Raw genomic sequence first — 138264 nt, forward strand, 5'->3', positions numbered from 1 at the left:
AGCGTGAGCAGTGACGACACCCTTGTTGTTGAAGCCGCTGAGCGGCTCCTAGGGTTGTCCCCGCACCGAGCAGGCCGGCGCCGCACGGAGCGCTTGAGTGCTGAGCGGACGGTCCGTGACGGCAACCCCGCCAACCCTCAGTCACCCCTGGCCAGGTGACCATCGCTGGAGTGTCTGGGTGTGTCCAGAGGCACCTGAACCCGCTGCAGGATGTCGGGGTCGGTGGCCCTTGGCCAGGCCCTCGCAGTCAAGGGGCAGAGAACAGACCCTGGCAACAAAGGGGGTGGTCGGGCAGCTCTTCGGGGGTTGCCAGCGGAAACAAAGGGGGAGCATCATGGGGATGGACAGCTCCGAGGCCCACGGCGAGCGCTCGGGCACTCAGGCAGACGGTGCCGAGTGCTGGCCGCTGTTTGTGGGAGAGGCTGCCCTGACACAGCCCGGGGGGCCTCAGGGCCCACCTCCAGACAGGGCCCCCCCCCTGCTGGTGTCCCACGGCCCGAGGGGGTCCCCCTGGGCCACCCACTGGGGCGGCGCCAGGCCCAAGCTCCCCGCTGGTCCTGGCCCTTTCTGGGTCCCTTCTCTGGCCTGGCTTTGCAGACAGCGCTGACTCGCCCTCCCGGCCGCCTTGTTGAGCCTCTGCGACAGCTGCTGGAGCCTCACTGTCGCGGGACTCAAGCAAATCTTAGGGGCTGGCAGCTGGGACTGGCTCTCCGGACACCCGGGGCCGGGCCTGGGACAGGCAGCCGGGACGGAGGCCGGAACCCGAAACACACAAGCCACAGCACCTCCGACCTGCGGGCATACACACCGGGGACACGGAGCTCACCCTGAGAGGCCACGCAGGAGGCCAGAATGCAAAAGCCCACCAGGAAGCCCACCTGGAGGCAGGCCCCTGCATCGGCCTCTCACACCCCATTCTTCAAATCCCAGGGAGTCCCACATGCGCCTCCAGCGCGAAGCTTTGGGACCCGCGTGGCAAGGCGAGGGAGGGTGACAGCCTCCCCGGCCTGGACGTGCCACCGCCTTTCCCAGGGGAGCACGCAGTGGAGCCTGGCAGAGGCAAGGGCCTCTCCCGGCTGGCCCCCTCTTGGCCCGGGAGCACCCCATCCCGGGCCCACGCCTTCCAGCTCACGCCTCCCCGTGGCCCGAGACCCCACAACCGCACAAATTTCACAGGCCAAAGTCGACTCTCATGATTTATTAATTTTGAGGGACCGAGACGACCGGCAGGGCCTGGCGGCCACAGGCCTGCTCTACCGCCTCCCGCGGGCGGCTGTGCGCGTGGGCCCAGCTAGAGGAAACCCCGTCTCTGCCACCAGAAACAAGCCACCGCGCCCGCCGACTGCACGGCTCGGCCGGGCGCGCTTCCTGGCCCTCCAGGTTCTTTGACGCAGTCACGGCGCCAGCTCTAAGAGAGCAAGGACCCGTTTTGGCCCCGAGGGGCTGGGATCAGGCCAGCCGTGCGGCCAGGAAAGCCGGGGCCGACTTTCCCGCCTCACGACAGGAGGTGCTGTCGGGCGTCTGTTTCCAACAGGCCGGGACGGCGGCGCGTGGGGCCGCACACCCTGAATTAGGCTCTTACAAAACACGCGATGGAGTCTTCCTCTAGGCACAAGAACGTCTGTAAAAAAATAAAATTATGATTTAAAAGGCCTTTATTTCACTGGGAGGAGGAATAAAAGCTAAACACTCGCAGACGTCGACCGCGTTGGGCGAATTTCACTCGGTCATTTGCCCTTTACATTTTGCTGATGCAAAAAGAAATGGTCAGTGATTTTTTAAAAAAATAATCTTCGGAACCTGGGCGTTCCTGATGACTCCGTGGGCACCTGGACCCTTGTGTCAGGAGAATGGAGACCGTGTTTTAGAAAATATATCACCCCTGGCCCAAGTTCTTTCAGTGAAAACTATAATGTATAAAGCAGTTAATTATATACATAAATAACATAAAAATAATTATCATAAATAAAAAGTCAAAGTCTCCCACTGGGAACGCAGGCGCGGGGGCGGGAGTGCAGGGCTGGGCTGTGGCGTGGGGGGGGGCCGGCCCGAGGCAGGGAGGCGGGCATCGCCGGGCCCCAGCCTGGAGTCTGCAGGGGAAGTGCTGGGGGGGCTGCCTTGGGCCTCAGGTGACAGTGATCGCTGAGGCCTCGTTCACCGCAGTGGACTCACCGGCAGCCTTTCTTCGAGGTGCTTCCCAGACCAAGGTCTGGGCTAACGGGGGCTGAGGACACAATAAGGCAAGTGTTGCGTTTTGGACAGTGTGGAGGGGCCAGGAGGGCACAGAGCCACTTCCCTCCTTACACCCCGCTCTGTCTCCCAGCCAAGTAGGGGGGCGAGCCTGGAGGCCAGGGCACCCACACCTCTACCACCCCCGCCCCGATCCTGCCACCCCACCCGCAGGACACTGCAGCATCTTCGTATTTCAGAAAAACCTGCAGCATCCTGGCATGGCAGGGGCCAAGCTCACGCGGCATCTTTATAGAAAACTGGTCTCGAGACACAACCACCTTTGGAAGCAGAGTTTAAACAGAAGCAAGCATGGGTTTCTGGCCTGCTGTCCAGCTCGGGGGACGCCGGCCGAGCCCCACACAATAAATACATCTGGATGGCAGACGACCCTGAGCACGCTCGGCCGGCGCCCCCGCGAGGCCCCGCCTCTGGGAGGCCGCGGCCGGGCCCTACAGTGCAAACGACTTCAGCAAGTTCGAGGGGAACACAGACGCGGCACGACACGCGACATCTGCTTGAAATCAGGCAGCAAGGAAAACCCGAGACTGGAGACCGACTCACAGGCTGTTGTGCAGAGGCCTCTGCCTGCGCCGCGGCCCCCGGGACCCCGGCCTGCCATGACCCCGAGGCCGGAGGAGCGGCGTCTGCTCAGGGTCACCTTCTCAGTCCAGAGCCGGTAACACTTTGGACTCCACACAAATGTCAGGGAAGAGAACATGGAACTTTAGCTTCTCTGCAAATCCGCAGGGGGGATAAAAAGGAAAAAAAAAAAAAAAAAACAGAAACGCAGCCAGGAGCCAGGAGCCCCGCCTCGCTGCAGCCTGGGGCCCAGAGGCGGCCGCGACCTCACGTGACCACCGGGTTCTCCCGGGGAAAAATAAAACGGGCCACGAGTGTTTCTAAAAACCTATCACTGCCTCTGCGGCTCCTGCTTCTCTTTCTGCTTCACGTCCCCAAACCCCACGTCTACCTAAGCCCCCGAGGGGAGGTGGGCGCCACGGTCCAGGAGGCAGGCAAGCGTGGGGCCGCTCAAGGTCGCAGCTGGCGGCCAGGCCCGGCCTCTCGGGTCCAGCCGACAGGCGGACGCGTCTGGGCGATTTGGAGACAATCCTGCCCAGGCCGAGTGAGGCTGATGTCGCCCTGGACGGTCTCTCCCCCTTTGTTTGGTATCCAGCGGACCAACCTAACAACCACAGACAAAATGGCTCTCCCGCAGGGTGTCTGAGGTCGTGCGGGGCGCTCAGTAGCTGTACATCTGCTGCTGCTGCTGCTCGGCTGGCACCTGGGGCTGCGCGGGCGGGGGCGGGGGCGCCTGCGGCGGCGGGGGCTGCAGCACGTCCGTCTGGGGCACCGCCCGCCACGTGAGCGGCGCCGGCTCGCCGCTGAGCTGGTTCCCCAGGGGCGTGATGGAGTTGACCAGCGTGGTCAGGTTGATGAAGTGGGCCACGGACTGCGGGTTGGAGGCTTCGGGTTGGGGGTGCAGCTGGATGTCGTTTTGGCGGTTGTGCAGCATGGCGGAGCCGCTGACGGTGTCAAAGGTCACGGTCAGGATCGAGTTGTCCAGCTGCAGTTGGCGTTCCGGGGTGGTGAGGTGCCCAACGGCCACCGGCTGCAGGTTGGTAAACTGAGTCCCGGCCGCAGTGGTGATGGGGGTCACGGTGATGTTGGTCAGGCCGACCGAGCTGGAGGGAGTGGTCACGCTCGGGTCGCCCAGAGTCACCACCACCTGGAGGAGACACAGGCGCGTGAGACAGGCATTTCCGCAGAGCCAGGAGCGCGAGGCCCTCCCCGCCCTGTGCCGGTGCCCAGCCCCGGCCCGGGAAGGGTGTGCAGGTGGAAGGCCCGACCAGGAGCACCGTCGGGGAGGTGCTAGCGACAGAGGCAAGACGCAGAGCCCACCCAGACACCGTGAGCAAGAGCCGAGGAACAAAGGATTTGACTCGGGAAGAAAAAGGAGAAAAGGACTTTTCTCAGGAGAGAGACCGCCTCCCCTCCGCTAGAGGGCTGTGGGCAGGTGAGGCCCGACGGGCTCAGGACGAGCAGCTGCGCCAGCACGGCCTCCAGGCTGCGCTCACGGGTGGGGGGCCAAGGCATAGGGGCGTGGGCTCCCACAGAGTCACACGGGGCCTCAGAGCCTCTGCGTGGAAGGCTGAGCAACCCTACGACTGCATTAAAGGCAGCAGGACTGGCTCCGGAGGGTCCTGCCCACCCCCACCTCTCCGAAGCTCCTTTGCTCTGCAGGGTCTGGCTCACCAGGTGCGCCAGCCACTCCCACATAAAGGACCCCACGGAGGCCATTTACAGTTCCCCCAAACTGCAAGCAACCTGCTCCCCGCGGGGCGTGGCGGTCAGCGATGCCGGTGGCTCCCAGTGCCCGCATCCGGCATGGAGCAGGGCCCAGCCCGCAACGTGGAGCCGCTGGCCCTGGCCGGGCACGGAGCGCACCTGCTGGATGCTCTGCACCGCGGAGTCCGTCTCATCCCCCACGCCGCCCGCGAAGGGGGGCTCCTTCTCCGGGAACTCGCTGAAGGTGGCATCCTCGGGCCCTGGCGCTGCCGCCTCCTCCGGCTTCTGCTTCCGCTTGTGCGGCCTGCGGGTGGCCTTGGCGTGCTTCCCCTCGCCCAGCTCCTCCGGCTCCAGGCCCAGCTCAGGCTGCGGGAGAGCCGCCCAGCACCAGCCAGGTGAACGGCCACATCCCTCCCAAGCCCATGGCCCAAGCCTCCCAGCACCACCCAACAACCCACAACCAGGGCTGGCCCTCGGGCCACTGGCTGCCCGGGAGCCTGACCGGCCTTTGCCGCCCAGCCGCAGCGCCAAGACCGGGCAAGTCTCTGCGGGCCTCAGGACTCTCTTTTTAAAGATTTTACTTATTTATTGTTACATAGAACTGGGGTGCGGGCCAGAGGTGCAGGGGTGAGGGAATTCCCCAGAGACAGAGTGGGGAGCAGAGCAGGCGGATCTATTGAATCCACTGCTGAGGGGAGCAGCGGGGAGTCAGGAGAGGTCAGCTGTGCCCTGTGGGTCCTCCCTGGCCGGGGATCGAGTTCAGGCTGCAGTGGCTGCCGACAGCTTCGCAGAGCTGAGACTCAGCCCCTAGGCCACCAGGGAGGCCCTTCGGGTTTCTTTTTAAGGCAGTTTATACAAGTCCTATTAAAAGCCACATTTTGTGCTGAAGTGTAAACCTCTGAGCAGCCTCTGGGCCTGAGCGGGGAATGGCCACGCCCCAGCATGACTCTCATGCCCCAGCTGAAACGAACTGGCAGCAGCAGCGAGCCCGGATCACAAGGGCTCAGCCGCGAGGCCTGGCCATCACCCGCGGGGACAGCAGCAGCCAGCCGTTCCAGGGGACCCACACTTCTCAGCACGCAGGGCACAGGGCAGGCCCCAAGAGGCTGCTCAGGCCTGCACCACGGCACGCGTCCTCTGCAGCTCCCCAGACCCCCGCCCGCCCGCCCGCCCGCCCGCCCGCACCGGCTGCACTTGCCTGCACGATGCCGATGGAGGAGGCGTCGATGGTGGTGGTCTCAGGGAGGTGGTCCAGGTCGTCGATCCTCACAGCCAGCACCTGCAAGCAGCGAGTGCCTGAGCCCGGGCACGGGCGTCCTGGGCACTGCCTCAGAGGTTTTTTCAGATTCCCTTGGGGTCGCCCGCCCCATCTCCAGTCCCCACGGGGCTCTCCCAGGCAGGGGCAGTACATGGGTGATGGGTGTCCTTGGTGTCCCCACCCCTGCCGCCCGGGCTAGAGACCGCTGCCTCCCCTTCTGCCTCGTGCTGATGTGCTTTCAGCAACGGAAGCCCCAGCAGACCTGTCACCTCACCCAAAGCAGAGCGGGGGGACACCGTGGGGTCCCACAAGAGGCCCCTGAAAACCAGTGAGCCCCCAAACACAGTACCTTTCACCTTGATACAGGTACAGCTGCGATTTGATGATGGGGTGCCCCCACATCCCTCCGCTCCCCGTGCCACGCTGAAGGGTACTCAGCTGATACCCTCACGCGGAACCCCCCACGTGCCTCCTGCATGGCCGGGGGCCGACACTGGGCAGACCAGGGGAGGGGCTGCAGGAAGGAGCTGCGGTGGGCGGGTTAGCCGAGGGCAGTGAGAGGGGTACGGTGAGGGCAGCGAGAGGGGTATGGTGGCCGTGAGGATCCTCCCCCAGGTCTGCAAACACCCTCAGATTTTTGTCCCACTCAGGAAAGCGCAGGGCACACATGCACCGCGCCATGGGTGTGGCTCAAGGAAGACCAGGAGTCACCTGCCACGCACACAGGGCGCAGGCGGGGCTGCCTGGAGGGGAGCAGCAGGCCCAGCCCGGGAGGTCCAGACTCACGGGGAAGCGGATGGCACCACTGAGACCTGCGTGTTGTGGGGCCCCACACTGAGCAGCAGAACCCACAGATGTGTCCGTCACTATCATGACCGCCACCACTGCCACCGCGTGACACCACTGCCACTGGGTCTCGCTGGCCACCGTGGCCAGCCCTACCACGTCACACTCGGGGCAGGAGGGCGCGGGCCGGATGGGCACAGGGCGCTCACCTCGGGGTGCTTGCGCCGCATGTGCCGGCTCATGGAGGCCCTGGTGGACACCTTGGTCCCGCACAGCTGGCAGCTCTGCGCCTCCACTTTGTCGTGGGTCAGCTGCACGTGCTTCTGCAGCATGTACTCGGTCACGTACTTCTTGTCGCACACGGAGCACGTCCACTGCTTGCCCACTTCCGCGCGGAGAGAAGAGAGGCGGGGTCAGGGCAGGCCGGCCAGGAGGGGGCTTCACCCTGGGCGCCCACTCTGCGGCGAGGGCCCCCAGGGCAGCTGCGGGACCACGCCCAGCCCGGGACACCCACGGGGCCTCCTGTGGGGCAGGGGGCGCGGCCTGGCTCAGGAAAAGAAGATTCAAGAACAGAGTCTTGAGAGCGGTGGTGGGCAATGTGCGGGAGGCAGGGCCACGGTGACGGCCCGAGCCCTCCAGGAAGGCGCCTACAGGCCTGGAGAGCTTGCCGGCCGCCGGCCACCGGCCAGGCCCCGCCGCGCTGCGCCCGCTCACCAGTGTGGATGAGCTTGTGCGTCTCCATCGTGTTCCTCTCGCTGAAGGTCTTCCCGCACAGCTCGCACATGAAGTCCTTGATCCCTGCGGAGGGCAGCGGCGTCTCGTGGGGGAGCAGCCACTTCCCAGGGCCGCACACAGGCGGGATGCCCCACCCCACCACAGCCCCAGGAAGCCCCCCAGACCACTCAGCCCTCACGCGGCCCCCAGGATGCCCCAGGACGCTCCAGGACGCTCGGCCCTCACTGCCCTCACAGCCACCGCCCAGGAAGCCCCCAGGTCCTTGCCCTGCCGCCGGCCCAGCCCCAGCGCCGCTCACCCGTGTGCCGCTTATAGTGCTTGAGCATGTTGACCTTCTGGGCGAACCTGCGGTGGCACTCCCTGCACTCATACTCCTTGATGCCCTTGTGCAGCTTCATGTGGTGGCGCAGCGCGTGCTTGGTCTTCATGCCTGCAGGGCCCACGGTCAGACCCGGTCCAGCCTCTCCCAGAGGGCAGGCTGCCCAAGCCGTGGAGAGGGCCCCCTCGTGGCGCCCCGGCGGGGGCTCTCAACCTGCCTTTCCCGCAGTGACCAGGTCACGCTCCGCTAGAGGAGGCGGAACAGGCGAAACCCACCACCTGGGGTGGCTGCCGCTAAGCAACACACGGTCACAAAGCCCTGACACGGCGCAGAAGGCACCAGCCCAGGCCCCGGTTCTGACCCGCCCGCCCCTGCAGTGGCCGGCCCACCCCACCAGGACAACGTCTGCCAGCGACGCTCAAGGCAGCCAGCGCCCCGGTGGGCCCTAGGGCTCTCTGGGGCTCTGTGTTGGCCTCCAACACACTGACCACCGACTTTGGGGAAAATGGCCGGTTTTCAAATACCCGGGTTCCCAAACCTGGCATGAGGCCTGCCCCCTGCCAGCGTAGGGCCTCAGCAAGGCCCCCGGCCCCCAGACCCGTCCTGCTATGGGAAGTGATTCCAGGGCAGGTGCTTCCTGGGCCTGGCGGGGCCTGGAAGCCAGGCGCGCGCACTGCCCCCTGCTGCCCAGGGCACCTCACTGCCCCACAGCCGCGGACGCCCCGCAGGCCAGGGGATCCCAGAGGAGGAGGCCGTGTGCTGGACACGCCCGCAAGTCCTTCACGTGTAAGAGGGCCTGGGACCCCACAGGGCGGGATCCTGTCCCGTTTGGAGAGACAGACGAGGGCGAGAGCTACCTGCCCTCCTAGGAAAAGACCTCTAAGGGGGACTAAAGTCAGTGAAAAGCAGGTGTGGCAGGAGCAGCTGGCACAAGCCTTGGCTCCGCACACGGTGAAGGTGACAGAGAAGGAAGAGGAAACACCGAGGGGGCATGACGAGGCGTCAGAGCCAAGGAGGACGTCACGCAGCCAACGCCGCAGGCTCTGGGCGGAAGAGCGCCCCGCGGCCGACCCCGCCTCTGCGGGCCGCCCCCGCCCGCGCACCTTTCCCGCACTCGGCGCACAGGTACTCCCGGACGTTGTCGTGCACGCGCATGTGCTCCTTCAGCATGTCCTTGCGGGCGAAGGACTTCCCGCACTGCTCGCAGGCGTGGCTCTTCACCCCTACGGTACACGTCCACCGTCACGCGGCCGCCTCCCGCCGGCGCCTCCCCTGGCTCTCCGGCCACGAACGTCCCGAGGCGGGCAGGGAGGGCCGGGCCGGTGGAGGGTGGGCAGGGAGCGGGCTGGGGGAGACGGCGTGAGCCCCGCCCAGGGCCCTGCCCGCCGGCCCCACCTGTGTGGATGAGCTTGTGCCGCTCCAAGTTCCCGATGCTGTTGAAGATGCGCCCGCAGATCTCGCAGGGGTGGATGTACCTGAAAGCGACCCAGGCTCAACCGCGTTCCCCCGAGCCGCCTTGCAGCAGAGGTGGGGGGAGACCAGGACATTCGCCCCTCACAGGCTGACCTGCCTCCCCTCAAACTCCCACCACGAAGCCCAGCCCCAGCAGCCCAGAATCGGGCCTCCTGTGGAGAAGGGTCTTCCCAGGGTGGTGGAGCTGACGAGAGGCCACCGGGTGCTGCCCCGGGTGGCTGTCCTCACGGCAGGAGGACACAGCTCAGACGAGCACGGAGGGAGGGTCTCCTCACCCAGGGAGGGCCGAGAGGTCCCAGCCTCTGAACGGTGGCACAGGCCACCGAGTGCCCACACGGGGCTGGCACCCGGGAACCGCATGTTTGTGGGGACGGGCACGGTGGCAGCAGCCAGGCCAGGGGCTGTGTCACGGGAAGGTGGCCTCCCCGGCCGCCGCAGCACAGCAGACTCACTTCTGCACGTTGGGGTCGGGCAGGTTCTCGCGGTGGATGACCATGTGGGCGTGGTAGGTGGCCTTGAGTGCAAAGCGCCGGTGGCAGATGCTGCAGCCGTGGCCCTTCTCCTTGTGCACCTCCATGATGTGCTTCAGGTACTCCTTGCCCCGGCCGAAAGTGAGCTGCGGCACAGCAGGTGCTGCTGACCGCGCCCAGGCCAGGCCGACTCGCGGGGGGCCGAGAGCACGGACACCCAGCCCCCTGGACTGCCGGCCTCCTGTCCAGACCAGCCCCAGCCCTGGGCCCCTCTGCACCCCTCCACCTCCCGTCTCTCCCACGCCCGGTGGCCCTAATGGTCAGCTGTGCCCGCGGCATGCGGGCCATATGCATAGAGGCCTCGGTCCCTGCCCCTGACAGGCCACTGGACCTTCCGGGTAACGAGGTCACGGGGGCTCCGCTCGGACAGCAGCAGCGAAGGGGAAGAGCTCAGCCATCCGGGAAACCAGCCCCCGCACCAGGCCCCTCCAGGTGTGTGAAGGGCTTCAGGCCTTGGGAGCAGAGGGACGCCCCCGCCTGTGGCCACCACCTGCATGGACAGTCGCTGCCCCGATGGCCACATTTCTGGGGAGTGTGCCGTCACAAGACTGGCTCTGAGAGGAGGGGCTGGGGACAGAGGTGAGGCCCACAGAGACGGCCCTTTGGAAGTGACGTGACACGGGGGCTTCCCGGACCTTTGGGGCAGCGCCGGTACCCCAGCCGGGGCTCCCGGGTCCCGCGCTCGGAGCCTCTATGGGGTCCCGGCCTCCAGGGTTCCTGGCCTCGGGGTCCCCGGCCTCCGAGGATCCCAGCCTCTGCAGGCTCCGGCCTCTGCGGGCTCCCGGCCTCCAGTTACCTGGCACCTCTTGCAGCTGTACTTGTGCGGCTCTGAGTCCGCGCTCTCGTCAGAGTTGTCGTCGTTCTCCTCGGAGGAGATGCCGATCTTGCCAATGAACTCCTCCCGCTGGTGGTCGTCCATCAGCGCGATGTCCTGCGGAGTCACACGCGCCTCCTCACCTGCCCAGCCCAGCAACCACCGACCCGTCCACGCAGCCGGCAGCGGGCTCTGCCCCACGGGGCGTCCGGCTGAGCCTGCGTCCTGGGACAGGCTCCCTCGGGGCACCCTGCACCCCAGCCAGATGCGCCGCAACACCCTGGTCAGGCCTGGGCCTGGGCCGCCTCACTCCCAGCCTGACCGTGGGTGGGGTGGGCTGAGCGACCCCAGGCCGCTGTCCCACCCCGAGGGCCCAAAGCCCCCCTCTTCTCTGCACAAGGCAGAGAGCAGCTGATGGGGGCCGGCCCGGACGCCCCTGTTCACACAGGCAGTGGCCACCGGTGGGGCCGGAGGGCACCCTGTGTGGAGGCGGCTCCCCACCCACTGGCAGTGGCCTCCAAGGGTCTGGCCCAACCCTGGCCACCGCCCAACTCTAGGGGAGCATCAGGACGCGGAAGGGTATGTGGGTCCTGGACAAGCCACTCCCCGCCACCCCCAAGCACAGGCCTCAGGCCTGCTTGCTGCCCTCCCCTCCCCCCACGGGCTCCCAGGACTCCACGTGCAGGAGGGGAGAGAGGGCAGCGCTCTGAGCAGCGCGGCCGAGGAGGACCCCCTGGCCCGCCCGGGAGTGGGCACCACCAGCCCTGACCTTGAAGTGGACGTGGATGTGGTCCCTGAGCACGTCCACGCGGAAGAACTTGCGGCCGCAGATCTCGCAGGTATACTTCTTGTCGCCGTGGGTCAGCAGGTGCTTGTTCATGTTGCTCCGGCAGGAGAACACCTGGACAGACGGACAGCAGGGCTGGTCACCGGCAGGCCCCCAGAGGGACCACTCTGGACACAGCATGCTTCCCCCAAGTTCAAGCCTGACAGCCCAACCCCAGCTGGCAGGCAGCCCCGGGTCTCAGCGGCCTGCAGCTCCCCACCGGCCGCCCGCTCCTCCTGGGCACACGGCCTCGCCGGCACGCGGGGACCGGCTCAGAGAGGCAGGGGAGGGCGTGGGCAGGGGCGCCCAAGGGAACAGGGCCCACTCCCAGGACCCACCCCGGCGGCAAGAGGCCAGCGTGACTCGGGTGGGGCGGGGGCCCGCGGCCTGGGGTGGCCGAGCGTCTCCAGGAGCTCCTCCCCGGCAGCGGGGGCTGCACCGCTCAGGAGTTACCTTGCCGCACACGGGGCAGCCCGAGGGCTCCTTCTTGTAGCGCACCAGGCTCTCGCCACTGCTCTCCAGGTCCTCCCGCTTCACCCGCCGCACTCCTGCAACCCACCGCACGGTCAGCGCCCGCCCTGCTCGTGGGACAGCCGGCGGGATGCCGGGGTGGGAGGGCGCGGCACCGCTGCGGCTGGGGCTGGGCGGCGGCGCTTGGGGGAGGCTCTCGCCCCGGAAGCTTGGAGAGGCGGGCACCGGGCTGCCCACCTCGCAGCGGCAAAACACGCGCCCAGGAGGGGCACCTGCGTGCCGGCTGCGGCCCAGAAAGGCGCTTGGAGCTGGCCATGCGCGGGGCAGACGCTTGCTATTAAAAAGCTACTCACTGACCCTGGCAAACAAGTCAGCCGGACCCAGGGCGCGACGCCGGGTAATAATAATTCCGCACGCTGCTGGCACGCCTGCCCGGGACGGGCCAGCGCTGAGCAGCGGGGAACTTTCAAAAGAGAGCAGGCCCTTCTCCAGGTCTCTCTCCAACGCTGACCTGTCCCGGGACATGCCCGCATACCAGAGGGGGCCGCAGAGCTGGGCCAGGCACGCCCTGGCAAGTCGGCGGGCAGACCCGCGGCGCCACCGGGCACCCGCCCCCCGTCGCGGCGCCCACCACAGCGAGAGTCAGCGGCAGCATCACGTCCGCCGGCCGCGACCGGGCCTCCCCGCTCCTCCCCAGCACCCGGCGCTCCGGCTGCCCCTGCAAGCTTGGGCCCCGCGCACCCCCAGCGCTCCCCCCGCGGGCCTCGCAGGGCGTTGCCAGCGCCCGCCCGCTCACCCTCCAGGTGCCGCCGCTGGTGGTCCAGCATGACGTCCTTGCGGTAGAACATCTTGCTGCAGACCTCGCACGCGAACTTCTTGTCGCCGTGCTTCTTCTTGTGCTTGGACAGGTTGCTGTTGGTGGAGAAGAACCTGAAGCACATCTCACACTGGAAGGTCTTGTCATCTGTCCAGAGGGAGCACACAGCCGCGCTTAGGGAAGACGGTGGCCCAGAGCCAGGGGCCGCGGGGCCTGGCAGGGCCAGCCCAGAAAGCACCCGAGGCCCCTGCGCCGCCCGCCCTTGGGGCATCTGGGCTCAGCGCCCCGGAAACGGCCCTGGCCACCCCCGACGAGGGACTGGCACCGCCTGCCCGGCCACCTGGGAGCCACCTGGGAGCTCTCGGGCCTCACCCCAGAGGGGCCTCGGCCAGTGCTCCCTGCTTTGCTCCCCCACATCCCGCTCCTCTCATGTGCTCCCCTGGCCACTCTGACCCCTCCCACCCCCTTGCACTTGCCAGGACATACCCTGACCTTGATCCGGCACCTCAACAAGCCCCCGAGGGAGCCCTCCCTGCAGATGGGCTGTGCAGCCCCTCATGCCCACCATGCCCACCACGCCCTTCCCTTTCTCTAAGGCAGGCACAACCACCCCAGTGAGGCCCCCCAAACCCCGCCCCACCCCAGCAGCCGCAGCAGGTGCTTCTCCCTCAGGAGTCCTGTCTGGCTCTCCCCCCACCTCCACCCTCTACCCCCCACCTGCACCCCTCCCACCCGCAGTTCACACGCGGCCCCTGCGGGGGAGCTGGGCTGGAGCAGAGCTGTTGGGACCAGTCATCACACCAGGGACAGCCCCCCAACCCCGTTGCCCTGGGGGTCCTCCCTGATAGCTCTGAAACGCAGTGACCATGAGGGGTGTGGGCGCAGGTGACCCTGAAGCAGGGGTGTGGGCGCAGGTGACCCGACCCTGGGGCCTGGGCCGGGGCACAAAGGCTCGCCGCTCAAGGGCAGACAGGCCTGTCCACAGGAGTCACGGCAGCAGGCCCGCGGGGCAGAACCCCACACCGAAGCTTCCGCCCCAGTCCATGGACCTTGGCCTGCGGAGTGCCCACGGAGACGCACCAGGCCTACCCACTCTCCCCGCCCTCCCCCGGGGCGTCCCACAGTGCAGGGGAGTCGGTCCCGCCAGCGCGACCTCAGCTGCCAGGTGGGCCTGTGCCTCTGACTTCGCTACTTTCTGTTTTGTTCGAGTCCCGGAAAGGACCCGTTCTCCTCCAGGATCGGGGGGTGGGTGGGGGTGCTCACCGCACCTTGTGCACCCAACAGGACCTCCCACCTCCAGCGCCACCCTGGACAAGTCCTAGCACGTGTCCAGGCTTCCCCTTGGGGCAGCTGGAGGGAGCAGGGGGCGCAGAGAGGGACACCGAGGCCCTTGGGGGAGACACGTGGGGACATGGCTGCTGGTCCTTACAGAGACGCTGGCAGCCGTCACCTTGACCTTGAGGTGGATTATGGGGCACATTGGGGTTCTGCGTTTCTCCTCCTGTCCCAGTTCTCGGGGACCTGCCTAACCCTCTCGCGGTGGCGCCTTGGTGGGAGGCACCTTAGACTCGTGGAGAGCATCAGGCCTCAGTGGTCCAGCTTTGGGACAAGCCTGTCTGGCTGAGCAACTGCCCATATGGGGAGGGTAAGTTTTGGAATTTTATTGGGAAACTATTTCTGGAAATCCTCTCTCTCCCCCTCTCTCCACCAATCCTATTAAAGGCGATCACACCAGTAGTCGGCTTCCTTTGCTTCTGTGTGCACGGACGGCTGGACCCTTTTGGAGCCTGGGCCACTTTACTGTTTGGGATCCCTGGACTCCCCTCAGTTACATGCTAACAGGCCAGGCAGGCGACATCCCAACAACAGTCAGCTCATCTGTCCAGAGCTCAGGTGACTCTAATCAGTGAAGAGCTGGGTGGAAACCCCAGGTTTGGGGGACACAGGATGGGGGCACAGAACTCAGGTGGCAGCATTCTGGAAGCTTCCAAGGCCACTTCGCATCACGGCCATGGCCACACTGCTGGAAAGCTCACCCCGCCACTCAGCACCACGGGAGCCGGGCCTGAGGACGAGCCTCAGAGCCGAGCAAGGACCACGCAGGACGGTGGCTATGGACGCTGCAGGACACGCGGCACCTGCGCAGGAGCCAGCAGGTACGGGCACAGGGTGCCGGGAGACCTCACAGGCCACCGGGGATGGGACCACCTGGGGTCACCAGGGACAGGGGTCTAGCAAGGCTGAGCTGCCCACCTAGCGAGCGCTATTTCTAGGAGAAGGGGGGCACCCAGGGAATGCAGTGTTGGGCTTCGAGGTAGAACCAGGGCGGTGCCCTTCACCTCGGGCACAGGAGGAGCCGGGGGCTCGGGGGAAGGCAGGAGGCCCTGTGGCTGCCCCAGCCCACGGGGGTTTCTGTTTCAGCTAAAGACATTACAGGTCACTGTCGTATTTGTTACATCTCTAGCCTATTGTCGTATCTTGTATCTATTGTTTACGCCGTCATATTTATCACCCATCACTACCTCCATCTTCTGTCGTCCCCGTGACACCTACTTACTTGCCGTCTCTCACATGCGTCCTCCATCACACGCTGTGTCATCTACTGCCCTGCCGACGCCATCTGGCACCCGTCACATCCCCCTGCCCTGGTGCCCACTGTCTGTGCTCTCCCGGGCACGCCCACGGGCTGCGCACCCAGGACACCGGGCTGAGACGCCCCCAGGCCCGGAGCGACCCCTCACCCAGGCCGGCCCTCTGCGCGCCCAGGCAGAGGAGGGCAGCAGGCGACAGGAAGGGCTGCGGCGCAGCAGGCGACAGGAAGGGCTGCGGCGCCGGCGGGAGTCGGGGAAGGGAAGCTGAGGGCCAGGGCCGCTCCCCTCAAGCCGTCCGCCAGCTCTGCCCTGCCCCTCCGCCGGTCCCGGGCCCAGCCAGCCTGCACTGCCGTCTCGTGAGTGGGAGAATCCGGGGCAGGCTGAAAGTGAGTCTGCTCCCCGAATGCCCCCAGGCACCGCGCCCGCGTCCACCCAGGCCACACGCGGAGGCCGCGGCGGTCCCTCACCTGTCCTGCAGTTGTGGAACTCCAGCGCGCTCTCGATGCGGAAGGTCTTTTCGCAGGTGCCACAGCGGTACCTGTACTCGCCGTCCACCTGGCCAAGGGAGGAGCGTGAGGGGGGACGCCCGGAAGAAGGCCCCGCTCCAGGCGCCAGCCACTTCCACCAGCAGCTCTGTCTCCCTGCAGGCCTGCTAGGCGCAGGGCTCGAGGAGGGCCTCGCTCTTGCCGGCCCACTGTCCCAGGAGGCCCCGCATGGACAGCCTTGCCCGCACTGTCCCCCCCGCCCCCATCCCAGCAGCGCAGGCCAGGCCAGGGCCCCTCACATGCGCCCGGCACCCGGCCACCGGCCCCCTCAAGCTCGTAGGAATCGAGTCTCCGCTTCCCGTGGTGCCCCGCAGTCAACTGTCCCGCGGGCAGCCAGGGCGGGCGCCACCACTCACCTCGTTCCTGCTGTGCTTGTAGGAGACGTGCTGCTTCAGGCTCTCCTTGCGGCTGAACAGCTTCGCGCACTCCTCGCACTTAAACAGCTTGTCTCCTACAGGCCAAGTGACAGAAGCCGGTCACCCCCAGACAGGTCCCAAGAGGGCTGCACCTGCAGCCAGGCGGGACGGGGCGGGGGCCGGGCTCACCGTGCGAGCGCACGTGCCGGCTGAGGTTGCTGCTGTTCTGGAAGACCTTGCTGCAGACGCTGCACTGGTACACCCGCCGGTGCTCCCCCAGCTGCCGGGCCAGCTTCCGCCGCATGCCGTGCCGGCTGGAGAGAAGCAAGCTCCTCTTGAGGGTGAGGGCGCTGCTCGGGTGATGCGGGAACCTGCGGCCGGGCAGAAACTGTTCAGACGCCGCCGCGCTGGGGAAAGCGCAGGACGGCAGTCGGCGTGGGGAGCGCCTTGGGGAACCTTCCCAGCTCCAGGGCAGGAAGGAGGGGCGTGCTTCGGCGGCACCCCCAACTTTTCAGGGGCGTCTAGAAGGGAGGGGCATTCTGAACTACCCTGAGGTTTTCTGTTCTCGCTGTGGCCACTAGGAAGCTCTGTGTCCAACTGCACTGCTCCTCTCCCTGGCCTCGCTCTGCTTTTATTTTCCTTGAATCTGACTTTTTAAATGTCTTCTCTTTAGTAAATGCGTTTCTGGGGGTAAATCACCAAATCCCTCTGGCAGTGGGGCGGCGTGGAAGTAACCAGCAGGCAGCGCTGCTTCTGACATGACGCGTCTGGTTCAGCATTTCCACAGCCCCTGCCCCGGCGCACGGGGGTGACTGTAAGGGATCCCCAGAGAGGGCCAAAAACTCACCTTCAGCTTATTCAACGTCAAAGAAAAACTTACATAAGAAAAACACAGAATCCACCGTGCGGCCCCACTTAGGTGAGGGGCCGAGGACGCAGGCACGTGCCGTGCGCCATCGTGGGGTCCGAGCAGAGGGTGGCCAGGCCTGGGAGGCTGGCCAGTGGTTAACGGGGACAGAGCTGCAGGCTGGGGGTGGGAGGCTCTGGCGGTGGGTGGCACACAGTGAGGGCGTGTTTAAAATCACTGAGCTGTGCGTTTAAAAAACGGTAAAGACGATAAATGCTTGTGATGTGTATTCTATCAGACACACGGGAAATTGCTAGCTATGTCACAGAGGATGCAGGGCTAAAGTTCTGGCTTCCAGAACATTCTGACTGCCTCCTGAGCGTGTCTGTTTCCCACCACAAGAAATAAGCCGCCTGTCGCCCAGGCTCCAGCAGGGGAGCGCGCTGGCTGCCCCCCAGGGTGGCGGGAGCCCCCGGGCCTTACTTCGGCACTGGGCTGGCGTCGCCGGCGCTGCTGGCCAGCTTCCCCAAGACCAGCTCCATGATACGCTCGTCTGGGGCCGCGGCCACAGGCTCGTCCGGCGGGACCTCGGTGGTGATCTCTGCCACTTGCTCTGCGAGGGAGAGGACACAGCGTCACACCGCAGGGACAGCCCCCAGCAGACCCTGGGCCACCCGCATGGAGCGTGGGGCCCGCTGAGGGCAAGAGAAAACCTGCTGGGTCCGGAACCCACACACCTGCCTATAAATACATAAGAAAGCGACCTGCTGCTCTTAGCCCCAAACTGGAGTTATAATTTGTGGCTCCTGGGCCTCTCCTGGTGGCACAGGCAGTTGAGTGCAGCGCTGTGAAGCTGCCCGCAGCCTGCAGCGCCGGTCCAATCCCGGCCGCAGGAGAGGGTCCCACATGGCGCGCAGACCTCTCCTGCTGCCCGCTGCTCCCCTCAGCAGTGCACTTCAGTCCTTCTGCCTGTTCTGCTCCCAGCTCTGTCTCTGGGGAATCTTCTCACCCTCCCGCGCATCTGGCCTGTACCCCGGTTCTAGTATAAATAAATAAATCTTAAAAAAAAAATAATTTGTGGCTCCTTTCAAAGCTGTAACAGGCACAGCCTCACTCCCATCCCCTTCGTGCGGCCGACAGAGCCTCTCAGCTTGCAGGGACCTTCTGGTGTATTAAGTCAGTTCTAGTGAGATTTAAAAATAGTAAGACTTTAAGTGGGGAAGTCATCTTGAGTACATTCCAGAGCAGATGACACCTTCAGACAAGGCAAAACAGCAACCCAGACTGGGACAGTCAGGCCTCAGGTTCTCCAAAAAGCCATTAAAGTGTGACTACAGCCAAGCGGCCCGTCACAAGGTTGATGTACAAAAACCTGTTGCATTTTTATATACAAATAATGTGCACGAAGAAAAAGAAATTAAGAAAATAATTCCATTCACAATCACATCAAAAAGAATTAAATTCCCAGGAATGAACCTAAGGAAGTGACGCCCCCACCTGCAGGCTCCTCCCCGGGACCAGCCCCCATCCCCCACCCACCCTACCTGCAGGCTCCTCCCCCCTCTGGCCCCACCTGCAGGCTCCCCCCAACACGTGCAGGCTCCTCCCCCCTCACCGGCCCCCACCTGCAGGCTCTTTGCCTTCAAAGATGACTAGAGGTTGCTCGGGTTTTGAGACTTTGGGTTTTCTCCCCCTTCGAGGCTTCTTCTTCTGCTCTTTGGTGGCACCTACGCTCTTGGGGGTGGCGGGAGGCTCCGCCCGGGGCACATCTGGCTCCTTCTCAGGGGCTGCATCGTGCTGGCCGGCCGGTGGGAGGTTTTTGGCTTGTTCCAAGTGACCCAGCAAATGCTCTGCAGGAGAGAAGCAAACGCGCCAGGACTGTGAGGCCTGCGGTGTCCACTGCGGCCGCGCTCTGTCTGCGCCGCTGGCTCGCCTGCGCCCCTTTCACAGGCAGGCAAGCTTTATTCTGAAGATGTGACATGACGCACCTTCAAAGAGGGAATTACGCGACAAAAGGCTCCCCACACACAGGTCTGGAAGCAGCAGAACAATGCGTGCACGGGGACCCGCGGGGGGCCCAGAGGCCAAGTCCAAGGCCGCGCCCGCCCGGCGCATCTGCGCCCCCGGCCGGTCCTCCAGCAACTCCCGCAGAAGATGGGCACAGAGCTCACACTTGAGGCCCTGAGCGCCCCAAACACCGGTCGCCTGCACTGGGGCCCCCTCCAGCGGGGTAGGGACCACGCCTGGGCCAGAAGGGCTCTCTCCAGGCTCCAGCGCCGCTGAGGTCCCCACGCAGCAGCTCGCTGGGGGGCTCCTGCCGGCCCTCCTCCCCAGGAAGGTGTCCAGTGCTGGGCATGGCCGGGCCGTGTCCTCTTCTCCGCCACTGGCTGTCCGGGGTCCACCCCTTTCTGCTTTTCTCCATTCCTGTTCTCTTCACGTTCAGTTTTCTGGAAGGTTCCTCCATGTCAATCTAGTGCTCATCAGCCAAACTTAATTCTGCCGCTTGAATTTCCAGCTATTCTAGTCTCTGATTTCTTCTTAAGCTGCAAGCCTGTCTTCTCTCAAGGGGGCAGCGACAGCTCTCACCTGCGCAACCTGAGCAACCGTCGGTTTTGGTTTTGACTTTAGTTTTTTCCTTCTGACTCGAGTGTCCATTTCTCAGGACAGTTTGTTCCTGCCGGCCGCGCTCCCTCTCTCATGCTGGGAGTTTCTTCCCACATCGGCTGCTCCTTGACACAGGCTTCCCTCCGGCCCAAGGGCGCAGGCGCAGGTGGGCCCCCCTACGGGTGGGCAGAGGCTGAGCGGCTGTTTCAAGGGGGGGTCTCCCAGCTCCCCGTGGCAGGGGCTGGTCACTTTCGCCAGGGGATTCGACCCCGTCCACGCTGGGTGGAGGCTGCTCCGGCGGAGGCTGCAAGGGCCCTTCTGTTTCAGGCGCAAGACTTCCCGAGTCTCAAGGGCCCCTGGAGGGCGCCCCTATGTTCTGGAGCAGTCATCCGACAGAGCGGGGCGGCCGGGAAGCCAGGGGTGCGGCCACTTCCACACAGACTCAAGCCCCTCCCCCCCGACCTCCCCCTGCCTCCTGGCTCTCGGGGAGCTGGCTGTGGTTCTCTCTGCGGGTTCAGCTCTCCGGTCTGCTGAGTGGTTACCGTTTCTCCAAACACCTCCCAGCTTCTCAACTCGCCTGTGGCCCTGTGCTTCCCCCTCTTGATTTTTGCCACTTCGGTGCAGCGCCAGCGGGGCACCAGGTGCATGCCCGCGCCCTCCCGCGTCCACCCGCAGTCTGCAGCGCCAGCCGGGCTCCCGCGGGACCGGGGGGCAGGGCAAGGCCAGTCTCGTGGCCACTCCACCCGTCCCAACACCGACCCATGAGTCTGGGGTCCCGCGTGACCCGCCTGGCTTGGCAAAGCATGCGCCAACCCCACGTCATGCACCTCTAGGTCCAAGTCCAAAAGCGGGGGGTGGGGGCTCAGGTTCGAAGTATCGTCTGGGCTGGGAAGTCAGCCGGCCTCCCAGAGCGCACGCTGCCGAGCCTGACCCAGAACCACACCCGGCCCCCTGCACGCACCCCGGAAGTGCGCCCCCTCCCTGGAGGCTGCGGCGTGGTGGCCCCCTTGTCACAGGCGGTCAAGGAGTGGACCAGTCGAGACAGGCTGCAGTCAGGCTTTTCCCCGTGACTGACCAGCAGTGCTGACCCGGCCCAGATCCCACGACCCGCCCAGGACCTCGGGGCGCCCCCGCCCCCGGCAGTTGTGAGGACACCCCAGCCCTTACAGGCCAGACCTGGGGTCCGGCCTTGGCACCCCTGCTCTGGTCGGCACCACCCCCACACCATTGGTTCCCAGAGCACAGAGCAGGCGAGGGGCTGGGCGTGTGGCCGCGGGGTGCCCTGCCAGGGCAGGCGCAGAGCCCCTTACCGTTCAGGAGCTGCAGTTCGACGAAGGTGGCAGAACACACTTTGCACGCCCACTGGCTGGGCTCTGAGTCCACCGGGGCGCTGCTTTCTGGGGTGCCAGCGGCTTCAAAAGATAAGAAAGGAAAGTCGGGTGACCCCGGCGGTCACAGAGCCCCGGCCCCACTGGGGGCACAGGACAGGACCGCAGCCACACCAGCTCATACCTGGATGCATTCAGGGCTCGTGGACTCCCCATGTTATAGGACAGGGAGAGGGGCAGCCCAAACCCCGCAAACCTGCCTATTCTAAATGGGTTCTGCCATCCGCCGCATCAACACAAAACATAGGAGACTTTAATGGGAAGGAACTTTAATAAAACTAGGAAACAAGACAGGAAAGGCAAAGAGTCTAGTTTCTAAATGAAGCACCCAGAGTTACCCATCCCCTCGTGGGTAAGAGTCCATCCATATGGGAATGGCCCAGAGCAAGGCCCCAAAGCCTGCCCCAAGTCTAAAGCGTCTTCCAGTGGGGACCCACAGCAAAGGGTCACAAACAACCGGACAAGCCCGGAAGGAAAAGAGCAAAATCAACATCAAGATAAAAGCTGCCAGGGCCTCCCCGGTGGCGCAGCGGTTGAGCGCTGGGTTGCGAAGCTGCCCGCGGCCTCTGCGGCGCCGGTTCGATCCCCGGCTGCTCCCCGGCCACCGGAGGAGGGTCCCGCATGGCGCGCAGACCTCTCCTGCCGCCCGCTGCTCCCCTCAGCAGTGTCCTTCGGTCCTTCTGCCTGCTCTGCTCCCCGCTCTGGCTCTGGTGCATTCTCTCACCCTCCCGCGCTTCTGACTGTGCCCAGTGCTTGTATAAACAAAACAAACAAACCAACCAGCAAACAAATAAATAAAGCATGCCTCTATAAAAAAAAAAAAAATTAAAAAAAAAAAAAGATAAAAGCTGCCATGGTCACCTCCCCACGGGTCTCACCCACATCTGTGTCACCCCGTCCACGACCAAAAGACAAGCAGTTTCTTCACGTGTCTCTAGGCTCCAGGCGCCTCCTCCAGGTCTCCTGGCTCCATCCTGCTTCCTTCCTTCCTCAGTCTCTTCTGCTGCTTCTCCTCTCCCTGCTCAGCTCCACCCTCGCTTGGGTGGGGCAGGGACCCTCCCCCTTTCCTGGGGACCACCCTGTTACACCCACATCACAGGTGGGAAAACCATGGCAGAGCAGCCCGAGCAGGTCTGTCCTGACACCAGGCACAGAGCGGCGACTTCCTCCAGGAAGCCAACCCAGAGGGGCCACACACATCCCTCATAGACTTCCAGAAAAGGGCACATCCTGCTAGCCAAGCTGGACCCTCAGTCTCTCCTGGCCTCATGGGATGAGGTGGGGTTACAAAAGGGCCCGTTGGGTGCCCAGGAGCACCCGTCCAACCAGCACCGGCAACAGACGGCTCGGCCGCCGCACCTGCACCTGCACCCCCGGGAAGTGCACTTCCTGTCCTCTTCCCTGTGAAGCTGGGGTTCAGCAGCCCTAGAACTGGGGGCTGCTGTACAGGCCAGGCCCTCCCCAAACATACACAGGAGTCTGAGGGCGGGAAGTGCCTGGTGTGCAGGGCAGATGAGAGCCAGCCATGAAGCAGGGTTCATAGGCTCCCCTTAAAAACATTTCCAGGGCACTGGTGGGTCCTCAAGTGGGGGAGATGAGGGTGTCAACAATCCCAGCCTGGCCCAGTCTCTCTGGAGCCCGTCTGATGGCTGCCGATGTGGCCTGGGGTCACCGCCCTCACCCCGCATTCACCCTGGCATTGCTGCAGCAAAACAGAACCACTGGCAGCCAGACCAGCCACACCAGGAAAGCTTCTTTCTGAATCCCAAGCCAGGGATTAGTTTGCAACAGGAAGAAAAAGATCTAGATCACGGCTAATTGTTTGAGCTCTCGTGCGCCCTTATCAGATAACAAGAAATGTAAATGCACTGGAGGTGGCAGGGGCTGAGGCACCGAAGAGCAAGTCCCTCTCCCAGCGCCTCCCCCAGGGCCTCCGCGGCTCCCAGCAGCTCCACACGCACCCTCCACCCAGCCTGCAGGGACAGGGGCGCCCCCCAAGCCCAACCAAAGCTTCTGCACAGGGGCTATGCAGGGGAATCAAGAGAAGAGGCCCTAAGTCCAACGGCCAGAGTCCTTATGAGGGGCGAGCAGGGGCAGGGTGATGCGGAACCCGCCCAGGAGCGAGGAAGGGGGGGTGCCCACACCACCAGAGGCTGGGAGGGGGCCTCTGACCCTCAAGCCCAGAGGGGGCCACCCTGGCCTTGACCCTGGACCCTGCGCAGACACCTGTGGTTTAAACCCTGGTTTGTGGGGCCCTGTTGGGCAGCCTCAGGGACCCAGCCCCCACGCCAGCTGGGCGTGCCTCTGTGGGCGTACAAGGCTCCTTTCAAGTTACACAGGAGCAGGAAGCTTGAAGGCCCTGGGGCAGGGGCACACCTGATGGCCTGGGGGCTGGTAACTGAAAGGTCCATGCAGGAAGCCAGAATGCAGGAGCCAACCAGGAAGCCCACCTGGGGGGCAGGAATCTGGATACCTGCCTGGAGGACTCAGGCAGTGAGCCTCCCCCCTCCCCCTACGAGTCTCCTCTCAGACAAAGAACCTCTACCTGCCCTACAAACTTTTCCCGCCCTAGGAGCCCAACTACCCACCTGACCTCTCCTCGCCCTATAAAACCCTGCTTCCCCCTAACAACGTGCGCGACTCCACGGACCCCGCCTTGGGTGCGTGAGGTCCGCCCGGGGCGCAATAAACTTTCCCTCCCTTGGAGAAATGTAGCCTGGCTCTCCTTGTCTTTACCGCGCCGAAGCTTTCATCTTGGTGCCGCAAACCCGGGAAGGCCGTGTCCCCTGGCGCCGGGGCCGCCTTCTCGTCCCTGGGACCTCTCCTCTCCATTGCAGACGCCTCACACCCACCACCGGCCTTAATCCTTGGGGTAAGTCACTGCCTGACCCTCCTTCCTGGGAGGCCCTCGCCTCTGGCTATCCGGCTCCTCTCCTGACCCCCGTACCGTGGTTGGCTGTTCCGTAAACCGTGGGCCCACGTCAGCCGACTCCCGTACACCTAGACCCTGGATCTGGGGACGCCCTTCCAGACGAGGTGCCCGAATCCTAGGCGCAACCGAGCGGTGGAGACGTCCCCCTCGCTTGTCTGCCTCTCTTCCGAAGGCCAGGATGGAATCGGGGGACGCCGCGATGCGGGGCCTGCGCCCCCGACGGCCAGTTCAGGTTCGTGGGACGCTGCGTCCTGACTCTGTGCTCCCGTTAGTTGGGAAAGGAGCCGACTTAGTCATGGGGTCTGCAAATTCCAAGCCGAGCCCGGCCACCCCACTGGGATGCCTTCTCTTAAACCTCGGTCCGTTGGGACTAAGGCCACAGAACACCCTAAGCGTCTCACCTTTTACTGCAACAGATAACGCCCTAAGCGTCTGGTCTTTCACTGCAACACTACGTGGCCTCAGTATCAATTGGACAATGGCTCCCACTGGCCCAAACATGGCACTTTTGACTTCTCGGTCCTTACAGACCTAAACAATTCTGTCACGGCAATGGAACATGGTCAGAGATCCTTAGGGCCAGGCTGTCTTTCTCTTGGCTCCGCCCCTTCCCTCCCTCCTGAAAACCTGCTGTACTTTCTAAGTCTTCGCCCTCTCCAGACCCTCTTCTGCATTCTCTAATCCTCTAGATTCTCAGTCTTCACCTCCTCCAGCTCCCCAATCCAGCCCCTCCCCCCTTTCTTTTCACCTCCCAGCCGCCACACCCTCTCCCTGCTGACCCTCTTCTCCCTCCCCGCAGGGAAGTGGGTGGGAACTAAAGAAAACGTTAGAGTCCATGTTCCTTATCTCTCCCAACTTGAAAAGCGTCTTGGCTCTTACACAAACTATCCCACTACCTACACCTAAATTTCATGATCTTACCCAAGCCTATGACCTTACATGTCATAATTACATGTTCTCTTCTCTTCCACCCTGACCTCTGACCTGTCCCCTAGCTGGTCTCCAACCGGCAGCGCCTAAACCTATAAACTTTCATAAGCTCTGAAAAATTACCCCGTCTTCCTCAAAGAACCCTCCTGACTTCCAAAGGCTGAAGACAGTCCTCAAACCCCTATCCGGGACCTGCTGACCATGGCCTTTACAGTATTTAACAACCGGGAGGAACGGGACAGGGCAGAGAGGGAACTCCGCAGTCGCCAGAAGGCTGAGCTTGAAGCTCAGGCCCTAGTAGCTGCCTTGAGACCGCCAGGCCCTGCTCCTCCAACGACCGCAGCGCCTGCTGCCCGACAGAGGGCGACAATGGGCCCCATGGGCCCCAACCGACTGACCGCCGCCAAAGCCTGCTTCAAATGTGGCCAAGAAGGCCACTGGTCCAGACAGTGCCCCAACCCCGGCCCTCCAGGACCGTGCCTCATCTGCAACGTCCAGGGTCACTGGAAAAGTGACTGTCCCTGCACGCCTGGCTGTGGTGGGCCAGTCCTTCCAGCCCCTGCAACTCTTGCCACCGGCGGTCTTGGGTTTGGCGGCTGAGGACTGAAGAGGCCCGGACTCATCGACTCCGATAACCTTCGAGGAGCCCAGGGTAACGGTCAAGGTAGCAGGTAAGTCCATCTCCTTTCTGGTTGACACGGGGTCTACCTTCTCTGTCCGCCCCTCCTATTCCGGTCAAGTTTATCCTTCTCAGGTCCTGGTTACGGGAGTTGACGGCCTTCCTTCTCGGCTCAGGACCACTGGTCCGCTCTCTCCTAGTCATGCCTTCTTGCCCCACACCACTCCTGGGTCACGATCTTCTGACCAAACTCAGGGCTACTCTCTCATGGTTCCAACACCCTAGCGCTGCTCTCACCCTCCCACTACTCCAAACATCTCCTCATCCTTCTCAGGACTCCCCGCTGTCTCCTTCCACCGTCAACCCCCTGTTCTGGAATATCTCTATCCTGATTGTCGCCACCCATCGTACCCCAGTCCTCATTCGCCTTAAGGATCCCTCTTCTTTTCCCTCTCACCCCCAGTTTCCAGTTTCCCTCACTCACCGTCAGGGTCTCAAACCCATCAGCCAACGACTCCTGGGAAAGGGACTCCTTACTCCTATCCACTCGCCCTGTAACACTCCCATTCTCCCCGTTAAAAAAAGCCTGATGGTTCTTATCCCTTAGTTCCAGACCTTCGCCTCATTAACGAAGTGGTGGTGCCTATCCTTTCAGTAACTGTGTGCTCGGCATCCCAGGGGCTGATCAGTGGGGCCGTGTTAACAGAACGGAGCCATGGGAGGGGGTGGCCAGTATCAGCATCAGTGGACTCATCCTCCCTAAGGCCCTAAATCCAGTTCTCAGTTTGACCCACCCTTTTCTCTGTCAATGAAAGGGCCAGATCTTGCAGTAAGCAGCACCCTGCACCCTACAGCCTGCTCCACCACCCCCACCCCCAGGGCGCACCAGGAGGCCCACCGAGAGCAGCTCACAGGGCCTCTTCAACAGGCCCTTTCACCCGGGGCCGGTGCGCCATGAGACACCAGTCGGATTTGCTTCTGCAAGGGATGCTCACGCACACCCCCAAACCCAGGAGGGGCTGCTGCTAAGTGGCAAAAACACTGGGCTGGTACAGGTTCAAAGCCCCCTCCTCACTGCCTGCACGGTGGCGGGGGGCCCTCGCATCCCTGTGACGGGCCACGGGGGGAGGTCCCTTCGCCTCCTCACTGGGACGAGAGGGTCCCCGTGCCTCGCTGTGCTCCACTTTCTCTGCCCCAAACTGTTAGGGGGAAAAGGCTGTCCTAAAGCTCATTCCATGCAGGCTTTGTGGACTCCACCCCACCCCAGGCCAAAGCCAAAGACACTGGGAACTCCACATCCCATCTCCACCCAAGGGAAGGTGGCTGGGACCTGAGGCTGGGGTGAAGCAGCCAGGTTGGGCTAAAGGCAGACACGTGGGCTTTGGGGGTTCCCCATTTTGGCTCCCCGCCAGCTCGCCGCGTCAGGCCAGCTCGGAGAGTGCCTTTGGGTTTCCAGGTCGGCGGATCGGGTAGGACGCATGAAAGACTTTATTTCCCTAGTTTCTCCCTGAGTTGTCCATTTTCCTTCTTTCCTTTTCCCTTGTCAATAAACCTTTTATTAACCCTTTTGCGTGTCTGTAGTAGAGTATTCATAAGTCCCTTGTAAGCGCGCGGGTGAGGACCCACAGCCAGGCAACCCGTTCAATATCGGGGCTGCTCTATAACAAAACCAGGACAACCTCAGACCCGAGAGGGCCAGGTAGGCACGGGCAGAGCTGGGAAGCCTCCTGGTGTGTCTGGGCACCCCCGTCCCGTGGGGATGCAGAGCTGCACCCCAGCCTGGCAGCCTCTGGTTCCGCCAGCAGGAGGACAGGACCAGCCGGGGGTCCAGGCCCTGTACCAGCCAGTTGGCCCCCATGCACCCCCCGCCCCTCCCCTGCAGCCTGGCCCTGCCTGGCCTACCGTGGCCCCCAGGGCAGGCCTGCTTCAGCATGGGCTTGTCCATCTTCTTAGCGTAGAAGGCTGCATACCACACGCGCAGCTCGGAGCCCGGCGGGATGTCCCGCGAGGTGGTGAAGTACACGTCGCTGCCGTGCTGGTAGGCCGTCAGGTTCTGCTGCTCGGGCGCCAGCGCCGGCCGCACCAGCATCATCCAGTTGCAGTCGTCCTCGTTGGAGGTGTCGAAGCACACGGGGTGCCCATCCTTCTGGAACACCTGAGGGCAAGCGGGGTGGGTCGGGGGTGAGGGGCAGGCCCTGGGGGCCCTACGACCACCTGCCCTCTCAGCCCCCATCCCAGCGGTCTCCTCTCAGACCCCTTCAGCACCTCAGGCTGTCCCAACCACACCCCTGCCTTCCTCAAGGCCCTGCAGGCTCCGCCCTGGGGTGCCCTCTCTGTGGTGCCCGCTCCTGTCCCCTCGGAGAGCCCTTCTGCCGCTGGGCAGCCTGCAGCCACCGGCGCCCCGGGGAGGGAGAGGCGGCTCTCCTCCTCTACTCCTGCGACATCTGATCCATTCCTCAGTGTGTGGCAAAGCTGAAGATTACAAACTCCTACCTCAACTTTCACGCTCTGAGGTTATAGAACAAAAGGAACGAGGGAGACGTCCTCTTGGATCGACAGAACAGTCTCTGCGGCAGGGGAGGGGCGGGGACGGCCCGCTTTACCTTCAGGGGGAACGCCGACTCCTTCTCCCACTTGGCGACTCTCCTGGACTCAAACGGGCCGAACTGCGTGCGCTTGACCAGCTGGGTCACGGCAAACACCCCCTCAGCCCCATCCTCCAGGCGCCTGATCTCCAGGTTGGACGGGAGGGACGACCTGGAAGAGCCGCCGGCCCTGAGCGCCCACAGGCCTAGTGTGGCACTCCAGGGCAGGGGAGCTAGAACAACCTAACGCTGCCTCTCGCCACCCAGCACGTGGTGTGGGGCGTTTCCTGGAGACCCCCCAGGAGTGAGCTGGAGCCAGAGGGCACCGCTCCTGTGCCCGGCGCCCTGTGTGGGCACAGGCAGCCCCTGCAGGCTGGCAGGGCTGATGGATCTCGGCGCACGGCAGTCCTGGGAGCACAGGACTGTCGAGAAGGTAAGCCGCACGAGAAAAGCTGGCTGGGACGGGCTGGCGGTTCCCGGAAGCAGCGACACCGCCCTCTGGGGCCGGGGCCGAGCCCTCGCCCGCGCCCAGCATCCAGCGGGCCGTGCCGCTACCTCCCCACCTAGATGCGGCTGCTGAGGAAGCCTCGTCCAGGCTCCAACAACAGCACCTGATTGTGAAGCCGGGCTCTGCCCACTGGTCGGCACGGCCCCACAGGGAATGTGGACGGCAAGCCCCGGCCTCCTCCCAGATCTGTGGGGTTTCCAGAGGCCCTGTAGCTTCGCTTGGTCTGCACACTCCCTGCCCCTGCCCGCCTGCAGGGCCTTCACTGCCCATGGCACAAACAGCCCAGGGCTGCGCCCCCAGGCTGTGCCAGGCAGACAGCCTGGTCCTGGGAGCCTGACCTGGGCGCCGGGCCTTCGCCCCGACCTGGGGACACAGACGGGCTCAGTCCCCACGCCCCGCAGGCCAGGGTCGCTTGGGCTGAGTCGGGGCAGGCGGCAGCCCCTGGGGGCCGACCGCCCACCGCTCCAGGCGCTCACTCACCTGGCCCTGCTCAGCACGAAGGAGTCCTTGACCATGACCACCGGGCCCAGCTCAGGACACTCTGAGTCGTGGTACTGGGCGCAGTCCTCGCACCCTGCCAAGAGGCAGCTGTGTGGGTGGGGCTCGCGGTCCCGGGAAGCAGGCCTGCCCGGCGGGGTGACCACGGTGCAGACACGGGGTGCAACGCCCCACCCGGGAGAGGCCCCACTCCATGGCGGGGCAGTCACCTCGGCCGTGGCCAAGAACAAGCCACCAGGAGCGAGAATAAATGAGAAGCTGCCCGAGGGACCCGCTCGTCAAGGCCCTGCGCCCAGAAATCCTTCTCAGCCCCGTCACTGTCCTGAGCCCCGCCCGCCCGCCCAGGGGCCGCTGCTGGGCTGTGAGCGGGCCCCGACCACGCCCCTGCACACGCGTGCAGTGAGTTACAGTGATGCCCGGACCGCGCTGGGGTGTGAGAGAAGCAGGAGCCCGCGGGGCGGCGGGGCCACTCACAGATGAACATGATCTCCTCGCTGACGTCCTCGGCCATGGTGACACCTGCGGGCGACAGCCTGGTGAGGGCGGCTCTGGCCACGGCCTCGGGACGACAGCTGCCGTGTGCAGCCTTCCCTGCCAAGGGACGGGGCCGTCGGCGGGGTCCAGGCCTGGAACAGCGCTGCCCCTGAAGGGACGGCCTTTCGTTGCTGCACCTCCCCCCCTTGACTGGAGCCCCGCCACAGCCGCCTCCTGCTGCCCCTGCTCCCCCCTGGGTCACGCCGAGCCCCGTGGAGATCTGCTACTTGCTGCTCCTCCCCGGAACCACCTCAAGAAGCACCCCAGTGGGCGGGGGGCTCAGCCCCGTATGTGGGGGTGATCTGGAGGTGATCTGCTGGTGACTTCCTGACCTATAAAATGGGAATTAGAAGGCCCACTTCCGCAGGCTCGGGGGCACACAAGTGAGACACTCCCACAGGGGCCACGGAACAATCCCTCCTCCTCTGCCCCCCCCGCCCCCCCCCCCGCTTCCCACCCTCTGGTGCGCACAGCTCGCCCTGCTCGGGGACCGCGCCTGGCCCGGGCCCAGCTTGGTCCACACGCCCTACCCGGCCAGCTTCAGCAGAGGGCAGGCCCGGCCAGGCCAGGTGGGGGCTCAGATCTGCCCCCCACACGCTTTTGAGAGCCCACGGCCCCAAAGACCTCTCTGTGGCAGAGGGAATGGCCGCGGGAACCGGCGAGATGGGGCTTCTGATGCGGCCCTGACTATGGCGGTGCATGACCAGGGCCTCCGCCGCCCACCCCGGCACAGTCTCCTTTCCGGGGAACAGCCTTTGCGGGCCCGGCAGGACCAAGGTTCCGGAGCCCGAGAGCCTGTGTCGGCCACAGGGACCATTCCAGCGGCCGCGTGCCCCGGAGAGCGGCCGGCGTGCGCGGGCAGGCAGGAGGCCCGAGATGCTTTAGAAGCGACCCGGGAGGTGAGGAAGGGCGGGAGCCGCTGGGCCTTCAGACCTCCTCCCAAGCGCCTCCCGGGTCTCTCCCCTGCACGGTCATCCACGGCCGCCTCCGCCCGAGTCTGGCCGCTGACGCTCCCGGCCGCAGTGTCCCTGCAACGCGGGCCTGAGCGTCCCCTTGAGCTCAGGGAGCAGGGCCAGCGCCAGGGCGGCGGGCAGGACGCAGACGGGACAGGCTGAAGTGTGGCTCTCGCGGCCAGCCCCGTCCACCCGCAGTGTCCCCTGGAGAAGGGAACGCGACTCGGCACACGCACGACCCCACGCGAGAGCCTGCGGAGACCACTGTTCAGGGGAAATAACCCAAAAAAGACCAGAGGTGTGAGGCATGGCCCCCTTAGTCACCGGTCCTTGGGGAGCTTCCCTGACACCAGCGCTTCTCAGAGTGCGGTCCCTGCACCGCCACAGCAGCCCCGGCCCTCCCCAGAAAAGCACATTCCCAGGCCCCCCCCCAGACCTGGCTGGCTCCCTGGCCTCCCTGGCTCCCGCACGGCCAGGTCGGCTCATCTGAGAACTGCTGCTAACCCCTGAGTGCGGGGCCCCGCAGCGCGCCGGGGGCCTCTGTGCCAGGAACTTGAAACCATCCACGCAGCACTCGGTGACCCCCTCACTGCCCGCGTCACAGCTGCTGGGGTGGGAGCAACCCAGTGCCCGCCGACGGGGCCAGGTCAAGGGGAGGTCCACCATTCAGCCCCCGGGAGAGGCGGTGGGGCAGCCGAGGGAGGCACGCGCGGGAAGGCAGGGCAGAGGGAGAAAGACAAAGGCTGGGCGTTCAAGACGAGACAGAACACTCTAGAAAGGCCTTGAGAAGCGCCCACCCAAAGCACCTGCTCTAACAGGAAAATCGATTAGCTGAACTACCAAAATTTAAAAGTTTCGCTCTGTAAAAGATGCTGTTAGAGGGATGAAAAGACAAGCTAGAGACGGGAAGACAGTTTGGACCCCACATTCCCTTATGCCTGCAAAGAACCCCCAAGCCTCAGCAGGACACGTGCACACTCCAATCAGAGGACGCGTGAGAGCGATGAAGGGGCAGAGGGAGCCGCAGGGCAGGCCGGCACGCGCACGCCCGACGCCCAGCCCGTCAGCGGGGGAGGAGGCGGCGGGCAGCGGACACTGCTGTGGACGAGCACGGACGAGGGCTGTGGGCGAGTTTCTGATGAAGCCCACGTAGGGGTGTGTTCACTGCCGCCCCCGCCACAGCAGCCAGGGTGCGGAAACAGCGCAAGGACCGATGACGACGGCGGATCAGCGGGCCGAGCTGTGGCACGGTGCCCGTACCTGGGGCGCAGGCACCTGTGTGTTCACGCACCTGGCGTCAGGGGCGAGCTCTGGCCATCAGTGGGGAACCGTGCAACTGCGCGGTCACCCATGCGAGGGCCAGGCGTCCGTGCAGTCACCCTCGCGGGGCCGTGGACTGGTTTCTGATCATCTGTGCATGAGGCGCGTGTCTGGTCAGGCTCAGCTGCATCGAGTATGGTGCCTGCTCACATGGGAGTGCCCAGTGCCCACCTCCCACCAAACCTGGAGGATAAACAGACAAGGACTGGGGCATACGCCCAGGACCCTGCCTAGGCCCTGGGGGCATCTGGTAGGATCCAGTGCCCCTCCCTCCATCTGTGTCCGCGCATGTCCAGCAGGTATCAGACTGGCCTTCCTTTTCATGACCGAATAGTATTCCACCCCGCGGCCGGCCCCTATGGCCCATCTGTTCCTCTGTTGATGGACTGGCGCTGGGGTGAGCAGCACTGGGCACAGGGTGCTAACCCCACATCCCCGGCAGCCCCAACTGCTTTCCATTACGGGGCAGCAGCCACCCTGCTGGGCGCGAGGTGGCAGGGGACGCTGGCTCGTGTGGGCTGCAAAGGCTGGGACTCCGTGATCTGAAACTCTGGCAAACGAAAGCTCCACAACTTTAACAAACAGGCAGCTAAAAATAAATGGAAGAAAAAGGTGTTCCCGGAGGCTGTGGGGGCGAGCGCGAGATGAAGACGCGCTCATTTGCGCTCGGGATGGAGAGGGGAGGCGGGAGCGGAGCAGGGCGGCCGAAGGTGAGCTTCACGTGCAGCCGTCTCTGGCCGTTGTCGTTGATTTGAAATAATTATAGACTCGCAGGAAGTTTCAAAATAGCGCAGAGAGGCCCGGCTGTCCTCCCCTCGGCTCCCTGGGGGCGGCTTGGGGAACCGTGGAGTCACACTGAAACCCCAAGGTGACCGCCCCAGGTAAGCATTACCTTGCGAAACCCCAAGGTAACCGGCCAGCGCAGGGCTGAGCCCGGGCGTGTGCGCGCAGACAAGCCCACATCACAGGTGGGTTCCGGGCCGGAGCCTCAAGAAGACCCCCTCTGCACCCCGCTGACAGCCCCACCGGCAGCCGCACGTCTGTTCTCCACCTTGACAACTTGGTCATTTCTAGAAGCCGCCATTTCTGGGCGGCCTGGGGTGGGGGAGGCCGAGGGAGGCACGCGGCTGGCTCACCGGCCCCCCAGGCTTCCCCGTCTGGGCTATCACCAATAAGCTTCGGCCAGCGGTCATCCACAGCTGTCCTCTCTGGACAGACGCCTCAGGCCCCACGACGGGGCCAGTAAGACAGCTGCCGCCCTGGCGGGGCCCGAGGGTGCAGCCCCAGCCCCCAGCCCTGGTGCTGTCTTGTTCCGGCCACTCCCGCAGTCGGACAGGGACGGGGTCGTCCTCAACCCTGTGCCCCCAGGCGCGGAACAAGGCCGGACGCGGCTCCTGGGTCACCGCCACCTGTACGGCCCCTCAGGGACACGTCCTTCCGCCCCCTCCAGGGGCCCAGCTGCCTCCCACGGTGGCTGCAAGCTCCTTGGCTCTCTGGGTCCTGTGTCAGCCGCTGCTCCACCAGCGTCTCCTGCCTGCGCCCCGCTCCGCGCCCCTGCAGAGCCAGGGTGTACCATCCAGCCTGCTGACTCGCCCTTTTATGGACCATGCTACCGAGGCCTGGTGCCAACCCTGGACATTCACATTCCTCCTGTGGCTTGGGGGCCGCCCCTGCCCCACATTTCAGCCCCAGCGGTTATGCCGCTCGAGGGGCCCGTCGGGGAAGCCCGGAGGCTGGGGTCCCAGTTCATCTCCGCCTCGGGCGACCAGGCCCACCAGCACCTGCACGGCCTTGGGGCTCAGGCCACAGCGGCCGCCACACTTACCGGGGCCACTCCTGGGTTCCTCGGGTCCCACCGTGTCCGCCCCGCCCCCACCACCCGGCGGGGCCCAGCGGCACAGCCTGGACCGGGCGGCCGGGCCCATCTCAGCTGGCCGAGTCCCCCGGCTTCTCCACGCGGGCTCGCGCGCCACCTGGTCTCTCCGCGGGAAGTCGTGCAGATTCACACAGAGAACTTGGGTGACGTTTTATTTAACACGATATATTGAAAATATTTCCACTTCAACATGTATTTAACATAAAAATTAATTTCTCCAGTAGGTCTTGGGCGCGCGGCATGTGCTCTGCACCTCTGCCCCGGAATCAGACCAGCCCCCGGGCGCTCGGCGGGGCACCCTGGCCAAGGGGTTGTGAAGGGAGCGGGTGAAGGGAAACTGCAGTGGGGAGCGCGACAAGGAGAGCCGTGGCAGACAGTTCCGGCCGTGGCAGACAGTTCCGGCCGGGCCCAGGCGCCCCCCTGCAAACACTGCCAGCCCCCGCCCGGCCCCGGCCCGCGGCAGCCTCGTCTGCAGACCCTGGGCAGCCCACGGGGCCCATCCTCACCCCTGCTACGTTCCATCACCCCCAAGCCGTGCAGTGACCAGGCGGGGTCCCCCATGAGCCCGCAGGCCGGCCCAACCCTGGGCCCCGGCCCCTGATGCCCGCTCCCAGGGCCTCCGCCCCATCGCCATGTCCCCGCAGCAGCGCCCGCGCTGGCCCTGCAGGGCCGCGGTTCTGGCTGACCGTTAGGTGCAGCTGCCTTCACGCTCATGCCTGCCTGCTGGGGTGCGGGGTTGTGGACACCCCAGCCCCGGGCACCCGGGGGGGGGTCTTCCCATGTCAGGGACCTCCTCCCCTCTGACCTCCTGCCCCGTCGCCGCACAGGTGACCCTCAGGCTGACGGCTGACAGGCTGACGGCTCGCGACCCCCCCTCACTGCCCCACAACAGCCACGGGAAGGGGGCTCAGTCCCGACCTTCAAGGTGCGTCCGGGACAGCCTGTGCCAAGGGCCCTGAGCCACGTCTGGGGGCTGCCCGGGAGGCCCCCTCACTCTGATGACCCGAAGGCGCGGCCTGTCTGGCTCTTGTGCAGACTGACTCGCCAACAGCTCACCTCTTCTGAAGGGGCTGGGATAAGTCAGGCCCCATCATTTTACGTGGGCTCGGGACACCTCGAGGCTACAGAGAGGACGGCAGAGCTTTGAGGGGCCACTCAGCCACACCCCATAAGTGCCAAGGGGCCCCATCTTCAGCCCCAAGACACCCCCACCTGCCCGAAGCCGAAGGTCTGTCACACGCACACACCTGTGGGGACCCTGAGGCTTCCACACCAGGGGCACCGCCCCCACCAGGTCTGGGCAGCGTGGGGTCCCTTGGCCGGCGGGAAGAGGGGCCCTTCCTCGGGAGGAGGTGTTTGAAGAGGACACACGGGGCGGTGGGCACTCCCGCAGGAGGGCCAGGCTGGGGCCGCTGCTAACGGGTTCTGATTCCCTTCAGCGGCCACCTCCACCCCACACGGTGGCCACACCTCGTGGCCACACGCTCCCGCAGGACGAGCAAGGGCGCCTGGCTCCTCAGCATGCCTGTCCACACTCCCTCCACCCGCTGCTTCCACTGATGCCAAGCGGGCTCTCGAAGGCCTGGCTCCCGGCGAGGCAGCACGGCCCTCTCTGCAGAGGCAGAGCCTATCTGCCCCCACCCCGGCCGCAGCCCCTCGGGGCGCCTGCCTGGGGCTCAGGAGGAACCCTGAGGAGCCCGGGCTCATGCCCCGCGGCCACATGGGGTCCTTCTGTGCTCACAGAGCCCTGGCCACCCCCGCCGCGCACCTGCCATCCCTGCCGCGACGCCCCAGCCTCCGCCCGCGCGGGGTGGGATGGCCGTGGCCCTCGCCAGCCTGTGAGGGGCACTGGACGCCGCGACCCCCGCCGGCGGCACAGGCAGGAGGTGGAAGGCGCCGCCCAGCCGGGGAAGGGGCGCTGCCCGTGGCCAGAGGGGGCAAGTCTGCCCAGGCAGTTTCCTGCTCCCCGGCCGGGAGGGCGCCGTGGGCAGAGTCCCTCCCCGCGCAGGGTGCTCGGGACAGGGCTGGCCCGCAGGTGGGTGCCGCTGAGCAGGGCCCGCGGGAGGGGCAGCCGGCTGGGCACCGGCCCGCGGGAGTGCGCCCGGGCAGGGCAGGGCAGGGCAGGGCAGGGCAGGGCGGGGAGCGGGCCTGGAAAGAATCTTTTGTTTCCTCCTGTCAAGCCCGGGCGACCGCGTCCACCTGCAGGCGCGAGCCCGTCCCCCGCGCCCCGGGCCTGCTGTCCAGCCGGCGTCCGCGCGGCCAGCCCGGGCTCTGCTCCGCGGGCACCGGGCAGCGCGGGCGGGCGCGGGGGTCGGGGTGCGGGCGCGGGGGTCGGGGTGCGGGCGCGGGGGTCGGGCGCCGAGGGCGGGGCTGCCCCGGCTCCACCGCGGGCCGCCGGCCTCACCTGCGCCCGGGACGGGGGACGGGGGGGGGGGGGGGGCTGCGCCCCCCTCGGGGGCCGGATGCCGGGGGCGCCGCTGGGCCCCTGGGCCCGCGCTGGCGGGTGCAGCCCCGGCCCCGCTGGCTCCTGCCCTTTCAGCGGGGGGGGGGGGGGGTTCTCCGGGTTCTGGGCCCGGCCGGCCACGCTCGCGACCCCGCGCCCCGGCCCGGCCCCGGCCCCCCGCGGGCGCGCACCCGCCCGGGGCTCCCACCGCCCCCGGCCCCGGGGGGCGGCCCCGCCCGGCCCGGCCGTCCTGGCCGCGGGGCGGGGACCCAGGGCCGGGCCGGGCCGGGCCCAGGCGGGCCGGCGACCTGGCGGGGCGCTCGGGGCGCTCGGGGCGGGGGCGCGGGGCGCGGGCCGCGGGGGCCGGGGCGGGGCGCGCGGGCGGCGGGCGGCGGGCGGCGGGCGGCGGGCGGCGGGCGGCGGGCGGCGGGCGGCGGGCGGGCGCGCGGGGCGATCCCGGAGCGGCTCCGGAAATCCAGCCGGGTTTTGGCTCCGATCGCCCCGAGCCCGGCCGCGACGGAACAAAGAACCGGCGGCATGGCGGCCGGACCGGCGGGCGGACGGGCGCGGGCGGCGGCGCGGGCGGCGGGCGGCGGGCGCGGGCGCGGGCGGCGGCGGCGCGGGCGGGGCGCGCGGGCGGGCGGGGGGCGGCGCGGCGCCCCGGGCTTTACCTGCCTGTGGAATGCGCCGGGCGGGCTCGGATCCGGACTCCGGGTTGCGATCCGCTCCGGAAACTGCGCAGCACCGGAAGCCGCGGGGCGGCCGCGGGGCATTGTGGGAGTTGTAGTCCCGCGGGCGGCGGCCTGGACGGCGCGGCCGCGGCCCCGGCGCGGAGCGGGAGTGGGAAGCGGCGGCGGGCGGGGCGCAGGGGCGCAGGGGCGCGGTCGTGGGAGAGGGGGCGCGGGGGTGCGCCCCGTCCTCAGGCAGAGGCCCTCGGTTGCCGCTTCCCGGGCCGGAGGGGGCGCGGCGGGGGGAGGGGGCGCGGCGGGGGAGGGCGCGCAGCCTCTGGTGATGGCCCCGGGCGGCTCCCGGCCTCTGTCTTTTTCATGCCGGCAGCTCGGAACCTTGCTTGGGGGCGCCCGGGAAGGGAACTGCATTTTCCTTCAAACCGGGTCAGCCATTTCCTGCCTGATCAGAATTATTGCTGAATTAGGCCAAACACTGGCGTGGCCCCCACGGGCCCGGGCACCTGGTGGGCAGCGCGCCGGGCAGCGGCCAGTGCGAGGATTTGAATCAGGCGGGCGGGCCCCTGAAATCACACCGAACCCCTAGGACACCCTGCTCGGTGGGGAGTCGCGGGCAGGCGCCCTGGCCCAGGCAGATGGGAGGCCAGACAGCTCCCTGGCGCCGGGCGCCCCGCGGCACCCGGGCAGGGGCAGCCTCCACCTGCTCCACCGAATGCACGTGGGGTCACAGACAAGTGCAGGGACAGAGGGTCTGTCACCCAGACCCGGTCTCTGGGGCCCGGCGGTCAGCTGTCCTGTGCACCTCTGCCTGGCAAAACCGCCTTTAATAAATATAATGTTTATACTCATAAATAAATATTTATTGTGTATATAATATGTATGGAGTAAATTATAATTATATAACATTTATGTTCATTATTTATATAATGTTTATAAATAATAAAGTCAAAAAAGTCACAGGGGGATTTGAAATTATCAGAGAGCCCTGTCCCCTCATATGTGTAAAATGCTTAATAAAGAAAAGTAAATAGCAATAAAAAGTTTTTTTAAAGATTAATTTATGCATACAAGAACTGGGGTGCAGGCCAGAGGTACGGGGCGAGGGTGTAAAGGGGTGGGGGGTGAGAGGACTCCCCAGAGACAGAGCGGGGGATAGAATGGGACGGACTGAAGCACACTGCTGAGGGGAGCAGCGGGGAGTCAGGAGGGGTCTGCTGCGCCCTGTGGGTAGCTCCCTGGCCGGGATCGAGCTCATGATGCACTGGCTGCTGATAGCTCCATAGAGCTGTGTCTTTAACCCCTGCGCCACCAGGGAGGCCAGAAAAATGAACAGTCTTAAAGGTCACAGAAAAGACAATGGCGGTAAACCTAAGAGAGGCCGTTCCACTGCAATTGAAGCAAAAACCAAGTTGCACTGAGCTCGCATTTACCTGTTCCATCAGCGAGTTCCTGAAAGTTCAGTCGCGGTGTTTTGAAGGGACAAACCTTCTGCTCCTTTCCTGTGAGGGATCCGCCTGGCCCCTCTGCCATTTGTTGCTACCCGGGAGAACCACCAGTGTGTTAGCACCAGGCCCGGGCCAGCAATCCCGCGCGGATGAAGCCGGCAGCAGGGCCCAGCTGCACCGTGAGTAGCTGCTCAGCCGGGGGAGCGCGCCTCAGCTTGGCCTAAGGGGGCTGAGTGCTGGGGCTCCTTCCCTGAGCCCCCACCTCCCAGAGGCCTCTGATGAGAAAATAACGCAACTCCACGCAAAGCGGGGAGCGAGAAGCTTCAGGACAGACCATCCGTCAGAGGCCCCGAGTCCGGCCTCTGCTCACGGCAGAAGGAAGCAGAGGCAGAGCCACGAGCCTGAGTCCTCCAGCCACGCAGCCCGGGCTGAGTCCGGGCCCGCCGCTTAGCGTGTGACGCCCGGCGAGCTCTGTAACGTCTCCGTGCTGCCTGTCACTAATCCGTAAAACTGAAATAGCTCGTCATCCGGGGTTATTTCAGCGAGTCCAGGAGTCTGTGCTGTGATCAAGCTGCTGGGGGTAGCAAGGGCTGGGCTAGCGTTAGCTGTTCCCGGCATGAGGTGCCCAGTGCCCAGCAAGCCCGCCGCGTGCAGGACGCTCAGCAGCGCACAGTGGACGCAGCACAGGGGCGGGCGGGCCGGGGCCCTGTGTGGAGGCTGATGCTGCGAGGTTACTGTGGAAGTGGATGGGCCTGGCCGCTTTCTCGCCAGGGAGGACTCGGCACTGGACGTCCATCCTGGCTGCAGCCACTGAGCAGCCGCCTCATTTATCTAAGCGTCTCCTGACATAGACAAGCCCCAGCTGGCTGAGCACATTCTGTCACGGGTGCCTCTGCCCCTCCGGGCCCCCGTGAGAGATGGGAGGAACATGAGCGAACCTGGGTGTGCTGACACGAGGCGGTCAGCTGAGGGCTGTCCTGGCTCTGCCCAGCGAGTGCTGCCTAGGCCCAGGGGCGCAGGCCCCTCTGTTCTCACTGGGGAGCAGGTGCAGGGTGATGTGGGGCAGCATCTCCCGAGTGGGGGGCTGCAGGGTGCCAATGGTGTGTCCATGGTCAGCCGCAGGGGCCACTTTGCAGAGAAGGTGGCATGGAGTCCGGTCGAGCTGTGAGACTGGACAGAAGCATGTGTCGGGGACAGGCTTGCAGGCAGCTGGCGTGGATTAACCTGGGCCGCGTGGTGGGCAGCATCTGCAAGAATGCAGAGTCCACCTGGAGCTGACCGGCAGGCAGGCAGTCAGGGCAGTTGGTGGGTCAGGCCTGCCAGCGAGTCCATCCTGCCTCCTACAGCTGGCAGGAAGTGGACCTCAGGCGGCGCAGGAGGCGAAGTCCCACTCAGCCCGCGCCCCCTCGGTGCGGATAGGACTCCCGTCACACCCTGGCGTGTCCTGAGGATTGGGTCTGAACCCTCTAGCAACCGGGGCTCTCTGAACCAGATCACTCCTGAAACTCACAGCTGTGGGTCAGCCTGGGCCCCCAAGCCACCGCTCCAGAACCCGAAGAGCCTTCAACCGTGTCTGGCAGGCGGGTGGGGGTGGGGAGGGCCGGGTGGGGGTCCGGTCATTTCCCGGTGAATGTACTGGTTCCCTGGGCATGGAGTCCCCGTAGGACACGTGTGCTCGGGACGCGTCTCGGTGCCCTGACCCAGACCCCGACGCCTCACCCCAGCCGCAGCCAGTGCCTAGACGCGGATGCCATCCCCCTGGACTGACCCTGGCTACAGCGGGGTACAATCTGCGCCCTCTGGGGCCCTAGTAGGGGTAGGCACTGGCAGTGGGGACTGATGGAGAAATGTTTTACGCCCAAGGGGACAGGCCTCCTCAGAAGGTCCCTGGTGATTGAGTGGGTCACTCGGCTACCCAGTGCCAGCGCTGGGGGCCCAGGCTGGGCAGACCCTGAGCGGAAGTACCCGCCGGTCACCGGGACCTAGAAAGTCAGGGGACTTTCCAGCGAATGATTCAGCGGCGGGCCAAGGGGTGCTGCGTGGCCTAGAGCTCGCGTAAGACAGGGCCCTCTCGATGGAGCCCAGTGGGGTTCCTTCGTGTGCAGACAGCTCGTCTGGATCTGCCTGTCTGTGTCCACAGCCTGTCTGCTGTAAACGGCTGCCATGAGCACAGGGGTGCAGGTACACCCCCCCCCCCAGGAGGGGGTCAGTCTCTGGCTCCTATGGCAGATCTATTTTTTTTAAAGATTTATTTATTTATTTATACAAGCACTGGGCACAGTCAGAAGTGTGGGAGGGTGAGAGAATTCACCAGAGCCAGAGCGGGGAGCAGAGCAGGCAGAAGGACCGAAGGACACTGCTGAGGGGAGCAGCGGGCGGCAGGAGAGGTCTGCGCGCCATGTGGGACCCTCCTCCGGTGGCCGGGGAGCAGCCGGGGATCGAACTGGTGCTGCAGAGGCTGCGGGCAGCTTCGCAACCCAGCGCTCAACCACTGCGCCACCCGGGAGGCCCTGGCAGATCTATTTTGAATATTTAGAGAACCCCAGCCCCCCACCCCCCCTCCCCACCCCCCCCCCCCCCACTGTTGGCTAAACGTGAAAATAAAAGCCTGTAAGACCGTCAGGTGCAAGCGGGAGGAAGCAGAGGTGACAGCCAGCCCACTTGATGCATCCGCGATGGTCACATACGGTGACCGCAGAGGCCCCTGGCCAGACGCTCAGTGGACGCTGACTTTGGGGACCGCTGGGGACTGGGCAAGAAGAACTCGGCATTTAGTGTTCCACGTCAAGTGTTTATTTCTTCAAAGACCGTTCAAGCAGGGCTCCGCCGCCAGGTGAGCGCCGCTGGGGGGGTGGGCGGGGCTCTCCCCGTGTTAAAGTGCTAGGAGGAATACAATCGTCGTCATGGAAACGCACCACGCTTGCCCCCAACGCCCAAACCTTCCCCAGACAAAGAAAACGTTTTTTTAAAAAGGTAGCTTTGATGTGACCTGGGGCAAGAAAATCCCAAACCTTCCTGAATTGTCAGTGGCACATCCCTGCCTCCCGGTGACCCAGGCCTGGAGAGTGAGGGGCCCGAGCACGGAGGGCTGCACGGCCGGCCCGAGTCTCCGCTTTGGGAGCCTTGTCGCGGCAAGCGTGGGGCGTGCAGAGGGGCCGGCATTAGGGCCACGCCGGGCCGGGCCCCATTTCCACCGGCTGGAGGTCAATGTCCACTCCCAGCGCCCGCCACCTGCGCTGTGAGGCTGCGGCCCAGAAAACCCCGCGTGCGGGGGCAGCCACGCAACGGACCTTCCCCTTCCTGCAAGGAGATGAGCGACTTTCTCCCTGGAAGTGGCCGGTGCCATCACGCGAGGTCGGCGGGGACTGAGCAGGCAGCCATCTGGAGGCGGCGGGCGGGTTTTGCACTTAAACTCGAGCCTTTGATAAAGTGGCGTCGGAGCCGTCTTCCTCGCTGCTGGTTTTCAGCTGGACGGGGAGAGGGGCTACTTTGTTATTGCTGCATCGCAACACGCACACGCGTGCACACGCACACACGCGCCACACACGCGCACACACATGCACACACTCACACTTAAAGCTCCGTTTCCTCCTCCAGGAAGATCAAGGGCGGATCTCCGAGGAAGCGTGCTGAAAGCCCACGTGAGCACCTGGCCCAGATGCACGTTGGTGCTCACGGGGATCGTCCCGCAGAGACCCTCTGCCGCGGAGACCCTCTGCCACGGCGTCGCCACTGGGAGCCGGGCCGCGCGTGGGGCAAGGCAAGGGCACAGTGGCTCCGGCTGAGTTGGGTCCGCGCTGCGTCTGCCACGACGTGCAGCTTGGGGGTGCCGCCTTCACGCAGCCCCGCGGGCCCCACAGCCAGGGCAGCTGCCGGAGAGGGGCTGGGCATGGCGGCCTTTGCCCAACGTGGCTTCACTTCTCATCAAAGTCCCACTGCCCCAAGAGGGTCTCCGGAGCTGCCCGGGTGGCCGAGGCGGCTTCCCAGACAAGAGTCAGGGATGAGGGGCTGGGGCGTCTGGGGAGCAGGCTTGGCGTCGCACACACACACGCAGGACACGCGCGGCCCCCCTCCACCTCCTTGGGTCCGGAGGGTGTGGTGGGTCCCCAGGAGGCTGGGGTGTGAGATGCGGTGAGCGGATGCCAGCTCGCACGCGGCCTGGGGCGGCTGAAGCTGCCTTTGCTCCTCCGGTGAGAAATGCCTGGCAGCTCTGCCTGCCTCGCGCCTGACAGAGTCCATTTGAATTTCAAAATCAAACCAAGCAAAACTAAGTCAAACAGGCTGGAAACGTCTGACGCCACCTGAAATTCTGCCACAACCCTCTAGAATTAATTTTTGACGTCTCAGGCTGCGCAGAGCCATCCTCCAAGCGGAAAGACGCGGCGATCCCCCAGCAGGGGAGCCTGACGTGACGTTGTCTTGCAGTCAGGTGCGAGTTTGTGGTGGTTAACGTGGAAATACAATCTTGAAAAACAGTGTCTGGTGGAAAAGTCATTTTTAAATCACTGGATCATTCCTGAGACACTTGCAAATTTTTTCACATGGATTGAAAAGCTAAATGCTTAATGCAGTTTTCTAATCTCCCCCTCAAAAAAAAAAAGAAAAAAGAAAAAGCGCCATAATTTTGGTTTTCATAAAGGCTCTTTTTGGCTCATCATGGCTGTGCCCCCCGAACCACATGTTTGCTAAAGATGAACAGAGAGCTTGTTGGGGGGCTCACCCCACTTCACTTCTGCCACAAAGTCGAATTCTCTTCAGGGCCTTTCAAATCTTAGCGGAGGAAAATGAATCTTCTTAACTATCCAAACGCTTCTCCCGGACGGGACGCCGCGTGCCAGGCACACCTCCCAGGCTGCCCCCCGCGGAGGGCGGCAGGCGGCCAACACACGAGGAGTGCGGTGGGGGCCGGCAGGAGGCCGCGGGGCTTGGAGAGGCCCAGGGGACTCCACAGTCGGGCTCCCGGCCTCCTCCCCTGGAACCAGGCGGGCGGGTCGGCGAGCACTGCTCCAGGGGACGCAAGGACCGGCAGGCGGGTGGGCGGAACTGGATGCACGTTTGAACCACTGGTCTCGAGGCCTCCATCCCCACGGACACCTGAGACACAGAATAACGTCCTCTTCTGCCCTGAAAGTGCTTGTCTCAGTAATTGGCACTTTGGGGCAAACCGACCTTGGACTGGAGAAAAGCCACGGGCACGGAGCCACCCCAGGGCCGGGCACCAGCTGCTCGACCTTGTGCAGGAGAGGGCCCCCCGCTCCCGGGCCGTGACAGGGAGAAGGTGGGGGCCGCACCGGAATTTCTATTTCTCCCGCTGCAAGTAGGCTCAAGGTAAACTCAGAAAGTGCTGGGCATCACCTGCATAGGATACATGTAGTGTTTGCATAATTCTTCAAGTTATATGGCTAATATCAAGGCAAACGCCTCCTACATTTGAAGAGAGCTCCCTCCGGCAACGCTTGCTCCTGGACAGCAGCCCCGCCAGCCATCGCCCCGAGGGGGCAGGCCACCGAGCAGCTGGGCACTGGGCACTGAGCAGCTGGTGAGAGAGGACACCCTCCGCTACCCTCACAGGGATGCACGAGGTGCTGCCCCGCTGGGTGACGCGTCCAGGCGTGGGCCCCAAGCCATCCCGGCCAGGGCAGAGGGGGTACAGCCGAGGCCCCCAGGCTGCCCCCACAGCCGAGCAGTTCATAATGTCGGTCTCCTTCACACTTAACCTAGCAGCCAAGCCCTGTGGCCTCATCCAGCTTCTGGTGGTGAACTGGGTTTTGTCAGTTCATTTTGGGGGACCCCCCTGGCTGTAGTCTCAGATTTCTTTCCCCTTCCAGAGGTGACATCACCGGGGAAAGCCGGCTGGATGAGGCAGGCCATCTGCGCTCTGGCCACGGGCCTGGTGGGCAGCCGCGGGGGTGGCCTCGGGTCTACGCACAGGGGTCCACGGGGGTGCCATTCAGAGCGCTCTTCCCTCTGTGCTTGGAGAGCAGCTTCCTGTTGAGGATGCGGACAAGGGTGGTGCCCCTCCTCCGGGCGCCCTCAGGCTGCTGCAGGAAGGCGAGGTCGTTGTGGGACTGGCTCAGGCCTGGGTCTTTCTGCTGATGCCGCCGGCGGAAGAACAGCTTGGCGCTCTTCCTCAGCACGCCCCCTGCAAGAGAGAGCGTGGTCAGCCGCACGGGGCCTCCCGCCCAAGTGGAAAAAGAAAAGAGGGAGTCGGACGGGCACTGGCAAGAGTCAGCACAGCTCCCCGGGGTGCCAGGCCGGCGTGCGCAGGTGTCTGCGGGTGGGGCGCGATGGGGAAGGCAGAGGCCCCGCTGTTGCTGGTGCCCGGCCCGGCAGGGCTCGAACCACGCCAGGCGGAGGGCCCGTCCCCCCCTGGGCCCCACGTCCCCTCGGCCCAGCCACCCCTGTGTCAGGAAAGGTGTGGACGGCCCAGCCCCAGGAGGTGGCACGCGGTGACAGCCAGGTGGGTCTGAGACCAGGCGCCGCTTTCTAGCACCGTGAAGCAGAACTTGCCCCTGGGCCCCAGGGGCTCTCTAGCTGCGGACCCGGGGCAGCCCCAGCGGCCAGGTGTCCACTGTGAGGTCAGCCGCGCGTAGGCGAGGTCAGGGAGCAGTATGTGGGCTGGGGAGTCGGGGCCGCGGCCACGGTGTTTCAACCGCAGATTCCTGAAAGGTCTCCCCGGCACGGGCGGCGGGACCCCGAGGCCCCGCACCTTCATCCTTCCCATGCTCGACGGAGCTGGCGAACAGCACACAGGCTGGACACACACAAACACCACCGCTGTCCGCTCCAAGGACATAGCGGGGGCCTCCTAGATGGGTGGGACCTGCGGGGCTCCCTGGGACAAGCAGGCCCCGGGCTCCACGGGGCGCCGGCCAGCCCAGCGTGAAGGATGGGCTTCCGTGCCCACCCGCCCCCCAGCTCAGACAGCAGGCCCTGAGGTGCCCGTGCCAGCCAGGAATGGGCCGAGCTGCTGAAAACACTCCATCTTCTCCTGGGCAACAACCTCACAGCCTGTTACGAGGACTCATGAGGACGTTGTTTACGTCCACGCTCAGACACGCAGGGCCTTTCAGACCAGCCCGGGGAGGGGGTGGCAGGAGGGAGAGGATGACTGTGAGAGGCTTTGGTCTCCTCAGCAGGCCCCACACGTTGCCCTTCAGGGCCACATGGTCCTTTCCTGGCCCCATCCAAACCCCTGCAAGGTGCGGCGTGTCAGGTAAACTGCCAGGTAAACCATCAGGTAAGCCGTCAGGTAAGCCGCCAGGTAAGCCGTCAGGTAAGCCGCCACCACCGCGGTACCTGCCTTTGGAGCCTGTGTGATGGGGTAGGTGGGCGCCGCCCGCTGGTCAAGGTCCCTGGGAGCAGAGGCCCCCCGGAACGGGGCTGGGGGCTCTGCACCTGGACATCGGGGAGCAGGAGACGCAGAGGGACTCACGCTGTGCACCGGGGCTGCGCCCATCCGCTCTCCCACCCCAGCTCCCAGCAGGGCAGAGCAGCCCATGCCCACCCGGCCCAGAGGCGCGGTGCCCCCCATGCTGAAACATAAGCTTTGGTTTAAAATGGACAGAAAACACAGGGCCGCCGTCCAGGGCACTGGCTTGAAAACCTGGTAGAAAATGAAAACCGGGCAGTGCCAAGACAGTCTCTGCGAAGCCGCAGCGCCTCACCGAGGAGCTGAGCGCCGGCTCAGGCCCCGGGCGGAAGACACACTTCAAAACGTGTCTGAAAATTTTCTAAATCGTAATTTGTAACATAAAACCACCCACTTCCAAGGGCGTCCCCTTAAGCATCCGGGTCATGCAGGGCCTGGGTGCCGGCTGCGGCAGGGCCACCCCACTGCCTCCCACACCCCAGCCCAGGGTGCAGCGGGAGCCCCGCGGGGCACCCCCATCATGCCTGCCCTGCACCTCAGCCCCAGTGCCTTTTCTCAGGGGCGTCATCCATCTGGCGGGTGATGGGGAAGGAGCAGGATGCCACGACCCGGCCAAGACGGGGACTCCAGGAAAAGAGCCCTCTGGCAGGGCCGGGGTCAGGGAGGCCTGGCATTTGAGAGCAGACACAGGAGGGGCTGGGAGGTTGGGGTGCTGTAGGGGGGAAGTGGAGCAGCTGCGCTTCCATGACCCAGGGGGAGCCTCTTAAGAGAACCCAGGGAGTCCGCAGAGGCTGGTGCGGGGCCCAGGTCACCCTTGGGGGGCCCCCAAGACAGGCCACAGGCAGAGATGCCCAGGTGAGCTCCTCACCACCCCGGCAACCATCCACCAGCCCCTCCCTTCCTCCCTCTCTCCGTCTCCTACTCTCAACCTGCCCCACTCCACCCCCCTTAGCTCTGGCAAGGAGGCTGGGTCATGGGGAGACCAGAAGCAAAGCAGGGGACGGGGAGGATGGATGCAGACACGATGGAGGGGCTGCAGCCAGAGCCCGAGGGTGCAGGGGCATGTTTGGGGACATCCTGGGCACTGCAGGGTGTGGACAGCGCCCACCCGCCTGCTGCCGGCAGCACCTGTGACTCTCAGCCGTAACCACCACCGTCTCCAGAAGCGGCCAGCATCCCCTGGGCACAGCTGTCCCAGCTAGGAGCCGCCGGTGTACGGCACCGAGGACATGGCAGCCGAGAAGCATCAGCCCACCAGCTCAGCAGGACCCGCCTGGGCCTGCGGTCTGCACTCGCGGGGAAGGTGAGCCCCAGGTGGGGGGCCGGGCGAGCAGCTGGCACGGAGGAGGGCCTGGGCCCCAGCTGCTCTGGCCCGGCCGGGGCTGGGAGAGGGCCCAGACAGGCAGGTCTGGAGGCCTCACCTCTGACTCAGGCCCTGGACGCCCTCCCTCAGCAGGTGCGCGGGGCTCACCATCGCGCCCGCCCAGAGGGAGGGGCCCGTGTCCAGAGCAGGTTTAGGGCCGACGGAAAATAGGGCGCGGCGCTCTTGGATGCCGCGCACCCCCTCCCCGCACAGTGCGGCGACCAGCGGGCTTTCCTGGGGCGCTTCTCTCTTGGACCTAACGGCCCGATCAGGGTCAAGTGCTGAGGTCTGGTGCGGTTCAGCTGGAGGCGCACGGAAGCGCCAGTCTCTGCGGCCAAGGAGCCCAGTCCTCTGCCTACTGTGCTCTGCCGGGAGGGGGTGCCCAGACAGAGGGCACCCCTGGGCCTGAGCACTGGCCGACCCCCCAAGGCAGAGACTCATCACTCCCACCTGCAAGGGTTCTGAGCCTGCCCCCCCAGCCCTAAATGGGCTCCCACGTCCAGCAGAGAGTGGTCGGGGGAGACGGGCGGGAGCGCAATGAGCGGGCGGGAAAGCACACAGGGAGCCTGGAGCTCAGCTGGGACACTGGGCAGCCTCCCGCGGGGGCGGCCAGCAGGGGGTGGGGCCGGTACCTTTATGCTTCCTGGCAGCGCCCGGCTCTGAGATGCTCACGGAGCTTGCCGACAGCTCGTCCCCGTCGGGGTCCAGCGGGGCCTGGCCACCCCACGCCCCCATGGCCTGGGGCTCCTTCTCCAGGTCCCAGGGGTCCAAGTCGTCCCCCTGGGTCTCCAGGGCCAGCGGGGCCTCTTCCTCAAGCCGGGCGGGGGCTGCCACCACCCCCTGATGGGAGGGGGGGTCCTCCTGAGGGGGGCCATCCATGGAGGCCGCGTAGTCCAGCATCAGGGCGGCGTCGTGGTCCTGAGAGAGCGAGGTCTGTTGGGGTGAGCGACAAGTCAGCGGGAAGGAGGCTGCGAGGATGCGGGCGGTAGGAGCGTGGGGGAGCACCGTCCCAAGGCCCTTCTGCTGATTTCCACACGTCCCAGGGGACCCACCCCTCCCAGCCTACGAGACAGGAGCCCTCCGGGGGACGATGCAGCCCGGTGGGGCCCCTGTGGCAGAGATCAGGGGCACCCAAGGGTGCTGGGGGGTCAGTCGGCATCCTCCCCCCATAGACAGGCACAGGCGAGGGGCCCCATGGTAGGGAGCGCCGTCCCTGCGAGGAGAGGACGCACCGGCCAGATTCAGGGCTGCAGCCCCACTGGGTCTCCCCACTATGTTCTGCAGGCAGAGCCCGGCCTGCGTGCAGGCCACTCCTATCAAAAACGGGTGCCGCTGAGCCAGCCCCGGGGTGGGCAGTCATGGTGGGGAGTCACTTTGGGGACACAGGGGCTCCTGGACAGTCCCAAGTGACAGTGACTTCTGAGATTTTTCTGACTCAGGTGCTGCCTGCGCACACGCCCGCCCCCCAGACGGAGGACCCGAGCGTCAGGAAAGAGCCGCGGAGGGCTGGGGACCGGCGGTGCCAAGATCCGAGCTCCTCGCGGCTCTCAACAAGCCCTTGGGGGAGAGCACCAGGGTGGACAGTCTTCCCCCTTCTCCCAGGACACGGGTCCCAGGCACCGTCACCCCTGCTGGCTGCTGCTGGCCCCTGTGGATGGGGGCACTCTTGACCACCTCCAGGACATGAGCACAGGCCGTGCTGGCCACTCAGGTCTGGCACATCCCATGGCCTCTCTGGCCCCTCTCCTGGCAGCTGAGGCTTCCACTGCCAGCGTGTCCGCCCCGTCGGCCCTCAGGGTCCTCCTGGCAGGAGCAGCCCACCCTCCTTCCTCTGGTCCCCGGGCACCAAACCTCCCGACCGCCCTTCCCCCACCTCTCACATTCTCCTGTGTGCTCTGAAATGTCGAAAGACTAAGGGTCTATCGTGCGGCCCCTCGCCCCGGTGTCTCCAGCAGCCTGGACGGGCAGCCCCGCACGGGCACCGCCCTGGACACGCACCGAGGCAGGAGTGGGGAATGGGCACGGGGCCTGCTCAAAACAAGCCTGGCCTCTGTCCGCCTGCACGAAGGGTGAGCACGCGTTGTGAACAGTGATGGGGGGCCAGGGCGCGGGGTGTGGAAAGCGAGGGTTTCCTCCCCTCTGCGTCCCTCGGGGGGGCCCATCGCTCACACTTGGAGCATAGGCTCCATCCACCTCTCAACACGCACAGCCTCCCTGGCCAGAAATGCTCAAGATTCCTCCTCCAACAGGACAAGCTGCATGACCAGCCCCTGGCGTAACCGCCGGTGGGTGAGGCAGAAGTGGAGCCTTCTAGATGCTGACCAAGGGCTCAGGCTGACTTCTCCCTGGGGGAGCGGGGCCGGGGCAGCACCCACTGGCGCACCTTGGAGACCCCCGAGATGATGATGGTGCTCTTCTTCCGCGGGGACTTGAGATTCAGCTTGGAAGATTCGCTGAGTTGCCGGATGGCCACTTCGGCCACGGGGTCGGAGCCATTCAACACCAGCAGCTCTGCAGGACGGGAGGGCCGTTAGCGAGCACGGCAAAGCCAGGCGGCCCTCCAGGGGTGGGGGGGCACGTCCCTGGCAGGGGGCGGCAGGTACTCTCGGGAAAGGCCAGAGAGCAAATAGTTCAAGTCCTGCGGCCATCCAGCCCCTGCCGCGCCAACTCACGTTGCTATGGGGAAGGAGACAGTCAAGGAGGGCACGAGACGGGCCCGGGCTCCTGCGGGAACCATATGAATGGGGACAGGGATGAGCGGCTCGTGGTGGCCCCAGCAAGGGGTGGCCCCAGCCGGTCCCACGCCTTGGTCTGCAGCCCATTCTCTGAGTTTGTGAGACACCTGACACCTGCGATTCGTGCAGTTTATTGGAGGTAAGTTATAGCTCTAGCCTCGGCATGTGGGTGCATCCTACCTCATGTGACCCCCAACTCCCAGAGGCAGGTGTTTTATCCCATTTGACAAGAACCCTGGGACCCCCGGGTCTCAGACTCAGGGAGGCTGAGAGCTGACAAGGTCGCTATGAGGAAGGCCCAGGGCCAGGCTACAAGGGGGCAGGTGGGAGGGAGTTTCTCCCGTCTCAGCCTCGGCCGTGCCTGTGGACCACAGAGGCGACATGTGCAAAGACCCAGGACTGCCCCTCATGCCCACCACCAGTGCCCATCACCAGCACCCTACCAGTCCATGGAGAGACATAGTTGCGGGTGGGAGGGGCACACGCCAAGGGGAGCTGTGAGCCTGCACCTCCTACGCCGCCCGCGCCCGAGTCCGGCTCCCTGCTGTCCTCAGGGGAGCTGACGCTGGGGGCCCCAGATTTGAAGACAGGGTAGGGGTGACTGCCCAGGTGCCGGGGCCAGGGCGGAGGGGGGACAGGGCACGCTGTCCCATGAGTCTGTCTCTGATTGCCACTACTTCGGGAATTTGTGTAACTGGCTTGGTGACCAAGAGCAGAAACCACGTTTGGAAACGTGGCAGCTAAGCCGGGTTTTCACTGTGTTCAAGTGTCCTAGAGCGTCCCTGAGGCAGGGCCCCCCCAACCCCTGTTATCATGGACTTCGATGTCACCCCTCTTCACTTATTTCTCAAAAGATGCTACTCTTCCCAAGCCCCTGGAAGGAGATGCTGGTTTGCGCGGGATGAGACGGGCTGGGGGTGGGGCCAGAGCAGCTGGGGGTGGGGCCTGAGCAGCTGGGGGCGGGGCCAGGGCACTGGGGCAGAGCCAGAGCAGCTAGGGGAGGGTCCAGAGCAGCTGGGGGCGGGTCCAGAGCAGCTGGGGGCGGGGCCTGAGCAGCTGGGGGAGGGTCCAGAGCAGCTGGGGGTGTGGCCTGAGCAGCTGGGGGCGGGGCCATAGCAGCTGGAGGCGGGGTCAGAGCAGCTGGGGGCAGGGCCAGAGCAGCTGGGGGCAGGGCCAGAGCAGCTGGAGGCGGGGCCAAAGCAGCTGGGGGCGGGGCCTGAGTGGCTGGAAGCAGGGCCAGGGCAGCTGGGGACCCGGCAAGGGTGGCGGTGGGCAGGACTACAGCAGCAGGGCAAGGCCCCAGCAGGTGTCACCTGTGTCGGAAGAGGACAGTGTCTTGCTGACCGGGGCTCCACGGCAGGCAATGGCATGCACCGAGATGTCCTTCTCGATTACCTTCACCTTGACGGGCGTCTTCAGGGGAGACTCTGCAGCAGAAACTCTGATCAGGAGGACTCTCTACACCTGGCTCCAGCTCCCACAGGTGAAATCACCTCTCTCCCTTCCACCCATCTACTCAGGCAGGTGGAAGAGGCAAGGCCAAGCCTTGAGACTTCAGCAAACTCCTATCCCTTTTTGTCCTTTGGGGTGCCGGGCGGGGGGGGGGGTCTTAGGTTTCAGAGACATTTTCATGAAGCCAGCACTTCACTTTCTATTTTGCATCAACCACTGTGCCAAGCCGTCTATTCCAGGAAGATACTATTTTTGTACGAGCAGATACACTGCGTGAGTTTACAATCACCAGTCCTGTGCTTGTGCAGAAGTTGTGACCCCATCCAGGGTCACATCCAGCGTCTAAAAAGTGCTTTGATGAGGAGGAACTACACCCACCCCCCTCCACCTGGAAGAGCGCCTGCAGGCCCTGTGAACACCAGGGGGAACTCGATCTAGCCAGTCAGCCCGACGAAGGTCTGGGTTTTGGCTTCAGAACATACTACCGGGTTGAGCCTCGCCCTGGCTCGTCTTGTGTTCATTTGACAAAACCGAAAGGATCGTCTAACAAAAGAGCTGGGCAGCAGGCTTGCAGCGCATCTCCCCGTGCCGTGGGGCCCGACGCCTCAGCATCACTCACCTGAGCCCAGCGGGGACGCCCTCCCGGCGTCGAAGCGGGGCTTGGTCTTCACAGCCGTCACGGTGGTGACCACCGTCCCACAGGGCATCACCGTGCGGTCCTTCTCTATTTTTGCGGCAGGGACAGGCGGAGGAATTTGCCAGGACTTGGCTTCACCAGGTTCTGTATAAGAAAACTGCGGAGGAGCCTGGTTACATGTCTGAATGGAACCTCGGTTCCCTCCTCAGCTCATGTCCATCACCTGGTATTAGATGAAGACGGACCCCGATCGCCCCAGAATGGACATAGGCTGATGACACCCAGGCTCAAGCCCGGTCATGAGACACGGAATGATGGGAAGGGAGGAGGGAGTCCATGAAACAGCATCCCCCACTGGGCGAGGCCGTGCAGAGGACGCCTGGAGTCCACTTGGCAGGTGGACACACCATACCATGGAGGGCAGGAAGCGTCCCGGTTACACCCAGAAAGGTCTAGGCTCCTCGGAGCCCATGGGAGGCCCACCGTGCACACACGCCTACCTCCGCCGAGACCCAGCCCAACACCGAGCTGTTCAGCGAGGATCCACTGGTCAGCGTAAAGCTCTGCGGCCCAGCAGGCTGCTTCTTAAATAAATCTAGAGGGACGGTCGCCGTTGCCAGCAGAGCTGAAAAGACAAGGGAGGCACATGCTTAAGTCTCCGTGTCCTGAGGACGAACCAACCCCCTCCGTCCCCCCGGCTGCCCTCCCAGGACGGCCGCATCTGTCCCCGGCCTCTGTCGTCCAGGCCCAAGGAAGACGGCGGAAACGCTGCAGGCCTGGGAGGGCGAGGATGTGCAGGCCCCAGGCAACATCCGATCCCAGCCCGTGCAGGGTCCGGGGCGGGGGAATCAGAACAGGGCGGCGCTGAGACTTGTGGCTGGCCTGAGCTGGTGACCGCGCTGTGGGCAGAGAGCAGTCCCAGTCTTGGAAATCCACATGACAAAGTTAGGGGCGCAGAGCTTTGACGCATGCAACTTCCCTCAAATGGGAGAAGTTCCTCTGGGAGGCTGGGGGTGTGCAGAGCGAGAGCCGCAGCCACGCGTGCACGGATAACAGAGGAAACAAACGGGCCAGGTACAGAAGTCGCGGGAGCCGGAGGGGATTCCTGGCTCTTCTGGTCTCTGCTTCTACGTGAGGAATTTACTTTATGGACCCCTTCAGGATGGCCTGGAACCACACTGAGGTGGGGTGGGAAGGGGTGGCGCCCCAGGGCTGGTGAGGACACCCCTCTCCAGCAAACAGCAGCCCGCCCAGCGTCAGACCCCGCCCTCTCCCGGAGGCCAGTTCTTACCAGGGGCCGCGGCCACCCCAGACCAGAGTCCAGGGAAGTGGCTCGGGATCCCGCTCCTAGCTACTGGCCTGAACACCTGTGGCTTGAGGAGAGGCTCCAAGGGCTCCATAGCTGAGAGGCCAGGCCGGGCCCCCCTCCACTTTGGTAGGTTTAAGTGGATTTTTTAAAATCAACATTGAAACTACAGATTACACACCTGCACAGACACAGCTCCCTGGTCACTTTAGTGATTCGACCTGGAATTGTTGCTTTCTTGTATTGAAAGCCCGTGGCCAGTGTAAGCGGCTGTGGGGGTTTATGAGGATAAGGCCGCTGAAATCCAGAGACAGGCGGTGGAGGGGTGGGGGCTGGGCCCCCATGTTCAGCGGGTGAGGGATTCAGTCTCGCCAGAGGGAACACTCTGGAGGCGCTGGGCCAGCGCCAGCCCCTGGGCTGCCCTGAGCTGGGCCGGTGGTGATGACACATCCGCGTGGTGTGTGTTGTGCCACAACTCAAATTTTAAAAATGAAAGTGCTGTTGACCTGAGAGGGCCAAGAGCTGCCTCCTCTAAGCCAATTATCGTTGAATAAAAGATTCTGGAAGTTTGTTAAAAGAGCAAAGCAACCAAAAACCAGTCGGGGTAGAGGCTGGGGGTGGAGGGCTGACCACAGAAAGCCATAAATACACTCTTCCCCGGTGTGGAGGCAGCCGAGAAGCCGGAAGGGACATCAGCCCGCATCCCCTTGGGAAACCAGAGCAGTCCAGGACCGGCCCTGCCCCCACCCGCTCCCCAGGCCTGGTCAAGGGGCTGGACCCCTCCCTCCAGCCGGGCCTTTGTCCACCTTTGTCCACCCACCTTCCGAGGCTCCCCCGGCCTCTGAAATCTGCAGGCACAGCTCCTTCGACTTTGCATTCAAATCACTGCAGAAAGGAAAAGAACAGTGAGTCCTTACAAGGCTTCCTTCTTTTTTTCAAAATAGTATTTTTTTCTGACTATAGCAAGGAACAGGAGTCACCATCTATATGGTTACTACGGAGACCTATATCCAGACCTACTAAGACCTCTGGCAATTGCACGCTCCAGAAGCAGCACTGCTAATATTTGGAGAGAAGTCTCCCAGAAGTAGCCAACAGAATATTCTGGAGGGCGAGGGAAGTGTTCCCCAGAGCTCCACCTGTATCAGGTACACAGAACCGGATACCTGGCTCGTGCAGGCTGAGGTGCCAGCCAAACTGTGTATTATTTTAACGAAGTGAGATTTTTTTAAAGAGCCACACATGACTGGTGGTTACTGCATTGGAAAGTTCGGCCACATGATTTATCCAAAAATAAAAAATGTGGACTGTAACACCCCCGCCTTCCTCTGTGACCCATTTTTTTATCACTTAAGATCCACAGTCATCTTTCCAAGCCAGGGGGATTTTGAAAGACCCCTGGTACCCCACTATCTGCCTTCTGGGAACGTGAAGCCAGCCCTGATAACAGGTTGGTTATTTGTAATATTTCATGATTATAAATGAGCTGAGACAAACAGCTTTATACATCCATCTTGTTTATGTGGTGTGGTTGTTTCCTTAGCAAAACGAACTGGCAGTCAAAAGGTACAAGCATTTAAGACATTTTCTTTTTGATAGATGTTGATGGCCTCCGGGACGGTATGAAACCCTTATTCTTTACCTACCTGTAAGGTGGAAAATAGTCTCTGTTGTTTAATTTTGCATTTGGTCTGTGTTCACAGTACTTTGGCATGGCCTTTTGTAAATCTGTTAAGATTTTAGCACTGAACCTCTTTTCAGAAAGTCTTAGCTATCTCTGGTGCTTGCCTATGTAGTTCTAGGTCAGAAAATTTGCCCCCTTTTCTAAGGACATGTTTACATTTCCATTAATGATGATAAAAGTTCTTCAGATTATACATGGGGGTTTGCTCCCATTACTTTTTCTAATTATTTATGTATCAATAGCAATTGGTTACTATATTTTTGTAGCCTGTCACTTTACTGAGATGTTTTATTAATTTCCCAATTTATTCCATTATTTTGAAGAGTTTTGATTTTCGTAAGTCTAGACATGCAAAAATATCTTCAAGTCATGATTAATTTTATCTCTTCTTTTCCGTGTTTGCCTGTCTTTTTTTTGTTCTTATCTAATCACACAAACCAGTATTTCTACAAAAACAGTGGGTGTCTTTCCTGGACTTCAATGGTACTACTTCTGGCCTATCATTTGCAGTGATTTTTTTTAAATCAAATTAGAGAAGTAGCCATAAATCTTGTTCTAATTAAGATTTTAAAAATTAGGAACGGATAGTAATTAAATATGATGGAAGAGCTGCTTGCATATCTAGAGGTAGTAAGTTTACTTCCTCATCTGATCTAGTGACTTTTCCTGGGAGATCTCATCACTAAACCACCCTTCCATTACCTGTATGAACTCAGCCAATCATGGTATAGTATTTTTAATGTGCTGCCAGATTCCATTTGATAATATTTTATTTAGAATTCCTGTATTACTAATTACCAATAGCCTATGCTTTTCCCTTTGTCTATTCTCCATGGCAGATTTGGGTACCAGAGGCTTTCTCTCGTCCTGGATGTTTCTAAGGCAACTAGGAGACCTGAAAATTCTGTTCCCAGCACAGGGACACGGGGAGGAGGAAGAAAACACTAGTAGTTGCCTTGAGAAAGAACCCACGTGTGCTAAGAGCTCCCTAGCATGCTTAGCACACCTTTAAGACAAATCTTTTTTCATTTTAATTTTTGGGGGGCATGAAAGGTACTATGAAGTGCCAGGATGAGGTGGCCCTGAACAGGTGTAGCCGTGGCCCCCAACCCAGGATGAGGGGCTGCACACACAAGCTGAATTCCTCTTCCCAAACGAGGTTGGTAGTGTTTTTCAGGAGGGCGCCGGAGAACTTCTGAACAGGGTCGTTCAGCCGAACTATGCACAGCAGGTTAGAGTTGCCTGTAATTGAACAGAAGGCACCAAGTTGGTTTGGAGTCTTATTTTGTAAACTGTGCTTCTAAGAGAAGGGCTGAATAATTGACCAGGGTCTTGGCTTATTTAGGCCCCGACCCGCATATAGCCGGGGACACGCCGTCTCCAGCTGTGGCTGCAGGTGCGGCTCCTTCTCGCGTTCCACACTTTCCACCTCTAGGGGAGCTCGGCCCTAGATGGGTTGCTGCTGGGAGGGGCCCCTGGGCCTCTGGCCTATGAGTCCAGGGAGGCTCCTCTCCACTGCTAAGCTGCGTGGCCTCAGGGCATCTGCCCAAACAAACCAGCCACACTAGCCTGTTGGTGTCCGGCCTGTGTGTGCTGCGGGAGGCAGGGGAACCCCTCCCTGTTCAGACGTGAGAGCTCGAGAGCGCGCGCCTCTCCTCCGCCAACTTGAGCATGGGAAGGTGCGTCCTGCCCCGACACCCCCCAGACAGCGGGGCCACAACGGCCAGCGTGCTCCCACATCCCACCACATGGGCGTTAAGGGGCTGCGGTTAAGCTCTGGCACTCCCGTTACCATCTTCACACTGCACACGCGACGGAGGGAGGCGCGGAGGTCAAGGGCCAGCGGGCACCCCTCAGCCCTGCTGCCTGCTGCAGACAGTCCCTCCTGTCCAGCAGCCCCAGCCCCCCAGCAGCCGCTGCCCCCCAGCAGCCCCTGCCCCCCTACCTGAAGCACCAGGAGCGTTTAGCAATGAAGCTCGGATGTTCTTCACCAGTAACTTGAGCTCGTGAGCCCGTGGGGGTTTGGGGGGGCAGGGTTCCTGAGAAGCAGATGGAGGGCGCTGCAGATCCTGCAAGAAAAGGGAACAAAGGTGTGGGAGGCTAAAGCCAGGGTGCAGGCACTGTTGGGGTGCACAGGGAGCAGGGCTGGGTCTGCTCTGAACATTCGCCCCATTGTATGGAAGGGGGGGTTACTTATCAGCCGCCTGTGTCTCTTGTCTGGGGTGTTTCATATCCCAGGAGGACATATGGAGGAGCAAGGTGCTCAGCCAGAGAGGGTGGCCCTGAATCTCGTTGGGTGGTGCTGGGGGCTGAGAGGGAGCAACAGAAGCCTGGGGTCCAGTCCCCGCCCCTGGGCTGAGCAGTCTGGCCCCGGGTGGGGCGTGGCACTGTGCTCAGCTGCACGTGTGTGGTGGGCGACTGTCCGTGTCTACCTGCTGGTCACCAGTGCCCAGGGGTTAGGTCAACCGTGACATGTGCGTCTGGTGGTCAGCCCGCCACCCGGCGCTGCTTGCTCCTGGGCATCTCCTTGCTAACTGGGGTGTCGGGGCCTTACTCCTGGGAGTGGGGGGGGGTCTAGACAGCTGGCTTGGGGTGGTCAGAGGATCTTTAGGGCCAGACGGGCACCTGTCTCTTCCCTCCAGCCAGGGCGTGGGAAGCGTGGTCTGAACTCAAAGCGCCGTCTCAGACCTGCAAGCACCATGCAGCCTCGCTCCATCACGGGCAGGGGACCCCCCACAGGGATCCAGCAGTGGGCCAACTCCCCCCGAAGCCCCCGCACCCGCCACACTTACTTGAGCCTCCCTGGCGCTCACAGGCCTGGTGCTCAGCACTACCGATGGGCAGGAGCAAGTCACCAGGTTCTTCAGAAGGTCCTTCAGCGTTTCAGACACGGCGTTGGCCTCTGCCGCCTGGGCCTGCAAACCAGAGGCATCTCAGGCTGCCCTGACCTCACACGCGCGCAATGGTGCAGACCCTCAGCTCCCCTGAACCGAGGCGAACTTGGGGTGGCAGGGCTGCAGGCACAGGCCAGGCCTGGGAGAACTCCCTTGCCCTGAGGCAGAGAGGGTCCTTTCTACCGGCCTCTGACCAAAGTCACGCTCCTTATTAACAAAATGGTCTAGAAACCCACGAGCCCCACGGGCACGAGCTGCTATTCCCACGCCTGTCCTTTCAGTCTGTCCCCAAACACAGCCGCGCCGTCTTCTCTCTCGAGTCACATCTAGTTTTGTGAATCAAAAAGCACTGAAGTGAATGGAAAGGCCTAATGAGCATGAGAGGCGCTTGAGTGAAGTGGCCTCCTGCGAGACTGCGTTTCTGGCTGAAAAGCTAGAAAGACGAAGACCCGCCCCTGCAGGCTCCAGTTCCAGAACGCTCACAGCCCCCCGCTGGAACTGTTTTTAGGGGCCACTAGCAGGTAGGCAGGTCAACGGTGCAGCAGCTGGCGGAGGACCCCGGGCGCAGATGCGGCCATCACAGCCACGCACCACCTGGGCGCCGCACGGCCGCCTCGTGCACAGAAACCCAATGCAGAAGAGCCCGCAGACCCCAGCAGTCCCCAGCCGGCACGCACGACGGGATGCTGGTGTGGGCAGGACCCCAGTACCCAGCCAGCCAGGCCCTGTGCAGCCCCCACCCAGGGTGCAGGAAGGGCCGGGCCGGGCGTCCCGTCGAGGAAAACGGCACTGGCCATGGCAGGCTGGACAGGACTCTCCTGCCTCCCTTGAGGAAGTCACATTCCCGTGGCCCGGAGCTGCAGGGCCCCCGCCCCCGACAGCCGGCAGGGAGTCGGGCCTCCATGCAGACCCACCATAAAGTGAGTTTTGCCAGTTGCCACCAAGCCTGGGAGGGGTCCTGCGCTCCTGGCTCCTTGGTCACAGCCTGGGGCCTGAGCGTGCTGGACGCCACGGCCGACTGAGGACGCCGGCCATGAGAGGCTAGACGCGAGGCCTGTGGCATTAGTCCCAGGTGCAGAGAACCCAGGCCCGCCGGAGGTCGGGGCACGGCTGCCTCTGGGGGTGGCAGGCACAAGTGGAAGGGGCAGAGGGCGTCTCGGGGGCCAGCTGAAAGGTGAGTTTTAGGGTGCTTGGATGTTGGGCTCCATCACAGCTGAGATCCCCAGAGCAGCTGACACGGGGCCTCCCTTTGAAGGAAGCTGCCCCCAAGCCGTCCGGTCCACCAGGGCCCAGGGCCGGTGACTGGGCCCTCGGGAGTCAGCTCCAGGGGCCGCCTCTTTGGGACCTGGGGGAGTCGGGGAAGAGAACAGGGCGTGTGGGGCAGGTGCTGGGGGCGCAGGCTGCACGCCGCCGCTTGGGCAAGAGAGGGGGATGAGATGGTTTTGCAAAAGCAATCCAGGAAGAAGAAAACGAAAACGAAAGGAACGCGTCCCCGCACAGGGCAGGCTGGGAGGCCGGCCTGTCTGAGGAAAGAGTCCGTTACGTTAACTTTTGGCACACGCTGAGATTTTGCATATTCAACGTGTGTAAATCAGCCAGGCTGGGCCCCCACACTAGGCTGGGTCCCCGGAGCGGACAGCCGCCCTCACAGCACCCCGGCCACACGCGCACAGGGAAACAAACCGACCGGCTGCTTCTCCAGGAGCTCGGCCCGCACAGGACCCCTCTGACACGGGGGCCAGAGGCCACTTGAGCTCCAGCCAGTAGCCTGGATGTCGCCCGGGCTGGGGACGGTTCACAGAGCTCTCTCTGCTGTGCACACGGGGGAGCAAGCAAACAGTGCAGCTGCGGGAGAGGACACTGGGGTGGGCGGGGAGGGGGTGGGGGAAGATGCACGGCACCCGCGTGCCCTGTGTAAGGAACGGCCGGGCGCAACGACAAAGCTGCCATGCTCCAGTTCAAAGGGCGGCCGTTCCGACCCCGCCTCTAACCAGCTCCGGCCTCTCCCCAGGCACAGGGGGCCAGACTGCTCACGGACCAAGAAGCTTTGACATTCGCATGGTGCACTCGTGGTGGAGCTCAGCGGCTCGGTCCAGGTGCAGATCTTGTAAAGGCCTTTGCCAGGGAAACGCCCCGTCTGCTAGCCTTGCGGATCGAGGATTCTGGACAATCTTACCAGCAACTCAAAGGGAAGGCAGCGACCTGGCCCCCTCCCTGCCCCCAACCGCAGCTCCACGGACACCAAAGACCAAGGCCCCCAGGCAGGAGACCCGTCTCTGCAAAGCCACGTGGCAGGACGGGCCCTATACAGAAGGGAAGCCGGGTGGCCAGGAAAACTGGGGGTCCCGACTTCAGGGGTCCTCCCGCTCAGCACGCCCAGCTCAGATCACCCCGAATCAGGTTGGGGGGGGCGTTGGGATTTGGAATGTGCCCGCACGCCACGCCTCTGAGGAGGGTCACACACAAAGGGACTGACCTCGCCCTGGGCCCTGGGCTGGACTGTGATGGCCATTTCCGGGCCGCTGATGAAGGACCACGTGATGGGGATGTCCTCTTGCTGCTCCTTCAGGTGCAGCTCCAGCTGCCAGGAAGCAAAGAGAGTCCGTCACGGGGGGCCCCCCCGGCTCCAAGCGCTGTGCACGCGGCTCGCTCAGGTCTGAGCCAGTGGCCGGGCCCCTTGCTGGCCCTGGTGCTTTCAAAGAGCAGAGGCAGGCTCCAGACTCCCGTGCCTCCCGCTCCCCACTGCGCCCGGCCCCACCCACACCTTCCCTGCCTCAGCCTGCCACCCAGGTGGCGCCTCAGCCCAGGAGGCTGGCGGCAGGGGCTGCTGAGACTCTGCTGCTTCTAAATGCAGGATTCCGCGGGCACCGCCATCCCGGGAGCAGATGCGCGAAGGCGGGAGCTCAGGGGCCCAGGACACCCTAGCCGGCCCGGGCTCTCAGCCCCCTGGGGGCGCGGGCTGCACCGGGAGCGGCTGCTCGCTTCTGCCTGGGCCCCGACGTGGCCTCCGCTGCCCTGGCCTCTCAGTGCCCGCTCTAGCCCCGCCTGCCACTGGTGGCAGAACAAGGGCCCCCGATGATGTCCCCATCCCTAAACCTGTCAAGGTGCCCCTGTCCCTGGTGGGTGCAGTTGGGTCAGCGCTGTGGGCTGGGAACCTGAGCTCAGTCCCGGGTTGTTCCCATATCTGATTCCACAAAGCCCTTAGACATGCAGGCGGGAGCAGCAGAGTGGGCTGGAAAGATGGAGGCGGGGGGCAGAGGCGGAGGGCAGAGACGGACGGCTGGAGACAGGGGATGGAGACAGGGGACAGGGAGGGGGATGGAGATGGAGGGGTGGAGACAGGGGCCGGAGCGGGGGGCGAGGAGGGGCAGAAGCGAGAGCACATAGACGGAGCCAGGAGCGAGGCCGGGTCTAGGTGGCAGCCGGCAGAGCTGGCCCCCCCGCCAGTGCACAGCCCTGGTAGCCGCGTCCTGCTAACAGCCAAGGACATGGTCTCCACATCCCCACCACCAGCCTGCAGAAAGGAGGCAGCGCCTGCACCTTGGCTTCTGCCCATATGGGGCCCCCAGAACGGCTGTGGGGGATGCGTGTGCTCTAAGCTGGTCTGCAGGGCCAGAGGCAGTGGCCACAGCAGCACAGCTGACCCTGGACCAACACGGGCCTTCTTGCAGCAAGGAGTCGTCTGCCAACAGACATGTAAACTCTGTCCACAAACACTGCCCGGCCCCTGCGGTCTCCTGCACCGGGAGTCACCGTCTCCCACCGCGGCGTGGATGGTCACCGGCACAGCCGTGGTAACGCAGCGAGGCCTCCGGCTGCAGCCGCCGGGTGAGCCTCCGGGAGTGGATTTTCTTGGGGCGGTGGGGGGGGCAGTCTCCTCACCCCTGTGCTGTTCGAGGGTCACCTCTCCCACGCCTCCTTTCTCGGTTCCTAACCAATGTCTCAGCCTTTCTACTCAACAAAAGCAAGAGCTTTCAGCTGCATCTCCGAACCCCTGGCCTCTCACCACGCAGGCCAGGGAAACGCCCTCCAGGAAAGGTGGACGCACTCGCACGGCCCACAGTCCTGAGCCCCACCAGGCAGGGGTGGGGTGGGGTGGGGACAGGAGACAGCCCCGGCCCTTTGATGCATCTTTCACCTGAAGCCCTGCAGGGCGGGGACACCTGCTGCCTGGACCTCGATCACCCAGCGGCCCCTCCGCGTTAGTCCGCGGGCTGACTTAACGGTGTGAGGAGATCAGAGCCGGCCGGCGTGGCATCTGTCGGCGGTGAGAGGCCGGGGCCGGCACCAGCCAGCATCTCAGAAGCCTCATTTCCTCCTGGACCCTCCAGGCTCCCAGCCTTGGAAACTCTTTTCCAATCACCTTGTCCAAAACCGGGGGAGCCAGAGGGCCTCCCACCTCCCAAAGGGGAGTGTCATGAGTGGAGGAGACTTGGGGCGGCTAGCTTTTGGAGAAAAGCCATTCAGGTGGCCAGAAAATCCTGCTTGTCCCGCCCACTCCAGACCCTGTCTCTGTAGGGGAAGCCCGTGGGAATCACTCCCCAGTGGCTGAGGGGCAGCCCCGGGCTGAATCCGCGGTGGCCCCTAAAGTAGACTCAGATTTTAAGATTTTAAGCGCTAGCTAAAGGGGCATGCAGGGAGCATGGCGTGAGTCGCAGTCACCTCCAGGAGCAGGTCACAGTCCCCACGTGCCCTACGGCCACCAGGTGCACACGGGCTGCATCTAAAGCCGCTGCACGCGTGTCTATGACACGCGGTTGTGGAAAATCATGGAATATGCAGCTTCCATCACGTATAAGCCCACGATAATTATTATAACATGCCCTCGTCAGAAGAACAATGACAACACTGATCTCCTAACTTCTAACAATAAGGGAAAGGGAACTCTCAGAGCTGAATGTTCTGGCAGCCGGAAGGGGATGCCCCATTCGGGCTGGGCCCTCTCTCCAGCCGCGTGCCCCAGGCCGTAGCAGTGGGGCTGGGGCAGAACAACGTTCCCGGCCCCACACATCCAGGCCCTGCTCTTGGGCCCACAGCACATGCCTCGGAAACACGCATCCCATTCCTGATAGGGGGCAACCCCTGAGTTCAGTGTATACACGTGTGTGCACAGACACAGCACACGTGTCTACACAGACACACAACACGCCTTCCGTCTCCCGCAGAGAGCACGAGGGTTACAGGCGGAAGTCATGAATGGTGATTAACAGAAGTGGGGATCCGCCACCCTTCCCCGACAGAGAGCTCCTCCCCCTGCACTCGTGAAGTCCCCCCCACTTTACCTGTAAATGGAAAGGGGAGAGCCGCACGTCATACAGCCGGGCTCCAGGGTCCTGGGGGGCTGGTCCCGTGCCGACTGTGAACTGGAGGGTGTCCCCGACCACGTGGCAAGTCACCACCTGGAGGAGGGCGAGACAAGGGGTCTTACCAGGCAGGTGGGCCAGACGCACCCCGGGCCTCCCCGGGAGCAGGGCAGGCGTCCCGGCTTCCCACTCGACGACAGGCTCCAGTCTGCTCTCACGCAGGGGCTTGGGAGCTGGACACCATGTTTAATTCTTCCCTCCCGACTATTTTCTCAGGGGCGAAGCCCTCTCATGCCCACTCCTCATGGGCACCTTGTCCCCACATGGCCGGGACCCCTCATGCTGTGGGGTCACAGTGTTGGTCCCCGCCTCTGGCCCACAATGAACCTTACAGGTAAAACACGTCCTAGGTGTTGGAAGTGCAAGCTCAAAAACGTGCCCAGACCACAAGAAATTGCCTCTAACTAGTTTTTGATCTACTGCAGTTTCAAAGACATGGGGACACGTCAAAGAACGTAAGAGACGCCAGTCGCGAGACCCACAAAAACGCAATCACGGCTGGGCTGGCTCAAAGGGCCTGAACGGCAAAAGCAGGGTCACGCCAGGAGGAGACCAGCCGCCGTTCGCATCCAGACGGGCTGGTAGGAGCCGCTGCCCCTCGGAGGAGCCGCGTCCCTGCCGAGGCCTCCACTGGAGCTTCCAGAGAGGGTCGGGCCTCCGGGCGAGGCGCCAGCCAGCCCAGCCTGGGGACGGAGGCCGGGGCCAGGTGTGTGGGCAGGGCGGGGGCCGGGGTCCAGCAGGGGCTGGTGTGTCTTCCCCAGAGGCCCTCGGGAAGCCAGTGACCAGGACAGGCCCCTCCCCACCCCAGGGAACTGACGCCCCCAGCGGAGGCTGCCGCAGGGAAGGAAAATTCTTTAATCCCCCAGTGGACTTGTCAGAGTCCAGAACACCACGTGGGGAGACTATCAACACAGCGACTGTGCCAGAGCCTGCTGTTTCACAAGCCCTGGGGTACTCTGCCCCGTTTCCCTGCTTATCCCAACACCCAAGTGCCCGTCTCTGCAGTCCTGGCCTGCCAGCGCCCCAGCCAGGGGCCCCCTGCAGCGTCCGCCGCCCAAGCCCTGGACGGGGAGCGGTCGCCTGGGCGGAAGCGCCCCACTCATGGCCTCCGAGGCGGCCCTCGTAGGCTGACCGGCCTCTCCGTACGGACCTTTATCTGTTCCAGAGCCCCTGTAGGGGTCACGGGAGGTTGGAACAAATGATATTTGTCTAAGGAATGTCATGTACATGTTTTAAAAATAAATGCTCTAGAAACAAACCTCGTTGGAGGGACTGATTTTGATGCCAGATGAGTGACACGCACACACACACGTACACGCAATATAACACACATCCAACACCCAACACTCGACACATGGCTCACGCATACCACGACACACAGAGACATGATCACACGGCACACATGTAACACACAACAGGCATATCACACGCCACACATGACACATACATGTGCATACGTGTGCGCACATCCACACAACAGGGAACCCTCGCCACCCTGTGTTCCACAGCCTGGTCGCTGCTTCAGGTGACCAGCCAGACAGTGACGGGCCGGCATCTGCCATTTCTTGGGACTCCTCTGGATGAAGCTAATCAGTGTTCCCAGCACCCTGGCAGGGTCACACGGCGCCTCGCGGCGAGACAGCGCCGGCTGGTACCGCTCCTGCGGAGAGCCTGCCCACCTCTGCCCGCCGCGCGAGCGTCCCGGCACGTGGCGCAGAGCAAGATAAACACGTTCAGCAAAAAGCAGGATTTTTAGACTCTAAGCCTTCTGGAACGAGAGTCCACAGATCACAATTACCACTCAAGGCACCGCAGGCAAGTCGGTGGTGCCCGCTAAGGACGAGGCCGCCACGTCCCGGGATGCAGAGACCCCAGAGCCCGGTGCCGCCCTCCAAGGCCTGCCCGCTCCGCGGGGAAAGCCTGTCGGGGCTCCGTGGCCACTGCCGGTCGCCGGACAAAGGCCACTGCTCCCCTGCACCCGGCGGGGCCACAGGGGCCAGGCCCAAATCCCTTCTGGGCCAGCACCTGCCCTGCCCCCGCTAGGCAGGTGGAGGAGGGCACAGCGGAACAGATGCTTAAAACAAGCGACCTCAGGCCATGCGTGAAGGGCTCCTCTGCATGGAGACTGCGTCTCTCAGCCCCTGTCCAAGGGTCCCCTCCAGGACAGCAGGAGCAGGGTTGCCCGCTACAAGGCCCTCGGTCACAGAATGAGCAGCCACCCATCACCTGCTTGCCCCAGAGCATTCCCCCAAAGGCACGCAAAGAACCCCCGGGTGACAGAGGCCATTTCTGAATGGAGCGGCCAGCTGGACTGTGATTCCGGAGCCCCCTACCGTCCCTTCCAGAGGGTCCCTCTCGGGGGCTCCACAGGGACAGGGGCTTGAGCCGAGGCGCCCCTGAGCTGGCAGATGGACAGTCACAGCCCCCTGGCCCACCGCCCAGGGCAGCCGCCGGCAGCAGGGTCAGAGGTGAAAGGGAGCACCCTGGTTATAACCTGCACCCCCAAAACAGAGGGGACCCTTATTCGCCTTGCTTGTGCTCTCAGCTTCAAGAGCTCAAACTCAGCGAGTCCTGCAGCTGCGCAACAGTCTCCTCTTGCAACGGAATCCTGCAGGGAGACACAAGGCCAAGAGCCCCAGGCCTGCTCCCAGCTCTCTCCTGCTTCCAACAACACGTGCCAATAGCTGCACCGCCCGCCCCCCCAACCCCGGCTTCCCTTTTCAACTAAGCCGCTGGACAGCTGCCTCGGCTCTGCTGCCTGGGAACTCCCTGGAGAACTGCAAATAGTTGAACGACGTTTGTCTCTAAATGAACTAGGAACAGCTGAGAGGAAGCACCACAGAGGTTCTGTCACAGAGCGACAGCCACTGTCCTCGTGTGACCCCCAGAAAGGTCCCCAAGTGCCAGGAGCAAAGACCTCCCTGGCCGCTCGGTGGCCCCTCCCCGCAGCAACGCCCCTGCCCCTGCGATGGGAAGCGTGATTTCTCCTCCGGACCAGGACCCCACCGAGACATTCAGGCCCATCCTTGCTGACTAGCCTCGGGGCGGAGGTGGGGTTCATGCTACCGGTGGCTGCTCAGGTGCACAGTTCACGCCCTGGGGAAGACGCCTCAGAGCGTCCCCATAGCCTGGTAGCGATTTGGCAGAAGTGCCAGCTCGATGAGCTAGCAGGCCTTGCCGGCCACGCAGGCCCAAGGAGCAAGGCAGCCAAGTTTCCCACTTGCAGCCCCAGGACCGGGGGTAACTGGAGTCTCGCCCTTGCGATCCAGGGGCCCCGAGCGCGCGAGGACAGAGCAGAGGCGGCCAGACACTCCCACAGCACTTTGAGCAGGGGAAGTGCAACGGCTGCAGGCAGAAAAGAGCCAGCATGCGCACCCCGCATCCCCCCACCCCCCCCACCCCCCCCCCCCCCGCGCCTCACTGCGCAGAATGAAAATCTGGGGAAATTTCGTGCCGTTGCCCCAGGTGCCACGGCTTTATCAGCTCCGCCCAGTTCTCCTTTTCCCGCCTCCCCTGTCTCTTATCTGGCAAGGGCGGGGAAGGGACAAATGAAATAAAAATGTGCAAAACACTGACACACACGGTTTATGGGGGACAAAGGTCGCCCCTGGTTTCTGGAGGCGACTCGGGTTCAGGTCCAGGCTCTGCTGCCAAGTGACCTGGCCACCTCAGTGCCTCGCCAGTCTGCCTCAGTTTCTCCCGTATGATGGGCAGAGGGAGTCGTGCACACCGATGAGGGTGCACAAGAGCCCGGCACCCAGGTCAGTAGCTACGCCTGGGGAACCTCGTCCTGCTGGGCACGTACCCACACCTCACAGAGAGGAGTGCTTCACCCCAGATGCAGCTGCACATCGCCAGCTTCCCAGCTGGGTGGTCTCTACGCCGATGGGTCAATACGTTTATTTAAAACCTCAACCTACAGGAATATCGCCCCGTCAACTTCCCTGGAGAACACGCTTGTACGGGCGCCGCTGTACCCGATGCCCACGGGGCCCCACGCCCCCCCAGTCCCACGTCCCCGCTGTCCGTCCACTCTCCCACACCAAAGACCTGGAACACGCTGCCTGCAAGGCACCCCCAGCCCCGTCACTCTGGGTGGACCTCAGCGCCCGGTGTGAGGGCGACCCCCAGCCGCAGGGTGGGGCGTGGACACGGGCGTCCATGGACGCTCCCTGGACACGGGCATCCTCTTCTGGGTCAGACATTCCGGGGGTGATGCAAGAGCGCAGGCAGAGGCCACGGTGGGGGAGACCAGGCTACACGAGCAGGCAGGGCCAGGCGCCGGGAGGCAGGACACCACTCCACGCCACCCCTCCCCTACGCCCACCGCCAGAGTCTGCACATGAAGACGGGGCTCCCCTGCCAGGCCTGGGTGGGGGGCTGAGGCACACCTATGTCAAGATGCCTCCATCAAACCCCAAACAGCGGGTTCAGAGAGATGCTGGTTGTTTAGTGCAAGGCCCCGGGAGGGGGTGCACCCAGGGAGGGCACAGATGCCCTGCGCCCCCAGCCCCTCCCTCGGGCCCCCTCAGAGGTGCCCTTCACCTGAGTCTGGCAGCAGGTCGGTGGCTCCCTGGGTCTGTGAGCTGTTCCCGCCACTGGTCACACCAGGAAGGAGCTGTGAGGACCCCCGACTCAAAAGACAGTCAGTTAGAGGTGCGGGTGGCCCCGACTAGGGTTGGCGTCTGAAGCAGGGCCAGACATGGGCCTGTGTCCATGGGAGCGGGGTGCAGCCCGGTGGCGTCAGGAGAGCAGGATGGCTGCTGTGGCACTGCCCGCCCAGGGTCAGGGCGAGCACACCCACGAGGCCCTCGCCGCCATGAGGGTGCTTGGGTCATGGACCTGTGCGGACGGTTACTTCGGCCCTGGGGTCTGCTGGCTCGCAGAAAAGGGGGCAGGGACTGCTCAGGGTGCCCAAAGGGCAGGGCAGGTGCTGCTCAATGGGGCCCAGGGAGGCCCAAGAGCAAACACAGTCAGGAAGATGCTCAGGCATGGGGATGCAGCCCACTCTCATCTGGTCAGCCAGAGGCGAGACTGTGGCCCCCCCGGCCTGGGCGGGCCACCCCGTTAGGGCACCTCCTGTTAGGCCACCCACGTGTCCTTGGCACTGCTGCGTCTGGACAGACCAACGCCCCAGGGAGCTGCGAGAGGCAAGGTCCTTGGAGTCCGGGTTTCCACCATATCCTTGCTTATGGGGCTCGAGCTGCGATAGTTTCCCTGTCAAGAAGCTCATGGAGCAGAGCAGCGCACGCCGGCACCAGCTGCTGACCGGATGGGGTGGGAAGGCGCGACACTGGCATCCTCCTGCTGGCACCTCCAGGACGTGGCTGGGCCACATGACAGAGGCCCCGAGGGGGCCAGGACCCTCCAGGACGGCTTCCAGGAGGATGGCCAGCTCGCCGATTCAGGTGCCCTGAGTGTCCCGGGGCACCCGGACGCTCGTCTAGGGCCCGAGAAGGCCGGCCTGGTCCCCAGCACTGGGCCGACTCCTGTGGGTATGCACACAACTCGGGGTGTCACTGGGACTCTCAGCATTCGGGGACCCGCTTCCCGCTCTGGCCAGGGAGCTGGGAGGGGCTGCCCACCTTGAGGCAGCCTTGTCTGAGAGCCAGACCAGCCCCGGCCAGGCCCAGGACAGGCTCCTCTCCTCGTGTGGCCAAGAAAACTTAAGAGTCGAGAACACGAGGAAATTCGTCTAACAAAACAGGTGCTGGGTGCGGCCTCTGTGTGCGTGGAGGGTGGTGGTGTACAAAGCCTCTGAGGACGCAGTGTGGACACTGGTCCCGTAGGCAGGGAGCGGGTAGGGGGCAGAGGGCAGTGAAGGGAAGCAGATTTTTTTTCATTTATACCCTTGCATGTTGCCCTTACTTGTTAGCGCGCACACATCACTTCATAATTGTAGCAAGACGGACACCACGCAGCACCCACCGGGCACTGAAGCAGCGAGACTTGTACCAGCATCTGTTGCTCTTCCCCGGGCCCGGCCCCAGAACACTCCTCCGCTCTGAACTGGGGCGGCTGGGACTCGGATGGCTGGGACTCGCCAGCCTGCCGCCGCGGGCCGGCCCCCGGGTGCCTGCAGAAGGGGCGCCTGCCGCTTGGGGCGTCCTGAGCCAGGGTGTGGCGAGGCCAAGCCATGGAGCGGGAGCATGAGTGTGCACACACACAAGGGAAACACACATGCACACCCAGATAGATACACATATACAGACACACACCAGCACACATACATGTAGGTGCACACAGGCACACGGAGGTATATACACAGAGACAACACACCACTGCAAGATACAGACACACATGCACGTACACACCGGTACATGCCAATATCATGTACACACCACAAACGTGCATACACATGTACACACCCACACAAGATACACAGGTGCGTGCACACATACCACGCTTGCACACACACCACATGCATGCTTGTACACATGAGCTGCACATGTAAATGCATGTGCACTACACACATCGCACACATACATGCACACGTACATAAACACAGTCATGGGGATACGTCCATGTGGCGATTCTGTCGCATGACAACATCTTACTTACACAAACCCAGATGGTCCAGCCCTGCACTCCCGGCCTCTATCACCTGTGAGGCCCATGGCCAACTGAGAGGTGGTCACACGAGCACATGTGTGGGCTCAACGTGTGCATGACTGGGATGTAACTCACACGCCTGTGACCCGCCCACCAAACTGCGCGGTGGCTGACTTTTCAGCACATGGCGCTGAGGTGTGTGGCCATCCCCGGCACCCTTGCAGAGCACCCTCTGCACCCCCAAGCAGCCCCAAGCCCATCGGGGCCCCCCCAGCCACTGATGGGCTGGTTTCTGGTCCCCCATCCATGCGGAGCCCCACTCTCTGGGGCATCTGAGTCCAGCTTCCACCCGGCCATGGCCTGCACGGAGGCCAGGCTTTCCAAGGCCAGCGACACCCCACCACAGGACGGGCCGCACTTTATCAGCCATCCACAGCAGGGGGCCAACGCAGGCGTGCAGTTTCTGACAGCTCGCAGGCAGAACCCGCCCGGCTCGAGGCACGCCCTGGGAGAGGGCGGGGGCCCTCGCAGCTCACCTTCTCCTGGGCCGACCTGGCCGTGGTGGACACGCGCTGCACCGCCAGCTCCAGGGGCTGCTGTAGGGGGTCCTCCGGGAAGGAGAGGAGCAGCGGGCCCTGGAAGGAAGCACAATGAGAAGACGCCTGCTTAAAGCCAGGTACACATGTGCACACACGTGCACACACACATGTGCACACACACGCACACACACACAAACACCGGCTAGAGGCACTGCAAACTAAGAAAAGGCTGCACAATCCTGACGGCCAGGTCTGCGCTGCAGGCAGCAGCATGGCAGGCACCGGCCTGTGGCAGCACCACTGCTCGGGGGCGGGCTCAGTTGCGGGAGAAGGTGGGACAGGGGGAAACGCAGGAACAAACCCCAGGAAGTTGCAGTGAACTTGGGGAGACCTCGAGGGCCAGTGTCTCCAGCACGGACACCCAGACAGCGGCTCTGTGGGTCTTGGGGCTGAGCCCCGGGGGTGTGGGGCTGCATGCACCCCGGCTACCTCAGGACCCCTCCCTGGGCCTGCAGGGGCCCTCTTCTCCTGGGCCCTGGGGTGGGCGGGCAGGACCCCCATGGCCACAGCTTCCCCAGGATCTGAATTCACAGTGGACAAGGAGCCCGCTGTGGTGGGGGAGCAGGCTCCTGGGTCCAGCGTGGCCTCCTTCAGCCCTGGCACCTCCCTGGCCAGGTCAGCCCGTGTCCACCTGGCCCTTCCCATCTGAAATCCCCCAGTGAGAGGTGCAGCTGAGTGGCAGCGGCCAGTCTCTCTGAAAGAAGAGACCAGCATCTCAAGCCAGCGGCCCTCTGCAGCCACTGGGCTATGTCCAGGCCCCACTGTTGCCAGATGCTGCAGTGGACAGCGGGGAGCCTGTGGGTTTTTGAATCAACATGGTCATGTTTGTCAAATGCCAAGAGGAGGCTCGCTGGGTCGTATGGAGTGTCCGCTTCCAGCTTCTCAAGGTCAGTGTCGTGCCCATTTCTGAGTCGGTTCTCTTGCAAGGCCGGGCGCTGATGGCCAGGACACCCTGGGGCGGAGCGCCGCTCCCGGCCTCCTGACGCGCACAGGCACAGCACCCCAGCTAAGTTCCGAGCTGTGGGGACATGTCCCCGCCCCGTTGCTCCGTGTCCGTTGGTTCCAGCTACAGGCCTGACCATGCGGGTGGGGACGACAGGCTCAGAGCCTCTGGCTAGCGCAGTGCAGATGAGCAAGCGATGAGGCTATCATGAGGCTGTTTCCGAAGAATCCCCGATGCTGAGGGCGGCTCGGGAGGCACAGGACCTTGTGGTTTACACCCTGCTTCAGCAGCATGTCTCACCCCCAAAGCCATCAGGGGAGAATTAAATCTGCATCTGGAGCACGAGGGTCAGTTTGGGGGCTGCTGACACCGTCTGCAGCAGGGGCCAGTTCCGGGGCAGCAGCCCAGGCAGCTGGGTGCCAGGCGGGGACCAGCAGCAGCCGGAGGGGGACAGCTGCTGGCCGCTGGCCGAGACAATGTAGCTTCTGTGAGGCTCAAGGCTACAATGTCGACTTCTGGGATCAGCCTGGTGCCAGCTCCCCTCCATGCCAGCGGCCTCGTTACCTGCACACCTCTGGTTGAAAACCCCAAAGAGATCCTGCCCGGAAGTGTAACGTCGAGGGGGTGGTCCCACCAAGAAACAATGCTAAGGACCCCGCGGGCCTAGTCCTGAGTTTCGGGGAGCCAGGCAGGCACGCACCGCACAGCCCGGAAAGCTGCGTCCCCCTCTGCGCACCTGCCGGCCGGCAGCCCCGCTCCAGACTCAGCACCACACCGAGGCAAGACCTTACGTCCACACAGCAGGGCAGGGTCCCCGGAAAGCCGAGAAAGGAAGACCACACACGCAAACTCCAGCCGTGGGGGCCGGCGGGCCGGAGCAGGGAGGCGGGAGCAGCCCAGGCGGAAACGCGCCGCGCGGCGAGGCAGCGCCCAGCCGGGCACAGAGTGGGCGGGGCAGCAGGTGGGACACAGACACTGAGCGGCGACAGTGGCTCGTAGCGGTGTGGCCAGCGAGTCAGCAAGCACGTCTGCCTGCGGGAGAACGGGCGAGGGGCGCGGGCACGGCAGCGGGGCAGCCGGCGTGCTCGGGCGAGGACGCAGAGGCAGAACACGGGCGCAGGGGAGCGCGGCCCCACGCAGACGCCGCCCAGCTCTGTCCGCTGCGGGGTCCCGGAGCAACGAGGCCCCGGCAGCAACAGACATACCTAACACCCCGACGGAGGCTTCTAAACCCCTCTGTCCAGTGGGGGGGCGGGGCTGTTTGGAGGAGCGGCGGAGCCTGGGGGGGACGGGGGTTCAATGAGCCTTGAAGAGACACGCGCTGGAGCTATAAAGTGAAGCAAGGAAGAGCTGCCTCTGATCTCTCCCGGGCCCCCCCAAGAACTCTGGATGGAGCTAGATGTAGAGAGGTGCAGACGGGCAGACGCACACGCACACGCGCGCACGAGCATCCGGACAGCAGAGTCTCCACACAGGCGTGGGGAAGCGGGCAGAGTGCGGACGCAGCCTCACACACACAGGCGAACTCCGTGGCTCCACAGCGATGCGGGGAGTATCCACTCAAAACACAGACGGGGAGGGACAGTGGGCTCCTGCCCGGATTCACCCGAATAGGGAAGAAAGAAACAACAGCGTCACCCAGCAAGCCCCAGGGAGGGCCGAGGCCAGATTCCATGAGCAAGAGCCTGAGGAGCAGAGGGCGCGTCCGGCCTCCAAGCCCCACACCACCAATTAGGGCGACGCGGTGCCAGCAGTGACGCCGCGGTTCTGACGCTGAGCGGTGCCTCTGCGCGCCCGGGAGCAGGCCTGCACAGAAACGGAGTTATTTTTGCAAACTTCCCGTAGTCCTGAACGTGAAATAAGGAGACGCACAGGGACAGCCGTCCTCTCTCCCGGAGACGGCCTCGGGGGCGCTCCGCTTCTGCTTCTGGGTGGCGCCACAGCGGTGCCTTCTGCAGATGAGGCACTGAGCCCAGCCTCGCCAGCGATCACCCTGCTAACAGGAGCCGCGCGGACCCCACGCACCCAGCGGGCGAGCCGGGCCTGGACAGTGCACAGACTTCCCTGGCTGAGGCAGCCTCTTCCTCCCAGGCGACCTCCGGCCCGCGGCACAGGGCGTGGAACTTGGCACTTGGCTTCAACGCCTTCGCTTTTGCTTTCACGCTGCAGCTACTGTTCCTTCCCGCGCAACCCTGTCTTGCGGGGAGAAGGGGTAGGTGCGGAGAGCGGCCGGGCTGTGCCCAGTGCCTGTCCCAGGGCTCCGTGGGGACAGTTTGCAGAGTCATGGGCGAGCCTCGGTGCTGATGCCTTAGCGGGGACAACAAAGTGCATTAAACAGCCCGTTCTGCTCGGTGTGGCTGCGTCCCAGGCGGGAGGCTGTATCCTGACAGGGGATGTGGGTTCCTTCCCTCCAGCCGCCCGCAGGCTGCCGTTCACCCCTGCCCAGGTGGGCTGGACATGGGGGGTGGCCGGCCAGGCTGGGCGGGGGCCTGGCTCGCCATCGGGCTGGTGAGTGGCCACAGGCGCAGACACGGGGCCAGCACGGGCTGCTGGGGTGAGCCAGGGGCCTGTGAGCTGAGCCCCGGCCACTGAGAGACATCAAGCCAGGAGAAAGGTTAAAGAGGCACCAAGACGATAGCAGTGACCTGTGGGCAGGCCCACAGGAAAGCCCCTGAATGTTGGCTCCGGGAAGCAATGGGCTGGGGTCGTGGGGGCGGAGCTGTGTCCAGGGTGGCCTCCACGAGCCCCTCACTGACTCCTGACCGCTGCCGCCACCTGGGTCGACGAGCTCGGGCTCTGCAGGCCACACACGGCACGATGTAACAGGCTGGTCCGAGGCGCGTCAATCACAGAAGCTCCCGGGCGTTCCGAGCCATGTGCGTGTTCTGTGTGCACGCGGAATCCTTCTCAAAAATTTTATGAGGCCCACAAACTGTCCCACGGGCTTAGCCATTAGAACATTCCTCCGAAAAAATCCTGGGGTGAGGACTAAAGAAACAAACAGCTCTGCTTGTCTGGGACACGGGCCAGCTCGGTGGCCTCTCTGGACAAGCCGGGACACGACCCTCGCTCTCGAGGCTGCTCTCTTCCCTGGTCCAGATGGCACGAGCCTTGGGAAGTGCTGTCCACCCCGGGCACCGGGTGACAAGCTCGCTGGCTCCCAGGGCTGGCGAGGCGGCAGAAGCCCTGGAAGCTCTCAGGTGGGCGTCGGGGTGTGGGCATTGCTGGGTAACCAGCTGGTGTTGTAAACGGAAACTCGGGCTCAAAAGGGAAACCTCAGCCGCGTGGCCAGTGACCGGGCAGTGGACAGGTGCTGTTGGTGCAGGATCTGATTGGCTTAGGGTCAGGTGTGTCCGCTGATGAGTCTCCATCCGTAAGTAGCATGCTGGGCCTTGGGGGGAGACTTGGGAGAAACCCAGAGAACCCCTGCACCCCCGAGCCCAAGAGGGGGTGAGGCAGCAGGTGCATTTTCTCACCATTACTAGGTGTCACCCCGTGTGCCCTGCGCACCTGGCAGAGCGGGCCGACTTCCTGCTGTGCCTCCCCGGCTGGCCATCCCAGGAAGGTAGGCATCCTAGCCTGCCCCGTGTCCAGCCCCAGGTGCCACGGAGACACCAAGGGTCATCGCTAGGTCCTTCGACTAGGGAGCCCACTGTGCAGCTGACCCTTTCAACAAGGTGCCTGGCCTTCCCAACTGGGCCTCAGTTGCAGGGAACACCTGGGTCTCACAGTCAAACTTGTTGCCCACAGGGACACCTGAAGGTGCAGACTGCCTACCCAGGTCCAGGCCAGCTCGCCAAGGCCTTAGGTCTCTGCTGGGGCAGGAAGGCACTTCCCTGGAAGAGCTGAGTGTTCCTTTCAGTCTTAAAATCTAAATCTAAAGGGGGTTACCATCTCTGTTCCACGAACACGCCAATTTGCACCATGGCTGACCACTCCCAGGGGTGCCAGTTCCCAGAGACAGGCTGAGAAGCGAAGTCTCCTGGCCAGGGCGCAAGGAGGAGGGCCAGGCGGAGCAGGGGGAGGGGCCGCCACGCTGCAGTCTGGGCCAGCATCAGCCCTAATCGGGGATTACTGGGAGTGCAGCTGGAGGGCGGGCAGAGAGAAACCCCTGCCAGCGGGCCACGGGTCAGGACGCCAGTACTAAGGCGACTCCCATACTGTCATTAGTGCCACATGGGTGCCAGCCAGGACTCAGAGTGACAGAGCCTAGCAGGGACCAAGCTACCCAGATCCTATCTGCTTACAAGCCTTTCCAGTTGAATGCAAATCAAACAACGCTCAGGCCTGGGGAGCACAGCGCTCCTGCCCTGCGAGGCCCGATCGCGGCCTCTCGGAACCATGAGTGAGCGTGAGCGTGAGCTGGGCAAGTCACGCCGCTCCCAGGGGCAGTTCTGGAAGGCTGATGTCGGGCCTCTGCAGCAACGGCTACAGCAGATAGCACGAGCCAGGCCAGCCAGCCGGCTCAGGGCCACTGCGCGGGGTCAAGTGACCAGGGTGAGAGGCATCTGGGGCATTTTCTTCAGTGCTCTCAGCTTCACCTGGCCGTCGAGGGACATTCCGGGCCAGGCACTTCCTCCTTCCTCCCTCACACTCCTGGCCTGTGGGCCATCTGGACGCACCCAATCACAAAGGGCCAGGGGGCGGGCTGGCTCAAGCGGGCTGCCCAGAACGCACAGGCAGAGAGAGCAGGCCCTGCCCCGAAGCCATCGGGGGCCGGCAGGGAAGGACCGGGCCCCACCTGTGGGTCGCGGCTCACGGCGCCCTGAGATGCCACCGCTCCCACCACCAGCCCAGAACCCGCAACACCAGGTCTTTGGGGGGCCGATGTCCACGGCTTCATGGGAAACACATCATGTCTGTGTGTATCTGTGAGGTCCTGGGACTCCGGGGCTCCCTGAGAGCGAGGGGGCGGTTTCCTGCGCAGGAGGCGTCCTGGGTGGTTGGGGCACAGATCCCAGGCACCAGGAGAGCCCGGCCCTCGCCCACAGGCAGAGTTCTATTTTTGAGTGTGGTACCTGGTCTTTTGCCCTGTCGGGTCTACGCTCACTTACATGCCAAGCGGCTTTGTTTTTTAAGCCCACGGCTATGTGGGCCAGGGCCATGTGCAAGGCCAGACTGACATGCCCGGACACCCGCGTCCCTTATTTCCACATCCAATGGCCACGGACTTCCCCGCTGGGTGGCACAAGCAGGTGCAGAAGGTGAACACCCCAGGGCGGGGAGGTGCTGCCCCCAACCCACCAGGCCCTAGTTCCTCCCATGGAATGCCGGGACGGACGGGACGCCAGGACCCTGTCATTAACAACTAGGGTGTGTTAGAGTCACAAGTCACCAGGTTGTTCGCCGGGGAAGAGACACAGCCACGGCAGGGGCGGCCGAGGGCAGGGGAGAGTCCCTCCTTGAGTTTTGGGGTGGGAGGCAGCTGGGCCCGAGCCCCATCCCTACCACCCGCAGGCCGAGCCGTGGGCAGGCAGCGCAACCTCCTCGGCCGTCCTCCCGGCTTGTCAAAGGTTAACATAACCCGCTGTCCCCAGAGCGGCGAGGGCTCAGAGATGACACACGCACTCAGCGTCCCAAATGCCAGCCACGCAAGTGGCCGCCCTCGCCAGCCACTAATCCCATGTGCCATGATGCGGGCGCTGGAGGGCACGCCTGGCGGTCATGGCTGTGGGTGGCGCTGCAGCCGGGGCGCGGGTCAGCTCAGCAGGCGCAGACACAGGTCAGTGCCCGGTGGCGCGGGCTTGGGGTGCCCGGAAGGGACAGACGGCACCCCCAGGGGACTGACAGCGCCCCCAGGACCAGGCGAGCCGTGATGGCCTGCGGGGCCGGGCACCCCGATGTCCGGGGAATAAAGTGCGGTCGCTGTCCCAGTTCCCCACCCGGGTCCTCCTCGCTCCGGCCCGCGCCCCGCCCCCGCGCCCCTTGGACACTCACCCCGCGGCGCCGGGCCTCCCGGCTCAGGGCGGCCGCCCAGGCGTCCAGCCAGCGGCCCCGCCAGCCGCGCCGCGTCAGGACCCAGGCGAGCAGCGCGTCGGCGTCGGGGCCGCGGCCCGCGCCCGGCCCCCGCGGCTCCCGCGGCCTCGCCCGCGCGCGCGCCCACTGCGCCAGGTACAGCCCCACGGTGCCCAGCGCGGCGAGGAAGAGCGCGACCAGCGCCGGCCACTGCGCCTCGGCGAGCCACGGGCCGAGCCGCGCCATGGTGGCGGCGCATGCCGGGCCCGGCCCTCCCGCGGCCGCGCGCAGCGGCTCCGGACCCGGGCGCGGGGCGGGCGGGGCGCGGGGCGGGCGCGGGGCGCGGGCGGGCTCCGGGGCTCCGCGCGGGCCGGGTGCGGAGGCGAGGCGGGCGGCGGGCGGCGGGCGGCGGGCGGCGGCGGCGCGCAGACACGGCGGGACTGGCCCGAGCGCGGCCCCGGCAAGAGGACGCGGCGCGGCGGCCCGACTCGGGCGTCCGGGCAGGTCCCGCCGCGCTTCCTCCCGCCGCGGCGTCCGGGCGGCGGTGGCCGGAGAGGCTCGCGCCGGGGCGGGGCCGGGGCGGGGCCTGCGGGGGCGGGGCCGGGAGGGGCGTGTCCTCCGCCCCGGGCCCGCCCCCTTAAAGGCCCCGCGGCCGCCGCCCCGCCGCCCCGCCGCCCCGCCACGTGCGCGCGCCGCCCGCCCCGCGCGACTCCCCGCCCGGCGCGCCGGGCTCCCCGGGGGCGGCCCCGCGCCTCGCGCCTCGCGCCTCGCGCCCGACGCGGCTCCTTGCGGCGCCCACAGCCCCCCGCGGGGCGACGCGCGGAAGAGTAGGCGGCGGCCCGGGCCGGCTGCGGGCTCCTCGCGCGTGTGCACCGCGCGCCCTGTGCGGGCCCTGCGAGTGTGAGCGTGCGCGCGTGTGCACCGTGCGCCCTGTGCGGGCTCTGCCAGTGTGAGCGTGCGTGCACCGCGTGCCCTGTGCGGGCCCTGCGATTGTGAGCGTGCGTGCACCGCGCGCCCTGTGCGGGCTCTGCCAGTGTGAGCGTGCGCGCGTGTGCACGCGTGCGTCCGGGTGGCCCTGCTGCGGGGTGATTTATGGGATCGCCAGTGCCATGGGCCAGAAGGTGCCTGGCGCTAACGCCCTTGGAAAGTCCCTGGAAACCCAGACGCATCCTGAGGTCAGGATCCCTGACCCTGGGGTCCAGGCAGGTCCCAGGACAAGGCCCCCAGGCTGGGGGATGCTGTGTGTGTGTGTGTGTGTGTGTGTGTGTGTGTGTGTGTGTGTGTGAGATGCCTTTGCAGAGCATGTGTGTGTGTGTGTGTGAGATGCCTTTGCAGAGGCGTGTGTGTGTGTGTGTGTGTGTGTGAGATGCCTTTGCAGAGGCAGACCCCATCACTAAGAAATGCCACAAAACACACTAGCCCAAGACAGTCCCAGGCCTGACGACAGGCCAGGGTGATAAAACGTGATTGGCTGTGTCGTCTGCAGCTGCTGGGTTGGGTCAGCTGGGCCAAGCATTTGGGAGCCCGGGAGGCTGCCAGCATAGCAGAGAGCGTAGGCTCTGCTGCTCCCGGCCCTCCCTGCGCTGCCTTAGAACCTGCTCGGAGGGAAGTTCGCTATGAAGACAGGCAAGTCCGGCAGATCTGAGATTAGGATCTAGGTCTCCTTCATAGACCAGTGGCTTTTACTGGCACCTATTATGCAAAAGCCGTGGGAAGAGCAGGACACGGAGCAGAGCGAGGCTGAGCTGGGGCCGGTCTGCCCTGCGCACGCACGGAGCAGTAAAGATGGGAGTGGAGTGAGGGGCGGGCCAGAAAGGGGACGGTTTGTGGTGGGTGAAGAAGTGTGCATGTGTGTGCAAAGATCCTGTGGCCCGCACGTACTCACTTCCTCCGAAGCAGAGGACAGCAGGCAGTGGACGGCGGAGGCCGTCAGAGGCTCACCAGGAGCACCGAAGTCCTGGACAGTAGATTGAGTAAGAGGCAGGGCCACGGCCGTCTTATGCCAGCGTGGGGGGAAATGGAATTCTACAAGTACCATTCCTAGCCGCAGGTGGAGGCTCCCACGGTGGGGCGCGGGGTGAGAGAGACCAGCTGGCAGGCGAGGCTAGAAGGGTGCAGGAGACGGGTTCACAGGTGGCCACGTGCATGGCGGGTGGGGAGGAGAGACTTCCAGGGGAGGCTATTCTTGTATAGAGGCTGGAGGCCAGAGGAGGGGAGCACATTTGAAATCGGGGGCAGGGATTGACGCTTCAGAGCTCAGATGGTCTCTGAGAGAACCCTGGCATTGGGAGGCAGCTGGACAGGGAGCACTAGGGGGGACAGGACGGGCAGCTGGCTGGGATGGCAAGTACCCCAGGATAGGGATGAGAACAGGCCTAGCCAGGCGGTTCTGGTGTGGGGATGAGGAAACAGCTGCGACCTGCACGCTGCCTCTCCGGACACACGCCTCTCCACACAGCCCCTGTGAAGGGCCAGCAGGGTCGCCCTGCTTGCCGGGAGTCTCTTTGTATTTGGAGGAAACATCTCATTATGTTCTCGGCTGTAGCCAGATCTGCACAGCTGAGTCACTGGCCCTGCTGGCCTACTGGCCAGAATAACAGGGGTGACCACATACCTGGGCGCCACGTGTGGCCAGGTGCATGTTGGCGGTTAGGAAAGGGCCGGCCTGGAGGACTGGCAGAACCAGTCTCCCTCCAAGGCCAGCTTGTCCGCCAGCTCCTTGAGAGGCTTGGAACACTGTACACCAACAACAGCCCTGGCCGGGAATTAGTCACATGGCCGGCCGTCTCCACACAGGGAATGTAAACACGGACGCTGCACTGCCTCTGTGCGGGAGCAGCCCGAGGACAGGGGGCAAAGGAAGGGCAGAGGCTTCTGGAACATGCACCTGGCCACGGTATGTAACAGGCGCCAAGACATCCTGTCCGTCTAGGAGGCCACACCCCCTCGCTCCTGCAGCCAGCCTAGTGCCGGGGCGCCTGGTCCTCCTGAGCGCAGGGACCCTGTGGCCCAGCACTGGGGGCAGAGCACAGCTGCTCACACATGGGGACACTCGGTGTCCCGGTGCAACCCCCCTCGACCCTCAACCCCAGGAGCCGGTCCATGGGGCTGCCTGGGAAGGGCTCATTGTCCCAATGGGGTACGTGCAACCCTGCCCTGCAGGTATTTGCCACTATGAGGAAACCACCACGCTCAGAAGCCTCTAGAATCTCACAGTGCACTTTGTGAGCAGGGGTGCGGTGGGGCTGGGCATTGGCCGTCACCCTCAAACCAGGCTCTCACCCCGGGTGTTGCAGGGAGCAGCTCTCAAGGAGACAACCTTTACACCAACCTGAGGCCCCACCTGCGGCAGCCACTTATATGGAGCCTTTCGGAAGGTGATGCTGTGAGCCTTGGACCAGGGGCAGCAGGCAGGAAACTGCTTCCAGAGTCCCGGTCGGGGCATCCCACTGCAGCCAGCGGGCTGGGGAACAAGGGTCCAGGGCTTCAGGTCTCATGTCAGCAGGGCTCCCCGAGCTGCAGGTGGGCACCCCTGCTGGTCAGGCAACCCCTGCCAACCCCCCCTGCCGCAGGCTGGGCCCTCTGAGCACCCAGGGTGGACCCATTTTACAGTCTCCCCTGCCAAGCCCAGAGTTCTGTGATGATGTTGTGGTTTTTAGAAATGATGACGATGCAGATGAAGGTGACGCTGCCACCGAAGAGGAGAACGGGGGAGGAGATGCAGAGGCCGGAGAGTCATCCAGTCCGGCCGGGGCCCTGGCCGGCGGGGCTGCCCCGACCGAGTCTGAGCAGGAGCACGCAGCTTCCTCTGCTGGCCCGAAGGAAGGCGCGAGAGTCCCCTCTCAGCAGAAAGCTCGTCGGCCTGGCTCCCTGCCCTCGCGGTGGGGTCTGTGGGACATCTGACCCGGTCTCCTTGGCGACACCGGGCGGGCTGAGTCATTTCCACAATTCCCAGCTCCTCGTGCGTTTCCTCGTTTCCGGTCAAGCCTGTGGCTGGAAGCGGGCCCCGGAACGCTGTCAAAGGTCACGGCTTGGCGCCCGGCCCCGGGCCAGCCAGCCCCACGGGCCTCGGAGCCTCTGCTCTGCGCTCGTGTGGCTCAGGGCCGCCTGCCTCCCCTGGGAGAGAGCGGGGATCCGCACGACTCGGAAGGTGCAGCCTTGGCAGGTTTGCGCCGCCCCCGACAGCGTGTTTACTTCTCATGCCAAGGACCCTTTTTATAAACCAAACAGCTGAGTGCAGAGAGGCTGAGTCACCTGTCCAAGGCCACACAGCAAGAAAGTGGCAGAGCCAGGGACTGACCTCGGGGGTGCTCCCCTCCCCCGGCCCATGTTCTTCCCATCAAGTTCAGTGAAGCAAACAAATTCCACTAAAATGAGAAAAATGCGGAAGGCTGGGGATGAAGGGATCCCATGTCTCATGTCCGGGGACAAAGGTCTGTCTAAAAAAGATGAATTGCCTTTTGTGTTGTGAGGCTGAGTCTTTCAAGCCCAGAGAGAAGGAAGTTCACCGGGGCAGGCCAGGGGCTTCTCTGGAGCACATGCTCTGCCCCGGCCTTCCCAGGACCGTGCGGCGAGCCCGCGGCACTGGCTGTGGAGGTGACTCGCCCTGTAAGTGCCCACCCAGGAGGCCCGGGGCCCCCCAGCAGGGCCTTCCAGGCTGCCCGCTTCCCACCCCGAGAGCCAGCAACCACAAGCCCGTGCCCTGGGCCCATCCCGGTGAGGAGGGGCCCGAGCGGCGCCTGGAGGCCGAGGGAGCCGGCAGGGCTGAGGCCGGGGACCCGTGCCGCAGTCCCGGCCCGAGTGTGCCCATGCCAGACTGATGGAGGAGGGTGACCCAAATGGCAGCCTCCGTCCCTGCCAGGCAGCTCCGTGAAGCCCTGCGTCACTCCAGGAGCAAGTGATTTGGCAATTTGCTTGGGACCAGCCTTATGAATGAAGATATTTGACCTGGTTTTTCCCACATACTGAGCAGGGGCAGCCGGCGAGCGGGTGCTGAGCTGCGTGTCTCCCCGACGGCTCCCGCTGTGTTCTCCAGGAGCTGAAATCCCGCCGCGGGCACTGGCCTCCAGCTGTGTCCAGGCACAGAAGGGACAGTCGCGGGCGTCGGTGGGAGGCTGGCACACGAGGAGGCAAGTTGAAGGTGCAGGGCACCGGCCGCCCACACACACATGTGCCAGAGCACACCCACGCACACTTGTTGGGGCTTGGCTGTGATCTTCATGTGACTTGGGGTGGCCCCCAGCCTTGCTAGCTGGGGACAGGCCCCTGGGCTGCACGGGGGTGGGGAGGAGCCTGCTCCTGGCCTCAGAACCTGCCGCACACGCCGCTGCAGCCCCAGTGCTTGGCAGCCACCAGGGCTGGCTTTAGGGGCGCAGGCCCCTGGGATGGCACACAAGAGGGGAGAGCTCCCGCTGGTCACGCCGGAGCGGGGCTGGGGCTCAGCACCCACGTGGGGCCCCGGGAGGCTCCTCACCGCCGGCACAGTGCAGCGCTCACGGTCACTGCTTTGCCCGCTCTCTGGCCGCAGGTTGTCTTCCGTGCTCTGTGTTTTGTTAGAAAAGGGTTTGCGGGGCGCAGGCAGAGTGAAACATCTCGAGAGATCTTTATGGCCTCTTTAAGGACGAAAGGGAACTGCTGTTGAAGGACTTTGAAAACAACCCAGCAGCGCCTGTTTGGTTCTAGATCATCAGTGTGCCAATTGCCGCGATTATTCCCTACGCTGGAGGTGCCCCAAACAGCCCAGTAAAAGAAAAGGGCAAATGTTGCTGGTTGGGACAATATTGAAGTAGGGAAACAGCCCCTGAGTTGTGGCGAGAGGGTCCCTCGGTCCCTGCAGCAAGTAGTTCTCCAGGGACAACATGGCAGGAGGGTGGCAGGGCCGGCCCTGGGGTCCCGGGGTCCCTGCACAGCCCCTCATGCCATGGGGGGGGGGCCTGCAGCACCGAGGGGCAGTCCTCTGATTCGTGGGTTCTGATGGGATGGGGCTGTCACCTCCACGCCGCTCAGGCTGTGCCTGGGGACCCTGCGGTCGCCAAGCCTCCACCTGGTGCACGTCCCCACAGTCGCCTTCCAGAAGCCCTGTGGGCGCCCCCCTTTTCGGAGCTGTGCGGAGCCTGGAGGAGTGGCAGGGAAAGGGGTATGGAGGCCGCAGCTTAGCCTCCCTCCTCCGCCCCCGGCTCTGCAGGCCCCAAGAGGCAGGAGGAGCTCAGGACCCCCAGCCCACCCCGGCCTCTGGCTCTGCCCTAGGCGGCGGGAAGGGAGAGCTTGTGTCCCCCTGGTGTCACACACGCAGGGCCCGCAGGCCCTTGTCCTCACACGTGTGTTGTGTTTGCCCCGCCTCTGTGTCCAGCAAGACGGGGACATGGCGCTCTGGGGTCCGCCCTGCCCATGCAGGCAGGGAGGGCACCGGTGCCACTGAAGGGCTTTTCAAGGCACAGTGAACAGGGCAAGGCTGCTCAGGGTTTCCTCTGAGCCGGAGAGAGACCGGTGATCCCGGGTGCGTGCCGCTGCCCTCTCCCCCGGCCACCCCAGAACATTCCGGGAGCACAGAGCCGGGTCCAGGACCTGGCATGATCTCGGAGCTCCATGCAAACAGGCCTGTAGCGGGGGTGTCGGAACCCCCAGGGCACCTGAGGGGCCCCTCTGCAGGGCGATGCTGTCCATGGACACCCCAAAGCCCCTCCGCTCAGCTGCCTACGGAGCCCAGAGGGCGGCAGGCAGGACGACAGGACCTTCGCCTGCATCGCTGACCTTGGCTGGCCGCACTTGCAGGGTGGGAAACAAAGAAAGAAGCCACGGGGCTGCATCTGGACGTGCGCCCTCTGGGCCATGCTGGATCCGGGCGAGGGGCGTGCCCTCCTGGCTCTGTGAGCAGGAGCCTGGCATCGGGGTCAGCCATCGGGGGCCCAGGGTCCCGGGCAACAGCCTCTGCTGCTGAAAAACAAGATGCACCCGCTCCTTGGTCTCCAGGAGGGGTGCGGGCCGAGAGCCAGGACGGGCCGGTCTGGGAAGGGCAGGCTCCAGGCTGTGCTTGCTGGACGTCCCGGCTCCGGAAGCGAAGGCTCCAGCAGACGGGTCAGCGGGCAACGGCCGCCCGTCTCCCTCGAGGCGGTGACGCCACGGACCGCGCAGCCCCTCCTCAGGCTCGCTTCAGCCCCGCAGAAATGCTTGGCCCGGCGGCGGAAGCCTCAGCGAGCAGCTCGGGACCCGGCAGCTCTCCCAGGCCGTCTGGAGGCTGCTCCGTCACTTCCTCGCCTCGACTCGTTCCAGCCGCCGCTGCTGAAGGACAGAGACGCACAGCAGCCACGTCGCTCCCGGGCCTTCCCGACGCCCCGCGCCCCGCGCGTCCCGTGTGCGGCCGGCTGCTGCGGAGCGCCCGCGCCACGGCCAGCCCAGCACTCGGGTCAACGAGATCGGGACGGTGCGGCGCCCGGCCAGCCTCGCCAGCCCAACGACCGGCTTGTTCAAATGCAGAAACCCCCCTTGCTTGGGCAGGTGGCGGGGAGCCAGGCGGGGGGGGGGGGGGGGGGGCGGCGGGAGGGAGGGGGAGGGAGGGGCCCATGGAGCCCCGAGTGTGGAGTGGGGCCTCAGGGCCCTTCAGCGAGGCGGACGACACCACGCGGGAGGAGCGCAGGGGATCCGCTCTTTCCAGTTTTTCTTTTTACACTTACAGGTGTGCAGCGGAGAAGCCCCAACCGTGAGATTCATCCCCTGCCGCTCCTGCGTCAATGTGAAAATAGAAGGCGTTTTAAACACGCGTGTGGCACGCGAACCCTGCAGGGCGGGGCTTCCAGACCACCTGGCCATGTGCGCCGCGGGGCTGCCGGGGCGCCTCCTCCCGGGGCGGCGGGGGCCCGTGAGCCGTCGCCACCCCCTCGCCGAGCCCACGGGGCGTGACGCGATCCAGAAGAGGAGGTGGCCAGGCCCGCGGAGAGGGCACGGCGTCTGGGGGCCACCGCCCAGGGCGGGTCTCGGGCCCGGGAGGCTTCCCCGGCCCCTCCATTGCTCTCGCGCCCCCGGCAGGGGCAGAGCTGCTCGGGACCTGCAGGGCCACTGCCCCCCACCGGCTCCTCCACGCACGCCCGTGGCCGGAGGGGCCCTTCCCGCACACGCTCCCTCCTCCTCTCCTGCCTGGTCGCACGGTCGGCGTCTGATGACCGCCGGGCCCACGACTCCTGCCATCTCCTGAGCTCCAGGCTGGTCCTCTTGCCCCCCCAGCCTGCTGCGGGGCGCCGGGCGCACACATCTGAAGGTGTCACGCTGCGCCCGACCCACGGAACAGTCCAATGTCTCCCTGGGTCTCAGCGAGGCGACCCCAACTCCTACGCCAGGGCGGAACGTGGCTCCCCGAGTCCTCGCTCTTCCTGCCTGCCCAGCTTGCACGCATCCTCCGCGCGCACGGCCGGCCTTGTCCAGGGGGCCTCCCTCCGCTCTTGCGTCTGACAGTTGGTCAGCATCCTGAGACTCGAGTCTCTGCTCACAGAACGGGTCAGAGCGGTCAAGGCCGGGGCATGGAGCAGGAGGTCTGGCCAGGGGCAGCTTGGGCCCCAGCCTCCCTTCTTGGGCTCACTGTGTGGACGTGGACCCTGTGCCTCCCCATCTGTGCCTGGGCCAGCACAGACCCACCGCGAAGGCGAGGTTCACTCTCGTCTGCTCACTCAGCAGCCCCAGGCCCGCTGGATGCTGCCAGGCGGCCACCTGTCCACCGCGGGCCAGGCCTGAGCCGTGCTGTCTGGTGCTGGTGCTCTAGGCCCCGCCTGGCACGCCACCTGCTCTGTGCCCAGCCATGCAGCACGCCTGGCTGCACTGGGGACGCTGGCTCCTCGGCCTGGGCCTCTCTGCCCCTCTGAGTGGACAGCACACCTGTTCCGGGATCTGGGCTGGCAGGACATGATGGGGGCCGGACAAGCAGTCTCCTCGGGTAATCCCCCCATCAGAGCCTCCCTTCTCAGAGGGTCCCCAGCAGGGAGAGCCCCGCACCCCTGCCTCACCACGGCCATGGGTCCTGTCCCTGCTTGCTTTGGCCGCCCCTGCCGCACCAGGGTCACCTCCCAACGCGAACCAGCAGGGAGGAAGCGCTGGTTCTCGGGACACCGCTGAGGCCGCGGGACTCACGTGCAGGGCCTGGACAGAGACACCCACAGACCCTTGCTCAGGACACAGGGTGGCAAGTGACTGGGGGCACTTTGCACAGTGTGGGGGCAGTGAAGGGGTGCCCGCCCGGTTAGGGGCGGCCGTGGGGCACAGAAAGGTCGAACTGGGTCTCCACGCAAGGAGCAATAAACAAGGGTGGAGAGGAAGTGGGGGTGACAGGCGGAGGAGCAGGTTCAAAGGCCAGGAAGCGGGGCGCCGAGCTCGGCTCTGCCTGGCCCAGGCTGGAGGTGAAGGTTGTGGTGTGGACCTCACCAGCTGAATCTGGGAAAGAAGGGGGGCTAGTCAAAAGCACCTCCAGTCTTACCAGAGGGGGTCCCCAACTCTGCCCACTCCCAGGCCAGGCCCCCAGTGCGGTGAGAGTCTGGGGACTTCAGGACACTTTGCTGCATGTGATCTTGACTGGGGTGGCTGGAGGGAGGTCAGCACCTGTGTCCAGCAGGGAGGACCTCGGGGGAGAGCTGAGCAGACCCCGGGCCAGGCGGGATGGAAGGACCCGGAGCAGGCGGGGTACGGGGGTGGTGCTGTTGGGCTGGCCCGCCTGGCCCTGCCTGCGTCTAGAACTCAGAGCAGAGCTGCCGCTGGCTGGCTCCGAGCTGGCTGGCTTGGCGTCGTGGCTGTTGTCTAAGTCTTTGCAAACCCATCTGGTCTAAAACCTTGTCGGGGATCAGTGTCAATATCACCACATGGACATTTCTAGAGACCATCTTGCAAAATATTGGATACTCGTGCATCTCCCTTTCCTTTGCACCGTGTATTAGGATTGCTGAAGAGGGTCCCCCAAGCAGCACCCCTGTTTCTCCCAGGCAGTGAGTAAGTCGGGAGCAGGTCACAACCAAGCGAGGGTGTCACCATCGGCACCGGGGCCTGAGCGGCGGACTTGACCCGGCGTCTCTTGGCCAAGTGGGTCAGTTCACGCTCGCTGAGCCTAAGCTGCACAGACCTGGCACCAGGCGCGGCAGTTCCCTCCAATCACGCCCACCAGCTCTCCTGAGCTTGCCAGGGCCTCACCCCTGCCTGGGGCACAGGAGGCTGGGTCACAGCAGTGGGGGAGCCACGGGCAGGAGAAGCTCTCCCAGGGTACCCCTGCTCTGCGCCCCAGTGCTGAGCATGAGCAGGGGTGCTGAGGCCGTGTTCCCCCGCTGGCCTGAGAGCTGGCCCCGAGGAAGTCTGTCTTCGTCCCCTGGCCACGTCGCCAGGCCGGCGCTGTGGAGCACCCTGCTTCTGCGCTGCCGGTTCCGGCGAGGAAAGCAGGAGCAACTCGGGGCAGGACCAGAGGGACCTGGCGTGAGGGGCTCAGCGCGTCCTGAGCTGCTCTGGCCCCCACACTCCTGGTGCTACCCAGGTGGGCGCGAGGAGACCTGACTCTGTCCCCAGTGGGCATGCGGCCTTGAGCCACCCTCAGCCTGGGAGCTCGGGGGAGCTGGAGACACAGGAGAGTCCGGGTGCTTGTTTTCACCCCCGCCTGCCCCGGCACACCTGGCACTCCCAGCCTGGAGGGGCCCCGCCCGGACCGGTTCCTCCACCTGCGGTTGTTTTGATCATGAATTTTTCAAAAGCAGCTTCCGAAATCCCTTAAGCCAGGTTTCTCCCCTGAGAGCAGCAGTTCTGGGGACGGCAGGGGTCGCGAGAATCCCAGAATCCCAGAGTCCCAGAGTCCCCAGGGCGCTCGTGGCCAACGCAGCTGTTGGGCTCTCCTGGGACGGAGCTGCCTGCTCGCCGCGCACCTGTGTTAGCTGCCACCAGGGCGCTCATGCCGAGACAGGAGGCAGAGCCTTGGGCCGGCCCAGAGGAGGAAGGCAGAGCCCGTCTCTGGTCAGGGTCAGGCCCCTGTGCTCCTATGGCGTCTGGGAGGTGGGTCCCCACGCTGCTCCACCTGGGCTGCTCAGCGCCGTCCTGGAGAGCCACCCGCCTGTGCCAGCGCCCTCCCCGCAGAATTCGGGTCAGACCCTGACGGGGCAGAGTTCACCGTATGTCGGGGAAGTCCCGTGTCTGGGATCAGGGGTTTGGCCCAGATCAGGACTCAGAACATGACCAGCACCAGGACCCGCAGCCTTCCTTGTCTCTAGCCCAGGCCCCTCCACAGGCAGCTGAGTGCCCCCCACCAGTGGCACAGGGGCCCCTGTTCTCGTTCCTGCTGGGAGCCGCCCACCGTCTGCCTGCCTGCTGAGGGCACGTGGGGCTGGCTCCCGGCTGGCGCAGTCCTCCCCAAGCACACCCCCTACGGTGCACCCTCCAAGCTACGCGGAGGGCACCACTGAGTTCTTTCATATAGCACCTGCTTAGAATTTGGAAGAATCTCCCACAGCCGAGGTTTTGGGGTAGCCTTTATGGCCATCCAGTGCGAGATGCTTTAGGACAGGGAGGCCCCCACAGCAAGATCAAACAGAACAATACATCACAGCTCCACTTTTGACGAACATGGAGTAATAGGGACTGGACTGCCCGTGAAGCAATGGAATTCCAGACAAAGCATAAGAGAGAAACATTGTCCAACAGTGAACACCAGGTGTACAGCAGGATGGCCATGCGATGAGAAGGGAGGAAGGCAGACGAGGGTCTCCTCAGCTGAGGTGAGGGGCCGGGCGTGCAGGGGAGACAGGTGGTTGGGACGGGGGCAGATGCCAGAGGAGAAGCTGTGCAGACAGAGCCCGAGTCTTCGGCCACATGCTGATGAAACACGAGTGCGAGGAACTTCCTGAGGCCGAAGAACCCCCTGGAAGGACGGGGAAGGTGGGGCATCCCTGGAGCTCACGCAGTCGCACGCTAACCAAGGGACAAAGGGCAGAAGCATGTGCTTGCCTCAGTGCCGGAGCACTATTAACCTGAGAATAAACTCGGCTCGGATCCCACTTCACACAGTTTAGAAGCAAAATCTGAGGACATTTGCGGGGACGTAGAAATACCCAGTAAGTGAGCCCCACAATGTCTGTGGCCTAACACGACATGACCAGCTATGCCCCCAAATGAGGAGAAAAGAAAGAAATTGAAGCCAATTCACAAATAGAACAGGTGACAATATACCTGGAGGTAAAAAAAAAAAAGAAAAAAAAAGGTGGTCATAACTCTATTCCACCTGTTCAAGAAGCGAGAGCAAAGACAGAAAATACTGAGACAGAAGATAGAAATTAGCCCCAAGTGAAAAGTTCGACAGGTGAAATCTACTCCAGCTGGTTCATGGTAGATCAGACGATGCAGGAAAAAAAAGCTTAGTGAACTCCAAGCATAGCAATAGGAACTGTCTGAAATGAAACAGGGAGAGGGAGAAAAAAAAAAGGACAAATGTAGAGCAATATGATCTCTGGGACAATTTCAAATAGTCTAACAAATTTGAGTCTTGAAGAAGAGGTAAGAGGGAGGAAAAATAAAGGAAATAGTGAAAAATTTCCAACTATAAATATAAAAACTAAGATTCAAACATCCAAGATATTAAATTAACCCGAGTGTGCATGTCAGCACACGAGCGCACACACACAGGTGTACATGCACACAAGCATGTACACACATGGACACAGGTGTGTACACACGGACACACACACAGGCATGTGTGCACACAGGTGAATGCGTGCATGCACAGACACACACGCACACAGGCACAGACACAGGTGCACACGCACAGCATGGTAAGGCATAATCATATCATAAAACTGGTAAGAAAGAGAAAAATTTAAAAGCAGAGTAAAAATGATACATTATGAGTAGGGGAACAAAGAGAAGGAAGCAGATTTCTCCTTGGAAACAATTCCAGTTAGCACCAGGGAAGGAACAGTGTTCAACTGCTGAAAGAAAAGGATACCCATCTGGAATTCTTTACCCAGCAAAACTATCTTCCAAAATTGGCAAAATACTCTTTAGACGAGCTGAGAGAATTCAGACCTACCTGTAAGACAGGACTGCCAGGGTCCTCCAGGCAGGACACAGTGACACCGCATGCAGGCCTCTGGAGCCACAGCGGACCGGCAGAGCTCAGGGTGGACGCTTGCACAGGCAGGTATTAATTACACCTCTCCACAATTTTAATTCACTTCTTAAAGCAAAGATAGTGGCAATGTGTTATGTGTTTTACTGTACATGGGAGGGGAGTGACAGCCACAGCACAGCCTGGCAAGGGGAAAGCCCAGCGGCCGCCTGCAGCATGTGGGTGGTGGGGACCTCACCAGAGGACTAGGGGAAGGTGGGGTGCGCATCACAGCCCCACAGCACCGCTGCTGTGACAGAGCAGTTACGGCTGTTTAGCCCACAGAGACAGGCGAGAAAGGGAATCATAAAAGAAACCACCGCGTTGTCGCCAGATTTCTTTGCTGTTTATGCAGTGCCGAACCGGCCCCTCCCACCTGCCTGTCACGCCGAGGAATGATGACGCGGGGCTTGGGGAATGGACTCTGTCCACTGCCCTGCTGAAATGTCAGCGGGGGGCTGAACCCCCGCTTTTAAGCACTGGCCTCCAGTTCACGTGTGAAAGGGCCAATTCGAACAGTGAAGGAAAAGACAGACAAGCCAAGACTGGCTTCTGCGACTGCAGCCACTGAACGACCCCGTGCTGTCCCTGCAAGGGACACTTTGCTGCCAACCCACTGCCACCGGGCGCCCGGGACGGCCGGGAACCCGCCCCGCGCGGCTCCTCAGGGCGCTGCCCACATCCCTGACAGGAGGGCTTGAGCTTGACTATCCGGTAGGCGTGAGATGAACCCTTCGTGTCAAAGAGCACAACATACCAGGAGGTCATGACTCAAAACAAAATACAGTACAAATTTATTGACTCCAATTGCTCTTAGTCAAGATTTAAGCAAAGTAAACAGACAGTAGAATCGGATACAAATAAGCAATGGATTAACATTGGATAAAAATCCTATTTTACTATGAATTTTCAGTCCAAAAAACTTATTCCTAAACATAATTGAACAATGATTTACTCTGCTAAGGCAACAAAATATACAGTTATAAAATCACATTTGTTTTTCTTTTAACAATAGGCATTAATCAATGAAAAATTTGAAACAGTCTTGGGATTAATGTCAATATCGCCTTTTGAAAATTAGTGCGAACCAAGGATCACGTCGTGGAAAATCTGACGGCACCAATAAAGGACAGAAGAGCACTGTATTCAGTTATCTAAATGGTTCATAGTATAACACTTTGGTTCCCAAACAACTATCTCGAAAAGGAAACTTTTAAAAACCTGTCATTTATTCTTGCCCAGAATCAAGTTTGCTCCCCGTCACGAGGAAGCGCCTTAGGCCAGACAACACACTGAGAAGCACTGAACAGACATATCAAAAATTATGCAAACATCAAACTTCTTAAAGTGCTAAAGCCACAAGAGAAAAACCTATTTTTAAATCTTACAAAAAAGCCAGTGTTAAAGGACTCATTAAAAAATAGGTTACATTATTTAAATCGGTGACACCTTTCACAATTACTGCAAAAAGCATCGAGACATCAGAAATCGATAAACTGACTGGAAATATTCCAATATTAATTAGTGCAATTTAAAGACACCTGTTATGAATGACCTGGACTACGTCTGTGATAAGAAAATGCAACCTGACCTCCTGCAGTTCTGGCAGTGACAACAGCTTGAGGGGTGCAGGCTACCCCGGGGCCCTCCCGCCTGCCCCTCCCCGCCGTCCCCCGCAGGGCACAGCCTGCTCGTGCCCCAGTCTCCACTCTCCTCAGCACGGGGGGGGGGGGGGGGGGGGCGGGCGGGGGGCGGGTTGTCGTGGGGAGCAGGTGACCCCCAGGGAGGGCTGGGCCATTTCCAGAGAAGGAGACATGCGGTGGTCACCCGCGCCAGAGAGCCGGGCCACACTTCCCCCACATCAGAACATCACTGTCCAACGGCGAGGTGTGAATTTTGATAAAAGTATAAATGCTTAAGAACTATTTTGAAGGTGAATAGTCTGTTGACCTTGAAATATGAACACTATTAAAAAACGCACGCTGTTGGTTACCTCCAAAGCTTGCTTTGATAAAACACACGGTTTTTACGGTGTCACTCCCTCCCAGCCCAAGTGAAGAAAAGGATTCAATAACAAGGTCTCAGATTAACAAAGAATATATTAAAACATCTTACATTCTTTCCACAAATGCATAAAAAAAAGCAGGCATCCTGAATACTTAACAGGAAATAATGAGCTTTCTACACTTTCAAAAATTAATTACAATCAGAAAAAAACATTTACGAGAATATCTTTACTAGCTAAAGAGTTGCAACAATGAAAGACCAACCTGTTTTACACCAAATACTTGCCTACTGGCTGAGGTAAACATCCTTTAAAAAAGTGTTTACCGGATAAAGCAATGAAGGTATCTTTCATTTTTCACTTCTTAACATTTTAAAATAGCTAGAGGAGCGGAAGCCGACTTTATTATTTTGACCACCAAAATAAACTCTTTCAGCCTCAAGCTTTTACAGGTACAGTATAAAAAGTAATAGAAAACCAGAACTGTATTATAAATGTTTTTGGTTCAAAATTGTTTGAAATCTTATGTTTCTTGCCTAGACAAAATGTCAACTAACAAGACAAAACACTGGTAATTTTGAAAATCTAACAGATAAGCAGAGCCTATGTTTAGATCAAAAATAGTTTCTACTGATCAACATTATTAAAAAATCTTCAAAAACGTAGCATGAAGGTTCAAGTCTCGGACGCTGAGTCCCCACGGCTGAGATCCTGTGCACCGCGGGGCGGCCAGCCCCGCCAGCAGCCCGGGCAACGCGGCTCCAGGGCGGCGGCTTCTCCTGAAGAAATGAGCGCAACCCAGGCGTTCAGGTGAGGCCCAGGGTTCAGGTGAGGCCCAGGCGTTCAGGTGAGGCCCAGGGTTCAGGCGAGACCCGGGTTCGGGTGAGAGCCGCCACGCCGGATGGCAGGAGCGTGCGGCCGCCTTGTGTGGGGCCGCACGCCCCAGCTTTGTCTCTAAAATGCATAGATTTCTTCAAGAAAATATAAAGATGGCAATAATTAGTAACTGCAACTTGGCTTTTTTCTCCTTTCCCCATCAAAGCTAAGAAAGAACAAAACCAAGAAGTAATCACTCAATCACTTTGGGACTTCTGATCATTCTCGAATGAAAGAATAAAAGGCAAATGTCCTATCTCGTCTCCACACTGTACAAAGTTGACCGGGAGCTCAGAGGTGCGTGTGTTTCAGCAGGAAGGAGACGCCCCCTCCTGCCACCGCGCGGGACGTGGGGAGGAGACGCGCTCTTCTCTGCAGGTGCACGATGCTAACTACTCAGTGAGTCATTTCTTACAGTAGGCGATTCATTATTTGAAAAATAGCTTGGAAAAAATAAGCTTGGAGCCTTAAACCATATCTTGAACCTTAAAAGGACTGTGTTTCAACGATATTTCTACTTTTATATATGTCACCTCCCTCCACCCCGACAATGGAAAGAAAAATTTTCCTTTTGGAAATACCCCATAGAACTCTGGATAACACGCGTTGACAGGCTTTTAGTTACAATTTATACAACATAGGAAAAAAACAAAACCAATGGACCAAAAGGAGTGGCAGAAGCTCATCTGGGCCCCCGGAGACCTCCAACACCCAGATACGAAGTGCCCGGCGGCGACGGAGGGCAGATCGGCGTCGCATCACGATCAACTTCAAAAACTTCTAGGCGAAATCACGAGACAGAGGCAGGAAACCTGTGGACTGTGCATGTTATTCTTGAAAAAGCCTGGGGCGTCTCCCCTCACCATTCAAGTCTCTGGGAGGAGCTGGGATGCGGGGGGGCTGTGCGGGCTCCCAGAGCGTGGGGCTGACGGGAGAGTGAGGCCTGACCTAGTTTGTCACACGTGCTGTCAAACTCGAAACTAGCGCCAAATCGTCAGCTTTGTTTTTCTGGCCCAGACACACTCAGCTTGTCAGTTTGGAGCAGCATCAAACAGAGAGGCCCACACGCCGACGTCCTGCCCGAGCTGGTGCGGCCGGAGCTCGACGCACAGATCAGCGCCAGGCGGCAGCTCGGGCACGCCGGGGCTGCGGGGCCTCGGAAATCGCGACATCCGCTTCCCTAGTCTCCCGTCATTAGCTAAGTGACCCGAGCGCAAGTGTGTTATTTTATAAAAAACTATTACTATTGCTGATTTAAATCTGTCACAATTTCCATACAAAAAAGGTTCTACGGGACCACAAAATACCAAATATTTATTTTTCTCAAGTGTCAGGATAACTTATTAAGGTTGAGGTTTCTCTTTTTTTTTTATTGCTAAAGTATTCTAAGCGCTAAGTCAACACCGCAAACTATTCCACGTCTTCCTGGTACAGCCTGGACCCAGGAACATGGCCGAGATTCGACTGGCACTTAGGCGTCCGAGACAGTCGAAAGAAGAGACACTCACTAGCCTTTCGCTGACTGCACATCGGCAAAAAGACCAAACCAAACCACCTCAACGGAAAGATTACGCTGACACCGTGGAATGAGGGACCATGCAGGCGGCCGGCCCGCGCGCGCGGCTCGGGGGCTCAGGGGCCGGTCGCGGGGGCTCAGGCCCGGAGCACATGTTTTCTTAAGTTTCTCTACGTTGACTAAGGACACGACTACCGGGTATCAGTTCACCTCCGCCTTGCACTCGAGCACGACGAGCTCCAGCCTTTATTATTCTCTTTTCAAAAACACCCCGTTGCTCGCAGCAGGGGCGCCGCGGGGAGGGGGCTCTGGAGGGGCCCCGCGGCCGGGTGGGCCCTAGCTGTGGGTCTGCTCGTGGCTCCAGAGGCTGAAGGCGGTCTTGAAGGTCCGGTGGCAGAGCTTGCACATGAACTGTCTCTTGAAGGTGATGGCGGACAGGGGCGGGGCGTGGTAGAAAAGCGTGTCTGACTCCTGGGGCACAAAGAGCTGCTCGGGGGCGGCCGGCGGGTGCTCGGCGGGGCCCGTGGGGCTGTCGGGCTCCAGGGGCTGGATCTTGGGCAGCGGGGGCGGCGGGGGCAGCGGGGGCGGCGAGGGGGAGCAGGCGGGCGCCGGGCCGCCCTCGGAGTCCTTGGGGCCCGCGTCGTCGGCGGCCTGCGCCATGTGCGACTGGAAGTGGCTCCAGAGGCGGAAGTTGGTGCGGAAGGCCTTGTTGCAGACGTGGCAGATGAAGGGCTTCACGGAGCACAGCAGCTCCTGGTGCCGCTCCAGCTGCTTGTGCGCCGGGAAGGTCTTGCCGCACTTCTCACAGGGCCACAGGCCGGGCTCCCGGCGCGGCCCGGCGGCCTCCCTGGGGGCGGCGCTGGCCTCGGGCGCCTCCTCCTCCGCCTCCTCCGCGGGCTCCTCCTTGACCTGGACCTTGAGCTGCTTGGAAAGGCTGAGGTCTTCGGGCAGACAAGAGGAATCTTCCGAGTCGAAGTTCATGGGCTCCGAAGAGTCGCTGAAGGCGTGGTCCTCCTTGGCGGCCGCCACGTGGTTGGCCTTCGGGAGCTCGGGCGGGGCGGGGGGCCGGGAGGATGCGGCCACGTCCCCGTTGTGGTCCTGCGCGGGCAGAGAGGCGCTGTCGGCGGGCGCCATGGTGTTCTGGTTGTGCACCTCCACCTGGTGCCGCCAGATGCTGAAGGACGACTTGAAGGTGCGCATGCACTCCAGGCAGGTCAGCTTCCTGTGCTCGCACTGCGTCTCGTGCTCGCGCTTGAGCTCGGGCGAGAGAAACCTAAGGCTGCAGTAGGGGCAAACGGCGGCGCTTCTGCACAAGCGCTCGTGGCTTCCTTGCTCTAGGAGAGAAGAGAGCTTAGCATTACAGAGGCGGCACGGGTAAACCTCCTTGCTGCCCAGCGGGCTCTCCAGAGGAGCCTGCTCTTTCGGCTTAGCCTCTCTACTTGCTGCGGCGGGCTTTTCTCCCGGGTGCATTTTTATGTGCTGTTTGAACTGAGAGAGAAAGCGATAGGCTTTTCCGCAGTACGTACAAATGTACGCGCCTTTGGCTCGCGACCGCAAGCTCCTCTTGATGACTTGAGCGGGCGAGCTGCCCGGCCCCTGGAAGCCCGGCTTGCTGCGCCGCAGCTTAAGGATCAGGGCCTTCTTAATCTCTCGCTCTCTCACTATGTCAATCAGCTTTCTCTGGAATTTCTCATCCAAGACGGCATGTGAACTACAGGCTGGTGACGGGTTCTTCACTATGCCGTGCTGGGTCTGACAGTGTGTCCACACTTTGAAGTTGGTGTGAAAGCGCTTGTGACAGATGTCACAGGCGTAGGGCTTTTCGGGGTTGTGGTACATGTTAACGTGCCGGTGAAGGCCTGCTGTTGATCTAAAGATCTTAAGGCAATGTTTGCATTTAAATTTTTTGTTTGGTCTCGCTCCCTCCAACTCACCAAATTCATCTTTATTCAAATCAGAATCTGGAAAATCTGCGTCCAGGAGAGGGGGGCTCGGGCCCTCCTGGAAGTGGTCTTCAGACGCCGGGGACGCGAGCCCGTCCACCTTCGGCCTCTTGGCCGGCAGCCTCCGGTCCGCCTGGAACCTCCGCTTGGCCGGGAGCCTGCTCACGTCTTTCTGGTCGTCCTCCGCCTTCAGAGAAAGGTCTCTGGTGACCGCTGCCGAGGCCGCATCCCCCACAGTGACCCGGATGATGTCGGCGGGGTCCGACAGGGGGCTGCGGGGCTCCATCTTGACCCGGACCTCGGCCACTGAGGGGGTGGCCTCCCTCTCTGTGGACTGAGAGGCACTGAAGGAGCGGAGGCGGTGGGGCTGGGCGTCCGGGGGCCGGGTGTCCGGGGCCAGTTTGCCGCCACCGTCTTGTGAGGCCGGCTTTTGAGAGAAAGCACAGAGCCCGCGCCCGGGCCCGTCGCGTGCTGCCACCGAGGACGCCGCCGGGGGAGAGCTCAGGTCTATGGAGGGGGAGTAGATGGGAACCTGGCTGTCCATGGACAGCGACCGCCTGAGGAGACTCTTAACAAGCGGGCCGCTTCTGTCGATGCTCTGGCTGCCAGGGCCAGACCCGCCGGAAGGGACCACCAGGCCCAGCTTGGAGTAGTAGAGCAGGTTCCTGTCCTCGCCGGCGCCGCCGCCCTTGCCCGTCTCCTTCAGTAGATAGGGGGTCTCCGACGCGCTCCGGAGAGCCAGCACCGGCGGCCGTGGCCTCTTCAGCGCCAGCTCGATCGCTTTTCCTTTGGGAAGCGGCCCCCCGGCCCCCGACGTGTCGTCCACGGCCTCTCTTTCCTGCGGAGGCTTTGCCGGCACGACTGCGTTCCTTTTCACCAAGCCGCCCCGGCTAGGCTCGTCCAGGGAACTGGCCTGCTCCAGGGGCTTCGCCAAGCCCCCGGGGCTCTCTTTCGGCCAGCTCTTGTCAGGCAGCGGCGCCCCGAGCGGTGGCTCGGCCGGCAGGGGCGCGGGGGTCCTGCTGGGGCCGAGCTTGCTGGCCGGGGGCCGGGGGGGCGGGCTGGGATCCGGCCGGAGCTGACTGAGGGCTTTGCCCTGCGTGTCGTTCCTGCCTTGACACACGATGACGCTCCTCTGCTGAGCGCTGCTGTCGTCGTCCTCCAGGAACGCTCTTCTCCTGCTGGGACATGTCGGGAAGGGCGCTTGGGGCGTCTTCGAGACGATGTTCGTCAGGAAGGAGATGCCGAGGCTGTAGCCCAGCTCCTGCACCGCCGCGAGGCTGCCCTTCTCCACAAACAGGGATGAGGAGTAAATGTAGTTCAGGACGTTGTCGAAAGCATCTGGCTCACAAAAGTCAAGCTGGAACACCGTCTGCGCCTCGTTCTCCTTGTTGGTGAACAGACTCTGGAAGTATTCGCTGCTGGCGGCCAAGACGTTCTTGTGGGCTCGGAACTTCTGGTCTCCGACGATCAGAAGCACGTCGCACAGCTGCCCTTTGAGGCGCTCCTCGTTGAGGGCGCTGAGGAGAGAGATGGCGTGTGCGGGGTTGATGTAGTGCAGCAGCCCCTCCATGGCCTGGCGTCCCTGGAAGACACAAGGGAGCACGGTCATGAGTAGCTGGCGGCTCTCCAAGGCTGGGGTCGGACCCATCTCCTCACAGGCGCCACCTACTTAGCTGCTGGGGGGCAGGCAAAGTGGGGGGTGAATGTGTTATTTCAGTAACACGGAAGATAAAAAGCAACAAGGCCCGGCCTGGGCAGGTCGCCGGTCATCAGAGCCAACGTGCTTCTGGAGCGAGCGAGCAGCGGCTGTGCCAAGGCCAGCCGCGCTGTGGAGGGGCGGCATGCGGGGAGCAGTGCTCTTTCTAAATAAGGGTGCCTTCCTTGGGGTCCTCGTCCACGGGTGCTCGGGTCTTTTCCTCACTTATCTGGAGAGCAGGACGAAGTCCGAACCCTGAAGTCTATCACTCGGGGGAGGGGGAGGGGGATCGGTTTCTCGGCTGGGAACACGTGAACACCACGCGCGCCGAGGGCGGGTCCCACGCCTGCGAGCACAGGAAGCACTTAGCGCCCAGCAACCCCAGCGCCCCACGGTGCTCACGAGGGCCAGCCGGCCAAGCCCGCGAACAAAACGGTCTGTTCTCTCTGGGAAGCAGCTGCTGTCCACAACCCCCTTTCTCACCAAAACACATTTCAGCAGCCACGCAGGGAGCCCCGACACGCAGCCAAGCCCCTTACTGCCGACTCCACGGAGGCGAGGCCAGGCGACCTCACTGCGAGTCTCTCTACCTCTGCAGGTGACGAGGCCCCGAGGCTGGCAGGTTCTGCCCACGTGAGCCTGGGGCTGTGGGGCCCCGCCTCGCTGGGCCTCAGCGCCCCTGAAGCCCGCATCCCTGGGGGCAACGGCTGAGGGGTGCTCCCCGGGTGCTGTGCTGGGACGAGCGGGTGCCCGGCACGTGGCCAGCACTCAGTGGCCGGCCCAGGCTCCGGAAGCACAGGACCAGCGGTCAGTGCATTCAGCACCGAAGAAAAGAGTCCAGATCCACACCCCCAGTCTGGCCGCCACGGCAGAGAAAGCCACGCAGGCCACGCCGGCCTCCTCGTCCTGCCTCTTCCCAGGGCTTCCGCTACACCCGCTGCTACTGCTTTGCTTTGGTTTACGCAGCACTAATTTGTTTCACATTAAAATGCTCTCAAAGTAACTAAGGCTAAGTGTGATGTCACCTCCAGAGAGCAAGTCTTGGCACCACAGGGGTGTGGGGGGCCCCACCAAGCCCACGGGCCGCACCCCTCCAGGCTGCTCAGCCCGACCATGCCGGTGTCTGCGACACACCCCAGGCCTGCAGGAAGCTGCCCCGGGCCGGTCACACTCACTGCCCGGCTGCCCGCCCGAGGCCGAGCCCACTCCCACCAGCGTGGCCCGTTAGGACTCTTCCCCTCGACCGCATGGCATCGCCCCTGCTCCTCGTCAGCGCCGTCAGCAGCGCTGCCTTGACTTGCGAGTCCACGTGTCAGTGCAAAGACGCCCTCGCCGCGGAGGAGTGAGCGTGCGGAAGGCCCCCCCACCCAGCAAGTGCGCGCCGAGCACTCTCCGGGTCGACGATTTCGGAGAAAGTGAGTTTTCCGTGGAAGAGCACCAGGTGCGGAATCAAAGCCGTGCACAAGTATTTCTCAAAAAAGCTTCTTAACATCGATTTAGAGGCTTTAAACTAGTAATAAAAAACAAAATGACGAGCACCGAGCAGAAACACGTCAGACGTGGCTGGGCTTTAAGGAAGAGGATCTGGTGAACGTGGGCATCAGTCGTGCACACACGCGCGTGCATGGCCAGGCCCACCGGGGAGTGCTCCCCAGCTGAGTCAGGGCAGTAGCTGCCGGTCGCAAGAATTCAGTGGGAAGATCCTCGTGGCTGCCACTCACCCACGCCGCCCCAGGAACGCCACGGGCATCCGTTCTTTCATACCACAAAATGGCACCCGAGAAGGCGCTGAAGGAGGCCGGGGTGAGCCACAGGGATCACGGAGTGAGGGGTTCAAAGCAGAGGAGCACCCAGGCAAGGGCAGGGTAGGAGCGGAAAGTTGGGGAAGCTGAGGAAGGAGACATTGGGGAAGCAACTGGGGTGCTGGCTGGGCTGGGACGGCTGCAGGGAGAACCTCGCTTTCCGCATGAGACGGGGAGGCCCTGGGGGGTTCTGAGCAGTGCCCTGAGTGCTGTTCTGCAGTGTCACGCTGGCTTCGCTGGAGAAGGGACCAAGCGAGGCAGGGTGGCACCTCAGTCAGCTTGGCTGGGTGTCTTATGCCCGGCCCAGTGGGACAGGCTGGAGTCCGGCCCGCTGGGACTCCACTGCAGGCAGATGGTAGGGACCCGTGATGCGGCGTGGCCCAGAGAGGAGTCAGGCCTGTGATGCAGGAGAGAGACGAGGGTGCCCGGACAGGGTGGGCAGTGGCGGGGAGGCGGCCACCAGCATTTCTAAAGGATCAACTGCAGAGGAGCAGAAGGCAGGCATTAGGCATCTCCAAGGACCCTCAGCAGCAAAAGCATCTGTCACGGGCTAACTGGGCGTGAATGGCAGCCCTGGGGCAGGTGGCAGCACGGTCCTGGTTCACAGCTCAGGCCCGGGGCAGAGGGCTCGGTGCTCAGGCTGCACAGGTAGGAGGCAGTGGAGCTGGGCCTGGAGGCCCCGCTCTCACCCACCAGCACCACGCGGGGCCTCCAGCAGTGTCTTCTGATTCTCTCAGGGACACAGGAGCTGGTGCGGTCTGGACACAGAGGACACCAAGCTGACAGCTGCGGTCCTGCGTGGGAACAGGGCCTCTGCCCAGCAGCCCTGGGCAGGCGGCGGAACAGGTGGCAGCGGCGGGTCAGGTGGGAGGGAGGTCAGGAGAGGCCTTCCAGGGGAGAGGTGCGATGAGCCGGTGCGAGCAGGGGCGGGCGGCCAGCTGCAGTGTGCCCGGCCTCATGGAGGTGAGAGGGCACAGGGGCCTGAAACGCTGCTGGGGACCTGGCACCCATGCCTGGCAGCAGCCCAGGCTGCACACCCACATTCACAAACACAGCCCCGCTCACCTCTGCTGCCGCATGACAGCGCGGTGCCTGCTACCCCTCAGCCGGGTGGGGAGGGTGCCCTTGCACTCTTAAAAGTGGGCGGCACGGGGAGGAAAAGGTGGGCTGACGATGGGCAGAAAGGCCACAGGAACCTCCTGGAAAGCCAGGCCGATGGGGAGCAGGGCCTAGGATCTCCAAGAGCTCGGCCTGCTCCCACTTATGCTGTGCCCCAGGGTCTCAAAACAAGAGAGGCAGCGTGGTCACCGGTCAGGAGACAATGTGTCTCCCCAGGAGCGACTTCCCATTCTGTCTGTCCACAGGCTGGCTTTCTCGTCAGGGCTATGACCCCAAAGCCCTTTGGCCTGGCGTGCCAGTTTCCCAGCTACTAAAGCGTGGCTAACGCGCCCCACGCGGGGCTTTGAGAGGAAGGCGCGGCGTGTCCAAGAGTCTGAAAGCTCCCGGGAGAGGCAGCACCTGTGGCAGGCGGGCACAGGGGGCTAGTGCTGGGCAGCGGCTGGCTCCCTGTTCTCAGCAGCACACGGCCCCAGGGGGGGCCCCACGGTGAACGAGGCCTGCTGGAGGACCAGGCCGGCTGGAGGATGTGGCCTGGGGATCCTCGAGCTCAGGAGCAGAGCTCCAGCCAGGGCGGGGGTGGGGAGCCGTGGGGGTCAGCTGGGGACCCAGGGAGGCGGGCGGGGGCTCGTCGCTCCCCGGACAGTCACCCCCAGGGGCCTGTTCAGAGGCGCTCCTCCAAAGGTGCCAGAAGGCCCGCCCCATCCGGAAGCTCCAGGTCCCTGCCACGGCTACCCAACCCTGCATGACTGACTCTAGAAAATGATGTCACATCCTCCCAAGTGCCCAGGAGTAGGAGGGGAGAAGAGATGATGCGACTCGGCTGCAGGGAGGCAGGAGGGCGAGCGATGAAGGGCGGCGCAGCCTTGGACCGCAGCACAGTCTGGGGTGGGGCCAGCAGTCGCAGAGCTCAGCCTCGGCCGCAGGCGCCTGGAGGGGAGCGGGCCGGAGAGAGAGACGGGGAGGCCCCAGCAGCTTTCGCGTTCTGGAGCCGGGACCTCGGCAGGTGTGGAGCTCCAGCTGACGCCAAAACGAGCCCACGCGCGCGCGGGCGGGCACGCCACCCTCAGGCGCCCAGAGGGAGAGGACGGGCATCGGAGGACGCAGCACCTGCCCTGGACTCCGGGACCACAGCCCACATGCCGCTCATCCGACCCCTGGCTCGGATTCAGCGCTGGCGCCCTCGGCTTGGGCTGACTCTTGGGTGGTGACAGAAGTCACTCTCGCCATCGCTCGCTCACGTGGGGACAATGCAGACACCCGGAAATGATCCCAGCTGCTCGACCTTCCAAGCCAGCCTGCTGCTGCTCATGCCCGAGAAGCACTGGCTCCTGGCCGGCCCCGACGCCGGCATCTCCTCGGGGCCACATCCAGCCAGTGACTCCTCCACCGGGCCACACGGAGGCCTGCACCTGCTCGCAGCGAGGGGGTGGGCCCTGGGTCTGGTGCAGCCCCTTCATCTGCCTCTGGAAGAACTACCCTCGTCCCACTGAAGACAGCTGCGCCCCTGCCTCGGCCATGCTCAAGCACAGGCGACAGCGCCCTTCCCTGGGCGGTGGTCCATGCAGACATGGCAAAGGCGGGCCTGGCGCTCCCTCAGCATCTGTCCTTCCTGGCCTAGTCCTTCAACGCTGCCTTCACCTCAAGAGCAACCGTGTCCTTTCTGTTCAAGCCCATCACTCGGGAGATGTGCTAAGGGCCCCGGCGAGCATGCTCCCTGGAGGCGACATCCCGCAGACCCGCCTGCACAGCACCATCTGGCCAGGCTGGCGGCCAGCATCGCTCACCTGCACCGAGGGCCGACACCCACTTGCTACCATTACTGTCAACTCATTTGACTTACACACTACTGTGCATAAGAAGACACGGCTAGATGTACCTGAAATAGGGGGTGCACTAGACAAGGCCCCCACTGTCTCATGAGGTCGATGAGATGACGAACAAGGAAGCAAAACAACTGTTCCAGACGGTGCTCAGTGCTGTCGTGGCACCCCAGGGTGCTGGGCTGGCCGCAGTGATCGGGGCTTTGGAGAGGCCGGTCAGCAAAAGCCTTGATGCGGCGTTGTAGCTGACGCGACGTGACAGCTGAGACCCAAGACCTGACTGAGGACAGCCAGCCTGGACTCTGTTTAAAAACAAAATAATTGAACAGTGGCGTGCCATGAGGCTAAAACGCAGTATTTTAAAAGCATGGAGCCCAAGGCTCTGCAAATTTGGTTCCAACGCCTCTCAGATGGCCTCACCCTTTGTTTTCCCCTGGCGTTGGCTTCCTGCTTCAGACACTGTCCTGAGACACACGCCTCCTTTCTTCCATCCCCAAGTTGGAATGTCCTAGACCCCTCCCAGGCCCTCCAAGCACAGCACCCACTGAACACAAATCAGAGCTCAGCTCAAGCTGCTGCCGCTGCTGGCAGGCCGCACAGCTTGCCCCCATGGCTAAGCCCAGCCCCTTGGAACAGAAGCACGCTGCAGGTAAGGTCTTTAAGGCGACAGTAGGTTGCACAAGGTGTTCAGGGTGGGGACCTCATCTAACAAGACTGGTGTCCTCACCAGAGGGGTCAGGACACAGGCGCAGAGGGAAGGCCCTGAGGGAAGACAGCCCCCCCCCCACCCCACGCCTCCTCCCCAGCCACAGAGAGGCCTCAGAACAGTCTTAAGCAGCGCTATAAGTCTGCCCTTCTAGGTGAGCAAACGGGCAGCGTGAGCCCCCAGTCCCGGACACACGGGCCAGGGTTGGCGTTACATCCTTTCCATGCTTCTTCCCACAGAACAAAGCGTGTCCGTGTTCATGTCAAAAGAACGAATTAAGCGCAAACCTACTTATCTCTGAAGAAAGCCAAGGCCCCAAATTTCTACTTTCTTCTCCCATCAATCTTTAGGGGTGCTTAAATGCACATGCAATGACAGTCGGGGACGTGGCTGAGGGACACTCCAGGCAGCAGAGCAAAAAAGGTCAAGAAAATCACTGTCGGCGGCGGCAGTCTAGAAGGGATTAACCCACTTTCCCGTCCGCCTGCACAAGGCGGGGATGACTCAGGGTCGGGCCGAGGGAGCACTCACTGGGCTACGCTGCAGCTGGGAAGGCAGTGCTCGCCCTGCACCTGGGCCCTGGGCGCGCTCCCCTCGTGCCACTGCTAGGCAATCCCGCGGGGCCCCGTCTCCAGAGAGCCGACACCCCAGCACCAGCGCGCATCGCAACCGGGGTGAGGGCTGGCAGCCAGGGGGGCCCCTGCGGGCCAGGGCTCGAGCTTTGGCAGAGGGTCGTTGAATTGGCCCCGACGCGGGTCTGGGGCTAAGGGGGTCCAGGAAGGCTCCGGGGCCTCCAGCAGCGGGGCGCGCAGCCCCCCGCCCAGCGCCGGGCTGCGGGTCCCGAGCCCCATCCAGCGGCGGCCAGCGGAGGGGGCTGTGCCCGCGGCCGGGCGCAGAGGGGCGCGGCCCGCCGGGGGTCCGGGGCCACGAGTGCGCTGGGACACGGCGGGGCCGTGGGGGGCAGCGTCGCCCGCCGGGGCCGCGGGCCGGTCCCGCCAGGCGCCAGGTGGAGGCGGGGAGCAGGCCGCGGCAGGTGCGGGGTCCGCGGCCGCCCCCCGCGACGCCGCCAGCCGCCGGCCCCCGCGCCAGCCCGGGGCGCGGCCTCGCGTGCGGGGGCGACCGGCGTCCCAACCGCTGGGCGCAGGGGCGCGCCACGTCCGGCGCGTCCGCACCCCCAGGGGCACCCCGGCCGGGCGAGGGACGCCGGTGAGGGCGCCGGGCATGCGCAGTGGCGAGGGCGAGGCCAAGTGCGGGCACGGGGCATGCGCAGTGCGGGGCACACGCGGCGACGTGGGCGCCCGGGCATGCTCGCTGGGCGCCGCGGCCCGCGCACGCGCAGACGCGCCCGGAGCCCGCAGCCGCTGCCGGAGAAAAAAGAGGGAGAAATCACCTCAGAGTTACGTCAGGAAAGGCCGCGATTTGCGGGGAGGCCGCGGCCGCCCGCCGGGCCGCGCGGCTCTCCCGGGGCGCGGGGCGCGGCGGTTACTCACCGGCCTTCGCCCGCGGCGGGCGCGGCCTCGTTCCGCTCACACTCGGCTCGCGCGCGCCGCAGCCGCCGCCGCCGCTGTGATTCCATCCATCTTGAATTTGACGTCATCCCACACCAGGGATGAGGTCATCGCCGGCCGCGCTCGTCACGTGCGCGCCGCTGTGATTGGGCGCGGGCCGCGGGGGGCGGGCGGGGGCGGGGCGGGGCGGGCCTGGGGCGCGCGGAGGCCGCCCCGCATCCGGCGCCCCCCCGCGCCCCGCCCCGCCCCGCCCGCCCGCCCGCGCCCCGGGCCCCGCCCCCGCCCCCGCCCCCGCCCCCCGCGTGACGGCCGCGCCCGGGGACCCGTGTCCGGAGGCGGCGCCGCGCGGGGTCCCGGGGCGCCCCGGGCGCCGCTCGGCCCCGCAAGTCGGCCGGCACCCCGCGCCCCGGCCGGCACCCCGCGCTCTCGCGGGCGGGGCTCGGGCGCGAGGTCACGGGCGCGCCCGCCGAGCCGCTCCCGGCCGCAGTCTTGGGGGGCGCCCCCCGCCTGTCCGCCCGGAGCCCGGGGAGCAGCGCCCGCGGGCGGCTCGGGAGAGACGCCCTGCCGGGCCGGCGGGGGGGCGGGGGGCGGGGGCGCCCGCGGGCAGCCCGAGAGCGGGCGAGGGGCCGAGGGGCCGAGCTGGGCTCTTGGGGCGTCTGCGCGGCCGCGGTTCTGATTCTTCAGAGCTGCGAGGGGGGCCCTTGCTCGCCCCGGCGCGCCCCGGTGCCCGCCGAGCCCCGGCCTGCGGGGAGGGTCCTGCTCCCACCGGCCGCTCCGGGCTCAGGCCCCGCGGGCCGGGCCAGCAGCGCCTCGAAAGCGTCCGCCCGGCGGGTCTGTGTTTAGCAGGGGGTGCTGCGGCGCCCTGAGTCTGGGCGAGGGAGGCCTGTGTCCAGGCTGCGCGAGCCCCCGGCACCCGGTCCACAGGGGAGAGCGCCAGCGCCCAGCGGGCGGCCAGAGCGGACCTGGAAGCCGGGGTCCTGTTCTGGGGTCGTCCCCGGGGCCCGCAGCGGCGGCCAAGCCTCAGGCGCTCTGCACCCGCCCGGCTGTTTCCCAGGCGCCCCGACCACATGCGCCCCGGGGCCGCTCTGAGGCGGGTGACCTGTCCACTCCGCCTCGCAGCATCGGCCGCTTTGCTGGTCCTCATCGGGTGACGCCTCCTCCCCGGGTGTTGTCCTCCCATGTGACCGCCGGTTCTCCGCCTGCTCCTTTGGCACCGCGCACTTTGGGCCCCCAGGTTCTGACATGCCCCCCTCGTTCCATTCGGCCAGAGCGTCCGACCCGCAGCCGGTGGGGCCTCCGCTGCCGGGCTGGGAACTCCGCCCCTGCGGGCCCTCCCCCTGCCTAGTGCTTCATCCCGGTCCCAGCTGGTCACCGGCCCTGCTGTTTGCGGCCTTCATGCCCCCCAGCAGCTTCCCTGCTCCCCCATCCGCCGGCTGTCCCCTGTCATCACCCTCCCTCTGCAAAGGGCCCTTTAGAAAAGCCGCAGGTGTCAGGCCTCCGAGCTTCAGTTTGAGCTTCAGTTTTGACTGGCCGGGAGGCTCTGGGGATAATGTCCCCGCTCCGATGTGCTTGGGGGGATGTGCTTGGGGGCGTTGCTGCGCCTCCTGGCCCTGCGGCCCCTCCTTGGCCTGGTGCGGGGCCTGGTGCTCCGCCTCTGTCTCCCCCAGGGCCTGCTGTGGATCTGTGCAGCGGCTCTTGGGTTGGCCTGCAGAGCTCCTCGTCATGCCCGCACGGGCCTGGCCCGCAGTGGGACTCGGCTTGGTGGCGCGCCCGACCCTGTGTCCCGAGCGGGTCCAGCACTGTGCGTGTGCGCGAGCTTCCACCCAGTTTCCGTCACTGCTCTGCCCAGCTTTTGATCCGTCGCCGGGGGGTGACCCACAGCCTGCACCCCAGGGCCCAGCTTCCCCGCAGATGGGCCGTCCCCTCCCTTGGACCTGTTCTTCCTGTCTCTGTCCTGTGAGTGAACGGAGCTGCCCTCTGTCCACCCGCGGCCCAAGCCAGAAACCCCCGGGTATCGTAGACTCGGTTCCTGCGTTCACCGAGGGCGTGTCAGGCCGCCTCTTCAGTGTCCCCTCCGGCCTCCCGCTGTGCCTGCCTCCAGGGTGCCGGCCCGGGCCCAGTCTGTTCTTGCTCTGATGAACCTAAGCGTGATGGGGGTTGTCCGCTCCCCACAACCCACTGCTCTGGCCACACAGGGTCGGACGGCACCTCTGGGGACGCCCCTGTCTGGTACAGCCTGCTGGCAGCCCCATGGCTTTTCAAGTGTCGCCCCGGCCCCCACTCAGTGCTCAGTGGCTCCTGGTGAAGTGTGGCCCTCGTCCTGGCCCTGGCAGAGGGTCTCTCCCGAGTTTGGTGCAGAGACACATCCCTTAGCCCCAGCAAACGAGAGCTTTGTTGCTCGGGCTGAGTCCAGGCCGCCTGCCCTGGCGGCCGGTTTTCCCTGACTGTCACCATGGTGTCTGCTTCTGTGGAATTAGTAATTCTGTAACTTGCTCCGTTTGCATTCTCGACCTGAGCAAACAGCCTTTCGTAAGTCAGGGGCAGGAGCTGCACATGGGTTAAAAATAAGCCTGCGTGTTGGGAAGTGGGAAGTCTGAATCAGCCGCGAGCCTCTCCGCCACCGCGGGGCTCGGACGTGCGTCTCCATGTGCGGATTCGCCAGCCTGTGGGGAGGGCGGGTTGTCTCCGAAAATAAGCTCGGGGTGGAAGGAGAGGCGGCCTGTCCTGCCCCTGCTGTACAAACCGCCCCCATCTTGGTCACGTCAGGAAGGCGCCCTCCACGGCGCTGGCGGCCGGGGTCTGAAGTCCACTGGGCTGACCAGGCTGCTCTGAGGCCCCGGGGAGAGCCGGCTCCTGCCCGCCCCTCAGGCGCCTGCTGATGCCGCTGACGTGCTTGGCTCACCGCTGCCGTGAGGCGTGCCTTCTCCGTGTGTGAAGTCGCCCCCTCTCCCCTGGAACGGGTGGGGGGTGGGGGGGCTGGTGTTTAACCCCCGGTGACCCAGGCCAGTCTCCCAGCTCAGGCGCTTTCTCTGCATCACAGCTGCAAAGTCCCCTTTCCATACGGGGTCACGTCTGGGTTCCAGGAATTAGGGCCCGGAATCCCTGGAGACTGTTTAACTGGCTGCAGGTGCAGACGGTCGTGCGCGCGTGGCGGGGGGCGGGGGGAGCAGCGCGGGATGCAGAGATGCAGAGGGGGGGAGAGAAGGGCCGGGCGGGGGGTGGGGAACCAGTCCATGAAGGACCTTCCCCGGAATAGCCGTCAAATGCGCCTCTGGCGGGCCGGGGCGCCCTGAGCTCGCCCTCTGTCGGGTGGGACGGGTGGGCTCAGGTCACTCCCACGGGGCTTGCCTGAGTGAGCAGCCCGCTCCCAGCGCTGCCCCCGGGAAGGGGAACCCCGGGCCCAGCTGCCTTCCAGGCAGGAGCAGTGTCCGCCCTGCGCTTCCCCCTCCGAAGGGCCGTGCCTGACCCCCATCAGCACCAGCACTCGCCGTCGGCACCAGCGACCTTTGCCTCGAGCCAGGGTGGGAGAGGACAGGGTCAGGGGGAGAGAGAGAGACGAGTGGCCTGGGTGGCGGGTCCTCACCCACGCGCCTGCGAACACAGGCCGTGACCTAGAAGCAGGCACGGGGGGCGAAACAACAACGAGGATTTATTCACACGGGGAAGAGCGAGCGGGAGAGGAGAGGAGCCGCAGGCGGGCGCGTGTCCAGACGCCGTCTGTCCCTCCCCGGGCAGCGTCTGCTGGGCAGAGACCCAGGTCCAAGCTGAAGCCACACGGCGAGCTGGAGACCTCGCCACAGACACCCCCTCACGCGGTTTAGGTGATGACACCCACAGCTTACCTGCCCAAAGCCAGCTCTGCCCGTCTTTCATCAGCCCCTCAGGATGGCAGGGCTGGGGTCTGGAAAGCTCCACCTGCCTGCAAGTTGGCCGTGAGCGCCACCCGCCGGCTCGGAGCTTGCGCCTCACGTTCCGCTCACGTGTGCCTGCGCCCGTGCTGTGCTTATGTGTACACGTGTGCAGGTGCACGCGTGCCGCACGTAGCGCGATGGGTTGCATGTCATGCGTGCACACGTGCATGTGTGTATGAGGCGTGGGGGCGTGTGCACACGTTATGTGTCGGTGGCGTGTGCCTGTATGCAGACGCGGCCCAGGGGAGATTTCTCACGCCGATTCCCTCGGCTGCTCGCCTGCCGGCTGTGAGGCCTGGCGCTCCCGTGGTGTCTTCCCCACGGCTCCTTGACGGCCGGTTCTCTATGATCAGAGCAGACGGGCGAGGAGGAGTCCTGGAGCCCTCGGTGGCTCTTCGGGATTTTATTGATCTTTAACCAGGTGCACAGCAGGCAGGGGTGCTGGGGGGCCGGGAGGCGGTCAGGCCTTTCGCTCTTTCGCTCTGCTGTTCCCCTTCCGGTCTGCTGGTGTCCCCGGGACGCCGCCCTTATAGGCCCAGTCTCAGCCCAGGTGAATCCCACCCACGAGTGCCCACGCCCCGCTCCAGGTGCCGCCATCAGGCCTGCGTTCAGGGCCGCGGATCCATCAATCCTCATGGCGGGAGGGCAGAAAAGCCTGATACTTTTTACCTTCCCCTACCCCTGGCGTCCCCCGCGCTGCAGTCTGGTGGAAGACGGCAGTGTGGGCCCTCGGCGGGGACCTGCCACTCCCACCCCCTGCAATTTGGGCTAATAAATCTGGGAGATGCCCGGGGAGGTGGGCTCACAGGTTTGGAGGCGGCAGCTGAGACGTGGGCCCACCTGCGGGCAATGGCCCGACCCTTCCAGTGGTGGGGGGTGTGGGCAGCGCGTGCTAACTGCTGAGCCCCTGTCTTTCTCCTCACGACGGGGGGAGTCCAGAGCACAGCGTTTTGGGGAGGGAGGAAAGTGGGTGTGAGGGGCAGCTGGGAGGACGAGGAAGCCAGGATTCCTACTCCAGGGCCGTTTGAGGAGTGAATTCGCAGCCCCATAGAGCGAGGCGTGTGGGGAGGGCCCCCCCGGCCACTTCCTCCTCTCCCCTCCCTGCCTTCAGCACCCTGAGTTACGCCATCCCATGGTGCGAGAAGCAGGTTTGCTGCACCGGTGCTGACTCGGCGGACTCGCAGGCCAAGGCTGGCCCGTCTGCAGGAAGCCAGGGGCTTACACACACTCTCTGCAGGGCCTCGGGTGGGTTTGCCCCGGCAGCTGTGCACAGGCAGGCAGGACGTGGCGACGCACCGAGAGGTGGGTGGTGTGGTTGCACACCAAGGAGTGAGTCAAGGGTCAGCAGTCACTGGACCCCCAGGCCCATCCTGCCTCACGGCGGCACACGGTCTGATGTCAGGCAAGAGCTGTACCCGGAGCTGAGCTGCGCGCCAGGCCCCGAGCAGAGCCATCCTCGAGGCCCCAGGCTGCTGGTCTCGGGTCGCCGCGCTCGCTGCGCCTGTCCCGGCCGGGCCCTGGCCGAGCAGAGGTGGCTTCTGTGTTGGGGAAGGAGATGACTATCCCTCAAGTGGGGGGGCTGTGAGGTCAGGAGGGGCACCGCTCCGGGGGCCCCAGCAGTAGAGGCTGAGGCTGGGGGGACCACGCCACCCCATCATCTCCACGATGAAGACCAGCTCTGGGGTCCGTCAGTGGCCCCTTCCCGCCCAGAGGCCACGCGTCAGGGGCTCCCAGGGGCTCCAGCTCCGTCCCAGGGCAGCCGAGCTGGCCGAGTCCGGGGCAGGTGGAGCGGGTCAGGTCCTGCACCACCTTCCGGGACACCAGCTCCGGGAGAGCAAGCACCCATGCTCCCCGGGGCGAGGGCGGCCCCCTTGGCTGCCCCCTTCAGAACAGCAGCCCCTGGTGCGCCCACAGGGACACTTTGCTGCTTGCAGACATTTCCCAACAGCCAGCCGCGTCTCTCCCACTTGCCACCACGCGGCGCGGGGCGGCCTTGCTCTGAAGAGGTGGTTAGACACCCAACTAAATTTATCTGACCCTGCAGCTATTTTTAAAAGGCCAGAGATGTGACTTGTTCGTTCTTTTTTTCTTTTCCTTTTTTTTTTTTTTCATTTTTTAACTCTTGGCGATGTTGGGGTCACCTTCTGCGTGAGTAAGACGCAGCCTGGCCCAGGCCCGGAGTCACCCGGCTGGAAACAGAAACGAGGACATGCATCAAACCGGGCTTTTCCAGCATGTAGTGCATGGAGCACCCCCAGGCCTTTCTGTAGTGGGCGTGTTTCGTGTGATAGATTTCACACACTTAAACGGCTTAACAAGTATTTTCCACCAAGTGTATATTAAAATGTGGATTTTCAAGCTAGACTTGACGAAGCATTCTAGCTCGAGGCCTGCCTGGGAGGCTCGCTCAAAAACTGGGTCAAACGATTTGATCTGTTTTTTCCACCGAGAGTGTTTCTCCACCCCCACCCTCCGAGTGTGACTCAGTGGATCTGGCACGCAGTCTGGCTCCCCGATATCTGGGAAGTGACTCCTAGAAACAGGCGCCCTGTGCGTTCCCGCGGCCTCTCCCTCCAGCAGGCGGGCGGCTGTTGTGCTCGGCAGTTTGAACATTGACAGGCGGCGAGGCCAGGGGAACCCACGAGCCTCGGAGCTTTCGCCAAGTCTGCACTTTGAAGGTGTTCGCCATATTGGGCCAGAGCTAGACACGTCAGTCTGGAATTTTCAAATAATGCTCGAGACGCTTCCCAAGACTGGGTGAGCTGCCGTATGCAAGCCCGCTGCATTACTCTCTAAGATGTTTGCAGGATGTGCTAGGAAGGCACGGGAGCAGGGAGGTTTGGGGCGTCCTCCTGTGATACCCCGAGGGCTCCGTCCTGCCCTGCAGCCGGAGCTGCGTCGTGGAGAGCGCGTGGTCATCACGTGAGTCACCGCTGGGAGCGCAGAGGCCGTGGTTGCAGCACGGAGCGCCGTGCTCTTTCTCCCGGACCCCGAGTCAGCTCATCGGATTCTGCCTTAAAACTCACACCCCCTCCCCGTGTGGGGGGCCAGCACGCCCCCCCACCTTTTGTAGGCCAGGGATGGGGGTGGCCTAGCTCAGGCTCTAAGCAGGCGGGACCTACCGCCGCAGCGCTGCTCAGGCGATGTTTTCAAAGGGGCCAGATGTGAATTAAAATCTAGAGACAATAAACACAAATCATGCCTGGGATTCATCACCCAACGTGCTCTGAAGAAACAAAATGACACCAAGCAAAGTCGAGCTGTTAGAAAGAATGTTCCTGAACCAGGGCCTTGGCGCCTGAGAAATGACACTCGTGGTTTGAAGAAGAGGCAGCGTCACGCTGCGGGGCAATGCTGAGGGGAGGGGGTGGCTAGAAGGTGCCACTGTGACAGGAAAGACACGTCCCGGGGCCGCCGGTGGGGCCGAGACCGTGCCAGGGTGCCCGGGGGGCTTTGCACCTGCAGCACCTGCTCTCCCCCAGCCCTGCTTCTCGGGACCCTTATTCTCCTGCTCCCCCCACCCTCCGCGTCCCTGCAGGCGGGCCTAGGGCGGCTCCCGGGCTGCTGGTGGCGACTGCGCTGGGGGAGAGGATGCCCTGGATTGGGCAGGTGTGAGTCGCAAAGTTCTGGGCGCTGTCTTCGCTGGGGACTGATTTCTTCCTGGGTGTGTGGGCTGAGCAGCACCCCTGGTCCTGGATCCACTGGCTATCAGAGCCCCCCTCCCAGTGGTGGCCACCAAAGCCAGTTTCAGTTATCACCTGATGTCCCTGGCTAGGGGGGTGCGGAGGGGGACACCGTCCTTCTCCCAGAAGGACTGGCCCAGAGCTGGGCTGGGCCTGCGGAACCAGGCTCACAGGATGTGGGAGGAGGCTGGGGGTGCAGCTGAGGCCGGGCGAGCGGCTGCAAATGTGGCCTGGAGCCCCGGCCTGGCTTGTGCTGCCCTGCTGGGCCCCTGCCGTCCAGCGGTCTGCTTCAGCAATCCTGGACCAGCCCTGCCCTCCCTGTCCAGCTAAGGGCGGCCTGGCCTCAAGGCCCCAGTGGCCTTCACTTCCGTGACCCCTGGGTGAAGACGGCCTGAGGCCCTAGGGCTGCTCCAGTCTCGAGGGGTTCTAACTGGGCAGCCACGTGGTCACTGCATTTCTCCTCCTGCTCAGGAGCGTGCGCGTGCAGGGCTAGCGAGCACAGCCCCAGAATCCTCCCTACCGTGTCCGTGAGACTTCGTGTGTCCCGGGAGCTGGCAGTTCAGGGCACCATGGTCCTTCACCCTAAGGAACCCTCGGGACAGATGGTGTGTCCTGAGGACCCCAGGCTCCTCCAGGGCACCCTGAGGGACGGGACGGAAGAGGACAAGAGCAGCCTCGTGGGGGCCCATGCTGCCCCCCTGTCCTCAGGGCAGAGCTGCCCCCACCGCGGGAGCAGCTGACCCAGGATAAGCGGCCGCAAAGGTGCGCGACGCTGTCAGTCATCAGGGAAGTGGGCCGGGAGATGGTAACGAGCACCCGCTCCTCTGCTCGGGTGGCCAGCGTGAAGCGGCCTGGCGACATCAAATGTCCCGAGGAAGGGGGTGGCGGCGGCTCTCCTGCAGGGCGGCGGGAACGGCAGCTGCTGTGAGTCCCGCTGGAAGACAGCCAAGGACACTGCTGCTGGCGTCACTCCCCAGACAAGAAAACATCTAGGAACGTAGAGCTTCTCTGTCACCCCAGCGGGAACGCCATTAATGTGCGTGGATGGGGAGACAGAGGCCTGTCACCGAGTGGAATACTACTCAGCAGTAAACAAGCACAGACACAGGAACCCACGGCCTGGAAGCCATGTTGCTGAGAGAGCAAGCCAGGCGTGGAGAGCTACACACTGCAGGGCTATTTAGAGGCCTTCCTGGACATGTCCAGCTCTGTGGGGACGTCCGTCGGGGTGCTGAGCACGGGGTGGCTGGCTGAAAGTGGACACACAGAGCTATTTGGGGTAATGGTTTGCGCTCTGCCTTGATGAGGGGGCAGGCAACGCCTGCCTGCATGGGTAAATACCTAAAAGGGATGAGTTTCATCATCATACGCTTTGCCTCGATCAATCTACCTCAAGGAGAAAAATGAAAAGAATGCAAAACAGCTTCTCTTTTACAAGGTTGGCAAGTTCAAGTTCACAGGACCCAGAATCTTCGGCCTCAATCAATCCACCTCAAGGAGAAAAATGAAAAGAATGCAAAACAGCTTCTTTAAAAGGTTGGCAAGTTCAAGTCCACAGGATCCAGGATCTTCTGCAATCTCCTTCGCGCACCTGAAGAGGCCAGAGGAGGGCGCGTGTCAGAGCACACCCTCCTGAGTCCTCATCCTGGTCTTAGGCTGGGGGCAGGGCCCACCTACCCTGTAAAGAGCAGGTGACGGGCTTGCCGCAGCTGCCGGCTTCCCCCACACGCAGACACCGGCCCTCCGCGCTGCCGACGCTTCAGCACACACTTGATTTTTCTGGAAACAAGGATATCAGGAAACAATTGTTTTGGCAAGCATTGCTTGCGGGGACTTGTTTTCTCTGGAATATTTCCATAAGCAGAAATGTGAATGGTGAAATGAGTCACTCGTCTAGGGGAATATTTCTGAAGTGGAAAGTCGAAACTGGCTGACGCGATGAGACGTCTTCACCTTGAAATGAAAGGCTGTGTGGGACTCTGTGTCCCGGGGGCCCCGGCCACAGCCAGCCCTCCTCGGGAGAGCGGGGCGACCGTGACCAGGAGGGTGTAGGGGCAGGGAAGGCACAGGCAGGATCTCCATGATTCCAGCAGACGGGGTGAAGGCGGAGTCCTGGAGCCCTCGGTGGCTTTTCAGGCTTTTATTGGGATTTACCCGGCACACGGCAGGCAGGGGTGCCGGAAGGCGGGCAGGCTCCCAGCCCCCAGCAAGTCTTCACTCTTCCTGGGCTCTCCTGCGTTCTCTGGTGGTCTCTGCTCTCGTGGTTCTGCTTCTCACTTCTCTGCTTCTCTTCTCTCGTGGTTCTGCTTCTGCTGGCGTCCCTGTGACGCCGCCCTTATAAGCCCGGTCTTAGCCCAGGTGAATCCCATCTCCACATCCCCACAGCCCGCTCCAGGTGCCGCCATCAGGACCACAGATGCATCATCAATCCTCATGGCGGGAGGGCAGGAAAGCCTGGTACTTTTTTACCTTACCCTACAGAGGGCATGGCCGGGGGAGTAGGCCCGGGCCTCCGCTTCTCTCCTGGGTCTGCCTCTGCCCACGCCGCCCTTCAGTCCCAGGCCCTGGCACAGGTGGGAGGAGCAGCCCTCCCCTGGGTCGCCCTGCAGCTCGCGAGAGGGCAGGGCGCTGGCCCTGACAGTCAGCTGAGGGCCTGGAGCCCATTCCTGGGTGGAGCTTCCTGGGTCTCTTTGTCTGGCCCAGGCACCTCTCCTGCCACCTCTGGGTCCTTCCTTGGGAGGTGGGGCCAGGCTGTCCTCTTTGGCCAGGAGGTGCTGTCCTGGGCCTGCTGAACCAGACCCCTGCTGCTGTGCTTGAACAAGCTGAGTCCCAGGTCTGGGTCTGGGGAGGATGTAGGAAATCAGGCCCTGGCCCCAGTAGCTCTCTCTGGGCGCCTGCACGTAGGGCGGGGGTCAGTAGTGCCTTTCTGGAAGGCTGACATAGCCCGGCCAGCCCTCCCCGACTTAGCTGTGTCCCTTGCACACAGCGCCGCCTGCCCAGCTCTCCCGACTCCTGTCCGCCACGGCACCTCCCTGCCGCAAGGCATCAGGAGGCCTGAGAGGTAGAGTTGGTGGGGATGGCTGGGTCTCTGCTGGCATGAGGAGAGAGTGAGGCCTAAGCTGCCGTCTGTCTGGGCCTTCACTAATGTGGCCAATTCAGGCCAGGAACTTGGTGCTGTTGCGGCTTGACTGCTGCTGCTGCTTTTTTTGGTAATAGAGTTCAGTTTTAAAAAGGACTTTTAGGTTCACAGCTAAACTGGAGAAAGTAGTGGAGCTCTCCCATGCACCCTGGGCCACACCTGCCCAGCTCCTCTGTCAGCATCTCCCCAAGCGGGCACCCCAATACAGGCGATGAACCTGCACTGCTCTCACATCAGCCAGAGGCCGCCGCTGGCATTGGCATCCGCGCAGGGGTTGTAGCCCAGGGGCGGGCCGGATGTGCAATGGCACGTATCCATCACGTGTCTCCTACAGGGTAGTTTCGCTACTCAAAATCTCTGTGCTCTGCCTAGTCCACCCCCCCCACCCCCTTCAATGGCAACTACTGATCTTTTTACTCTCTCCATAGTTTTGCCTTTATCTTCTTTTTTAAAAGCCCACTTTAGCTGGAAAACACTGGAAACTTACAGAAGAGTTCTACGTATAGGCACGCACAAAGAATACCACAGCCATTGACCCCTAGGCACTGTGTCAAGGTCGCCCTCATGCTTGAGCACTGACTCTCACCCCTCCATACACACAGGTGTGAATCACTATCATTTCGGTGCAAAGGGCACACTGCATGCTCTCTTCTAAAGTCTCCAGAATAGGGGCCTCCCTGGTGGCCAAGGGGTTAAGACACAGCACTGTGAAGCTAACCGCAGCCACTGTATAGCCACTGCAGCAAGAGTTCAATCCCTGGCCAGGGACCAATGCACATGGCGCAGCAGACCGCTCCTGTCTCACCTGCTGCTCCCCTCAGCAGTGCATTTCAGTCAATAAGCCTGTTCTGTTCCCCACTCTGTCTCTGGTGACTCCTCTCACCCCCCACACCTGTACCCCAGTTCTTGTATGCGTAAACAAATAATCTTAAAAAAAATAAAGTCTCCAGAATACTTCAGTGTGTATTTCCTAAAGATAAGAATATGTCCGCACACAAGCATGGGGTCAGAGATCAGTGGAAACAACAGCCGAAACAGAGCAGACCCGGGGGGGACCAGCCGAGCTGGTAGATGGGTCCTCACCCACTTAAGAGCATAGGACATGACCCAGAAGCAGACATATGGGGAAAAATAACAAGAACAGGAACTATTTACACGGGGGTGGGGGATGTTGGGAGAAAGAGAGGAAGAGAGAGGAGGAGAGAGAAGGAGAAATTATTTAGAGCCTGCACGTGACCAGTGCCGGCTGTCCGACCCCAGATCGCGTTCACTGAGCAGAGGCTGAGGTCCGAGCTGAAGCTGCATGTAGTAACCTGGCAGCTCCGCCCCTGCTCCCAAGTCCTTTGATTGGGGGGGAGTCTGGAGAACTTTTTCTTCTACCATCAAGGGGGCTGGGAGCGCCACCCACTGGCTCAGAGGTTGCTTCTCACTGTCCCTCTTGCACTACCCCAGCAATGAGACGTCCCCCCTCAACTCGAACTTTCCCTCCAGGACACTTGTCCTGTGCCTGTCTCTCCTGGTGGGTCCCCGTCTGCGCCTCGGGAGTCTCACTATCCAATGGCGCCTCCTCAGCCTACAACCCTGCAGAACCGCCCCGCGCACTTTTGTGGTCTGTGCACGCCATGAAGGCTCCCGGTGCAGGGGCGGCCCTCACTCTGCCCGCGGGCTGGAGGCTCGTGAAGCCTAGAGACCTTTCCTAACCCACCCCAGGGAATGACACAGGCTCTAGAGCAAGCGTGCTCTAGAAGATGTCCCGGTGATCCCCAGTGCCTGATGCTTCAGAGGCAAGAAAGGGGTGGAGTGAGAACTGAACACAGCATTGAAAAATAAGGTCACCATCGGTGACCTTGAATTTTGTTTGGGGGAAGCAGTGGAGGGGATATCGAGAGTTTTGGGGACGGAACAGGACAGCAAGAGTAGGAGCGCGTGTGTGGACAGGACTGGGGAGCCGAACACATGACGGTGGCCAGACAGTGTGGAAGGTCGAGGGCTTTGTGGTTTCACCCGGGGGAAGCGTCTGTGAGGAGATTATTTTTAAATGAAACAACATATGGGCAAGCACGAGGGCAGCGCTTGCGCATGTAGGGCCTCCCTGAGCTTGGGCCGGTCCTATTACAGCTGCTGGAGCCGGAGTCTGGGCCTCCCGCTCACTCTGCAGAGGGCCAGGTCACCCAGCCTGCATCTCTCTAACAGGGCGGTGCAGTCTCCCCCGCCGGGGAGAGAGTGAGCTCTGTGGAGAGCTTTGAGGAGAGAAAGCTTTGTTCTTCCAGAGCCAGCCCAGGTGTGGCCTGAGGACTGCCCGGCAGACACCCCGGGGCCGGGGAGTGAGTCTCGCCTGGCTGGTGCAAGGACACAAAGTGTTGGCCGGGCGCAGGAGACAGCACCTCCCACCGATGCCTGAGAGTCCGGCTCTTCGGAGGCGGCTCCACAAGCCCTGCTTCTTAGCTTCCGCCCGCCCCTGCCACCCGCCTCCGGCCGCCCCCGCTGTTGCTGGGGCCCAGGCCGCCCCACACTGAACGCCCCGTGACACGACCTCGATGCTCACAGGGCGGAGATGGTCTTGCCCGCGTTCCCGGCCGCCAGCCCGAGTCTAGACGTGGCGAGCGAGGGTAGGAGGGTGCGGTGCGGGGCTCCTTGGAGGGTTTTGGTCTCGTTATTCATCAATAAACGTCTTTTACTCTTCTAACTGTGCGGACCTCAGAAAAGACCCTTCTTCACAGGATAGTCGCCTGAGTTGCGAAGCGCGGGGCGCCGCCTTGGCCCTGAACCGGCTGTGGGTTCCTTCTGCCCTGGGTCGGGTCCCCCTTGCTCCCACGCCCTGCGGGGGTCGTCGCTTTTGGAGATGTTGGGTTTGGAGAGCGGGGTCCCTCTGGGAAGGTGTCCCCAGAGCTCCCCCCCCAGCAGCACCGGCGAGTTCCCCGGCGAGATTCTCCGGGGCGCAGAGATGTGGGTTGTATCCGAGAGGGCAGGTGATTATGAAAGGGAGACACGTAGCGGCCACTGGCACAGCCGCCAGCGGGCGGGAAGGGCTGGCCCGAGAGGGACGGGTTTGCTGAAAGAGGCCTGTGTGGTCCCTGGCGGGCGGCCTTGAGGGGAGCGGCCTCCGCTGAGGGGGGGTGGAGAGGAGCCCCGGCGTGGCCCCAGGTCACGGGCGGGCAGGAGGCCGCTGCCCCGAGCCAGGGCAGAGACTGCCCTGACAGAGTCTTCTCTTTGGGGGGTCACGCCTTCGTGGAGTGGCCTGGAGGGGCTGCTGGTTTCGGGTGACCAGGTCGAATCTGAAAGGGACGGGAGCTGCCTCGATGGCCCCATCTCCGTAGCTCCATCCGGTCCGCGCCCCCCGCCACCGGCCTCGGACCCCTCTTGGGCTGGTCTGGCGCCGGAGGGTTCCGGCCCCCAGGGCTGGGCCAGCGACTGTGCTCGTCCCTCCTGCCCGCCTCCAGCTGCCGGCGTTGGGTGAGCCGTTTCTGCCTCGCGGTGCCTCCTTCCCAGCTCGTCCGTCCTCATCCTCCGTCATTTGCACCTTAAATTTCCACTGATGGGGTTGGCTACTTGTGACTCAACCAGAAAGTCCAGGATGCACATATTCCTTAGTGTCCTCCAAACCGAGTAGATAAAGGAAGACCTTGTGACAGAGCACAGAAATGTGTGTCTAGTCTAAGAAGAGGAGAGAAAAGAGCACGTGTCTGTCCCCCACTGCAGACCCTGCGCACACGATCCACGGAGGCCCTGTGCCGGCTGCTCCCCGGAGACCAGAGCTGGGGCCTGGCCTTCCCTGGGGCAGGCGGGTCGCGACTGGGACAGATACGCTGGGCCTGGACTCCTGCGCCAGGAGGGCACGGTGACACCCCACAGGTCGCTGAGCAAACCAGCCTCTCTGCTGGAACCTCGAAGCTCTCCTGGCTCAGAAGAGAACACCTTAGGATTGCAGACGAAAAGGGACACGGAAGCCTCCCATCGGAGGGCCTGCCGTCCAGCAGGGCTGCACGCGCAGAGGGGGCGGGGGCGTGAGGGGGGCATCAGGACCTGGACGCCAGGCTCTTTGCTCCAAGGAGTCGGAGGGGGGTGCGCACCTGCCTGTCTCCAGTCTTCAAGAAAGACTCCCCTAGTCCACGACCAGCAAGACACGGGGAAAACGTTCCAGGGCAGCGCCAGGGTGAAATGGGGTGGCCTGAGTGTGGGTCCTCACCCGCGCATTTATGAGACCCAAGCGCAGGCACACACAACAAGGTGAACAGAGGGTTTATTGACACGAAGGGGAAATGAAGAAAGAACAACTCAGGGAGAAAAAGAGGGATAAATTGGTGAGTGTGTCCTGCCAGTTCCGCTGAGCTGGGACCCCAACAGCATGCGGAAAGCCAGCAAGAAGCCAAGGCCCCCAAGGCCCACGTGTCTGATGACACCAGCCTGCCTGCCAACTCCCTCCACAGCGCCCCGCACCCTGCCCTGGAGGTGGCGGCGTTGTGGGATTTGTAGTCCTTGGTGTCTCCGATGTCCCTGGTCTGGGGTGGGGGGTGGGGTCCACAGAACCTGTTTGAGGAGTTCGTTCAAAGCCGGGCCCTCTCCGAAGGGGGGGTCACGAGGGAAGAGGCCGGGTGCCTGGTTTCCTGTCCCGTGCCCAGCGGCTCACCCACCCCAAGCTGGGGCTCTCTGCAGACACGGTCCTGGGGCCGCCTGGCCCTGATGGGGCTCAGGGAGGGGGGCTCAGGGGGTGGGGTTCTTGGGTTCCTTCTGAGAATGATTTTGGTAGGTCTTGTCCTGCTCAGCGGCAGGCGGCAGTTCATCAAGGGAAGACGGGCAAACGCTTCATCTGAAAGGGGGCGCTGCGTAGACACAGGTGTGCAATGAGCTGCATCTCCAGAGCAAGCGGCGCTCTTATGTGGTGTTCTCGGGGTGGAGGAGAGGTTGGGGTGGTTTTATTCCTTTGTGGAATTTTGTCCATTGTGAACAGGCTTCTTCTGGGTGTCCCTGAAGAAGCTGAACCCCTGAAGTTCTGTCCTCCCGTGGATTCTGAGCTGACCATGGTCTGTTCCCCCTTAATTCCTGTATTGAAGCCCTACCCCCAAGATGCTGTTATCAGGCCCGGGGCTGGGAGGCAGGGGACCCCCGATGGCCCCTGTGAGGAGGCCCCACAGACGGTCGGTCCCCGTGGAGACACAGGTCCCCCGGAAGTGGCCGCGCAGCCCCTGGGCACCGGGTGGGAGCGTGTTTACCAGCCGCCCGGCTCTGGGATGCGGGGCCCGCCGGCCAGCAGCGCCTGTTTACAACTTCAGGCGGGTCCTTCTCGGTGGAGAGGAGAGGAAAGAACCCGATTTCACAAGCTGACGGCTTCTTGCACGACACCGGCTCTTTTCTTGTTTCCCGTTTTCTGGCTTCCAGCATTTCTGGGTGAGGAGCCCTGGAGTTGTGTAAACACATCCCGGCCCAGACGGCCGCGGCTCCACCAGGGCGTTCCAGCGGCCTCCACGAGTCACGTGGGACCCCGTCTTCTCTGCCTGGACACCCCCACCCAGCTCCTGCCTGAGCACGGGGGGCCTGGGGACTGAGAGTGTCTCTGGGCGGCTCCATCTTGCGTGTGCGCCCAAGGTCTTGTCCTGCCTGCTTTGGGACTGGTGGGTGCAGAGGCCCCTAGGGGCCGGCTGGACGGGGCCGGGGCTGGGCAGTGTACAAGAAACAAACCCTCAGTCTTGACCCTCCAGGCCCCGGGACTGGCCAGCCTCACGCACACCAACTGTCTTGGTTTCCTGAGCCTCTCCTGGTGTGAGAGTGTGAGGGTAAGTGTGAGTGTGAGTGCGGCGTCACTACCTCATGTCCTTGACTACCATCACCCCCACAACCCCCCACCACAACCCCCCCAGAGAAACGCCGCTCGCTGCTTCAGGATGACTCAATCCCAGGCCTGTGCTGGCGTCTGCCCGGCGCAGACCGAACTCCGGTGCCTCCCGGGGGCCCAGTGGAGCAGGTGAGGGCGGAGGGTTCACAGTCAGCGGTTGGCGCTGGAGATCCTGGCAGAGGAGGCTGGGCGAGAGCCGGGGTCTGAGAGGGTCTCCCACCCGTGGCTCCGTGTTTCCGGCTGACCTGACCCAGACCAGGAGGGCCCACGGGGCGTCCTCCTGGGAGCCCCCGAGAGGGAGGGGCGCTGGGGAGACGGAGGCGGGGCAGGTGGGGGAGAAAGGGCAGCGGCTGACTCGGGAGGGGGCCGGGGGTTCCCTCTGAAGGCCGTGGGACCAGGAGCTGGCTCCCTCTGGGCGGGGTCGGCCTGCCCGGGGGCACGGGGCGCGGGCGGGAAGTGAGCTGTGAAGGCCTTGGAGAATGACCCCAAATCCGAGGTGTCCGCCTTCTAGGTGGGACGTGGCTCTGGCTGGCCGGAGCCCCCATCTCTGCCGGTGCCCCCTCCACAGAGGACAGGAAGGGGCTCCGGCAAGGCCGCCAGGCCGCCAGGGACCTCACTCGGGACCCACACCCCAGCACCCGCTCACCCGCGCCCGCCTGTCTCCGGCCAGAAGCAGGGCAGGGGGCGGGCAGCTGCCCCCACCCACTTCCCAAGCACCATCTTGGGACAAAGCTCAGCCTCTGACCCAGCTCAGCTTCCGGCGGGGTGGCGAGGGTCAGAGTCTTCACGGTTGTTTTTAAAACAGCGAGGCAGGATTTAGAAACTGGCCGCTGACTAATTCATGTTTATTTGAAGGCAGAAGGAATCTTAACGGCACTATTTATTCAAAACCTGTCTCAGAAAAAAAATTATTTGGCTTACCAGAGACTTCGCAGGGGGAGGAAGGATTCTGGGAAACTGTCGCGTGGCACCCCAAGGCCCACATGGTGGGGGGGCTGGCCGGTGGCGTCTGCCAGGCCGGGGCCACCTGGGCCGCTGAGCCCGCGCTCTGGCGGGAGGCGGGGAGCTGCTGCGGCTCTGCGGGAGGGCCGCGTGCGGTGGGGTTGAGGAGTGGACAGGCCGGACGGTGGGCGCAGGGCGTGGCCACCAAGGATGCAGTCAGTCTGGGGCGTCTCCCTGCGCGGGTCTCCGAGCAGACCCCGCCTTGGACACGCTCCGCTTGGGTCTGCCCGGAGAGCCCCGGAGAAAGCGGGTGTCGGGCCACTGTGGGCAGCTGCCGGGGCAGACTGGTTGCCCGGTGGGGACCCCTCAGCAGAGGAGGCCCGGTGGCCGCAGGGCAGGCTGGGTCCCGTGAGGCCATCGGCGCACGTGCTGCCCAGAGCAGCCGGGCGGAGCCGCAGAGACGCGCAGGTGGCGGGAGAGGCTGCTGCGTCCTGGCGAGTTGAGGGGGCAGCCAAGCGGTGTCCCTCCTTCCGTGGTGACCGGGGCAGGGTGCTCTGCCAGCCTGCTCGATGGCGCCCACTGGGCCTCTGTTAGCTGCTCCTCAGAAGAGGGGGCAGAAAGCAGGAGCGGGAGGCCAGACTGACCCTCCCATCCACCCGCCCCTGCTGGCCCCGTCTCTGTGGTCAGCCCCTCCCCCCGCAGCAAGCAGGCCCCGAACGGCTGCGTCCCTGAAGCGGGCGAGTGGCCTCAGGGCTGTCTGGCTGCAGCTTGGAGTGCGTCCGCCTGGGGTCCACAGAGGGAGACAGTGAGCGTGACTCAGAAGCCCCGGGGTGCTGCTGTGGGGGCCACACTGAGTAGCCAGCCCCCGATCTCCCTCGGCTGCTGGTCGTTCTAGAGCTGGATCTGGATCCTGATGTTCCCTAGCCCCCAGCCCCGCCGCGCCCACAGCAGATGCCGGGCAGCACTTGTCCGCCGTGCGTGGGTCAGCCTCCCGGCACGCGTCACCCCACGGAGGGGCAGGGAGGGTGGGCTCCTGCTGAATGGCGGTGGAGGAAAGGCCACTCACCACCTGCCCGGACGGCGTGGGCAAGAGACCGAGACCCAGAAAGCAGCGCGGAGCTGTGGGTGCAGGGCTGAGGAGGGCCAGGATGGGGGCAACGGGAAGAGGCACGGCAGGACGGCTTAGGGGCTCAGCCGGCCCTGGGAGTGGGCGGCCAGGGGCTCCCCTGCTAAATACACCAGGACAGCTTGGGGACAGATTCAGGCCGAGGTCAAGGCTGGGCCCTGGGGAACCAGCAGCTGACCCGCTTCCTCCGACACCCGGGAGTCCCCATCTACGCAGTCACCGCTTAGCAGTCACCTCTGGGGTGAGGCCCTGCGGGCGCAGCTGCTCAGCCCATGTGTCTGGAGCACCAGCGTGGAGCCCCCGGGGGCAGGGCAAGGACGTGCGTGCCGTGGTGTGCGCCGGGCCAGGGATGGGGGCCAGCCGGTAGACGTTGGCAGTCGTGGGGGGCCTTTCCTGTTTCTCCTCATCTTGCAGGAACAGCAGGGTTTTCAGAAGCAAACTGATGGGGTAGCGAGACCCACGCCCAAGTCAACAGGGAGCTAAGCAGATGGTTCATGAACCGATACGTTATGTTTCGCCCGCAAGCCCGGGGCGCTCACCATCTCGGGCGGAGGTGACCTCTCACGGCCTGGACCGAAAACGCCACAGGAGAGGAGCTGAGATACAATATGTCATGGCCTTCGCGGCCACGGGTGCAGCCCTGCCCCTCTCCAGCACCCCATGTGGGCTCAGTCAGCTCCGTCGGACAGGGAGGGAGAGTCGCTCTCACACTCCTTAGCAAAGAAAATATAAAACTAGAGCCAACAGCACAAAAGACTCAGAGTTGAGAAATCCTTTCCACCGGTCAGCAACCCCAGCCGCCGCAGCTGGCCAGCCTCCCTCCGGGGAGCAGGGGTGCAGGGCGGCCGCCCCCTGCCCCAGCGGTCACTAGGCGGCAGGCCCGGCCCTCTGCTCCACTCCGCCAAATGCTTCCAGACGCTGCTCCCGAGTTGGCAGGCAGATTCCAGGCCACGCTTCTCCGTCTTGAATTTGACCGGAGCTTTTGCCTCCTCTGTGAAGGAACCGGCTCTTCCCAGCGGACAGCGCCTCCCCAGGCCGCCCGCGCAGCCCCGGAGGGCGCTGGGAAGGCCGTCTTCTCTTTCCTTCCAGCGACGGAAAATGTTCTCTGCTCGCCCGTCAGTGGGAAGTTCCACGCTGGTCTTTCCATCTGGGCCGGCTCACGGGCCCAGCCGTTTCCACAGGCCCAAACCACTGAGCGTGGCTGGGAACCCCTCGTCCCTCCCTCTGCCAGTGCTGGGCTCTGGTGCCCAGAAAAGCATCAGGAAAGTGCTGGAGCTCGGCAGGCCCTTCCCGCACTTGGGGTTTTCGGAGAGGGTATGTTTCTCGCGACATCACTTGCCCAAATCCTCCCAACAGAGGAGAGAAGCTGCTTGTCGGGAAGGGGGCGCCCAGCTGCAAGAGCTCCTTGGGGTGATGCGCCTCCTCTCCCCACCCCACGCCGGGGAGGGGTCCTGGCACTGGGGCTGCACCCACCCCCACCCCGGGCATCTGTGCTTTCTCTTTGTGGCCACAGCCCCAGGCCTGGCCAGCTTTCCGCGAGGCCGCTCCACCGGAAGAGGCCCTGGGCGACTTCGTCTGCTCCCCGGGGATGGCCGTGGCCCTGGGTTGGTGGAGAGGGGCTTCCAGCTAGTTTGGGGGCCCCTCGTCTTCTCTCGTTTGCTGACTTGCCAGGGGCCGGATTTAGAGGGAACGGCACTCCTACAGGAATTTTAAATGCATGATAACATGGAATTTAAAGGTGTTTCTAGACCCGAGAACACCGTGGGGTGTCAGTTCTCATCTGGGAAGGACTCGTGGCTCCCCTGGATTCCTTCTCCAGGAAGTAGGCGAGGAGAGCTCCCGCAAAGCCACTTTCCCCAACTGGGGGGAAGGCCTAACCTGCCCGAACCCCAAGAAGGGAACAGCTGACTGCCCAAAGACCGGCTGGCTGTGTTTTTTCTGGGAAGTGAGGCCGTCCTTCTGTTAGGTCAGTTGTTTACCCAAAACACAGTGGACAGAGGATGGCTGGGGACCGCTTCTGGACGCCTGACTTGGGGACCCCCAGCTGTGCAGGTGGGCTAACTCAAAGCCATTGGGTCAAGAGCACTTCTTGAGCATCCCGGGCCCTGGGCTGGGCGCCAGGAGGAGGTGGTATGAGGCCCTGGTCCTTCCTGCTGTGCTGTCTAGCACCTGCAGGGAGGAGACAGAACACAGGTTTCCCCCGCTATGTGGAAGCAGAATAGTCCTGTTTGGTAGGATTTGGTAGATTAATTTTTGGGCCTGGGAGTGCTAAACAATTTGTCCATGTAAGTAAGTGTAATAGGGTTCTTAGACCTCCCCAAGGAACCGACCAAACAGGAATCACAGCAAACAGGAACAGCCTACTTTGGGATGGGGGAAGCCTGCAGAAGGGACTCAGGGGCCCCTGGGGTCAGAAGGAGCTCGTATCTCAACCAAGCAGACCTCGCTTGTTCCTCTTGTTCTGAGCCGATGGCCCTGGTGTCCCCTCCCAGACTCTGATCCTTGCACCTGAATTTGACCTCGACCCCGTGCTGGCCTGGACTCTGGGCCCAGTGCCTGCTGCTCAGCTCTGTGCTGGCCCTGCACATCTGCTCAGGGGCCCGCCCCGTCCACGCTGGCCCTGGCCTCTCCCTTCCAGCACCTGGAGTTTCTGGACCCCGTGGCAGCCTGAGGCCAGCCTTCTGACCCCTGCCCTGGTCTTCATCCTGTGTCCTGTCCCATGCCATCCTGGACACCACTGTCACCTACTAGCTTCAAGCCTGAACGGCTACTGCTGGACTCCTTTGCAAGGCCAGACCTGACCTGGGTGTGTGTTCCCTGCCTGGACCATGGGGCCAGGGGATATCTCCCTTAACACCCACCGGCTCCCATATGGGCCAGTGTGGGTCCCCCCACCAGGGCCTCTGTCCCCGATGACCCGTGGTCCCGTGCGGACAGCAGGCGTGCTTGAGCACGCATCCTGTCACAGCTGTGCCTCATCTTGGAAGTCCACCTGTGGGGTTTGGTAGAGCCAGGTAGAGCTACCTGCGGCAGGTGCATTGCTCCAGGGGCACAGGCGACAGCCCCTGCCTCGCAGGCCACCCAGGAGGCAGGTGGCGGTGCCGGCTGCAGCGTGGCCCATGAGGCCCCAGCTTGTGGGGCTTCTTCCTTCCTTTCTTTGAGGGCGAGCCTGCTTGGAATCACGCTCCTAGGGCGGAGAGCCTGCCCCGCCTCAGCTGCAGCCCCTGCTGGGAGCGCCTAGGCTGAAGCTGTAATTTCAGAGGCTGGAGAGCCCAGGGGGTGGAGCCCTGGCAGGCTCACCCACCATCTAGATAAGGCGTTCTGGGCTTAACAGCCCTCGTTATCTGCCCCAGATACCCCAGCTGAACTGAACTGAAGTCCTCTTCCGACTCACCCGAGGGATACGAGGCCGCGGTGCCCTGTGGGGTGGGCACCTAGGTGCACGCACAGGGGTGGCCTGCACACTGGCTGGCTCCTGCCTCCATGCCCGCTGCAGGGGAGGCTCAGCTCTCACGCCACGCTGCCCCGGCTGTGCTAGCAGGAGGGCGCCTGGCGGCCCTTCCCTAGGAGCCGTGGTCCTACCCCTCCGCCAGCGCCTGGGGGCACACAGCCCCCACCCCAGCCCCACGGGCTGTGCCCTCTCCCTGTCACCTGGGCCCTGATGCCCTGACGAGGTGACGCATGTAAATGTCGGTCTTCTCCGGGGCACCTGGAGTAGAGCCCAGCACTGGGCCGCCGCCGGGTGGCTGGAGACGCGGCCCCTGTCCTTGGCCTGGGGAGCAAGTCCCAAATCCAGGAGCCGACGCCCCGCGGCCCCCCGCCCCCAGCCCTGTCTGGTCGCCGTCCCCACCCCCTCTGCCTCGTCCTCAGACCCTCCCTTCCGTGTCTGTGTCCCGATCCCCCCCAGGAGGGCACTGGGCCTGTTAGATTTAGGGCCGCCCCGAGCCTCATCAGAACCTCACTGTGCGCGCAGAGCCCGTAAGTCACACGCGCAGGTCAGGGTCCCAGGACCTCTCTGTTCAACTCACGACAGACCTGCAGACTTTCTGGGTCTGGGTGAACCCCGTGCTCTGCTGCCCGCTGCTGAGTGCCAGGTGGTCCCGGGAGGCTCCCGCGGAGCCTGTGGGATGAAGGAACGGGCGGGGCGAGCTGACCCTGCACACCGGCCTCCAGTGGAGCCTGACTTGGGTGGACCCCTGCTCGCTCTCTCTGCACATTTGGCTCCTCGCCATCACCTTCCCCCGTGCCTCCTGCCTCCATTCTCACTTCCTGCCCCTGCCTGCGGCTGAGCTGTTTCAGAAGTAGCAGCACCCACGAGGGAAGGCGCCTCTCCTCCCAGAGCAAGAGGCCGGGCTCTTCTTTCTCCTCCGCGCTGACCCCCCACTCATGCCTGCCCCCAGCTACTTCCTGTGCCTGGGGCTGCTGGGGCCACTGGGTGCTCCTGGGGCTGCCGGGGCTGCCAGGGCTGCTGGGGCTGCCGGGGCTGCTGGGTGTTCCTGGGGCTGCCAGGGGCTGCTGGGGCTGCTGGGGCTGCCGGGTACTCCTGGGGCTGCTGGGGCTGCTGGGTGCTCCTGGGGCTGCCGGGGGCTCCTGGGGCTGCCGGGGATGCCGGGGCTGCTGGGGCTCCTGGGGCTGCTGGTGCCACTGGGGCTGCTGGGGCTGCCGGGGCTGCTGGGTGCGCACAGACAGCTGGGGGCGAGGGGGCACCGCTCTCTCAGTGGTGGAGGTGGGGGTGGCAGGTCCCCTCCTGCCCTGTCGTGTACCCACCTGCCTGCCGGGCAGAACCTACGCAGCGGCACCTGCTGCTCTGGCGTGCATCTGGGGGACCCCTCTCCTCCAAGAGGCTCAGAGGTGCCTGCACCTGGTCCCGAGCCAGCAAGGCTGAGCGCGCGGGTGGTGGCGCCGGGAGGACAGTCCCAACGGCGGCTCGACGGAGCTTCCTATTTAATGGGGAGAGAGTGGAGCCAGGGAGCTGGCCGGTGGCCTCGCCGGGAGAGCTGCTTCCCCAAACACCGCCTCGGGCTTGGTTCACACGGGCGGGCGGCGAGTCACTGAGCACAAAGGGGACGGCTCTTGATGGGTCTGCCGGGCCGGACTGTGCTGCCCGAGACGAGTCTGCGCTCTGTGCGCCGAGGACGGCCGCGCCGGGGTGAAAGTGCCCCCCGGGGGACACACAGGCCGGGGACGAGTTAGGGGCTCTTTCTCGGCTCCTTGGTCGTCGGCGGGGGACCAAGCCTGTCCCGCCCGCAGGTGGTAGAGTCCAACGCTGCTTCAGACCTCAGGCCTGGGGTCCATCGGCCGGAGCCGCTCGCGGCATCGCAGTCACCGGCGCCTGCGGGCTTCCCGAGTGGCATCGCTGGCCGCGTGGGTCGCCAGGACAAAATGACTCAGAGGCTGAATCCAACAGTAGAGATTCATTTCCTCAGCGTGGAGGCCAAGATCAAGGTCAGGAAGGGGGTTTCTGCCAGGGACTCTCCACGAGCTCATGGCCGGCGGACACGTCCTGGTGCCCAGCGCAGGACACGCCGAGGGCTCCAGCCTGGGAGTTCTGAGGGTCCCAACATCAGTCACCACGCACACGCATGCACACGCACACACATACACACTCTCTCTCTCTCTCTCTCTCACACACACTCTTCAGGACCCGTTTCCTTTCTCACATGAAGCACGGAGGGGAACACTGCAGACGGCGGCTCCACCATGCAGGCCCAGGGTGGACGGCCGAGTCTGGCTGGGCCTGGCCGCCCCATGCTGGCCGCCCCGCACTTGCCCCCACGGCCGCTAAGGCTGATCACCGGGACTTTCCAAAGAGGATGAGGCCTCAGAGGAGCAGCGCTCTGAGTGCCACAGACTGGGGGAGAAGGCCGGCCAGGTGAAGGCGGGAGTCTGCAGGGCGGCTGTCCCGGGGTGGGGGGGGGGAGAGTCTGCCTCAGCGGCCCCGCAGGGAGCCAGTCCAGATGGCGTGAGGTCACACAGCCAGGCCCCGCCCAGCGCCCCGTGTGGCCCGCAGGGAGGGGCATTTCCTGGTGGGTCCAAAGCTCATCGACCCCCAGGTGGGAGAGAGGGGATTTCTGGGCACCGCAGCAGAGCCCAGGGGCGGCCACTTTCAGTCATGTGTGCGGCCAGCCTTCGAAGGCCTTCTTGGGGTTCTTCAAATGCAGAAACCCCCCAAATCTGGATGGCATGGGAACGCCGCTCTGTCACTTTGGATCTAATCATACACGTGGCTGGTGTCTGCCCACGGGCACACGCACGAGTGCTTCTACCATTCACCCCAAACCACCGCCAAAGGGGGCTCGGGGTGGAGATGAGGCCAGGGCTAGAGGGTATGGGAAGAGCTTCGGCTGAGGGCCCCTGAAAGTGGGGAGTCTCCACCTCTGCCCGAAGGTCTGTGTGTGCCCCGGACCTGTCGTGACAAGGCCCAGACTCGGGATCCAGACAGCTGAACGCCTCTCATAGGCCCGCGGGCCGTGGGGGCTGGAAGCAGGTGCCCCTGGGGGGCTGATCCTTCCGAGGCCTAGAGGGAGGGGCCTTCCCGCCTCTTCCAGTCTCGGGCTGGCCTGACCCCTGGTGTGGCCCATGCCAGCGTGTCTTCTGTCTTCCCGAGGCCTCCCCTCTGAATTTTCTCTCACTTCTCTTCAGGGGCTATGGTAAATCGGGGTGAACTCACCCCCCAAACCCTGACCTTGCTCTAAATACATTCCCACCCCAGGTGCCAGGACTGGAGCCCGTCCTTGGGGGGCCGCCATTCAACGCAGCACACGGGGCGACCTCGGCCAAGCACCCTCACGCTGTTTTCCTCTTGGAACTGTCCCTGCGTTGGCCAGGGCCGGGGTTGTCAACCTTGCGGTCCCTTTCACCCCCAAGTGCCTTAAAGAAAAGGGGAACCCTCCCTCTCCCAGAGGTTCTGAGGCCCTTTTCCTGCGTGGGGGCGGCATGGGTATCAAAGGGCTTTCCCACAGTTGACCCCACATCCTGCCTTGTGGCCTCTCTGACCCTCGGTTTCTCTGTCTGCACAATGGGGAGAGGGACCCCTTCGTGGGGTGGGTGTGAACTTGGGAGATCCACTGCTGAGGGGAGCGGCGGGGAGACAGGAGAGGTCTGCTGCGCCCTGTGGGTAGCTCCCTGGCCGGGGATCGAACTCAGGCTGCAGTGGCTGGCGATAGCCTCGTAGTGCTGAGACCACCCCCTGCGCCCCCAGGGAGGCCCCCACATTTGTTTTCTTGACTGTTAGAGCTATGGAATGTTCTGTTTTCTCACTGAACTTTCCCCACCTCTGCTACAGCGGTTCTCAGCCCGTGCTGCCGACCTCAGGGTTTCTGCACGGGGCCCTCGCGGGGGACTCAGCCCCTCACGCGCCTCTGTTAGTGCTCAGGCCCGCATCCGGCGTCCCCAGCTGCCGGCGCAGCGGATCATCTTAGTGACGGGCCTCCCGGGAGCGGGAGATGCAGCAACGCGACGCGGGAGCCGGGCTGGAAGGCCCCTCGGGACGGGGCGCTTTGTGTTTCATGTTTCGAGCGCGAGGGAATCGCCCCTCGAGCCCACAGCCCCAGCGCAGCTCCGCGGCCTTATTTGAAGTGTGCTCGGGAGGCAGTGAGACCTGCAGCTGGTGCCCAGCCCCGGCTCCACGGCACCTCGTGGCACAGGCCGCCCCCGGGGCCTGGGACCACACCAGCCCCTGGCAAGGACTTGATTCCAGACAAAAATCCATCCATGCGCCTGGCGGTGCAGGAATAAAGGAAGCCCCCGCCGCGCCCCTGCCCCACCCGACGCTCCTGTCCTGAGCCGCTGGCTGCTCCCAGGTGATCCCAGGGAGTGCTGGACGGGCCGGGCCGCGATTGTGAATTTTGCTCTCCCTCCGGAAGCCTTCCCGGGAGCCCTGGGCACCTCAGCTCCGTCCAGAGCGCGTCCTGCCCCTCCACCGCCCTGCTGCTTTTCCCCGAGGGGCTCCGATGAGTGACGCGTACCCCGGACACGGTGGCCTCAGTGCCCTGAGGACCGTCCAGGGGCTCCCTGGCCAGTCCGGTGTCTGAGCGCGGCGGCGCTTTTGATGCGCTGCCCATGGCGTGAGGCTGCGTCTCCTGATGGGCCACTTTGATTTGCTGCTGTTTTCTGCTGCCAGTCAGATGCCATCAGAGCCAGGGCCTGTGCGTGACTGGCTCTCTCCACAAGCCCCCACGCCAGGGAGGGGCAGGCCGGCAGGAAGAAGAGCCTGGTCCCTAAAAGTGGGGCTTTGTGGGCGACGCGGTCCTGCTCGGTCCGCGTGCAGATCGTGGGAGGGCCGTGGGACGGGCCTGCTGGGCTGGCGCTCTGTGGGGTTGCTGAGTGTCTGGGGGTGCCAGGGCCCCCAGAGTGCCCCCCACCTTTGAGAGTCAGGGGCTTCTCTGTGCAGATAACAGCCCCCCCCACGGGAGCTATTCCTGGGGAGGATGTCAGACCCCATCGCCTCATGCCTGCGGCCCGCGCCCCAGCCACGCCTGCTCTCCTCCTGCAGCCGCCGAGACACTCAGCGGGAGGGTCAGGATAGCGGACGCCAGGAACTCGGAGCCCCCGGGCAACGCCAGCAGCGCGGAGCACCGGGACTTCCTGGCGCTGTTCCTGCGCGTGGTGAGTCGGGGGGCAGGGCGGAGGGCACTGGACGAGCCTGTACTGGACAAGGTGCAATGTCCCCCCATTTCAGAAGGCAGCTGCAGAACCACTAGTGGGCTCCTGGCGGGTGGGGCCCTTGCTGCTCCCTGTTCTGTGAAACCTCCTTATCCAGGCGGGACCCCGTGGGGCAGAAAGCCCCTCCCCTGCCTTCGAAAGAAAAGACTCGAGCTCCATTCCACAAGCCGTAAAAGCCACACTTTTAAGGTGCACAGTTAGTGGCTAAGACTGTACCCCCAAAACCGCCATGGGCACCACTGCCCTGCACCGGAACATCCTCATCACCGCGAGAGGACCCCTGTCCCCAGTAGTGGCCACTGTGCACCCTGCTTCCGCCAGGGTGGCCGCGATGCAGCTGCCTGCCCCCGCCCGGCTGCCCGGCGTGCTGTCCATGGGGCCACCCTCAGGGCCGCGTGCCTGTGCTGTCCCCGGGGCGCCCTGCCCGGGCTGCCTGGGCTGTGGCTCCGTGGCCGGCCGGCACGTCCACACACGCAAGTCTGTGCTGCTCTTCGCTGGTGGATGCTGGCCTTGCTGTTGCTGGCCACGGGCGAGGCCCCTGCCTGCCGCGCCGTCCTCCCTCTGCCTCCTCATCAGCCTGTCAGTCTTGGGTGTGTTGTCACAGCTCAGCGAGGGCAGCCAACGCCGCGTTCCCTGTGGGGGCATTTCGATGGCCCTTTGGCGCCCGGGGAACGCTCGTCATGGCCATCGCGGGGCTTGCAGGGTGGGAACTGCCCTGAGCTGGGCCCTCACGGGGGACCTGGCAGGGAGGGGCGCCACCTAGTGGCGGCTCATGCGGGTGCCCAGCGACCTGGGGCAGCGGGTTCTCTTGGGCCCGACAGCTGGTCACTCTGCTCCCCGCTGAGCCCACCGCTGCCGCCAGGAGCAGAGCTGTCCCCCAGGAGCCTGGGGTGCTGGGTCACCTCTCCTGGGGCCGCGGCATCCGGCCCAGTGTGGGGCGGCTGGGCTGACGCCATCTCCTCCGCACAACCTCACGTGGCGTCAGCCGACCCTGCAAACTGTCCGCGCCGCTGAGTGTCAAGTGAGGACAGTCCATGTCCCCCGTGCTTCCTCTTCGGCCCACTTCCTCTTGCCTCTTTTTCGGGGACAGCGGTTTTGTGACTTTGATACGAGGCCGTGACAGGTCCCTTTCTGGCAGTGCAGCGGTGGCAGTTGGGGGGAGAGCAGGCTGCTGGGGGCCGCGGCTGCAGGCGGCGCCTCCCCGGGTGTCTGTGGCCTCTGCTGGGTGGCCAGGCCCTGCCGGCACCTCCAACCAGCCGAGGAAGCGGGGCTTCCCGTGAGTTCAGCCCTGGGCGCGCGTCTCCAGGAGACCTGTGTTGCGTGGGCGTGTAAAGCTCATCGGAGGTGGCGACTCTTCCGGCATGTGGCCGTGCAGGGGCAGGGGGTGCACCGTGCGGGCCGTAGGGTCTGTCCAACTGCAGGACGACACCCAAGGCTGTCAGAAGCCGGGACTGCCTGCCCCGTTAGGGGTGGTTCTGGGGAAGCAGTGTTTGGCGGGGTGGGGAGACAGAACGGAAGAGGGGACGTTCTGCGGTATCAGGGGCAAAAGGAATGTTCTAGACAAAGGAGAGTGAGGGAGGGAAGTGTCCCTCCCCGGGACACTCGGTCAGCCTCTGCCCTCCAGGGCTCTGAGCCAAGAGACCAGGCTCCAAATGCGGGGAGCCCCTGGCTGGAAGCAGCTGGAGGGTGGGGCTCCGCAGGCTGCAGACGGCCTGGTCCCGGGCCGCAGGGCTCCTCAGCTTCTCAAGCCCCCAGGCACAGTCTCGGGGCTCAGCGGGCGCTGACTGTGCTGGGCCTCGTGGGGAGGTCACTACAGGTGGCGGAACCCCGGGGAGCCCCCCTTGCAGGGACGGGCCCCTGCCCAGAGGTGGGGCGGCCTCCCCAGGGCCGTGTCTCTGCAGGTGCGGGACTCCTTGCCGGCCCCCATGCGCCAGCACGTGGACACTGGCGGGGTCCTGCTGGAGTGACCGGCGTGGCCAGCGGCGGCGTGGTGGTGGAGTTCCGCCTGCTGGACGTTGCCGACCTGGACGTCCGGGAGGTGGCGGCCGCCTTCCTCGAGGCCTTTCGGAGCAGCTCCCGGAGGGAAGTGGCGCAAGGAGATGCCTACATAGGGGCTACGTGGAGGCGGCCGGAGACTTGCTGAGCTGCGAGAGTGACAGCCCTGCCAGCGCCGGGCCTGAGGGGGACACGCCTGGCGGCCTCGTCCTCCCACCGCTGCTCTGACGTCTCAGGGTCAGGGTCTGGAGACGGTGTCCTGCCCTCCCTCCCCTGCCCACCCTGCCCTCCCCTACTCTCCCTCCCCAGCCCTCCCCGGGCCTCCCCTCTCCTCCCTGCCCTCCCCTGGCGCCCTCCCCTCCCCTCTGCCCTCTGTGCCCGTGCAGGTGGGGGCAGCTCTGTCCCTCTCTGGGCCGCCCCCTTTCCTAGGCGCCCAGGCAGCACCGCCAGGCGGGAAGGCAGGGAGGAAAGGCCGTTTAAATTCCTTCCCGTCCTGTCGGTCACCTCAGCCGCCATGACAGACACCGGCAGACCTGCCAACGCTTCTCACGGTTCTGGAGGCTGGAGGCCCAGTCAGGGGCCGCCCGGGGGGAGTCTGCGAGGGCCCTGCGGGGTGGACGCCCCTCCTCCCGGGCCCTCTGTGGCCTCTCCCCCGCGTGTGAGCAGAGGGGCAGGGACGTGTGTGCAGTGGGGGACCCTGCCCTGTGACCCCGCAGCCCGAGGCACCCCCAGGGACGGCCACGAGGGGCTGGGGACCCCACTCGAGCCCCGGCCCCAGCCTGGTCCCGGGGAGAATAGGGATGGAGGCTTCTGGTTGCAGCGCGCGGCGAGCACGGAGGACACAGGTGGGTGCTTCTCTGAGTTTCAGAGCGAGAGGGTTCTCCAAGCTGAAAAGCAGAAGGAAACACGTCCACGGAAGGAAATATTTGAGCCCACGAAAAGGCGCATCTTTTATTATGTCAAAACAAAAGCACATTCGTAAAGCAGTTCCGTAAATCCGCTTCCGGGCTGTGACGAGGAACAGCCCTAAGTGTGTAGGATCCCAGGCCCCGAGGGTGGAACGTTCCAGAGTCCTGCAGAGGTGGCCTGAGGAAGCAGCCGGGTGGCACCACTCGGCCACTTGCAAAGCCTCCAAACGCTTCCTCTCTGAGGTTGGCTGCTGGAAGCCTCTCCCCGGCCTCGGCCTCCAGAGCCCGCACCAGCCTCTGGGAGCTCTGCCCTGGGGGGCGGAGTGGCTGACCCTGGAATGGCTGAGAATCCGAAAACGCTGAATCCAGGGGTTTCTGCAGGCCCTTATATTTCTGATCAGAGTCTCCCCCCGATACTTTGTGTTTCTCCTGGGGTGCCCCAGCCTTGCCAGCAGCCCCGCCAGGGGCGCCCGTGCTGTCTTTGGCTTCAGCCCGGGGTTACTGTCCGCAGCAGGGTTCTGTAATGACGGCCCCCCGAGGGCGCAGGACGCAGGGGAGACACGGGCACCTGTGGGCTGAGGAGAGCCCGTGGCACGCCTGGACCCGCTGGCAGTGCTGTCGGCGTGCCGGGCCCGCCGCTGCTCTGGACTCGCTCCCAGGGCCCGAGGCCGGGCCTCGCTGGCCCACGGCTGTGCGTGGAGAGGTCGGCCTCCCCGTGGCTGCGGGAGCCCAAGCCCATGTGCCGTGAGGGAAGTTAGGAAGTAAAAGCGCCGTCACCTGTGGCTGTAAATCACCAGAGCCGCAAACACAGGCCCGCACGCCTGGGCCAGGAGCTACGGGCCACGGGGGCGCGGGACTGGGAGGGGCAGGGGCAGGGTGGGAGGGAGGGGCGCCCGCGAGGGTGGGCTGGGGGGACCGGTGGGCAGACGAGCAGACACGTAACCCCAAACTGAAATAAAGCAGAAGCTCGGCCACGCCGCGGTCCCTTGTCGGGGAGACGGGGAGTAGATCACGGGTCGCCGCGGACGGCCCCGCGTTTACTTAGCGTGAGGCTGGAGGAGGCGGAGTTGCCAGCACAGCCGCGTCTCGTGGCCGTAAAGGGCGACACGGACATTCCCTGCAGCAAAAAGCCTGTTTTGCGCTTAACACGCTGAGTCAGGAGCGCAGGCGAGTGGCCGGGCCCGCTCCCCTCTGGCTGCTCGGGGGCTGTGGGGGCTCGGAGTCTGCCCAGCACCCCAGCCCCAGGAGTCCTCCTCCCAGAGCAGCCCCTGCAGATGCCCCTGCAGACAGCCGGGGTCTCCTGGACTCTCCAGAGCTGCCCAATTCACAGCCAGCTCTGCCTCCTGGGACGTCCAGGTCCCGGAGAGTCCGGGGGTGGGAGGCGAGGCGGCCACCGCGGATGGCATGGCCGGAGCATCCGGAGCCCAAGGGGGCGGGCTTTGACGGGAGGGCCCCACTGGAGGCGCCGTGCAGTGGGGCTGCCTGCTCCTCCCTCCGGCCGGCTCTACCAGCTCAGCTGTCCCAAGCGCAGGCAGGGGGGCAGCAGGGCCCTGGGGCCTGGCTGGGGTTCACTGGGGCGCGCTATGGATGCCCTATGTCTCGTCTTGCACCCGGGAACAGCTCCTGGGGCTCGCAGCCCCCCGAGACTGGGTGGGACACCCCCATGATGGCCCCTTATTTCCACGACGAGTGTGAAAGTGGGGAGCACGACTGTGGGCCTGGCACGTCCTGCCCTAACACCCTGGGGTCCTTCACCTGCCGCTGCATGGGCACAGCCTCCAGCTTTCCTGCGGAATATTCCAGAAGACCCTGCAAAGGTAATAGCTGATGAGCCCTTGTTCAGCATCTGCTCTTGCAAGGGCACCTCTTTGCAAAATGCTTCTTCCCCAGATGAGGCGGGATTCCTGAGGTCCTGGAAAGAGTTTCCTGATATGTGCGTGTGTGTGTGTGCTGCACATGCAGGTGTACAGACATGCACATGCAGGCATGAACACTGTGTACATACGTGTGTGCACGTGGACATCCACTCTGCGGGTGTGCGCTGTGCGGGTGTGTGCACTGTTCCGTTGTGTACGCTGTGTGGGAGTGAATATTGAGTTGGTCTGTACACTGTGCGGGTGTGTGCGCTGTGGGGGGTGAGTGTGCTGTGCGGGTGTGTGCTGTGCAGGTGTGTTCCCAGCATACCCCACATCCTCCCACTCACCTCTGTGTCTGGGCGGAGCCTTGGGGCTCAGGTGTGCACTCGCGTGCTGGACGGCCCCGGCCCCTCGTCCAGCCCTGTGACCAGCCCCTCCGCTGGCCTCGTCCCCTCAGCTCTCCTGCTACATGGGTCCAGTGGACTCAGCGACGGCCTGAGATGAGCCCTGCCCTGGGGTGTGCTGTCCCATGGAGGGAACCTGCACGGTGAACTCGGGGCCCAGGGGATATGGGGGTACTCTGAGGTAGAGGCAGGAGGCTCAGAGGAGACTAGGCGGTCCCAGCCTGTGAGTGGTCATGGAGGGCTTCCTGGAAGAGGTATCTTTGAGCTGGTCTTAAAGGACGACTAAGACAGCACCAGACAGAGCGCGGTGGGCAGGGTGGGGCGGGAGAGCAAGAGGAGAGCCAAGCAGTCACCACGCACGGGTCCAGCATTGGTCTGAGAAAGGCTGGGAGGTGGAGAGCCCTCGGGGCCCCCGGAGCCCAGGTGAGCCAACTCACCCAGCACCTGAGCCCACAGGAAGGTGCAGCACGTGCATGTGTGAGGCTGTGGGGTGCGTGTGCAGTGCCCAGGTGTGCGGCTGCTGGCTGCAGTCACTCTGCTTGTGACTTGCCCCTGCCCCTTGGGGGCCCTCTGCTGCACCTCCCCCTGCAGTGACCTTTAGGGCTAATGGCTATCGCCAAGGTTCCTAGGTCCGGCTGGGCAAGG

General features: G+C 63.7%; 3 protein-coding genes across 5 annotated transcripts; all 3 read right to left on the reverse strand.

The window, feature by feature from the left end:
- Positions 1-3472: 3472 nt before the first annotated feature.
- On the reverse strand, positions 3473-29461 carry PRDM15 (PR/SET domain 15; the record flags this gene model as incomplete). Of its 3 annotated transcripts, none has more annotated exons than XM_084231083.1 (23): positions 3473-3958; positions 4678-4884; positions 5717-5797; positions 6772-6947; positions 7277-7360; positions 7596-7727; positions 8720-8839; positions 9012-9091; positions 9542-9705; positions 10416-10550; positions 11203-11334; positions 11713-11807; positions 12527-12694; positions 15606-15693; positions 16040-16134; positions 16229-16410; positions 17370-17499; positions 18512-18736; positions 20801-20902; positions 27262-27514; positions 27963-28116; positions 28933-29026; positions 29425-29461. In XM_084231083.1, the coding sequence occupies 23 exons, from the start codon at positions 29459-29461 to the stop codon at positions 3473-3475; spliced, it is 3420 nt and encodes a 1139-aa protein (XP_084087209.1). The 3 variants fall into 3 exon arrangements, with proteins under 3 accessions (XP_084087209.1, XP_084087208.1, XP_084087210.1); XM_084231082.1 differs by having other exon boundaries at positions 12527-12760; XM_084231084.1 differs by lacking the exon at positions 20801-20902.
- Positions 29462-44128: 14667 nt separating this feature from the next.
- C2CD2 (C2 calcium dependent domain containing 2) lies at positions 44129-77308 on the reverse strand (the record flags this gene model as incomplete). Its single annotated transcript, XM_084231665.1, has 14 exons — positions 44129-44349; positions 47575-47875; positions 49326-49453; positions 50991-51104; positions 51749-51923; positions 52267-52391; positions 53893-53957; positions 55890-55998; positions 56702-56825; positions 57549-57671; positions 60127-60231; positions 62933-63049; positions 70102-70200; positions 77045-77308. 14 exons carry the CDS (start codon positions 77306-77308, stop codon positions 44129-44131), a joined length of 2070 nt encoding a protein of 689 aa, XP_084087791.1.
- Positions 77309-94903: 17595 nt separating this feature from the next.
- ZBTB21 (zinc finger and BTB domain containing 21) lies at positions 94904-98080 on the reverse strand (the record flags this gene model as incomplete). The annotated part of the gene is made up of 1 exon (XM_084232227.1): positions 94904-98080. The coding sequence occupies one exon, from the start codon at positions 98078-98080 to the stop codon at positions 94904-94906; it is 3177 nt and encodes a 1058-aa protein (XP_084088353.1).
- Positions 98081-138264: the final 40184 nt, after the last annotated feature.

Source organism: Talpa europaea, assembly GCF_964194135.1.
Source record: "Talpa europaea genome assembly, chromosome: 4".
Lineage (NCBI taxonomy): Eukaryota > Metazoa > Chordata > Mammalia > Eulipotyphla > Talpidae > Talpa > Talpa europaea.